This window comes from Alosa sapidissima, chromosome 4 (genome assembly GCF_018492685.1).
Source record: "Alosa sapidissima isolate fAloSap1 chromosome 4, fAloSap1.pri, whole genome shotgun sequence".
Taxonomy (NCBI): domain Eukaryota; kingdom Metazoa; phylum Chordata; class Actinopteri; order Clupeiformes; family Clupeidae; genus Alosa; species Alosa sapidissima.
The window spans coordinates 23,690,738-23,833,237 of NC_055960.1; the positions used below are offsets into that span (position 1 = coordinate 23,690,738).

The 142,500-nt window shown below is 42.7% G+C and overlaps 4 protein-coding genes and 1 long non-coding RNA gene across 8 annotated transcripts in view; 3 read left to right on the forward strand and 2 right to left on the reverse strand.

Annotated features, from left to right (window-relative positions):
• barx1 (BARX homeobox 1) overlaps positions 1-30,874 on the reverse strand; it is a 112,405-nt gene extending 81,531 nt beyond the window's left edge. The window contains exons 1-6 of one of the 2 annotated variants that reach the window (XM_042090578.1): positions 30,623-30,874; positions 16,278-16,380; positions 7,620-8,004; positions 6,530-6,818; positions 6,281-6,365; positions 5,594-6,147 (exon numbers count right to left, since the gene is read on the reverse strand). In XM_042090578.1, the coding sequence (XP_041946512.1) occupies positions 5,980-6,147; positions 6,281-6,365; positions 6,530-6,818; positions 7,620-7,821 (744 nt within the window). In that variant the 5' untranslated portion in view covers positions 7,822-8,004; positions 16,278-16,380; positions 30,623-30,874 and the 3' untranslated portion in view covers positions 5,594-5,979. Of the gene's footprint in view, positions 1-5,593; positions 6,148-6,280; positions 6,366-6,529; positions 6,819-7,619; positions 8,005-16,277; positions 16,381-30,622 lie in introns of those variants that run through there. The other variant, XM_042090579.1, reaches the window with a different exon arrangement.
• ptpdc1a (protein tyrosine phosphatase domain containing 1a) lies at positions 10,454-24,997 on the forward strand. Of its 2 annotated transcripts, XM_042090577.1 has the most exons (10): positions 10,454-10,680; positions 16,231-16,314; positions 18,266-18,437; positions 18,878-18,958; positions 19,901-20,019; positions 20,634-20,771; positions 21,138-22,336; positions 22,468-22,653; positions 23,126-23,236; positions 23,596-24,997. In XM_042090577.1, exons 1-10 carry the CDS (start codon positions 10,635-10,637, stop codon positions 23,728-23,730), a joined length of 2,271 nt encoding a protein of 756 aa, XP_041946511.1. In that variant the 5' UTR covers positions 10,454-10,634; the 3' UTR covers positions 23,731-24,997. The 2 variants fall into 2 exon arrangements, with proteins under 2 accessions (XP_041946511.1, XP_041946510.1); XM_042090576.1 differs by lacking the exons at positions 10,454-10,680; positions 16,231-16,314 and adding an exon at positions 16,440-17,871.
• A 6,981-nt stretch (positions 30,875-37,855) lies between the features above and the next one.
• Positions 37,856-54,044, forward strand: wnt7aa (wingless-type MMTV integration site family, member 7Aa). Its single transcript, XM_042090315.1, has 4 exons — positions 37,856-38,716; positions 39,426-39,652; positions 49,590-49,861; positions 53,499-54,044. Exons 1-4 carry the CDS (start codon positions 38,646-38,648, stop codon positions 53,970-53,972), a joined length of 1,044 nt encoding a protein of 347 aa, XP_041946249.1. The 5' UTR covers positions 37,856-38,645; the 3' UTR covers positions 53,973-54,044.
• Positions 54,045-80,000: 25,956 nt separating this feature from the next.
• LOC121707669 lies at positions 80,001-95,347 on the forward strand. The gene is made up of 3 exons (XR_006031363.1): positions 80,001-80,012; positions 85,731-85,732; positions 95,251-95,347. It is a non-coding gene; the product is annotated as an uncharacterized LOC121707669 (long non-coding RNA).
• Positions 95,348-116,218: 20,871 nt separating this feature from the next.
• The window catches only part of fbln2 (fibulin 2), a 64,148-nt gene continuing 37,866 nt past the window's right edge, over positions 116,219-142,500 (reverse strand). The window contains exons 7-18 of one of the 2 annotated variants that reach the window (XM_042089845.1): positions 140,777-140,926; positions 138,460-138,561; positions 135,849-135,989; positions 130,705-130,839; positions 127,636-127,776; positions 127,190-127,333; positions 126,291-126,419; positions 124,961-125,086; positions 123,398-123,514; positions 122,369-122,497; positions 120,959-121,082; positions 116,219-118,728 (exon numbers count right to left, since the gene is read on the reverse strand). In XM_042089845.1, the coding sequence (XP_041945779.1) occupies positions 118,371-118,728; positions 120,959-121,082; positions 122,369-122,497; positions 123,398-123,514; positions 124,961-125,086; positions 126,291-126,419; positions 127,190-127,333; positions 127,636-127,776; positions 130,705-130,839; positions 135,849-135,989; positions 138,460-138,561; positions 140,777-140,926 (1,796 nt within the window). In that variant the 3' untranslated portion in view covers positions 116,219-118,370. The remainder of the gene's footprint in view (positions 118,729-120,958; positions 121,083-122,368; positions 122,498-123,397; positions 123,515-124,960; positions 125,087-126,290; positions 126,420-127,189; positions 127,334-127,635; positions 127,777-130,704; positions 130,840-135,848; positions 135,990-138,459; positions 138,562-140,776; positions 140,927-142,500) is intronic. The other variant, XM_042089846.1, reaches the window with a different exon arrangement.

The following is a 142,500-nucleotide window of genomic DNA, read 5'->3' on the forward strand; positions in this document are numbered from 1 at the left end:
TGCTCATGAAAGCAATGAAGTTTGTAGCCATCTGTCCATTTACAGCCATGCAGCTGAATTAAGAAAAGTATGCTCCCCTACACTGATATACTATAAGATATACCATACAGTATAGTGTGATATATCACACTATAATGCGACTGACTGATTACATCGTGAAGCGATTTTTCCCCCCTCCTCTTCCTAAAGTTGAAAGCCACCCCACAAATTAACAGGAGGAAGTAATTTAGGATTATTATTTGGAGTGGGGAGACTTGCATGTTAGCCAGGTTGCCGTGCATAATTGAGGTGTCCCACATGCAGCCTTTCATATGTCTATCTGAAAGCAAAGGCAGCCCGGGGAGGCCTAAATCGATTAATCACTGTGTAATAAGAGAAGTGTCTGATGCCAACAGGATCGGGTTATGCTATTTAACTGTCACATTTTTTTTTTTTTTTTTGTGAAATATGCCTACTCACCAATTTACTGCAGTGGTATGGTGTAAAATGCTCACAGACACACGCATGCCATTATCAAGCAGAGCCTAGTCCCAAGAATAAGACGTTCTACTGATCATTGAGTGTTTTACTGGTACTGATATTGACATTGGCCCTACTGGTTATGATGTCTTGCTTATGTAATATTTCCTTGTCAGGGAAATGTATTTTACAACATGTAAGTCACTCATAGCGCTCCTACACTTGTAATACTTTACTGATTTTTGTCAAAACATCAAAACCATTCATTCTCTATAGAGACCTAAAATGCATACTGAATTGTCAGTATGTATGCAGTATACAGTACAAACTGAAACATGTCAGAAATATTTTCCATCATGTCTAATGATTACAAATTAATTCAACTTATAAAAGGCTTTCATAATTCAAACTATTTTATATTTATGTTTTGTATTTATTGTGTTTACAGATGTATTCCTTACAAAGGTCAACCACTATTTATTTTACCTCGAAATGTCATTATTAGCCAATAACAGTGAAGCATTATAAAGTATCAAAGCATAATGCACTATCCATGTCATATTGTTGCAGACAATCTTGCCTTTATTTTAGTCTCTTCTGCAGATTGTATATATAGCCCAGTCTCACTTAAAACATTCCTACCTAAGTCATGAATAATGATTCTTCGGAAGGAAGTCGTGATTGAGGGTTTATTAAGATCTGAGAGTCAACCGCCTTCCTTTGCCCACAGTGACCGTGCGTCCAATTTATCCTAAATTGAGAAAAGGCTTCCTCGTTCTCAAGTGACTGGACTCAATTGTATCGAATAAAACTTATTGAAATAAGTAAAAAAAATCGATTTTACACTCTCCTCATCTGTATCACCCACAAACCACTAGAAAGGCGACGGGTGAATAGAAAGCATCCCATAAATGAACCATAATAATTTTGTATTTTCCCCCATAACTCAACGGCTGGTGTCTGATCTTAATGGATTAAATGTGAGAATGCACAATTGTTTTCACATTATGATCTTACATGCCCGTTTTATTTTATTTTATTTATTATTCTTATTTTGGTCAAGCCACTTTATCGTTTCCTCAAAACATTCACCAACAAGTGCGTCAGCACTCCTGGTATAAATCAAGAAAAAAAAAGTAAATAAGCACAAAATGTACGTATGTATTTAAATAAACAAGGTGTTTGTCTATGCGGGCATGTGCGCGTACACACGTGTGTGTTTCTGGGCAGCCAAGAGATCTCAGATCATAACCATGCGCAAAGACGAGCGATATTTCTTTCCTAGGATTTGAGCTCACGCTTAGCTGCGGATGAAATTAATACGATAGGGAAGATTATATTTTCTATTTAGTTCCAGAACTAAATCACCGCAGTGTCTAAATAAATATGCAGTATGATAATAATACAATATATGGGACAGGATTAGTTTTGGGAAAATCTTAGCCAGCTAAGTGGATATGAGTGCGTCATCTCCTATTGTTTCATTCTTGGACAGACCCACGAGTGTGACCTCATAAATATGTAATTCACATTTTAGTTTGGAACAACAGATTTAAAAAATAAAATGTATGTATGCCCACATCCACAGCTACACTGTTGCGGACACTGTTGAAACAATTGCAATTTAGCTTGGTAAGATATCAAGGGTTACACACCATCTATCCCAATACACTCGTGAGAGTAACCCACCAATTCCAATTCAGGCTGGCCTCTCAACACTGCATAAAAAAGAAAGTGCTAAATTATGCCATCCTTGCATAACAGCACCGTCACCACACTGAACAACTGACAACAGAGATGTCAATTGAGGATGCAGAACCACAGAATGGAGACACATCAAAATGGCAACATAACACACGCAGTCTATACTAGACTTGTTAAAAATGGTTAATTAAAATAGCACAAAATCAGATCAGGACCAGGTGTCGTCTTGAATTCGTTAGATAACTTCCACTTAAAGTATACAATTCACCGAACAATATCACTGTGGTGCTGACAGAAAAAAAAAACAGATTTGTTAGCGCGGTGTCTTGCGTCACAGAGTTGTATTGGGAGTAGGCTAATAACGCGGGTGAGACTCGGCATCATCACATGCGCGGACGTTGTTCGTCTGTCAGGCAGGAAATCAAGTCCCGAGTTGGTCTGGAGGGGTTAATGAGCCATTTAACCTCACTAGTCCCAGGGCATAAATCCATGCACATGGTCAGCCCCTGCGCGCAAAACAAAATAAATGTCATTGGTCTGAAGAGATTGACTGATCAGCTTTTAAAGAAAAAGTAAATGTTGCTGTCAGTTAACAGTTGCCTTTTTAAGGCTCATTTATTCAGGGAGAGAGGGAGTGCGCCAGACACTTTGGTCAGCCGATGTTAAACAGGTTATCAAAGCGTTTACACATACATGTCTTAGTCTTGATAATGTCCGTTTTTATTACTGAACATACGGCATAAAATGATAAATACTGGATATTCGTCCAGGTCGAATAAAGCATAGGCTAAAACAAATGTTTCAAATAACACTTTAAAATTCAGCACACGTGTGTGGATGTATTATTGGAACTTGTGTAGCCAATTCAATGTATGATGTCGCCTAACCCACCATTTTTACGCAGATCGTATGCACTTAAAAGAGTGGATGGTCGAGGGAGACTGTATGGTGAAATTTGAAGCTTTGCTTTTGATAAAAGGTTTTCATGAGCTGTAATGTTTAGTGACTACATTGGACTGAATCCCAGACCACAGTTTTATTTATGTTCCGAAATAACAGCATAAGCCATTTTTACTGTGGATAGAAAGTTGGTAATTTTGTTAAGTGGACAAAACATTTACAGACGAGGAGGCACAGTGGATGTTTTTACAATTTGGGGCATTCCTAATATGCAATTGACTAAGGGGGCAAAAGGAAACATTCGGTTTCAGACTATGGATTCTAATGGATGCCACACACTCATGGGGCAAATTGAAGAGCATGAATTGACAACATATTATTAGGGCTATTCACAAATGTATTGACTAGGACTAATATGTTTCACCATGTAATTAAAAAAAAAAATCTGATTCATCCGCAGAAACAACCATATCAGTAAATAAGCTTAGCCTACTTCAGTTTTCAGCAGACCATGGAAACTTTTCTGCGATTAAAAAAGTATTCCGTCTGTATTCTTTTTTTTTTACAGAAATAAATAACTCCTTTCCGAGAAAACACGGTTACCACATGTTTACCGTCCGAGTAAACATCCACGAGTTGAGTATAAGTTTTAATGAAAATAGGCACCGTTGTAGTCTCTCCGAGTCCGCTTTGCTAAACACTTTTGCCTCAAAATTAAAGATCCTCAGAGTCGTGCCATTTGATGTGGTTCCATGCAACAGCAAAACTGTTTGGTTTACGCATGACTAAAACTTATTTCAGTTACTTGAGGACCCGGCCTATATATATTTCGCTTAACACAAGCATTCCCAAATCTCTGTAGAGCATCTCATGTTGTGGGCCCAAACATTTTCATCCACATCCGCGCATGTCTATACAAGCTCTGTCACCAGCACACTGATTTGTTAGGACACATCATTTGAATGGAGCCTACGCAAGGAGTTACATTCACACCTACAGATAAATAAAAGGAAATAATGCAGAATATTCGTAGATGTTGTGGGGCACTGTCAGATTTCCGTCGACTGTAAATATATTAGTGGCAAAGAAAATTTCATAAAAATTAAAACCGAGTTAAAAAAAATCATGTGCGCATAAAGTAAACTTGTTTAGTGTCTTTAATTGTTTCTCTGTGTGATATTATGAGGCTATGTTGCCAGAGATACTCCTGCCTATGTAGTTGATGCCTTTGACCATTAGGCCTATACATGTTGCTGTAGTCCATATAGAGCAGCCTGCAGTGCATTATGGTGTAATATAAGAAAAGGACACGGACCGTGACGTGTATAATTTTAATAAAGTTTGATCGTGAAGTTTGGTGTTAAAGTCAGAAATTAACAATTGAAAGCTTTCGTGTACATACACGGTAAAAGCTCTCCAATCTCCTCGCAAACAGCAAAGTCACCACAAATCATTGATAGGAGTTGGCCTAGATGCACAGCAAGTTTAAAGGACAAGAATGCGAGATGCTAGCGCGCATTTGATTAAGTTAAGGTTGGGCACTATGAGTATAAGGGGAGAGCTGCGTAAACACTGGCCAACATAACACAAGACTTTTGATGACCATATGATCTCGCCTGTGACTGCGAAGGCTGCTGTTACAAAAGGAATATCGATATAATTTGTGGTAAAATATGATTCCTAAATAAATGCACATATCTCTGGTTTATGCCTAAATATGGTAAGTATTTTGGCAATGCCCCTGTTGTGAGTGTGCGCCCTTTTTTGACGCAAGCCATTGCGTGTGTTCACTTAGGTAAATTGGTCATATCCTAGATAAAATGCCTTAAGGCATCTTTTAGTATTTCACACCATTTTAAATTTAAAGGATGGGTGGGCCAATGCAGAGAATTTTAGTTTTTGATAGAAGGACAAAATCTACACACCATGAATGACAAAAGAGACAGACAGGCCTATGTTAAGAATGTTTTGAGAATCATGCACCTGTTCGAAAAGATGAATTAAAGACATTTCCAGCAAATCGAATTGTGTGGATGAGACAAGCACTCCATGTAAAAGCAAATTAAAAACAGATTTGTAAAAAGCAGAAACTATAATTAGCGTTGCAACTTACACACGATAATTTAATTTTGCTTATTTGATTTATGTTACCAGTAGTAGACCCTGCATTGTCTCAACATTAATGAACTACCTGGCAGAAAAAAACCCAAGTCATTAAAAACTCATTACCCCTGGAAAATATGAAACGCTTCATCGTATTTGCTGAAGTCTGAATAACACACAAGTAAAGATGTGATTAACCCTGTATTACTAGAAACGGAACATATATTATTACAAAAGATCCACACATCAATCAAATGGACATGTGATACACTCTCATTGTCGATTTTATTGCAGTTTTTATTTGTATTGGGATAGTATTACCAGGTGCATTGAGATATGTATTATGCCTGTAATAATCTCTGAAATATGAAACTCGTTTGCGCTCTTTGACTTGGTGCTTGAATAATAAGGAAACCGTTGATTGTTTTGTGAAAAAACATATTTAATTGCATCAAATCATACTGTTAAGATAACATTTCAGCTTAGTTATATGCACAATGAGTGTGGATGAGTGTTCTCCAATACAAAAAGTTCATCTGTACTGACCAGTTTTGCTCCCTCCTTTCAGACAAGGCATGCGGGAGTGTCTGTTCACCATGACGCTGGAGGAAGAACACTCGGTGGGAAAAGGAATCGTAGAGGCAAAATTATAACATAAGCAGACCTCCAAGTCTCCAAGAATGTAACTCGCATGTCCGAGGTGCCAACGGCCAACTGCGGGAGAGCATCCAGAGGTGACAGGCCTCTTTGGGGGCGGTAGTGCGTAGATTGGCAGTTGACAGAAAGTTCTCGTCTACACAATATTAGAGTCATTTACTCTTCTTGATTAGAATCCGAGCGTGTCGAGGAGGAACTGTCAGATAGTCGGTCCGTTTCCCGAGACTTTTCCTGCTCCGAGAGTTGTTCACTTGTTGGGATGGAGTTCTTCTTCGGCCGGCCTTTCGGTTTGGTCGGAGACTCCAGTCCTCCTCCTTGTAAAACCTGCGCATAAAATTGTAAACGAACAGCCTATTAATTAAATGTGCATGGTGTTGATAACACTGTCAGTGTGAATTGAGCTCAAAGCAACATGTATCTAAAAGTGATATGGACTGTGACAAGTTTAAAAACTTACTATTTTCTTCCATTTCATTCTTCTGTTTTGATACCACGTTTTAACTTGAAGTTGACTTAGGCCTAGTGATTCAGCCAGGTCTATTCTGTGATGAGGGAGAGAGCTCTTGTTAATTCCATTGACACATTAAGTCTGTGTAGAAAACATAGACCTTATAAGCATGCACAAACTGGTCACAGAATAGAGAAATAACACTCGTGCATCTAAAATGAAATACAAAGGTAATGTTGTCGAAGCCAAGTTCCATACCTGTCTGGTGTGGAGAGATATTTTTGCTTCTCAAATCTTTTTTCCAAGCCCATGAGCTGGAGTTCAGTAAAAACTGTTCGACTTCGCCTTCCTTTCTTTGTCTTGCTCACGCCATCCCCGCCGGGATCAAGTTTACTGCGCAGATGGAGATCCAGAGGCAAATGATGTGAGGCCGAACCAACCTGCAGGCCAGCGCCGGAAAGCAGTGCGGATCCCAGCGGCGCTCCTAGCGAACACGATAGGGGTGACATTGGGAACTTCAGGATACCGGCCTGGTCTGCCTTCAAGACTGCAGGTGAAACAACAATTATCATTTGATTAATACGATGAGAATTGATAGGGGCTTCCTGATATTCCGGATTAATTTGCCTGAACAGTGCAGAAGGGCTACCTAAATGGTTATAACTTTACACACACACTTTTGTAATACATGCTACAAGTAGTGACAGATGTAAGCCGCTATAATAATAATAATAATAATAATAATAATAATAATAATAATAACAACAACACATTTACATGATAATAATATTGACGACTAGGCCTATTTGTTGTCCATGTTGGCTTCACAGTGTGCTTTGTTATTGACTTGACCCATTTTCATTTCCTAAATATAAACAAGGATGAAATGACTGTTTCAGTAGTGTACACTCCATCGCAATATCGCCTGAATAATCACATTTGACCTTGTGACTGGTGATCTACCAGATTATGTACTTCATCACACTTCTGGTGTTGGGAAATCTGATTTGATTTACGCACAAAACTGGCAGTGCACCTAGTCAGCCGATATGTTTCTCGCATGATCTGTTCCCCAGCTGAAATACCTTGCTAACATAAATACACTGATTTTCTTCAACCTCTTCACAGCATCTCTGGTCACAACTTGCTAGTCAGTATTTACCATGCTCGTCTACGACCACGGTCTCGAGACGATGCATTTGGCATTGGTGCATTAACTTGCATATGAGTTTTTGTTTATCAGTTTTTGGTACCCCCATAAAGATAGTCCAACACGTCTTTAAACATGCTACATTTCGATGTACACAAGTGCGCATAACTCCTGAGCAAATAACATATATAAACTTACCTAAATGATTGTGGTATGGCCGTGCAGAAAGAAGAGCTTGTACTCCAAATTTGAGGAGCTCTCCAGCCGGCGCGGCCACTTTGTGGTCAGGGTGGTCCGTCAAAATTTCTTCGATCATGAAACTCCTGTAGCGGTGGGATCTGTGGTCGGGATGTGCTTCCGGAGGATAATAATGTCCTCCTAGTTCCAAATGATGCTGCATAGTTTGTAAACAGTTGAAGTAACAGTTCCAAGGAACAATTTCAAATCAAACACGCGGGAGTTAAACACAACTTTTTCCCAACGATGTTCGATGGTTATTCCCACATCTGGCAACTTATCCTCACTTTCGAAAAAGCTGTTGAATGATGTTGCAGAAGTCTCTCAGGCGAATGGGGCCACGTCCCTAGTTTGCCCCATTTTTGACAGAAAAAAGAACCACGCATTAGTTGGTATCCGAAGCTTGTTGCGCACGCACAAGTTGTAAACCTTGCGTAAAAATAACCGCAGAAGGCTTTACATCCCAACCAGGTCAATGAGCTCTACTTCTCAGGACGGAAAGGGTAAGGAAAGCTGCGTGACTGTTCAAATGGATGTAGTATATCTTTCAATTCGACCAGCCTAGAGAGCTCAGCCTTTTTAAAGGATACGTCACGGCCCTCCCCCTTGGAGAGCAAACTTTCAGAACTGGCTAACGGGACATTTACATGCAGACACACATCTAGTCTCCGGTCATATCATAATTTCAGCATAATGATTTCCACAAATGATTTGTGTAAGTGTAATGGTCCGCTTGCACTTGCTGGATGTAGAGCCATAAATCGATTGCCAAATCATTTTAATAAAGCATGATTATGACTTCAACATACTTTTAGCTCTGAACATCCATGCATTGTAGAATAGTGTTTGAGAATATTTAGATAATTGCGGATCAAATTCACTGCTAGAATATTTGCATGAAACAGACTTAAAACCGTCTGCATGACCATTTCATCTTAAACAATACTGGAACTTGTAAAAACAAATAGAACAAAGTCGTGTTAGTAGATAAAAACTTAAATGGTAATAAAACCCCAATATTTCCAGAATTATTTTTCCTGTCGTTGGAGTTATATCTATGCTAACCTACTCCAACGACCCTGCACGGCAGATAACCAACACATTAGCAGATTAAAATTATTTAGAGGTAGGCTATGTGCATTGTTTAGCAGGCTAAAACAATAACGGAAAATTAATAAATAAAGATAAATAAATATAAAATCAGGAAAAACAACCCCTTTTACGTGATAGATAAGGCTATAATTTAATCTGTTGGAATTATACTCGGAGATACTTAGCCTAATTGTCTAAATTAATAGTGCAGTCATCAAGGTTATGGGCGATAAAAGTGACAAATGCTCATTAAACATTAGTGTAGGCCTATAACTATTACTTTTTTAAGAAAATGAATTAGGCTATTAGTGTTTGGAATAATGTAACACATACGTATGTAGACTAAAACACTATTATTTTTATTATTATTATTATTATTATTATTATTATTATTATTATTATTATTATTATAGCCAATTATTATTTCCCCATTATTTATAATCACCATTGCCTTTAAACTCAAAAACAACTGTTGTCTCTGAGACATGACAGCAACACGCATTGGCCTATTTGTGCTTCTGTCTTTTCAGATTTATTCAGAGAGATAGCAGCCTATCAAGTCCCGAAGGTTATCGTAAAGGTTATTTTTATTATATTTTATTAAATTGTATTAAATAAAAGTGTTTTTTGACTTTAAGATGCTTGGTCCTTGCTCTTCCCAGCGTTATTTCATTTTAAAGAGCAGCGGGCGTTTATCGTTCATTCGAAAGTCCACGTATTGTATAGCAGGCATCCTATATCAGTAGCCTAGATTATGATTAAGAAAAAGTTGATGCCATTTATGGAGTGGCGCATAGCCTACACACGAACCGTTGGGATAGACCTATCCAATTTGTTTCATGTCAGGGTGCGTGAACCGAGGACAAGGCCTCTTTTTGTTAATCTGACTTGATCTGCTACAAAGAAAAGCTTCATTAGAATGTATGTAGGCCTAATGTTATGTGAAATTATTATTTCTGAAAAATATTTTTTTAGTCTGGCAGAATAAAGTAAACCCTTTTGAAGACCTCAAGGCTGAAAGGGAATATTAATCCTGTGGAAGTGATCAAACCTGACAGTTTGAGAGCAAAGACCAGATAAAGCAAGCCTGACTCAATTCCATAAACAACCACATAGGCTAATATTGATAGCCTAGTTCTACATTCAATGTTTCGTATCGTAGCCTAAGTTATTACGTTTTTATTGGGCGTAGCCTGATTTGAACGGAAGATGTCTGTATTGTTCACAGGCTTCTTTTATAGAGAGTACAAGCTTGTAATTTCAGTGGTTTTGTTTTGAAGCGTGAAGCAGAATAAACCTTTATCGCTAGGTGGCACTATTTGCCAGAGAATAATATGTGTCCGCAGGCTCAGCAAGTTCAAATGCGCGCTCATCCTTTGATGTTGGCTTCCTTCGTTGTGAATGAAAACCCTCTTCATTAAAAAGTTAAGGTAGGCCTATATGTAATTTTAGTAGCCTACCATATGGCTGTATTGGCCCAGCGTTTCATTCTTTTGGGGAAATAGAAGGGAAACATCGAAGGAAAAGAAACAAGTCCAAATGATGATGGTGACCCCTTTCTTCTTATTACATTCTAACTTTTTCAGCAGAATGTACTTTGTTGTCGTAAATTAGCCACTAGACTACCACCAAATGGGATCTGCAAAGTTGCACCAGAAGCCCATTAGACATTCTCTGGTTGCACTCTGGACAATGAGATCAGTGTAATCACATGCTGTCTTCCCAGCCAATGAGATGCGATGAGACCTTCCACAACATGCTACGTATCCAGTCATCCAAATGGATACAGGAAAGGACCAAATACTCGTGAAGTTTTATTTGAATGGAAAGACACGGCTCCGCGGCGTGCACCATGACTGGATCAAAATATGTAATATCTAGGCTATGAAAACATCCGACAACTGTACTTTAACGAGGAACGAAGAACCAGGTATGTAACTGAACACGAGTGTGTTTTTAGCTTTTAGCTAAAAAGCTATCCAAGCTAACGTGATCCCGTAGCCAGTAACGTTAGCTAAATTAGCTGGTTGGCCAAGGCACCGTTATGCATCCTGTTACTCCACCTGTTGGAACAGAAGATGGGTAGATGATGTGGGTTTGTTTTGTTTGGTCCGCTAATATCACTCGTGTTACCGTAATGCTATATTGATAAATACAGAATAAACTATGGTTATTACCATTAGCTAACAAGGAACATGCATTGTAATTAGAGAATTCAGTGTGGGCTAGCTAACAGGCAGCTGTATGTCCAGATGTGTCCTTCATCAGGATACATAAAAGATGTAATATTTGTTATTGTAACCTATTTCCTTGCTACATGTCTCTGTCATATATTGAGGTTATTAGCCTATAATGGTAGCCGACGCCTGTCGCCTGGCTACCCAGGACAATAGAACATTTAGTTTATCCATAGACTGTATAGAACAGTTCTATACACAGTCTATGAGTTTATCAGTTTGCATGTATGAGCCTGATTTTTAATGTCTTACCCAGGCACCCATTTCTCAAGTAGCTTCCCCAAACACGTTACTATGGGTTAGTGCTGGCAAAGAACACTATTAAGATGGTCAGCCTTTTTCCTTATACCGATCAGTCAATCTATTTTCTACTTCCCCATCTATTTAATTGGTTTATCTCTCCCAATCACTGTCCCTATATTGCCCCTCCGTTTCCTCTTTCTATCTTATCCCTATATCTTTCTTTGTCTAAACTGCCCTCTCTGTTCTCCATCTTTCTATATTTCGTTATTCCTTTGTCTCTCTTTTTCTTTACCACTCGACCTTCCCCATCTCTGCCCTCATATTGCTTTTCTGTACCTCATACATACATCAAATAATATTTTTTTCCATGGTTACATCACGGTCATGTCACCTCAAATGGACTTCACACTGCCGTAGTTGCATACATTTAAATATGTTTGATCAGAGTGATGTGGCTACAAAAATTGACAAGATCAAAAGCAATATATGCCAACTCTTCAAAGCCTTGGCACCTGCTTGGGCCTACTGTGAGCTTCTCTAAGTCTACATTTAGCACAAACAGTGTTTCCACAGGTAGGCTACATAGCTTTATTGTTCATAAATTATGTTCCTAAAATATTATTACATTTGGTATTTCAAGGTGACCGGAGTTGCATTGTATATTATACACGATTAAGTAGACCCGTCACCTAATTGTCTGCCTATTTATGCAAGACTGTTGCTGCTTTGCAGATTTTAAGTGCACTGTAGCTTTACATATCACTTCAGATAGGGTGTAAAATATCTAGCCTATTTGACCCAAGAACAGTGTTCTGTCAGGGTATGTAGAAATATAAAGAAGGTGTGAGAACCTTAAATGTTTGTCTATAACCTTTTTTTGTCTTGAGCTGATTTAAATTTAATAATGTATGAAGGGATCAGTTTTAGTAATTATGCATTTGTAAGCACAACATAAGGAGGCCTGTTTATGTGTTGTGACAGACTCATCTAATAGGCTCAGTCTACATATGTTGTGGCAGCATATAGGCCTAAATTTGGGTCCCAAATCGCTTCTTTAGTGTTATCTTTCAATGTAGGATCATATCCCGGGACATAAGCTAATACAGCACATTTACTCTAGCTTTTGCCTAGTAAGCTGTTGTCATACTGTAAATAGAGCAAAGCACATTAAAAAAAAAATGTTTGGACAACTAATATACAATGGAAGGAATCCACTGTTTGTGCACGGTGTACAACCTCTGCTTGCCAATTACTGTCTGTCTTGCTGACATCATCGTTCAAGTCAGAACACGCCTAGCTGCCAGCTATTTCCCAGTGAGCCAGGGACTCATTTCTCACCTGTGTGTAAACACACTGCCTATACACCCACCTCTGTTTTGGCTGTTCCCTGTCTCACAATTTTGCTAATGAGTTGAAAGCCAATTAAACTAGTGAGGCGATGAAATGCATTCAGTAGAGAAAGCTAGCGATGTGTACACGGGGCCAAGAGTAGCCTCATGACTTTTGCACAATTTCTCAGAAGAGATTAGGCAGGTTAGTGTGTAAACATGGCAACCTAATATCTATGTTAGATATACTGCTTATTAAAAGATATTATAATGAAAGATATCAGTATCCCGGATAGCCTAATTTGGCCCCTTTGGACTCCACATGAGTCATGACCACTTCTGACAAGTCATTTATATGCCTGCTGTCTGTCTGCACAGTTGAATTAGAAAAGAGATTGGTCTGAACCGCTTCAAAATGTTGGAGTGGAGCGGAGCCTAATTATATATTCACAAGCCCAGTGGGTAAAGACACTCACCTCCCACATACCGACTCAGATGCACAACAGAGAGCATCATAGTCTCTCTCTCTCTCCCTCTCTCCATCTGCTGTGCTTTTCCTTTAGTTTTCTCTCAAAGTTCGCACTCCATGTTTCTCACCTCTCACATGCAGAAACAATGTTCTTCACAACATATGTTTTCTTCACAACAATTGTAACACTACATCTCAAGTGACTTTCAAACATAAGCAGAAATCCATGAACACCTACATGTTTAGAACCATCTCCGACACACTTTGGGCATCTAATGCGTCATAGGAGGCCATTTTATAAGCTCTTATAAAAATAATACAATAGATGTCGACTCGGCTTTTTGTTGCTCAGCCATAAATGTTCATAATCCCCCTTAAAATTAATGATTAATTTATAATTTTATAACTACGTCTATCTGTTTGAACTATGTTCATTTATAATTTTATAACTACGTCTATCTGTTTGAGCTATGTTTTTTTGCTCTCCCCTTTTCACCTGTCAAGCGTGTTCTTATTCTAGTTCAGTGATAAAATAAATCATTTGAGAAATCTGTGTCATCGGGGTGGTCTGTAGGCTACAAAGTGATTGAATGGTTTCAAATGGCTCGGCTGGATAGAATGAGCTGGGTCTCACTCAGGCTCTCTCGTCAGATTTTGGAGAGAGAGAATGAAAGAAAGAGAGGGGTACATTTCAGCTTAAATGATTCTGATTAGCTCGTCTAGCCTAGCTAGTTAGTCCTCTGTGGTCTAACTTTACAGCATGAATTAAACAGGACCGAGGCTATCGGATGAATGTTGGTATAACTAACGCGATCTAGGCCTAATCATTGACCCTTGTCCAAAGGCACTGAAGCATTCTAGACCTTGCTTGTTCTTTTTGTTCTGTCTGATACAGGTTATGCTGAAGTTTGGGTCACATTTTATATTACTTTGTCCTTGTTCCATATGACACCATGCATAGGGTAGTAAAGGTTTTAGCTCAGCCTTGGGCTAGGCTGTATGTTGAGTAATGATATAACCCACAGCACATTGATGCTCTGTATTAGATGTGCAAGGGTTAGGATTAAGGTAAGGATTAGGTCACATAGGCCTACTGCGTACATTATAAGTAGGCTACAGATCACAGAACTGGGAAAGGAGTTGAAGGGATATACGAAAGCTCCCAGCAATTTGGTGCAAATTAAGATAATGGACCACCCACTGAAAATGTCTATATATATTTGATTACAATTGATTATTGCATGACATGAATTAATGTCTTCACAGTGCTCAATTGTATCCCTATGGATAAGCACGATTGGGTGCTCCAACAAAGAAGAAATTTGTATCAGGAGTGGTGCTTATTGTATTACCTAATTTTACCATGGTACAAACTATCATTGTTACACAATGAATTAGTGCATTACATTGTACTTAATGGTTTAATTACAGTGTAACAAGAGTACAATGATATAGCGTTACCAAATTTCATTTAAATAATTTAGAGGGTTCAAACTTTTAGGGGCGCTCATGTACTCCCTTTGTTGGCTAAATAAGATATTGAAACAGTTGGCCTGAACAGTGAAAAGTGCCTTTTATTTGCCACTGAGTACAGCAATTTCCTGTGCATTAGCCGCATTGTACATAAACTGCAGGACAGTGTTTTATGCAAATGGTTGGTTAAAAAAACAAAACCATATTAATACCATGAACGTGAACCTGATGAAGCAAATTGCGAAAATGCGTTCACGCCAAATAAAGTCAGCAAAATACTCTCCAGTGTGCGATGTATACTACTTTTTGACTTTTCCATATTAATACCATATTAACTGCCCCCGTGTATTAACCTCATAGCTGAAGTAATTTTGCAAAATCAATGTATAAACCACGGCTAATACTTGGGAAATTACGGTAGTATATTTACTGGGCACATTAGACTTAAAGTGTAACTCCAGCGAAAAACTGACTAACCTCTTCGTGTTCGTTAAAACACCATGACTTATGACATTAGATTCAAGCGATGTACCGGTTGTCTAACCTGGCACCACTAAGGCTCTGGTGCCGTATTTCACCTGTGTAATTTGGGCCACAGCTAATGCCGTTTCTGATAAGAGCCATTAGGTGTGGGTTGCGGTAACACGAGAGGCTAGGCCTAACCGTGGGCCTCTGATATATTCCCAGGTCTCCAGGGTTCAGTAGACTCTGAGAATACAGCCCAACACCCTCATAGGATGAAGTCATGCACAAATCAGGTGCCTTAGTCACAAAGGGTCTGGTGGTGGTGGTGGTGGTGGTGTTTGTCGTGTGTGTGTGTGTGTGTGTGTGTGTGTGTGTGTGTGTGTGTGGGGGGGGGGGTTTGGTGTGTTATCCATAATTGATGGTGCAGTGCATCTTCCCTAAGGAGTGGAGTACCATACAAGCTTAATCTGTTACGTTTTTTGGATTAAGAGGATCTACAGGTGGCAGGTCTTGTTGAACTGTGAGACCCAAGGGGTCTGAACCAGCACACTTATCTTTAGAAATAAGGTCTAAGGTCTTTGTATATTTCTCAGAAGTTTTCTGGCTCCTATAGTAGCCTACAGTAGAGGTGGTATACTGTAGCCAAATGCATTCTTATGTTACAGAAACACACATGGGGATAAAATAACAGCACCGTCACGGGTAGATGAAAGTATACTATCGGGGAGTGAAGAGCTCTGGGGTCTGTATCCTCTAATTGTGTAAACATGAGACTGTGCTGAGACAAATCAACCCACACAGATCTCATCACCCCTGAGAATTGTTGAGGGGAGGGACTCACAGCCACACCCACCTTCCTGAGGTCTATTGGCCACTGGTGACACCTGAGACCTATTGTGACATTAGCTGTCTTTTTCTTTCTACCCTTCACTCCCTCCTTCCTTAACAAAAACAGATGTATTCTCTCTTCAATTCATTCACTGCAGAGAGAGACATTTAATCTCTCTCTTTCTCTCTCTACACACTACAGTGTCTGTTGCTTTTTGCTTGTGCTACAGGGGCCTCCCATCTTGCCTGTGGCTTTGTTTCGTTACGCGATTTAGACTGTTTGCTTTAGCTCGTGACAGCATTTCCAGCTCACCAACGTTTCCATCAAGGCGTCTCTTTCATTTTTTTAAAAAACGTTTTTGTGTGTGTGCGCACGCATGTGTCATGGTCCTCTGCGTGTGTGTTCTTTTGTCACCATGTTTGTTCGTACCTTTCAGTGTCAGCCATGGCAGCGGGAGTAAGTCTGTTGAGTGACGTTCCTTACCCCAGTCCTGTGGAGCCCAGCACGGAGATGGAGCCAGGTGGGTACCGCCGCATCCTCATCGTCTCCCAGAAGGCGAGAGGGAGGGAGGGAGAGGAGGAGCGACCTTGGGAACAGACACACACAGAGAGGGGTGAGATGGGAGAGTGATTGTTATGGTGGCTTACTGAGCAGGTTTATGTGTATGAAGGAAATCCAGCTATCAAATCCATGTTTGAGTGGATTCACTTTACTTTTGATACACAAAAGTAAGATTATTGCTGGCCTTTTCTTCCTGATGGTTTGCGGTTTTACTTAGTATGTATGTATGTATGTAAGTAATGGAAGCACAGTAGCCGATGTACCCCTTTAATATCTGCATTTGCTGAAACGTTGAAATAGCATAGTGATTATAGGCCAGTGGATTTGATGGACAGCTCTGGATGAAAAGGTACCACTTGCATTGATAGTTTACTAAAAACATGTAGGCGTTTTTTGTCTTGAAGGAGTTATTTAATCATGGTTTTGCATTCATCTTGGCCATTAAAGTGCTCATCTGAGTTACATAAAACACTCATAGCCAGAATGCAAAAAGGAGAAAATGAAATGCATTAGGGAGAAAGGGTGTAATTACACCTTCATGTGTGTCAGCTCTTTTGAATGCTAGGTGCCTTATGCAATCCCTAGTGTTGTGCCATTTTAGAAAGCATGTCATTTTTCCAACTCCAGCTACAGCTCCACTGGTGTGGCGTCAGGGAGGCACGGACGCAACACACGCACACACACACACACACCATCTCTCTTTCTCTTCTCTCTCTCAACCCCTCGCTCTCTCAGCCACCCACTGACTTAGGAGTTTGTTGCCATGGAGACGCTTGTGAAGTGTAGAGGCCAGAGCGATGGATCGCATCACCCCCCGCTCTCGTTGCCTCTTTTGTGCCACCGGGCAATTGTGCCGGGGCGTATGATGATTCACCACAGTGGAGCGGAGTAAGAGACCTCTGTTCTGATGAGGGTGCGACAGTGATGCCACAGAAAGAGAAAGAGCGAGTGAGTGAGGGAGAGAGAGAGAGCGAGAGCGAGCTGAAGCCCTGTGTGGCCAGGCAGCAGAAATAAAAAAGGGAAGTCAGACAGACAGTCAGTGAGTTCGGGAGATGGAGCGAAAGACAACGATAGACAGTGATCAAAAAGAGGAAAAGTTAAAAGCGTGAAAGAGTGATCAGAAAAAGTGATGGACAACACTAGAGTACCAAGAGGAACAGAAACAAACTGCAAGATGGAGAGCAGAAGAGAGTAAAAAGCACTGAATAGACAAAAAGGAAAATTATAAACAGAGGGGGGGGGGGGGGGGTGGGGGAAAGAGACGTCACTGGACTCAGCGAGTGCATCGTGTTCTGGAGGGCGATGCAGCGGCAGCAGCGGCCAGCTTGCCGTTCCCTCACTGGGGACATCCTTTTCGGGCTGGGGAACAGCCGGCGCCACTCGGCCTCAGACGTGCTGCTGAAGGTGCTGCAGCGGCGTCGGAGCTCCGCACTGGAGAGCCTCTCCACCTCCTCCCACCGGGTCATGCTGGCCGTCAGTATGGTCGAAGCAGACACCAGTGCGCAGGGACGCAGATGTAATTCAGATTTCATTCTAGCCTACCACTTTCAAAAACGGATTTATATGATATTCTTACTTCCAGAGGCAGGATTGATGTGATGCGTGTACATTTACATGAGGATATGATGCAATGGAGGTGTTTGACAGCCGATTTGTGTTATCTTGTGTGTTAATGGTAAACGAAAATTTGAGTTGAAATAACTCTCTTAACTAGACGGTAATGACTGATCTACCTTTATGTTATCCAATCCAAACACTATGTCAGGACTTCTCTAATTTCCCTTTTTTACTTGTATTATTTATTCATGGTGTTGCTGTCTTTATTTCCACACACAGTGTTTCTTAAGTGATGCTGTTGTAGTGTGTATTTGTTTTACTTATTTCAATGTTACTCCATTTTCTCTCTCCAGTTAGTGTTCGAGTCCCGACAGCAAAGTACACTAAAGTTGGGGAGACCCTGCGGCATGTCATCCCTGGTCACATGCAGTGTTCCATGACCTGTGGGGGGCGCGCCTGCAAGTACGAGAACCCCTCCCGCTGGAGCGACGAGGAGCAAGCCATCAAGGGCCTCTACTCGTCATGGTGAGATCTCACCGACATGAAAACACACAGTAGCCTAATGACGCCCTTAACAACGCTAAGCTCACCAGAAACATTTCATTGTCAGCATGGATTTCAGAAGCCATTTTGTATTAAATTAAAAAAGGAGAGGGAGGCCAAGTGGCTGAGCTGTGGCCTTGTACAGGCAGTGCTGCATGCCCTTGTGAACCAGTGCTGTAGATCAATATAAATCAGAGCACCTAGTCGATACTGCATATGAGCCAAACTCACTGGTCTTTTGTCAATATTTGTTGGGTTTGTTGTCAGTCATTTACAAACAACATTATTTGAATCTGTTTTTCTTCTACTTTTATTTTTTAGGTCAAAGAAATTCAGCATTATAATTAAATAAAAACGTACGCTATGTTCAGAACTGCGTTTTGTTTTTTACCACCTCTGTGTTTTACCACCTTTCTTTCCAGGATCACAGACAACCTACTAGCCATGGCAAGGCCTTCAACAGAAATAATTGAAAAATATAACATCATTGAACAGTTTCAAGGGTATGTTAAACCTGCATATGCCAATAGACCAATATAACAGTGAGCACGTTTTCATACCGGGAATAAACCGTTTTGAATCCGTTTATTGCCAGAATTCCGTTTATGTCAATAATCCGTTTAACCTGTTTACATGCAAGTAGAATGTCACGTTTTGAGCATATTGTTTACGTAGCAATCAACATTATTCCGAATAAGTCAGCGAAGCAGCCCACAAATAGGCTCCCAACGTCATGACGTATATCTCCGCTGGTGGAATTCCCTCTTTTGGCTGAATAATACAGCATCTTCAGGGTCTTCCACCTGTATTTCACTTGGTCAGGCTTATGTTGCTTTTTCTCCCATCGAAAACGTCGCATTTTCTCCCATCGATGAACTCCATGACATTTGCATGATTGAAGTTTGTCTCCTAGTCTTTCCAAAAGTGTGTGCATTGTTTCGCCATGATTAGGAAAGTGTGTGAGGCAGTTTGTTCATTTTATTCTAATTCTGTGCGAATTGCACATGTGCAGTCCTACAGCACTCTTCCTTCTGGAAGCATATTCCGTTTAAGGTGTTTTTATGACCCAATATTCCGTTTAAAACAGGCATATGCTAGGGTGTGCAAACGGTTTATTAGGAAACCGTATAGGCCTTTTTCGGTTTATTTCAATCAGAATAAGGTGTTTACAAGACACATGCAAATTCGGTTTATTCCCAATAAACTGATTCAAAACCATTTATTGGCTGCATGGAACCGTGCTCAATGACCAGAAACTGAATCGACAACATACACTGAAACTTCCCTGGCCCTCTGTTTGTAAGAATACTGTTACTAGAGGAAAAGCATACACTTCACACACATCACCACCATTGTGCCTCTAAATCTGCCATCTTGGCTTCCTAAGCCATCAGTCGTATTGATCTCAACCTTGGTCCTGACTGAAGCTCTTCCCTCTGATTTAGGTGTGGCCTAAAGACGGTGATTAATCTGCAGCGCCCAGGGGAGCATGCCAGCTGTGGCAACCCTCTGGAGGCAGAGAGTGGCTTTACCTATCGCCCTGAGATCTTCATGGAAGCAGGAAGTGAGTCTTTCTCTCCTTCGATCATGAGTCATTCTAATTATCAGTGGACTCAGTGGTAGAAAATGGCTTTGTACAACGCAGCATCCAGCGGTCAGCTCAAGGCTACTGCGGTGCCTGTTCTTTTGTGTGTGTTCTTGTGTATGTATGTCCGTCTGTGTCTGTGTGTGTGTGTGTTTTTTAATGGTTCTGAGAACATGTAGCTCAAGGTAAAGCGCTTTGACTTGCTGCTCTTAATGAGCTCCCCAGAGTAAACAGTCATTTGTGTTGTTACCACCATCTGGGAAAATGAATAAGTCGTCACTTTCCACTGTATTAGTGAGCTACGATCTGCCAGTGTAATGATGCAGATTTTCAGGAACTTTTCTTGAAATGTCATTAACGTTATATATAGCCTCTAGGTTTTTACTGCTGATGTTTAAAAGACCCGTGAACACTGATGTCGGGCTGTAAAACTATCATCAGCATTTGATGGATTTCATTATATTTCAATTTGTCCAAGCATCATAGCAGTATAGTACAAATGTTCTGTGCGTCTTGGCTTTGTTCCCTAGCCACACACACACACACACACACACACACACACACACAAAAACACACATATTTTCTCATTACAGTTTACTTTTACAACTTTGGATGGAAGGACTATGGCGTGGCATCTCTTACCACCATCTTGGATATGGTTAAAGTGATGTCCTTTGCCATTCAGGAGGGGAAAATGGCCATCCATTGCCATGCGGGTCTTGGAAGAACAGGTGAGGTTCATAACTTCCTCTCCTAATGCACTAGAGCATCAGGCACACGGTCAGCTACTGTATGGGTGATGGAAAATGAGTTTTGATCTGTGGAGTGGCCACCTCCACAATGGTGTGTGAATAATTAAATAATTGCATTTAATTACTATAGTTAAAAATGAAAGTATCAGAAGGGTTCACAGAATTCTAAATACACATAAATAGAGACAAGCATAATGGTGGTGCTAACAAGGTGATTTGAATAGTATAGTAGTAACGTATCCCATAAATTCCTATTTCTACGTAATTCTTGTCTCATTTCCTTGGACAGCACAAACGAATCATATCCAAAGGCATCAAAATCTTTTTGTTACTCATCTCTCATAGGTGTCTTACTGGCATGCTACCTCGTTTTTACTTCACGGATGAGCGCTGACCAGGCCATCCTGTTTGTGCGCGCAAAGCGACCCAACTCCATCCAGACGCGGGGACAGCTACTGTGTGTGCGGGAGTTTGCCCAGTTCCTTGTGCCGCTGCGCAGCGTCTTCTCCTGTGCCGAGCCAAGGGCCCACACTGTCACGCTCACACAGTACCTGACCCGCCAGCGCCACCTGCTGCATGGCTACGAGGCGCGCCTCATGAAGCACGTGCCCAAACCCGTGCAGCTAATCTGCCGCCTGCTGCTGGACGTGGCCGAGAACCGCACAGTCCCCGTGGACGAACTGCGGCCGGCACCAGAGCTGCCAGACCTGGCTGCGGAGGTAGAGAAGACCGTATCCCAGCAGGCTCTGCAGCAGCTCGGCAAGGAGATGAGGGGGAAGGGCATCCCTGTGCCTTCGCCACGAGTCTCGCTGACAACCCCCGTCCCCGTGCTGCTGGCTCACGACCGGCCTTTGTGCAGCGAACAGGACATGGTTTGGAGGCAGCGGGAACCCTGCAACCTCCTGAAACCTCTCCGTACCCTCAAGAGAAGCCTTAGCTTGAGCGACACTGCTCTGCACATCCTGTCCTCTCAGATGCATCCAGCAGGGGCCTCTGCAAGTGCACTTAGCCACAGGCCAATGTCAGACCTCTTCAATCCATGCTTCGCCTTTCACAACAGCCTTGGGGATTGTGAGTCTACTTGGCGTCCACCAGGTCAACCTCACTGTCGCGGTCGCAGTCACGACAGTGACAGCCCAAGCAATCGCTCTCCCTCCAACTCGCCAATCTCAGACAAACCTCAGAGGAAAGAGGCAGAGAAAAAGCCTGGAGGATCATGCCAGTCAAGACGGGTACCTCTCAGACAGAGTCAGCGTAGCATGTCTGTGGGGTATACTGAAAGCAGCAGAGGAACCAACGAGTCCATGTTGTCAGCGTGGGATGATGAAGGTTGTGGAAAGGGTTGTGTTGATAGGGGGAAGTCATCAGCCGTCTCTGATCTTAGCTCAACGGAAGCTTGCGATGTTAATTCGGAGAAGCCAAACTTCCCCTTCATCGCACTCCAGAATGAGCTCAGCCCGCAGGCCAGGCGAGTCTTGGTTGCTCAAGCGCTTGCGACAGAATCTGACCAAGAAGAGCTCAGAGACAAGGTGCTAGAGTGGCAGGTATGACTGACTCTTACTTCAAGTGAAGTTCTTTTTTCATTATTATGATATTATGGGCTTTGGCGTGATTTTGCATTCGAGTAGTGAAACTAAAATCAGTCTAAATGGAATGACCTACTCTTTGCCTGCAGACGGAGCTGAACTCCAGAGAGGGGACCTGGGATCGACTCTGCCTGGAGCGGGACCCTCTGGTGCTCTCTAGTCTCGTGTGGTCTTGGCTGGAGCAGCTCAGAGATCCGGTCATCAGCCATGAGGATGTGGAGGCACTGGAGGAGAACAACTATAGCTCACAACAGGCTCTAGACTCACTGGAAAAGGTAAGTGGCACGGAGGTAATTTTTAGTCATTTTGTTTGGAATCAAATCCCACCTTGTTAACTGCTACATGATTGACCAAAGGATAAAAAATAGTAACCATTTCAGGTCAGTGTTGCAGAGAAACACTAAAGATACAGTGACTGTACAGGACAGCCACCCATCCCATGTCTGCATGGCCAGATTGGTTGGTATAGACTAATACCTGAATGTGTTGTTGGGGGTAGTGTTGTATCAAGAGTGGTTCATTGTACCATGCGAATGAACATAGTGCTTTGGCATTGTGGTCAGAGTGCAGGTGTTACACTATTGACCTAGGATTCACAACAGTGCTCTAGCCTAGGATTAGCGAAGATTATTTCTTTGACTTGTGGAGAGTGGGGGTGGGATTTGGTTTGGATTAGATTGAACAAATGTAGCCATATTTTGGCTTCTATGGAAAACTTTAACCAGTGATCTTCTGTTTTTACTTCAGGGCCACAAACAAACTCTGTTGTGCATTCTTGATTGTGCCGCACATCTATTAGAGATACCAGAGGAGGTGGAAAAGGGCATTCTCGATCGTATAATCAAAACATTTACAAAGGTGAGTATTAATGTCTACATCCTTTTTATGTTATAAAAGTTATATAAAAACCCTCTGAGTGCACAGAAACAATGGGGTTGTGGGGGAGCAGCAGTAGTCTTGCCGCCCAAGAAAGAGTTGGCCCGCATTTGATACAAGAATGTTAAGTCTTTCACTTTGTATAGGCATTTGCTAAATCCCACTTACTTTAGTTTAAATTACAGCACATAAATTCAATTGTTGATGCAAAATGTATAAGAGACTATAAGAATATACAATACCAGCATCTGTTTCAGATAGATCAGCATGTCAATTCTGTTTTTCTTTCATATAGTTGTGGTTCTCTAGAATGTAATCCTTGTCTCCCTTTCAATCACTAGGTGGATATGGAATCGGAGAATGGCCAGGCGGTTTGCTGCACCCTGCGGGCAGTCTTGACCCCTGTTCTCCATGAGCTGAGGGCCAAAGCAGAGGAGGAAGTGGACTTCATAGGCCAGTATGCTGAGTATCCCTGACCACTGCATCCCAGTCCATAACTGGATCACACCAGAGGTTGGATATGATCCTCAGCCTTTCTAAACTGGTTGTATGTTTTTGTGGCATAAAAGTCATACCAGGTCCAAAATTGTCCGTCACTGCTGCTGTTTTATTGTTACCATTGTGTTATAACTTTTTAAAGATCCTATTAATGTCAGGCTGTCTAACGCTGTTGTTATTTGTGTCTGTGTTTTACCATTTTGTAATGTTTACTCTTGAAAAAAAAACTGCCATGTATTTTTGTGTGCCATGTGGTTCACTTTAAGTTTTCATGTCTTTTTGTTTTAATATGTTTGGTATTATACATTTGTGTGATATGTATTATATCATACTTATAGTACCTACCTATTTATTACATTTGTATGTTTGACACAAAAGCATAAAGCAATGCCTCATTTAATAGGCTGAAAGGAAACTGACATTCTTAGTGGATCAGAATGATTCTACAGTCCAGAATTATGTACAAGTGTGGTAAATGTGTGTTAACACTAATCACTGGGGAATGTGCTTTAATAGTAATATTCACATCTCAACCCACATAAATGGAACTTTCAATATTGTTCCCTACAACATCATGGAGATTGATGTCTGTAAACCAAATAATAGTTTCACTGTGCAAAGTATGTAGTATACAGTGGTATATCAAAGTGGCATATTTGAATGCAAGAGAAGTGGGGGAGACTGAATGCAACGTTAGCTTTGAATTTATATGATCAGTTTATTTCTAATTTGAAGCATCTGAAGGCTCATTTCATAATATTGTCATGCAACCTAGCTAGCTCTTGTGATTACTTAAACATTGCCTTTACAAAAATACTGATACAAAAAAGAAAAATGGCATCTGTTTGAGAATGTATGTGTTTGTCAAAGAATGTGTCTTGTTTTGGCTGTGGCTAAATGAATTCTGCCTCATTGAAAAATGACTCATTTTGCAAAGAAACTAAGCTGCTCTTTGGAGTTTATTTCTACAGAGGGATATATATGTTTCTTTCATGAAGCACTATCAATGTTTTAGATGCATTGTGATTAGTGTTTAGTCCACCTCAGACCTCATTTTTGTCCATGAATGCGCAATATGGTGTTCATCAAGAACAGAAGACAACTGAATTAATTAACTTGATTCAAGCTTGATCACATTTGTATTTTAAGGGTGAGAACATTGTACTGTGGAAATGTTAATGAAGCACTATTTTTTCACCATCCCATTCTTTGCCGAAAATAAATAAATAAATGCTCTTAACATAAGTAACCTGCTGGTTTGTTCATATGTAATTAGTTTGCACTCTACTGCAGTGATATTCAATGGGGTCCATGGAGGTACTGCAGGGGTTCCGCCAAATTATTTCATCTGAAGCATTTTTTTTTTCCCTTTTCCAAAAATTAAAAACATCCTACATAATCATAAGCAGAACGTAGAAAAGATGCTTTCTATTAATTGATAAAATAACATAGGCTACCTATGAGTCTTCATGCAATCATGTGATCACCTGGGAACATGTCATGTGCAGCATTTAGCAGTCTTACGTCAAAAGTCTGTGCCACTCACCAGGCTCATATTGCATCCATACTCAAGCTTAATTCTTTGTCCTTCATTAGTTAAAATGTGATGGCTAACTGTGAAGCTGATGGTACACAGGGCAATTTTTGGGCAATGTTGCCGGTGTTCCAGTTTAGATGGTGAGCAGGTTAACTGGTGATATTTGCATAAAATCAGTGAATATTCAACAAGACCCTGCCTACTTCTTAATCTGCTCTGCCTCCGATAGTGCAGGTTTACATTTTCACAAAGTGTTTACAAGTGAGACAATATAACGGATATCGCTGAAAACATCACCAGTGTATGTCAAATACATGTCCGTTTAAGCATTATCCACAAATATGACACATACTGAATGAATGGAAAAAAAAATAAAATCTAGCGATCTAGCTGGGATTCGAACCATGCATGATCAAGAAAGTTGATCGGATTAGCTTCTATATCGTCTATACCACTACACTACGAGTCGTTGAAATTGATACTGGATTTCTATGTATATTACACTTTCAGTCAAAGTTAACACAGGTTAACATGTGAGAAATATACGCCCATGTTAACTGGTGCCATCACAATTTAACATGGGCATATGCAAGCCTCAAAACAACAAAATAATTCAGTGGAAATGCATGGATTCCAGTTTCTTCCAGTAGCAGCAACTGGAATCCATGCATTTCCACTGAATTATTTTTGGAATCTGATCCCTTATCATACCTGTTCATTCTTACTCGTTGCTCGACTTATCGTGACTAAATTCAAGATGGCTGCAAACGCTAAACTTTGTGAAGATACTGTCTGTATAAATCGTCTTGTAAGTAAACTACCAGTGCTTTTTCAAAGTTCTCAATGTCTCGTTTTAAATGTCAGGGCCCTCGGAAGTCTACCAATTAAGTGTGGAGATACATTGAGCCTCGTAAATGGGTGTAAAACAGTGATTTATTTGCATGGCTAGCCCGATGCCGAAGCACCACTATTGAAAAAGCTGTTGGTAGCATCGGCTAACTAGCGCCAGATTTTGGAGTGCAGGGGACAAGCCGAGATGGGCTATGAGACATACGTTCACACTCGGTATCATGTTTCAATACACTTTAGGTCAATATCACACCGGAATTCTCCTTTAACCTAAATTAGGGTTTCTCAACGGGGGCGGTCGTACAACCTAGGGTTTTTTTTTAAAGGGGTACATTTTAAACTTTCATGGTTTTCACATATTTTTGGTGCAAAAATAGGCTACCTGAAATAAATAGGCTATTTTTTCATTCATGGGTTTCAAACCCCTCTACCGTCCCAGCTACATTTTACTGTTTATCTATGCTCAGTGGTCATACAGTGCAGTTTGGGCCTGCACACGCCCGGACTCATGTCCCCCAGCCCTGCTCGCTGTTGTTCTGCAGCTGCTCTGAGCGTAGTGTCCACGAAAAGACCGTTGCTAATCAAATACGAAATATATATATATAGGCCTAAACAGGCCTGTTTTTTGTCCATGATAAAATGACACGTCTCGTTGCCTATATTTAATGTTCCTATTGATTTAAAGAAAAAAATCATTACAACCAATGCTGATGTGGTAGTGTTTTTTTTTACCGAACCAGTCTCCTATTGCTTCTAACAGTGGGCTGCTTAATAATAAAATAGGCTCATAGGGACATTTTCTTATAATTCCAGAAGAAACCAAAACAGCACAGAAATGGGCTCGTTTTTTATTTAAGCAATATAGCATGAGCATGAGTGGCCTATAGCCTACCTGGGGGTGTAGTTTTTTTTTTTTAATTGTGTGTGTGGGGGGGGGGGGGGGGGGGGGGGGTTGCCAGAGTATCAAAGTAAGGTCTGGGGGGCGTTTGCTCAAAAAAGGTGACCTAAATAGTCGGCTGCTATAAGCAATCAGATTTTTTGTATACCCCTGATGTCTCAATGATAATAACATCTCATTTCAGACTATATTTCAAAGTTTGCCGTTCATTTGCATTATTAATATAACATCATATTTTGTCATTTTTGGCGAAGACATGCATTACGTTAGGGATATTGAACATATTTAACATTCTCTAACCATCGTGATTTCGAATTGGTGCAGTTTTCAGCACAAAAACTCATGTTATTCTTCTGCTCTTTTACATTGCTCTATGCTGTTCTATGGTGCTTTTTGCCTCTTGGTTGCGCACGCATTTTTTCGTGACGTTGCATAGAAATCCATGTATAATGAATATCTTGATCGATTGACAAATAAGCCGTCACAAAACAACATAGGCGTACCCATTCATTTAATAGGAACACCATGCTATTGCAGAGATGCAAAATGACCAGTGGTGCAACTGGTTAGCAGGGTGGCATATAGCTTGCTATTTTAGTGAGCAGTTCGAGGCCCACACGTGATTATTTTTGCACATTATAATCACGATGTATGATCTGCCCACAAAAAAAAAACGTCTGAAGTGGGGTCATGCATGCAGTTTGTTGTAACTGTTTGAGTATGTGAGGCAAAATTAATCTGCATTATTCAAGGCTTGCATGTCACCAGTTAACATGGACATCAGGATATCAGTAGCTAGGTAGCTAGCTAGTAGACTAGTAGCCTATAGATTAATGATGATTGATGATGGCATTGAAGTTACTACCGCCCCTCTGTGGTGTAGTGGTAGTGCTGATTGCAATGTACATTTTGCCTCCATGAGACTCATGTTCGAAACCCAACAAAACCTTTGTTGTTTTACTTTGACACTTTGCTGTTTGCAGAGCATTTTGTGTGGATAATGCTTAAGCGGACAGTGACATGCATTATACATGAACCGGTGATTTCTGTGTGTTTTCGGCAAGATCTTTCTTCATATTCTGTCTCACTGTGGGCTTGTGAAAATGTGACTTGAGGGGCGGAGGCAGATCAAAGCGCTGTTAACAAGTAGGCAGGGTCTTGTTGAATATTCACGAATTTTATGCAAATATCACAAGTTAACCTGCTCACCATCTAAACTGGAACACCGGCAACACAGGGCAACAGACAACTAGCAACTTTGTTAGCAAAATCACCGCTAGTTAGCTAAATTCCGTTCAATCTCAATGAAGCAATGGTAGCTAACAGTTTACTGGGGGGAAAAAAACAATGTTTTCGTGCTCAGTGACTCTCTCAGCCAAGGGGTCCTTGGGCTTAAAAAGGTTGAAGACCCCTGCTCAACTGCATTTGGCCGTGGCCCACTGGTTAGCACTCTGGACTTGTAACCGGAGGGTTGCCGGTTCGAGCCCCGACCAGTGGGCCGCGGCTGAAGTGCCCTTGAGCAAGGCACCTAACCCCTCACTGCTCCCCGAGCGCCGCCGTTGAAGCAGGCAGCTCACTGCGCCGGGATTAGTGTGTGCTTCACCTCACTGTGTGTTCACTGTGTGCTGAGTGTGTTTCACTAATTCACCGATTGGGTTAAATGCAGAGACCAAATTTCCCTCACGGGATCAAAAAAGTATATATACTTATACTTATACTTACTTATACTTTATACAGACCATATTTGCTTGTGGCACAAGTTCTCCAACACATCTAGAATAAAGCATTTTGGCCAGAAATTGGTAACATCATATTATTATTAGTCTATTATTATGATTTTAAATGCATTTGTTTTTTGTTTAAAATTTTACTGTAATGGCCACTTTGCATAGTCTGCTAGCAAACATAACCATAACATTCCACTTCATGTTGAGTATTGCTATTGGCAACAAAATACCAAACAGAACCACCAAGAAGCAGTGAAGTCACAATAAGCCAAGATTCTTCTTGAAAATGCACTTTCAGCTCCTTACTTTCTGACACTGAACACTGTGAGGTGAACATGGATACCCTCTGTAGCGAACTATCTTGTCCTATTTGTCTGGAAATATTCACACCACCTATTTTGGAGCTGCCCTGCTGCCATAACTTCTGCAAGAAATGTGTCCAACAAACTCTTGACGCTCACAATGGTCATCGCAATAATGGACAATTTGTTTGTCCAATGTGCCGCAAGGTAATTATCTGTGCAGCTACTCAAAACCTGAATTTAAAATGGCCTGGTCAATGTACACAAAATATTCTAGCAGAAGGCTTGCATATTTTTTGTATGAAGAAGGAAAGTGAATGATACATTACTAGATGTATAATTTGTAGGCTATTTAACATGTAATATGCTGACTACAGCCACCTACAAAATGCCCCATCATGGAATTAAGATTATAACCCTCTGTTCCAGGTCACTCACTTACGCAGCAAAGGAATTAATGGGATTAAAAGGAACCTATTTGCTGAAAATGTGCTGGATAAACTCAAACAAGAGATTGAGAAAATGGCTAAAGAAGAGATGATCAAAAAAGACATGTGCCCTCAACATAAAGAGGAGGAAAATCTGGTAAACCAGACCCAAATACAGCCACATTTACACCTATATAATCTAGTTCTTAATTTAAAATATGTCTTTGGTCATGGTGTAGGCTACAGCTGAAACTCAAGTTTCTTTCCTGCAGTACTGTCTGACTGACAACCAACCAATCTGCACTACCTGCAAGATTTTTGGAGACCATAGTACCCATGAGATTGCTAAAATAAGTGATATGTACAAGTTGCGGAAGGAGCTCTTTGCTGAGCAGATGAAAATGGTGCTGTCCATATGTGATGCACATGCCAACATCATCCAGGTAAGCTATAAGCAGTGTCGTCCTAAGATGCATTTTCACACTATTCATTTCCTCTAACAGTGCAAAGCTGTATTCATTTTTATGTTAAGTGCTGTTGAGAATATCCTTATACGAGCCTAATACGAGTCTCCACAGTCTAAATGGCTATAGGCCTAGCCCTATTCATATTCTGAAATCAATGTAGGCTGAACATGGTAATCTTTCAACAGGAGTTAGGGCATAACATGGAACTGCTTCTGTTCAGCAAAACACTAACTCAGGACTACGTAAAGAAAGTTGGAGACAGTCTGATTAGGGACATCCAGATGAAAGTGGCTGCGCTCATTATGCGGATTGAGGTTGAAACTGACATGAAGTCCAAACTGATGCAGCACGGCCTGGAGGTGCTCTATGAGCCGAAAAGACTATATGATGAGATGCTTCAACATGGGCAGAGCAAAACGCCACTGGAGTTCCTCAAGAAGGAGGTTGGCCTAAGGGCGAGGGCTGAAAAGTTGGTCTTGCTTGATGAACTTGACCCGGAGTACAGAGATTACGTCTCGCACGGCAAATATGTCGAAGAACTAATGAGCGGCTTCGAAGTGATAAAGATGGGCAAAATAACAAGAAAAAGCCTCGTGAGGAAAATATCTAAGATCCTAAAAGAATGGAAATCTGACCGAAAACATTTTGATGATGCTGCTTACCGAAGTTTAGATTTGATCCTGGCAAAAACCTTGTTCCTTGAGCAGGATCCCAGTAACGATTCCGAAGACAGCTTGAGCTGGGATCTTGAAAGCTCTGACGAGGACATCGAAGAGGGGGCAACAGCATCTAAGCCCGAAGTACAACAGACTTCAAAGTGCAACGTGTAAGTGCACCAGGTGCTGAATGAGGATGTGACTGCATTAAAAACAATCATACTTTTACATCAAAATATTTTAAACATCAATAAATGTTGCCTCTTTATCAACCTGTTATCTTTCCTGCATATCACTCCTGATGGAAAAGAAACTGCTATAAGCAGATTTAGCGCCATCTGGCGTTCATATTGGGAATCACAAGGGCAAACTCAATGGGGCATTCTCTGATTAGCACTGCTAGACCCAATCTAAATTGCGAAAAGAAAAACGTGTAATGGAAACATGCGAATTAGGGGGGAAATATATAAATGAATAAATAAATACACACAGATCGCGAGAACGTTTAAATACACGAGGTGGTTCTCAAACGTGTCAACAGGCCTAGCATTTCTGCTAAAATAAAATAGAAACAAGTTTCGCATTTTGCACACACATTCAAAGGGGTGGCACGTTTCGTGGTTTGATGATAATGTAGCCTAACCGCAATTTGCGTGTAAACTCGGCTCGGCAAACTTGGCAAAGAAGTTTTGAGAACTCACTACATTTTAATTAATCTGTTTGACAATGGATAGTCGCCTGCCTACTGTGATGCACTAAAATAGCCAATTATTTCCATGTAGCGTACAAGCAGGGTTTTCATAGGCTATTTCAGTTATACTATGAGTAGCACAGGATTGCCTGCCTCATCCCAAATTCAAAGACTGGCTTATGTATACATAAATATAGGTGTGAGATTTGTTCTTTTTAATTTACAATGTGTCTGACGCATCCTACTCATACCCCTCTACAAGAATTTGTCTTCAAGGCCATAGACCTCTGTGAGATTCTACTCCCATCCCATGTGTCAATTCAACCAGGACAAGGGGTTAGCTGAAGAGTGCACACCTTCATCCGGGTTCTTCCATTTACAAGTTAGCCAGATCCCGACACTCTCAGCAGGTTAGCCAGCAAGCTAATGGTAAATTATGACAATATTCGTTGTATAAATCGAAGAAAACATAATATTTCGTAAGTGACGGTACGGTTTAGCTAATTGGCATAGATTCACTTGATTCATCGGGACGGCAACACCCTCAGCCCAAGTCGTAAGTTGCTGACAGTGAAGACAATAGAGCTAAGGTCTGCTAACGTTAGCTTAGTGATCACGCGTGTTGGGAAATGCATACAAGTAGCAGCTAACCTTAACGTTAAGTTGTCGTTACCAGCCAAGAGTATTGAGAGTTCACGCCTGCTTGTTATTTTTTCATATGTAAATTCAGTTGAAGCCGAACACAAATCGGAAATTGTGTTCTTAGGAAAGATAGCTAGTTGAAGTACCATCTAGCAAAGCTAACAATGTGAAGGTAACGTTACTATTGGATTTAGCCACCAACTCTCAGAATCTGTTATTGCCTTGCCAGCTAACGTTAATGTAGAACGTTAGCATTTAGTAATCCAGTTGCGAGGCTATCGCGATGATGAGAACCGCCATTTTTTCTCTACTAAGCGAGGGAAATTTAATCAATTTAGTCACAGGTAAGTTGGTAATCTTATTGTCATCGACAAAAAAACTGCATAGGCGGTAACAAACTGCAGGCCTGTAACACGACCTTTAAGGTATTAAGACAGCAGCCCATTAACTTCCCTGCTAGCTAGCGTTTCTGTATCTGGCTAGCTTTCGTGGTAACGTTAGCCATGGCTCACCAGGCAGTCACATATTTTAAGAATTCAGATGGCCAATGTCGGCATGATTCACCACACAGGACTCCAACAACGAGACAATCTTGCACCTTGTTGCGAAGCTAAGTAAAAACGTTAACGTTAGTGTGCTTTAAGCAGGTAACTATTGTAACGGGTTGTTGCTGTACATAGAATGTGGTTAGTCGCGAGATGCTGTCACGTTAGCACGCGGCCACTTGTAAGTTCCTATTTGTATGGTGGGATGGCTCCCTATCTAACGCATTATCTAGTTTTTCTCTTTTTTTTTCAAGAAGCGTAATTAGGCAGAGTGATGTGCATGAGTGATTCAAGCATGTACCTTGTCCAGTTATCCTAGGCCAGTATCACCAGTGGGTTTCAGTCGCAACCTGACTTGCGTTAGCCTGATGGTAAAGCCAGGGCCTTAATTAACGTTACTGCTAAAAAGCAGCACGCGGTTGGGATAAATAACGCGCCTGTGAACTTGATAGCTGCATTGACGGTGTTAATACAGGAAAGGGTGGCTATTTTCGGCTAGGTAGGCACTATTTTGTTGACTTGACACAGTCAGAAGTGGGGACGTATTTCTCAAGTGTCACCTGGAAATGAGAATCAATCCCGCGATCGTCCCATGATGTTGCTTGCCGATAACCTAGATCTAGTTTCTTGTTCTGGTGCAAGCTGACACGTTATGACGTCTTTACATTGCTTTGACCAGAAAGTACCCTGAATAATACCCTGAAATTATTAAACTTCATCGTTGACAAACAATGTTGCTACCACTTGCCTTATCAGGTATCAGAGGCCATGTAGGGTAACAAGGTCAAATTCCAGTATGACTTAATTTAGGACCAATTGTGTATGGCCAGGTACTGAGTGGTTTGGTTACAGCCGATTTCTTTAAATGTGGTTTGATTTCTCTCAACTGTTTTGCTTTACTGGCTTTCCTTCAATTGTAATATTTGAACTAATGGGGTTATATTAGCCTTGTCCTGTATAGCCTTCTAGTTCTTACTCTTAGTAAGTCTGTAAGTCTCTGAGTCTGTAGCTTCCTGGTGTTTGGTAGGCTACCTCGTGGCTGTTCATTATCCACAAGGGATGTTTTATCAGGCACATCCCTCGGCTGACATTATGAGATGTCATTGCCTTTTAACTCCACACCACAATCGCTGTGATTGTGGGTGAAGGAAACTTGGGTGGTGATGGATGGCATGGGTTACATGAAGGGTGGTACAGGAACAATGTGGAACCATGTGACACGAAGAGCACCTCCATGAGGTTAGTCAATTTCTTAGCTGCAGGCTCTTTTTCCCTTTAAGTAGCTGTCCCTTTGAGTTTGAGCTCGATGTGGTAAATTAAAATGTATTGCACTAGAGGTCCATCAGTGTGAGGATACTTTAATGGTAATAAAGAAGTGTAGGCTAATATGTGTGATGGCAGTGTAGGCCTAATGTTTAAACCAGTTTGTCCTTAACATTGTCAAATGCGTCCTCTGACGCAGTCTGAGTCAGTGGGTGTGTGTTGGCACCCTTCCTTTACAGACAGGGCTGAGATCGCCACCTTCCTCCAAGGATGAGCTGTAAATGCCATTTGTCCGTTGAATCTTGAAGGGTATTCAGAGGGAATGTAAGAAATTATGGTGTGTCTGTGTGTGTGTGTACGATGTTCCCTTTCCAGCTGCATTTTGCCAAGTGCCCCGGCAAAGATCTTTTTTTATTGGGCTGCTTTAGTGGAGGCCTTTTGCCAGCACCTCGCAACCACGAGGGGGTTCCTGTCTCCGTGCCAGTGTCGGCCTCCATTTATTTGTGTGTGCAGAGAGGGCGGACCTCAGACAGATTACCCGTTCCCATCTGCGCTGTAGAATGCTAAGATCTGACCTCCCCTGCACACAGCTTTTTATCAGATGAGCAGTGTGGGGGCTCGCATAAACTCATCCGGGACGGCCGCCAAAGCCTGCTTTTGCACTTTTGTGAGTGACTGAGTGACTAAACAAAAAATTATCATTTCTGTGCGGTGATCAGAGGGGAATCGGGCATGGAAATTTTAAATGAACTGAACTCGTGGGGACATGTTTGTTAGTAGGGAGGAGGGTGGGGGGTGTTGATTTCTTCCAGCATCACATGTTCTGCCTTTTGTGCAAGTATTTTTTTGTTGTTGAATAGATGGATCACGACTTTGATCGGGATCAGAAGATTGTGTGTATTTGGCTTTCATTTATGCCTTTCCACTGATATTTGAATCATCGAGTAGGTGTGCCTCTTGCTCCTACATACCACAGGGAAACAGACAGAGAGAGGATTTCAGGCAAACACAAAACAACAAACCTGTGGCAGGCTCTCCGACTTGCAGGCGGGGTGAAAAAAACAAGATGGCGGCTAACGCAGCATCAGCGGGTGAGCAGTCTGGGTCGCTCTCCGTTCTGTCTTGCTTGCAGCTCGGCTCTTGACGACCCGAAAGTGAGCTACGGCAGACGGGAGCCATCCCCTCCCTTCTCTGAAAAGTGGAAGCAGTTCGTCTTGACTCGTGAAGGAGAGAGAGAGAGAGAAGGAGAGAAAAAGAAAAAAGAGAGCAGCCAAGGCAAACTCTCACAATGACAACATGGCTACTCAGGGGCTGAGAGGGAGCCAGTCTGTTGGCCAGCAGCTCCCATTCTGCTGCATTGCTCAGGGTTATGCCAGAGATCCAGGGGTGTGGATCCGAAAACCCTGCACAGGGAGAGAACAGAGCCAGCCTGTGGGGATATGGGGTTTTTTGAAGTCGCGTTGGATGGCGAATTTACTCCCACGAACTTTGCAAAGCTTCTCATGAAGTGTTTACTCAATATTTTGTGTGTGCTAGTGTTTTGTGACCGTGCTTGAGACACAAAAGAAGAAACCTTTGCTCTCATTTTTGTCTGTCCTCAGGTTCTCAAGTGACGATACAGAAAATTTGTCCAGCACATTGGAGAGCACATGGACAGCAAAAGAACGACAGCGCCATGAGACATCATTCAGGATTTCTTTCTGTCAGGATACTCCTGGTTCTGCCAGGGTCAACTCCCTTGTTCTTTACGCTGATTTTTTTTTTTTTACAGGTTTCAGGAACGCAGCCATTTTCACGGTGGGATGAGGTAGTAGGTTGTATAGTTTTAGGGTCATACCCACACTGGGAGATAACTATACAGCCTACTGTCTTTCCCAAAGTGACGAGAGGGACAACGGAGTCAAGCAGGGGATTCAGATCTCCTCTGTCCGACTGTGCCAGAGAATCCAATCTAACACAATAATGCACCGCCATTTTCTCCCGTCGTGTTGCAGCCAACACGACACCTGAGGCGCGCCATGGCAGGGTGAGGTAGTAGATTGTATAGTTGTAGGGTAGTGATTTTATCCTGTGCAGAAGATAACTATACAATCTATTGCCTTCCCTGACGGGCAGCAAAGCATCTTGTTTTTTTAAATGAATAGGTAAGAAATCATTTCTTTTTTTGTCTGTCAGTCAGTGTTTGGATCATTCCCATTCCCCAAAGAATCGATCTCTCATCCATTGCTTTGGATCAGTCTCAGACCTCGCCCCATAGTTTGAGGTCCTTTTCCTGAGTGCAAGGATGAGGGTAGGCTTCTGATTGGCTGATTCAGATGAAATATGTGTATTAATGCTGTGCCAGACAACTTGCAAGTTTGAAAGCTCCAACTGGGTGGTGTTCCTTTGTACTTTTTCTAGTATAAGAATGAAAAGTCTCGTCCTTCCAGTTGGAACAGGGACATTTCAAGTTGGAAATATCCGACTTACAAGTTGTCTTCAAAGCAGTGTAAGATCATGATTGTGGGCCTAGATGGCCAATTGCATGGTTGTAGGGCAGCCATTTTGACAGGCTAGACTACTCGTTTACCCTTTCTGATTGCTTTGTGGTAGTAACAGAGGATGTCATGATATCTTGTGAATGTTTATTATACTTTATAACATTTTGGTAATACTTATATAATTGATTGTAATTCATAGAGAATGTAGAAGAACATATTCCATTTCTAAATACATAAATTGGATATGCACAGCCTCAACCAGGGGGCAACGTTTGTACAATATTTGACAAAAGGATGAAACCCAAAGCCCAAAAGCTTATTTCCATATAGGTCTATGGATTAGATATAGGTCTGTGTCAGTGCTTGAATATATGAGGGTGTCACTACATCTGTCTGTGTTTGTATATGTATGTATGAAGACAAATGGACATAGGAATATTAATTTTAACCTTGCCTATAAGAAATCCCTTGCTTGATGTAAGACCATTTAAATCAATATTGTGACTGATAAAAACAAATTTAATTTAATTTGCTGTGGATAATTAACTTTAATAAAATATTAAAATGGATTTCAGTCTTGTCTTGATTGTAACATTGTGTCATTGTTCTATATGTTTTGCTAACATTAACTCCCACCAACCTGTACTACTTGATGGTTAGAAGTCACTTGAAGTCACAGCAAATTATACAGTGATGTATAGCAAATTTTGCATTTGACACTACTTGTGATACTGAGTTTATCAATGGAAGTACTTGGGGCACATATTTCACAGGCACATGACAAAATTAAACAAAATACCACTCAGAGATAAGTGTCTAATTTTGAATCTAACTCAGAGTGGTCACTGGATATGACCAACTAAATAAACCTATACCACTGCCTGTAACCTTGTGAAAATAGCTGTGTTCATTATGGTATTATAAGTGGCTTTTAATCCACCAGATGGACTTGTTAAAATCACAATGGCTATTTGATATCACCATCTCTTGATATCAAATTCTTTTTACCAAACTATTCAATGAACAAACATTGACTTAACTGAATCAACTTCTACAAAATATTTTCAATCCACATTGCCTTCTTGTAACTTTTTTTTGCATTTTGTCCACGTGTTAGTAGAATATTCTTTATTGTTATTATTTGGTGGTCAATAACTGGCGAGTTTCGGCGTTTATAACAAATCTTTAATTAGCGTAAATGACAGTATGTATGAATGCTATTTAGCCACACGATGGCGCAATTGTAAAAGGCATTGCACCGTCTAAGGATTGGCTATGGATGTTAATTGGTGCGCACATTTGTGGCATAGGCTACATGATCTAAGACTGCAGTTAAAACTGATTTTGCAGACAGCCTGCTTAATTAACCTGCATTATATACAACTGATCATTCTCTTTCTGAAGGAACCAGCAGGTCAACTTGACCATATAGTTTAGGCTACTTAGATTTTCACTATACTTAGCCTAGTCCAAAAAGTTCATTTTTGTTCATATAGTTTCAACCTCCCAGTATTTTCAGAACGACCTCATCATTGTTTCTAGTTTAAGTCTATTTTTTTATTTTATTAAAGAGCCCAGATAGGCAAATTTGCAATTAGTTTAGACTATTTAGACGGTGTGGTTGCCTGTCAAACTTTAAGTCATCCAATACATTTAGATAGGCTATGCAATGCATAGCGGGGGTGGATTCAGAAAGCCTGGGACTGGGAGGAGCATCTGGGTGCGGGAGAACGAATAAAAGCAGTGTTCACCGGCAAGTGTCACAGCGATGTCATCTGTAGGAATATGTGCGCTTGTAAATAAGTTGTCTCCCCTCATGATCGCTTCGTCCGATACCCCAGTTGGGTCGATCCTTGGATATTTCTATTAAGGAGCAAGAGGGAATTTAGATAGGCTATAGCACGGTATTACAGTGTGTCGACAACTAAGACAAACAAGTTGTTTAATTCAATGTGGAATTTGTAAGCGTTTATAAAGTTTAGAATTTAATGTACAGTGGCCAGTGGCAATTACGCATGTAGCTAACTGGTAGAAAACTAAATTTACTCCAGAAAGTGGGCCTATGTGTCTATGAAGATGAGCTTCATCTTAAAGAACACGCCCTAATAGATGAAGTAGACAGATATAGGACCTATGGGAGAGAGGGAGTTGGAAATCTCCGTGTGCGGCTTGTGTCACACTCTGTGAAGCTAGTAGGCCTATACCTGAGACACTCTAAACTGAGAAACATATGGTGAACACACGCCAACCGAAGAGTCTTGTAAGGATATCTTTCCACCTTTGTGACGGAACTTGGGGTTATTCTACGGGACACGGTAAATTTCACACATTTAAGGATTTCCTCCACCTGTGAGCAGTCGGCGTTGCCAACTTCCCCCTAGTGTGTGCACGGCAAGAGGGGGAACATCATGAGTAGAAAGACGCGTCGCTGGATTTTTCACATTTTTCTCTGCTTGGGGATTGTGTATTTGAAAATTGGGTAAGCATTTAGTACCTCTAAAAGTATTATGTGTGTACCACAACCCAAATATGTTTTTTCTAGGCTGTATGTGCCAAACTGGCTTGATATACCCGCGCGATGTTAACTACAGAACACAGATTTAAGGAAACTGACAATGAAGTGGTGATATCTCCGAGGAGATAGGAAACCGTGATTGATAAGCACTTCTTGCAAAATGTATTATTTAGCCTATTTTGCAACCTGCAACCTTTTGAAACTTCGCACAAGTGAATAAAATATATTAGGCTTACCCTCATTCAAAAAAGATTTAATGCAGCCAGAAAGTCACCAGATGAATTGATTAATGGAGCAATATTTTCCATTTCATTTTTTTACTTATGAATGCTTGTCTGACACTTTTGAGAGGTTTCTTCATTATGATTATATTATTTATCCATATATATATATATGTGTGTGTGTGTGTGTGTGTGTGTGTGTGTGTGTGTGTGAGTGTGTGTGTATGTGTATATATATATCCCCCTTTGTCCTTGAGATGTTCATATCTGAATATTCTCGGGCTTATTCATTTGTTCTTATTTAGGTTATAATGGATAGCCTAGATAAGAAAAGGTGTCCTCTTGAAATGCGTGTCCGTGCGTAATGCTATGATAACTTCTTACTTTGTTGTCTAGATACTCTCTATGCATTGTTTTAATCTTTAATCTAAATTTCACTTTAACCTCTTTAGGGGCTTTTCGTCTGTGGTTGCTCTGGGGGCAAGTATTATCTGTAACAAAATTCCCGGTTTGGCCCCTCGTCAAAGGACGATCTGTCAAAGCCGACCCGACGCTATCATAGTCATCGGAGAAGGAGCACAAATGGGAATCAACGAGTGCCAGTTTCAGTTCAAGAATGGACGGTGGAATTGCTCTGCCCTTGGCGAGAGGACTGTCTTTGGAAAAGAATTGAAAGTGGGTATGTTACAAAAAATATTTACGTCAAGCATCACGCAAAGCAATAACACAAAAGTCACTCGATATGAGGTTGAGTTATGAGTGCATGAGGGTACACGTTGCAGCATCCAGCTTATGCCTCTACCCTTAGCATGTACATTCCCTCAAGATCGTCATAAAATTATAATGATCAGTGAATAACATGTACATACTGTTTCCAGGTTTCACAAGCAACCGTGACTAATAGGTTAATTGTTTTAAAGTGATATAGTCTTGAGAGATGTTTGCAGCGTAATAATAACATGTAACCCTGTAACATACAAAACATTGCTCTACTTAGGGAGGGGGGGTACTTGTGATATAACGCATGCTTTTATCCCTGCCCATTGCCCTACAGTATTTGCTGCTGTGGTAGGGTCTGACAAAATGAAAGGCATCTCATATAGACGTGGATAGACAGGTATATGTATCTTACAGGGCCTCTAAATGAATCAAACAGGTTAGGATTCGGCATGAGATTGCAACCTGATGCCCTGTTGTAGTTGTGAAAAATATGATAGTTCAACTTCAACTGTTTGTATGTCTGCAACTTTTCCAGTGGTAGCATGAGATTTGCCCCCGGTGTAAAAGTGTCACTGGTGCCATGTTTGCATTCTCTTTTGCCTCAGTGCAAGTAGTCTGACCATGTTTTTTATTGTCCCCCCACATCCCCTTATCAGTAGATTTTAATGATTTAGTAGCCAAGCTCCTCTCCTTACCACGGGTATAAGTTACATTAGTTGAATACAACACTGTATACTGCAAGAGGGTCGCGTTTAACAATGTGTTGTCCTGAAAAACAAAGCGGAAACTAATTGCGAGTGATTTTTTACTCCCTGTGGGTAATGTTATCTGTTTTCCTAGGGCAAACTTTGGGCCTATTTAGAGTTTTTTCAATGCTATTGAGCTGCCAACACTTTGATGAATGGTTGTGTGAGGGGCTGCCTAGATGCGAAGCTCTTTGACTGGTGGGAAAAGAAGGCTGGCTTATGGAGAGCTGTTTGTCTGGGGAAGATGGCTGCAGGGGAATCTCAGTGCTCAAATAACTGAACTGTCCCGGAAATAAACTTTTTTTTCAGAGGGGATCATATTTACCATAATTCTCCTGTTTCCTTTTCTTTCTTTCTCTCTTGTATCCCGTCTTTTGCTCTCTATCTTGCTCTGTCTCTCTGTGTGTGTGTGTGTGTGTGTGTGTGTGTGTGTGTGTGTGTGTGTGTGTGTAAGTGAGAATATATGCACGCTAGAACTACCTGAGAGATAGACAGTTGTGAGAATGTGTGGTAAAGGCTCAAAGGAACACCAGTGATCTGTAGAGACTTGCATGTATCGCTGAGGGTGAACTTGTATTTTCATCCTCCCCATCAAAGACTTGTGGTTCACTGGGTGAAAGAGAGAGAGAGAGAGAGAGAGAGGGAGAAGAAGAGACAGAGGGACAGAGTGAGAGAGACAGGGAGAGAAAGATAGGTGGCTTTAATCACTTTGGACTCATCCTCCTTTTCAGGCCCATTCATGAAGTTCACGATTTCTCCCGTGCATCACCTTTAACTGTTTGCAAAGGGGAAGGAACAGCTGCAGGGTCTCTCAACAATACCCCCTTGAGCGGCTGTGACGGTGTGTGTGACAGTGAAATATTGTGACACAGTATTGTTACTGGCCCCCCGCCCTGGGGTCCCCTCTGTGTCTCTCTCTCTCTCTCTCTCACTTGGTCAGTGGGCCATCCATCTCCGGGCCCTGGACCGCTTTATCTCGCCATGGGCCCGCTGTTGTCTCTGTTTGATTCCGCCGGGGGAAAGGCCGACTAGACAGGCGTTCTAATTGGATTGGTTTCACTGAGCAGATTAGCTGCAGCACGCACAGAAGCGCAGAGTGGCGCGAGATGAATGCCATTGTTTAATCCTGCGTCGGGTTGGGGAGCAACGTTCACACTTGCTGAGCGCTGAAGAACTAAGAGGTAAACCACCCACCCCCATCCCCCTAGATCACCCCTGAACCTCCAACATGCCGTTGTAGATGCTTGTTTAATGTATACTTCACAATCTGTGATTACATTTCCCCAAAGAGAAAAGAGCTCTCACCACATTGCCGGCCCAAAGAGATTTTAACACTGATTTACTACATTCTGAGGCTGTGATTGGCTCAGTATCCCATACATTAGACGAGGAACGATGTTTTAAGCCTTGTATTTTTTGTAAGTGTGTCAGCAACGGCTCCCCACTCCCTGAATTTTCTCCCTGTTAACTATCCCCTGGTATGCTCGAAAATAGTTTTCTCCCAACAGCATTAATGCCTCATGTCCAGACAAGTACATTGTGTTAGGTTTATAAATTAACCTTGTGCATTTGCAGATTTTTTGGCAAGGGAAGTCCTACATAGAATTATTCTAAGCCAATGGTTCAGATACCCCTGGAAAAAAGTAATGAAACACTTGTCATAACAGACAAGTTTTATGGCTTGCTTTATCAGTGATGTTTGTGTTTCAGGATCTCTGCATTGAAGTAAACACAGTTTTACCAACAGAGAGAGGACAAAATAACAAGTTTCTGAAAGTGAAAAAGGGAACATTTAAACGACCTCCACTCACCTTAAGTTTTTGATGCATACCCTTATATTGGCCGAATGCCCAAGGGAGCCATAAAAATCTTTTCATAATTGATGCCCTGCCCTGGCCTTCCTTAAATTGCATGGGCTCAGCTCCAAGATGTTTATCTGTGACAGGTCCACACATACCTGCAGCGTGTTAGTGAGGACCTCGGTACACTGCTTATTTGTTGATCGGCTTCACCATAGAGGAGGATAACAGGCTTAATACAATATAAAGTGCACTCTTACGTCACAGTCAGTGTGCGGCAAGGGAAGATATGCTGGAGAGATATGTGCACTTGGCTGAAATGATAATACGGTGCAGTGATAGTGCAATATTTTTCTCTTCCAAGTTGCTTCACTAAGAAAGTGCCCAGACCATCCATAACTGTGTGGTCATAAAAACGGCTCTTGTGAAATGTCCTGTGCCAGGAAAGTCTTGGTATGCTTAACTATTTCAATAGAGCTTCAGTGGGAATTAATAGGTTCTGTTTAACAACTGTAAACAATGGCTTTTTTGCACAATCAGTAAACTTAATTAACTTACCTTTAAACAGCAAGTTTTACTGTTCTTAACTTGTTATAGTCACTACATAACCCTTACATCATGTTCGTTTTTTGCATTTTTATGCTGCAAAATAATGCTAATGAATGCATTATTTTTTTTTGTAATATTATAATCTACAAAGTAAGTTGTTACATTAGTAGAATAGTACTTATAATCTTAGAGAAATAATCTTACCAGGAATCAAATCTATGTCCATTTTTTGAGCAAATTATGATATATCTGCTGGTGATTGGCTATCTGTCATTGATAGTTTGCTACATAAACATCTATGGCTTCATTTACTGACAGAACTTGTTAAACCCCTGCTTAGGAATGCATGTCAGTATCTGAAAATAGCATCTGGTTGAATATAAGGAGTTAACTGGTCCTGATCATTCAGTGATCTGTTCTGTCCCACGTAAATGATTCATTTAGAGGGTAAACACAAAGGATGGTGATCTAATGTGGAGGCAATGAGTACACTTCCTCCAAAGGGCCCAAGGCAGGTAGCTAACTGGCGGATCAGATCAATATCTTTATCCGCCTCGGCACTCTTGAAGTCTCTCTCTGATGCTGTTTGCCTAGAGGTGGGTGCAGCTACATATTTCTGCTGTACGGTACTGTAGTTTCAGTGTAGCTACCCTAGCTACCCTAACATTCAGCTCACCGTTAAGTACGGTCCCCAGTGGAAGTTCGCTCTAGAGAAATCTGGCTGGCACTTGGCAGTGTTCTGGGTGTGTTCTGGTATGGACCAAATTCAAGCCACTTTGCCTTGCCTGAGTGGACATTCTTGATCTCAATAAAGTGAAAGAAAAAGAAAAAAGTAAAAAAAAAGAAAATATGGCAGTTGCCGGCGTCTGTTTAACATAATCCTATGGTGTAGACCGTGTTTTCGAAAAAGTCCTCGGCTTCTTTTAAAACGTGATTGCGGGCGCCTTTTTCTAGCCTGGCCCCGCCCACCTAGATCTTCTTTCAGGGAGGTCTAGTCTGGAACACCATAGTTCATTAGCCTGGAAAAATCCAAACTCATTCACAAAGTGAATAGAATCTGGTGACTCTTGATTGAGAGACGTTTACAGAACTTACATTGTGACAGGCTTAGAGTGAAGAGAGGATGTGCATCTTAGGTGTGTTGGGCTGTTAGATGTGGTAGGAGAGGAGGTACTCTTGGAAGAGTTGAGGATAGAGAGGGACGCCCTGCTCTGGTAGCACTTGGTCCACCAACGGGGGAACGATAAATGAAAATAGTCTGGATTGCCGAGTGTTGGGTCAGCAGTGCCAGACGACGTTTCTTGAAGGCCAAGCCCTCTTGATGAGAACATTTAAGCAAAGACTTTCTAATGAGGAGACACAGCACTCAAAAAATCCTCCATAGAAATGCATAGGCTTAGTTTGTAATGCCAATATGGCAGTTGTCTACGCATATCACACCCCTTCCGCGGCAAAACGTTGACGTGTGAATACATTGAGCCAATCATGTGCTGTGTTGTGAATACATTGAGCCAATAATGTGGTGTGTTGTGAAGACATCGTGCCATTCATGTGTTGTGATCTCGTCGCTGGAGCAAGATTGGTGCCGTGAAGCCTTGCGCACGCGCATTTCTGCCGAAATGGATGCCCGATGAGTGCCCAAAAAGTGTTGCAAGATGGCCGCCGAGTGGAGGGACTTGCTAGCCTGGCGGGCTATCCTATATCATTGAAATGTATAGTCTGGAAACATTCACCTCGCTTAATCCAAGGGGCGGGCAGAGAATTGTCTTTCAAACTGCATAGGCATGCAATAGGTCAGCGATACGACCATATCCGTATCCGGTCGGCAAAACGGCAAATACATCCTTCTTCGAAAGGAATGACTTAAGTGCATTGTGTTGCTCAACTTTCAGAGAAAAGCACAAGTCCAACTCCTCCAAAGTTGACGCCAACGCCGATTCAAACAACCGCTCTTCGTTCACCATAGCCACCTTCCTTGTTGTTCACCGTCGCAGGACTGTCGTTATCCTTTTAAACCCGCCTTAAGACGCTCTAACAAAATACAGCGCTGTGATTGGATGACGTCCACGGCGTCAGCCAATAGAAATCCCTATGGTTTGATACTAGACGTACAGGCTGAGCAAATGAATTTGCCGCCGCTAGGGTGTGTCTAGATTTCTAGGCTAGGGGACTTGCCTAAAAGGACTTTGATTTAAATAAGTGGGAGCAGACCCAGCAAAAACTTTGTAGGCAAGCATTAGTGAATTTGATGCGGGCGAATAAGTGTAGCCTGTGGAGTTCAATGAATAGCAGGGTAGCAGGTGGCCTTTTTGGTTGATTGAAAACCAGATTCACCCCCACGTTCTTGACCATCTGTTGCGGTTTCACTGCACAAGCCAGGTGGTCCATTAGGAGGGTATTACAGTAGTCAGGGCAAGAGATAGCCAAGGTCTGTACCAAGAGCTGAGTAGCATGTTGGGTTAGGTACAGCCAGATTTTTCTTATATTGAATAGTGCGAAGAGGCATGACCAGCCAAGAGAGATGACATGGTCAGAGAAGGTGAGCTGGTCATCAATCATGATACCCTTATGTTTCTCGCAACCTTGGAGGGAGTAAGAGTTAAGGAGTCAATTTTGATGTTGATGTTTTGGTGTATAGTTTGTTTGGCCGAGAAAATTCCGTTTTAGAGAGATTTAGTTGGAGAGGATGTTCCTTCATCCATGTGGATATGACAGAGAGACAATCTAAGATCTGTGCAGAGACCGTGGGGTCGTCAAGCGGGAACAACAGATAGAGTTGGGTATCATATGCGTAGCAGTGATATAAGAAGCCATGTGAATGGATAATAAGGCCCAGGGAGGTGGTGGACATGGCATAGAGAAGGGGTCCCAGCACCGAGCCTTGAGGCACCCCTCTGCCATGGCAGCGAGATGTGGATGTTTGTTTTAGCCAAGATACAAAATGAAACAAAGATGTCAGCTGTGAGGTTGGTAGCTGGAGGACCAGGTGAAGGGTAGAGTAGAGTTTTGAAGGTGAAGAATTGTTTCTGTGTTTCTGTGGCACTGTACATCTTATAATTGTAAAAAAGCCTTTTTTGGAGCAGTGACTTTTAGTTTTGTGCCTTTTTTATTTTTTTAGAAGCTCTGAGTTCAGTGTGCAGCGTTAGGAGGAAATCATTTAGACATGGGTGAGACTGGTTAGGTCGAGCAGGTCTGATGGATAGAGGACACAAACTATCCAAGAGCACAATGTAGAACAGGAAGACTGTGGCATCATTAACATCTAGAGAGGAAAATGTGCAGGGAGACAAATGAACAAATGAAATGATAAATGAACAGGAGACAGGTTGCAGAGGTTGCAGCAGAAAGAAACCATTCGTGGAGGAACAGAGGGTTGTTCTGAGACGCATATGAAGATCAGGCGCAACCAAAATAATTCAAAAGCTTAACCGGGTATCTGTAGAACATTTTTGAGGAAAAATTAGATCAGGATCTTTGCCAGCTTTGTGAGTCGGAGGGCTGCGAACCTGTTACATCTCAACTGAGTGTATCAGGGACAAGAAGTCTTCAGAGATAGGATAGTGGATGTTTATACCAAGGACAAGAATAGGACAGTCATGCAGGGATGGGAGAGAGCAGGGTGTCAAGCTCATCTAGGAAATTGCCCAGCTGTCCTGGTGGATGGTAAATGACAACCACAAAGATTTTGAATGGAGCGGTCACCATGATATCATGGTATTCAGAGGAATCATTTGGTCAACGTAACTGTGGAGTAAATATCCATTTGTTGGGAATTAACAGACTAGTTTGGACTGACGGCAGGTATGGGAAAATGTGTAGTTGGTGGAAAACACAACGGTCGGTGATTAGCAAGAGTAGCAATGAAATCAACGTTGTTCACTGTGGATGAGTAGTTAACAACCCAACTGAGAGGGAGGCTCCTGTGAGTGACGTTTGCTGGAGGTGAAACATCCTGAGTGAACTGGAGATAACAGGAATAGAACAGTAACACATTGCTAAGGACAGTGAGAAGGAACCGGGCTATGTCATTTAGGCTTATTCAGTCACCTTGCTCGATGGACTTGTGCAGGTAGACTTGCACATCTTCACACTGTCACAGTGCAAGTTTTATTGAACGTGGCTTTTCTCGCATTAACTGCTATTTACCTGCAAGTTAACCGCTGTTAACTTATTGCACCCGGCTGAAACCGCCCACAAGATACAGACAAAGGATTTGTTCAGGGACGGGAATGACTTAATAGTTCACCGCTCTAATGTCACACCAATTGTTTTTGATTGCTCAGCTGTGGTATCACCCAGTCATGGGTTTCAGGTGCTTTGAAAGCAGAAGGCAAGTCAGAATACTTATCCACAGGTTTCCTACATCCTGAGAACTTCCGCTTCTCAGTATAACGAATGGGATGTGTTTGGGGGGCTTTTTTAAGTTTAAGTTCTTCAAACATATTCTTTTGGATTTGTCCTCTTTTGGGAGGCGATGGAAACTGTACTGTTTGTTACACAGTAAATAATAATCTGAGAAATACTTGGCCTCTTCGCTAACTAGCACACAAAATACCATAGGTATACTACTTCCGCCGCCTCACCGGAAGTTTAACCCATTTTCTTTTTTACAGCCGCACCCCGTGGAAACTTGTGGATAATACAGTCACACTCCGCCCACAGACCATCTACAGATGCTAAGATTATCAACAAACTATCTGTTGTTGATATCTATCAACAAACACATTTATCATTAGGGTGAAGTTTAGGGGTTGGTTACGGTGATATTCAGTATTTGTTCAACAACAATTTTACATACTGAACTTGAATCTCAACAGAAAATAATAATACAGCATATTTTATTTGTATAGCACCTTTCTCAAACTCTTACAGTCAAAGGAAAACAAAACAGGAGTGGAGGGGTTAATTCTCTGTGGGTGAACTATCCATGTATAGCTCTACTGCAGACTGTTCTTGATGTTCAGTATTTGTTCAACAATTTTATATACTGAACTTGAATCTTAACAGGTGATCTGTTAATAGACCTCTGATATTCACCAACAAAAAAGAACCAAAGCTGCCATCTTTGCCCATATAAGGAGATCTGGGTGTTAACTGAAGCTAACTACCTACTGTATGGCAAGTTGCATTGCAAGGGTAGCAAAAAGTTTGCCGTGTTAACGTACCGAAGATCATAGGAGCTACTCGAAGGCAGAGTACAAAAGTGTGTTGAGCAAAACATCTGCATTTCAGACTTCTTCGTCCCCGCGAGAGTTTAACAGGTGCGATAATTCAAAAACCCCATGTTATTTTCCCATAGGAAAAATCGCAAGATTCCGGATCACAAAGATTTTTTGTAGGTGAACTTCAGAGGTCTATTCTCTGTGGGTGGAAGATCCAAGTATAGCTTTAATGCAAACTCTTCTTAAGGCCCTCTGTATAGCTTTCTGTATAGCAAATGCTTTTAAAAGTGCTGCAGTGAGTTTAAAGCTCTTGCTTCGAGTGAGAAACGTTGACATGCTACAGTGCAGCATGAATTACTAAACTATTGTTTAAGCCTTAAGGGTCATTCACACCACGATAAAAAGCGTCCACACTGAACAACGATAAACAAAGTCTGTCCTTGTGTTAATGAATGTGACGGCTAAAATTTGATGGGTTCTAATTGGCTATTAGCTTTTTATCGTTCTCAAAATCGCTCTGAAAGTGATCCCCAACGATATCGTTCTTCATGAACGATATTTATTTATAGTTATCGTTATCGTTCTTGGTGTGAATAGGCCTTTACTGTGAGCTACTTGTGTACACACTACAGAACAGTTCTTGTAATACTGATAAAAAAAATAATAATGATAAAAAAGATAAATAAATAAAAGTGAAAACTTTGCAATCCAAAACTCAAAATCCTCAAAATAAAAAAAAAGAAAAAGAAAAAAGTTTTGGAGGCAGCTTTTTTGGCCGTGTCTTGGTTTGAGCAAATCACACCGCTGACCTGGAAGTGCCCTGATTTAAAGAGGCAATCAATTATCTTTGTCTTCTGCTCCGACAGGCTCTGCGTGCCTGCCAGGCTCACCTCCACTGGGTGTACTCCTCTCCTGACGGAAGCTGGGACAGTGGCCAGATGGAACTTTTAAACATATATTCCCTCTGTCTTTTCAACTCTATTGTGCCCTAAATAAACTTCATTGAATTCTCATTGGAGATGGGCCAGTCTTCCTGTTGTCCGGATTGGTCATAGTGTTTGCATTTTTTTTGTCATGTTTAGACAAGATTGCTGGGAGTGATTTGTCTGTGTGCAGGTGAGAATGGCGGCCATGTTTTCTCATGTCATTGAAGGCACTGCATGTATGACATGTCAAAGGCCATGAGCCCTTGATGCATATACGAGGCCTGTGGTATTCTCAATGCATTCTTAACCTGGTGCTCTATTGCTGAAGGGGCAAAACGTCTGAAAAGCGTGTGGAAGTTCAGATTTTCCAACATGACTGCTTTTTTCTAGGAATTGACTCCCCCTCACTCTCTCTCTCCCTCTTTCTCTATCTCTCTATCCTTCTCTCTCTCTCACACACACACACACACACACACACACACACACACACACACACACACACACACAAACCTCCTCCAATCCTATCATTAATCTGTGTAAAGCATGCGTGATAAATAAAGCAAAACTTGGCTCGGATTGCACATTTTATTATTTCTTTTGAGTGTCAAAGCTATTGCAGGTATGTACAAGGAGTCCTGACACCGCCTGAAACAGCAGGATTGTGTTGTCAACCATCCTTTACTTAACGCAACATTTTTTTTCTCTTCTCCTCAGGCAGTAAGGAGGCTGCCTTCACCTACGCCATCATCTCGGCCGGTGTGGCTCACGCCATCACGGCGGCCTGCACCCAGGGCAATCTAAGCGGCTGTGGCTGTGACAAGGAGAAGCAGGGCTTCTACAACCAGGAGGAGGGCTGGAAGTGGGGCGGCTGTTCGGCCGACATCCGCTATGGCCTTAGCTTCTCAAAGGTGTTTGTGGACGCGCGCGAGATCCGACAGAACGCCCGGACGCTCATGAACCTGCACAACAACGAGGTTGGCCGAAAGGTAGGTACGCCTGTTTTGGAATGTGCTGTGTTGGGTGGGTGGGTGGGCGCGAGGACCTGGGATGTTTCTACTGGAATGTTGAAATCTAGTTCAGGGGGGTATGTGTGTGGTTGTGTGTTAGTGTGTGTGTCAGTCTGCCTGTCTGCTTGTCTGTCTGTATATGTCCAGCATCATCCTTCTAGTTGCCTGTTGTTGGGAGGTTAAAAGCAGTTCATGCATCAGCTCAGTAGGACTCTGGTTTGTCTCCTACTTTATTTTGACAACCTAAGAGCATGAATTGAATTGAATGGATATAATGACATTTGCTTAAGTGGCAGTTTTGACATATCTTATTGTTTGCTGATTAACAGTTCCTCTACTAAGTCACTGGGGCTTGACAGCCCATAATAACCATGTTCTTTTATTTGTCTAGTACTGGCTTTCAATGAATAGGCTCCCCCACAACGCTGCTTTCCTTCAGTCTACTTCATTATCTTCACTTGATGCATGGGCCTGATTACAGATCATTCTTTTTTTATTAGAGAAGTTATTATCCCTTGCAGATGACAAACATGCAATCACAATGTCTGTCCAAATGCAATTAGATGATGTTATAGAGTGCTGAAGTTTGTGAATCTGTCTCCATGTCAGTGAAAAAAAGCTTACATCTATAAGCAGCAATCATCACTATAATTCGCAGTATATCCATTAAATTAGTCTATCAATCAGCATGTTTGTGAGTTATTCAGGAAATAAGCTGTTGGGCCTTTTGTAAGTGGGAGTAACCAAAGCCACTAGACCAGGCCCTGACTGGATCTTGAGTGTGGGTAGGCCTACTTGGTTATTGCTTTCCACATTCTTATTTAGTTTTCTCTTTCATTTGTGGTCAGTCTGCCAAAACCAAATGGTTCTCTCGCTCCTTGATTAGATTAACACAACAATGTGTGTTGGGCAGTTTGTGAACCGAACTCCATTTAATATCCATTTTATATATTGTGCTGAACTCTTGAAACTTGCCATTTAACATTAACAAAGTTAGGAATATAAAAGACACTTCTGTCCATTAAAAGGGGCCGAGCCCAAATCGATTTTACCTGACAGTCCCTGTGTGATGTCACGATGACTCACAAAGGCAATGTTTCAGCACTTTGGACAGGGTCCTTGAAGATGAGGAGATGGGGTTGGAGTGGGGGAGGTAGTAGAGGGGGTGGGTGGGTTCAATCACAACCTCAAAGGTTTGGCATGGGCCCACTTGAAATACCTCTGAGTAATCATTAACTTAATGCCCCCCATCCAGGCCCAGCGCTCTGGCCGATTGGCAGCACAGGGGCTGCCAGATCAGTGCAACCCAATAACCCCTCCATCAAACCACACAATTAGACAGAGTCCAGTAACAAAAACGCATTATTCCCCGATGTCGAAATTAAAGATGTTTGATGTGTCAGCTCCCATTAAACATGGCAGATACAGACTGCCGAGTGCAAATTCCAAACTGAAGATGTTTTTGTCAGCCGCATTATGTAAGTATCACGTATGCTGCTTGGTAGATGGATGGAGAGCAGGTAGAGAAAACAGCTCCTTGTTGAAAGACTACGGCATTTCACTTCAATAGCCGTAAAATGTTTATCAAGAGTCAACAGCATGACCGTACTAAGCCTGGTGTGCATCTGAAGCGCTCCGCAATTACCCCCGGTGACTCCAGAAAGTCTGAGCATCGCGGTTGCATGTGGAATAATTAAAAACTTAGGTGAGGCCTCTCTAATACGTGCAAAGGCCTCCCACCCACAGAGCCTGACACGGAAGATATGTGAACACATGCCATTACATCAGAACATCTTAGTGCTTAGTTCTCAAAGAGAGATGGAGAGAGAAAGAGAGAGAGAGAGAGAGAGAGAGAGAGAGAGAGAGAGAGAGAGAGAGAGAGAGACAGAAATACCTTGTGGCACCCACACAAAAGCTTAAACTGATCCCTTGAACAAGCAAACCATCAACACAAAAAAACCTCAGCAATACTAAAGACTTTAATTGAAGCCTATGTAGATACAGTGCACTAATGTCATTCATGATGTGTAGCGATGCTATTCATTTACCTTCACTTAATAACCATGGGAGCCACACTGACACATTCAATTGCAGATCAACCTTATTTAGATTTATAAATTGCCTTAACTATAGGTTTTAAATAATAGTTTTTTTGTTTCTGCTGCCATGATGTTCCTTTTAGGCCTCACATGGAATTATTTAATGCTTTAATCACAGAGCATGATCATATACAATGTATTATGTGGGCTTCACAGAAGGATCATTGGTTAGTTTATTTTTCTTTCAACTGGTCCCCCTCACTTCATGATTCATCCAGCTGTTCTCGACTTGTACTTAGTTGTAAGCAACCACTCCTGTGTTTGTGTTTGTGTTTTAGTTTATTATCTTTAGCTCCGAGGTGCAAAGGCCTAGATCATCTTTCAGACCCTAAACTGAAACAGTATGGCCTGGCCTCTCTCATACTGTTGAAGTTGATAGTAACTCAGAGAGCAGCCAATTCTGAAGTAGTTCTCAGCAGTGCTCCTACCATTGTTGTGTAATGACCGATGGAAGAAACTAAAAGAGAGAATATTCAACATAATAGTCTCTCCATTTAAATAGCAGCCCTCCTCACTTAATAAAGGTTCTTGGAAGTGGAGCCCTGGTAGTCTACTGATCTGGCCCAGATACCCTCTCTTGGTAGTAGATCCACCTGTGCATGGAGACATGAAACCTAACTCTGCGGCTTTATCTGTGTAAACTATACACATGGCCCTTGTTGAAGGAACTCATGATTGCCATTCAAGCTGTGTTTATGTCATACCTTCCACGGATGGCGCTTGGCCCTACACACACGTGCATTGCACTAACATAGTCTCCTGTACCTGCCTGTTAAATATTTTGATCACGGGTATGATTTGCGTAAATGTGTTTTGTATACAAGTTCGGAAGCTTCCGGAAAGACTGACTACAGTGACTGGTCTTCTCGGTAATGTGCATGTGTGAGTGATTTCCCCTCGCCTCATTCTTCAGAGCCAATGGCATGAGGCAAATCGTATTCTGGCACGGCGAGTTTAACAGTCCTCACATTCTTCATTTGGAATGTTAAAGAAAAAAAACCTTTGTCTCAACCTGTCTAAGACTTCACAAAATATGCTGGTTTGGAAGAAAATTGAGGCACTAGTTCCCCAAATTGTAGACTATGATCACACAAACCCTCTGAATTAGTTCTTGTCTCAATCAAAACCGAGGCTCTTGTTATTAAGAGAAAGTGACCATTGTATCAACTGTTTTAAGAGATAAGAGTAAAAAAAGAAGCAAAGGATTATCACATAGTTTCATACTGATTAGGTTTTGCCACAGATGTAGGGAATGGAAGTTGTTTCTGAATGGTAACATCAACAAACTCTCCCTGACGTTTACTCATCTCATAAGAATCTAAGAGGAGACATCAGATATGATGTAGCAAAACAAACGAGTGACCTGCAGCTGCAAGCGGTTGTGTGAAGCCACTGATCCTTGTCTCCCATTAGGGAGGTCAGAGTGTGTGTGCACTACCCTCAAGTCAGAGCGCCTGTTTTTTTGTCTGTACTCTGACTCTGACATTTCGGTCTCCATGTGATTTTTCCCGTTGTAGATCCTGGAGAAGAACATGCGACTAGAGTGCAAGTGCCATGGCGTGTCGGGCTCATGCACGACCAAGACCTGCTGGACGACGCTGCCCAAGTTCCGGCAGCTGGGCTACATGCTGAAGGAGAAGTACAGCCAGGCCGTACACGTGGAGGCCATCCGCGCCAGCCGCAACAAGCGGCCCAAGTTCCTCAAGGTCAAGAGCACCTTCCGCAAGCCGCTCGACACCGACCTGGTGTACATCGAGAAATCGCCCAACTACTGCGAGGCCGACCCGGTGACGGGCAGCATGGGGACGCAGGGCCGCATGTGCAACAAGACGGCGCAGCAGCCCAATGGCTGCGACCTGATGTGCTGTGGCCGCGGCTACAACACACATCAATACTCGCGCGTCTGGCAGTGCAACTGCAAGTTCCTCTGGTGCTGCTATGTCAAGTGCAACACCTGCAGCGAGAGGACAGAGGTGTACACCTGTAAATAATGGGAATAGTATTATTATTATATTAATGTTAATGATGGTAATATAAATATATAAATATATTTATTGGAGTACTTATTTATGCACATGTATGCACACATGATGTATGTGTGCGTGTGTGTGTGTGTGTGTGTGTGTGTGAGTGTGTGTGTGTGTGTGTGTGTGTGTGTGTGTGTGTGTGTGTGTTGGTGTGTGTGTGTGTTTGTGTGTGTGTGTGTGTGTGTGTGTGTGTGTCTGTGTTTGATGGATTGAAAAGCAAGCTTGTAAGATGCAGAGGTCCCTTTCAGAGGTTGTTGAGGACAACTTGGGAAACATCTGTGAGGCCGCTGTTTTGGACAGGACAGGACTGATTGGTCCTGCTATAGACCCTTTCAACAAGGTAAACAAAAACAATGCTTGAACGTTCTATTTGGGCCCCAATCTACTTCCTCTGCATTAAGATAACATATGGAATGTTAAAAAGGAAGTCTTGTGGGGCCAACTATGATGCTGATAATGGAACTCTCTTGAAAGGGTCCATAGTGTTTCAATCCTGTGATGGACAAGTAATTCTCACCACAGGACACATGTGCACTTGTTGTGGAGACTGTATGGACATGGATGTCTGCCTTGGACAATGTACAGAAAGCTCTTATGGATCATGAGTGGCTATTGTTGCGTGTGGGTTCAGAGGTGGGCTCACTTGTTAATGAACTTAACATTCCTTATAATGTGTTTCTTTGCTTAAAAAAGGATTACACTTTTCCGCTGTTTATTTCAGTTCAAGTGGATGGATTTTTTTTACTATACAATATTTAACTTTTTTATTTAGAGAAAGAAAGAAACTAATATTAATTTATTTAATGAGGAGACTACTGATTTTTTTTATTCTTTCAGCAACATTAGGATATTTTGTCAGTGAATTTCATTGTTACTGTTGAACAAACAGCTTGATCGCATTCACTGTTACTTTCTAACCTGCAAACTATGCTGGTGCTTCAATATTGACATATAACGACAGGCAGAGCATTCATATGTGTAAGAGTCGCTCTATATGATATATATGACAGAATCTTTGACCAACACTTTTTAACCACTCAATATTGAATATTGAATTAATATTCAGTATATGTCACATTCCATTGCCAAGATGGCATCTTTTTCCTCACAGATATTTCTTCATTAATATCACTATCCTACAGTGCCCAAAAGATAACATTTCCAATATGTTTTATAACATAACTACTGTGGGATCTAAAGGCTTTCTGTGAAAAGAGAGAATATAACAAATTATGCATATATGATGGTTATGAAAAGGGATGCAATCAAGTGCTAAAACACTATATGGACCAAGGTCAAGAACAGATATCATGTCAATAATCTGATAGACATGTTTTTCATCGTAGCAAGTATAGTTGTGCTCTTACTGAGTCCTGAGATGACTGTGTCATAACTATGACGTCCAGGAGTTTTCCGGACCACCATGATTGTCTTATGAGTAGCCGATTTGAATTGGAATAGTTTTAGAGGTTGCTTAAGTGTACTTAACAAGAAGACGAATATGGAAATGGAAAAGGAACATTCCAGTTATTTTGCCAAGTATTTTGCTCGTGATATCATTATTTTGTGAATATACAACACCACTTTGTCTATGCTAGTCATTGCACAACCCTTTTTATAACGTGAGAATACTCCCCCTACCTATCATGATACACTGGAGTTGTTTATAATGTATCTATAACAGCTATTTTGTCCCAAAATGAATCATGAATGCCTTTTTAGTGTAAAGTGTGGTAAAAACACTAAGACATATGCCATTTTGAATGCACATTCTCAATTTTACTGACCATAAATGATTCATTTTGACACATTATAGCTCTGTGTATGTATATGGCACAGCATTCGTTACTGGAGAGGAATAATGGGGTCTAGTGCATAGTCCACATTGTATTTTATGTTTGGAAAAAAGACCCCATTTGTGTGCTGCTAGTTGTTTGGGACGTCAAGCTGCAATATGCAGAATTGCCCATGATGACAGCAATGTTCACTAGGTAATTGCCACTGGTATCATCGACTTGTCTGATTTTCCTGATGAATTGTCCCTGTGTATGCATTGCTTAATAGATATATTTTGTAAGAGATTATTTTTATATGAATGTTTTATTTATTTTAATTTTCTTTTGTAAAAAAAAAGAAATACGCCACCATCCAGCTCTAACAGCAATTTCCGTAATTGTCAGAAATAAAATTAATGCTTAATAGGTTTGTGTTTGTTATGATAGTCAATGAAACCATTGTATCTCTGATGTTTACTACATTTCAAAAGTGAGTGGTCTTAGTCATTTTTAGTGATAGTTATGCTGGTTGAAGATTGAACCAAGACAAACCCATTTTAGGTAAGTCAGCAAAATGACTCCACTAATACAGTACAGGGTAGCATCAGATAAAAAGTTACCAAGTAGTTTGAGCTTAAGCAGATTCTGGTACTATAGAGAAGATAGAGGTGCTTTACCAAAGAACAAGGACGTGTACAATGGACAATGGATTGAACCACTGCCAAATTGATTCCACTACATGCTTATTCTGTCATATTTAATTTAACAAACTTTATGAACTAAGTCTTGAACAGTGTTAATAAATATCTCTTAATCAGTTTGGAACTCTGCATTCCCTTTATCTCTTGCTTCGAAATGAATGACCAAAGTATAACATATTCTTCTTTGTTTTTTCATCATAAATTATCTTTATCATGCATTTCTTCTAATATAATGTATATTAAACTCATTGGGATAAATATATGTATAGAGAAATAAACCAGTTTCATTTCAGCATGCCATCCACAAGTCAGTTTTGCCCACAACAGACCACGTCACAAAAAACAGGTCACGTCAGTGGACGAGACAGACTGGACAAAGACCCCCTCTGTCTTTCTGAAGAACAAACGACTCCCTCTGAATGTCACAAATCGGTTTACCTTACAGCAATCAAGCCCTAAAAACCACAGTCCACTCCAGATACAACTCTCCCTCCTCAAATACCCACATATCGAGACAGACTCCAAGAGGACTAACACATTTTCCCTCAGCCAAGGTAGCATTCCACTGCATGTAACTTGGGCTATGTGAAAAAATGTAACCACATTAGGCAGTCAGTCAGCGCAGAATGAGCAGGTGTATGGGTGTATCGTTCACCAATAACACAGTGACCAAAGGTGGGACACACACCAGGTTATGTACGTAATAACTGTGTATCTAGAACCAGCAAATGCTTCTAAGATAAAATAGATAAATGATTTGGGATTGAGTTGAATATCTCCATTATGTTCTATAGGCCTACTCCAATTCCAGTCAGGACCCTCTGATGGAGTCTTTCCACATGTTAAAAAGAATAGAGCCACAACAGAGTGTTTGTAAGTGCAGACTCTCTCTCTCTCTCACACACACACACACACACACACACACACACACACACACACACACACACAGACACACACACATACACACATACACCGTAGATTTTCAAAAAGCAGACACTACTTCGCAGAGTGGATAGTGATCTCTGTCCTCACTCTCTGGATCAACTGACCCAGTGAAATATATGAGGCTCTTTTAGCCATTGGTTTAACCAGAAGGTGGAGTATGCAGTGACAATGCAATCTTGGCAGATCATAAATAGTGCATTAATAAATGGACAGCACCTCACAGATGCCTTCACACTTGTGACAGACAGTTATTTCCTATAACATACTTTACTGAGACAAACACTACTAGTAATATGTTTCTACCACATTGTCTTGAATTTCCCCTGGGGATCAATAAAGTATCTATCTATCTATCTATCTATCTATCTATCTATCTTACAACCTTTAGCCATGTGACAGTGTCATTTTCAGTCAGAACAAACATATTGGTCAAGAGAAAATCAACATTAAATCAATATTTGCAAGGGGTATGAATAATTGTGTTCTTAACTGTATGATAGATATCTGATCAGGAAAATAAAGAAAAAATGTAAAAAAAAATGCTCAGTGAATGGTTAGAGATTTGCAAAGAAGCCTAGGCCTACATCAAAATACCCCACAATTGCCACTTATCTAAATTGATTCATCTTGACAATGCCTCAAATTAGTTAGGTGGCAACTATTCATCTGCTACAATATAATCATGGCCATTGACTTATTGTTGCCTATTCGCTTCAGCAGTTTTTACAATCTGGATGACTAAGGGTGGGCAGGAAGAGAGCGGGGAAAGTGCAGGCTTTCTAATAGTGGGACAGCGGGTCGCTTTAATTGATGAGCGCAGAGCAGGGGCTGTGTCGAGGTGGCGGCCGGCAGAGGAAGGCGGAGAGGGAACGGCAGGGGTGATGGATGGCGCTGACATCTGCTTCATTCACTCCTCTGTCGCGTCGCCACAACAACGGCACTGCGCCCCTCAGCAATGTTCCCCGGTTTCCCTGAGAAGCACGGTCCCCCATCAGCCAAATGTTAACTATGCAAAATCTAGATAACTTTTTGTGTGAGTGTGTGGGGGGTACTTATTTTGTTTCGAGAGGACGGCGAAAGAGGCTGTTTAACATTCGCAAAGGGGATGATGTCAAGTGTAATTTCAATCCAGAAGTTAGAAAAGACCCCGCCAAATCGGACGCCAGTTTTCTCCTACACAAAACATCTCTTTTGCTAAGCTAAAACTGCGTCAGACACCCGCGTGAGCAGGCAGCTGGCCAAACATCTCAGGCTAAAGTAACATCATCGTTTGGACATGAGTTGAATCACAAAACCTTGTGGTTTAAAAGAACGTTGTCGATAAAAGAAAGGCCGGTGAATGAGATGTTTGCAACTACTTAACATACTTGGGGCTCTTAGGAGTTACTCATATTGGCTGGACTTTCCCTTTTTGTCACATTTTGAATGGGGGTGTTTTCAATGAGTTGCACTCATTACTATGTGAAACCCTATCCCTTTGGTCGGAATAGCCTACATTTTGACTTAAAAGTATATATAGACGACAAATACATTTTTCACGAATGTTGTCTGAATCTATAGCCTTTCCTAATTTAAATGTAATAAATCGTGTTAAATATACCGAGTTGTAGGCTACCGTTAACCAAAGATCTTAGAGCGTTGCACTCTATAATATTTGCTGTTAACCACCATAGCCTTAATGTTGTTATCTTTTAAGTGTAAACCACCCCTGTTGTCAGGTGGTGATGTTGCTGGTAAGCGTGCGTTAGGCCTGTGGAGGTGTCTTGCCAGGTGTTCGCTATGCTCGCGCTGCGTTACCTTTCATTTCCTTTCACTGCGGCTCTCTGCACTTTGATTTCATACCTTCTGTTCGAGACCGTGAATGCCAAGGACAAACTAATGAAGATATTTGCCACGTTTCCCTATAGTAGAAAAGCAGTTTCATTGCCAAAGTATTCAGCGTATAGCATCAACGCCTGCCTGCCAAGCGGACCTTCCCCCTCCCTCGCATAGATTATACGGTTTATGGAGCGCTCTGACCGCACCTTTGCACACCTGGATTCCGACAGCAGTCCGTGATTTATGGTAGGCAGCCGGCCTGTTTCGTACTGCGGTGTTCTCTCGGCTGGTTATGAGCCTCTCCTCTCAGCGTTGGCTCTCCTAACGTGACAGCCTTGCTCCCCGTCTCTCTCTCTCTATATGCCCACTGATCGCCTTGTCATAGGCTACTTTCCTGGAATGAGATTCTGTACAGGTATGATGCAACGGATACCCTGATGGGTTTATTCACCTGTTCTTAAGGATGTGCGAGGCAACGCAAAGACTATTACTGTCAATTGACAACTGCAGGCTGGGATTAGACCTGATTCTATAGAGTCACTTTAGATGCAACATGTAGAAATGATGAAATAATGGAAGAGCTTATCTTAGAATCATAAAAGCTCTACAGTAGGAGATGAGATTTCGTAAAGGATTAGGGTATAGGCTCAGTCAATACTGTGGATACACTGAACACTGTACACAGTAATAATGTGGACACACTGGAGTTTATGTTACAGTTTACAACAATGTAAACTGTAACATAGGACTATCACCAAACCAATAAACACAACGAATTGCTGAGTTCTCTTTCAGTCTTCCTCAGCAGGTGGATAATGCATACACGTTGGCACAGATGCAGAACCATTCCCTGCCTGGTACTGTCTGACACGACGCACCCTATCTAATAACTGTCATTACCATGGGCACGATATTACCAAACTCAATTAAGTTGAGCCACACAGCCATAACTCTATGGAAGGGATGACAGCATGATGCAAGTATGCACTGACAGGTATCAGAGAGTATGTGGTCTAGGAGTCTCAAGGTCGTTATTTATAAGTCATCGCATCTTTCTGTGACTGGTGGACATAAATCACACATTTAAAAGCACTTATTTCTTTCCAGTGAGTGTATTGTCAATTATGTTGTGGTAATGGCTGAGAAACTTAGGTGACTTCATTCTAACGGGCTTCAGAACATAACCAGTGTCTGAGCTTGCTGGCATTTGTTTGGAATTGTTCAAAAATAGAGTGCATCTTTCCTCATTTGAGTCGAAATGTATTACCTAATTTTCAGAGTGACAGAGGACAATTCAATCGTCCATAGCACATGTATGGTCATGCAAAACCATTAATTAAAGGGATGAATGATCAGAAGAAACCTTGGGAAAACATCTCGACTAGGAGGTCAAGTCATAAAATAAGACAAAGTATTAATCTATACATCATCACATCCCAAACATCTAGTATTCGCTCTCTGAATTTAAATCAGCTTCTGTGTAATGTAGACACTGTTGATGTTACTGGTGCCTGGACAGACAGCTACATTTGCAAGTTGCCTAATCCCACCACTTGTCCAAGATTCACAGGCGTTGTGTCGAAAAACAATGCAGGTCTGTCAGCACTCATGTGTTTAGCCTCAACACTGGCAAAACTAAAGTCAACAAATGAGCACATCTCCTTCGTTCACACCGCTCAGGAGAAACAGCGGGCTAGACAACAGGGCTCAGAAGACTCCTGATCCCGATGAGAAATCACAACATTGCATTCCATGCTGTCACCTCAATCCAGCGTATAGCATACCTGCAAGACACAGTTCAAGAAGTTCAAACCTCCCTCTCGGTGACGGAGTCCTTCTCAAACACTGCACACTAGCCACAAATCACTCCTGAGAAGTGCTGGGAAAATAAAAGTTTTCTGTGTGTCTATGAAAAGGAGAGGAGTCGTCTATCACTTCTGATGATTCCCTCACTCCACAGGCTATTGCATAGAGTTGTGTGAGAGAGAAATATGTATGTGAAAAGAGCCTACAGTACCCTCCAGAATTAATTGGCACCTCTGCTAAAGTTGACTAAAAACCGGTATAAAAAAGAATCTGTTGGTGATTTATTGTAATCTCACAATGAAAAAAAACCCTACCCTAACCCTAACCCTAATCTCTAACCCTAATCCTAACTTTAACTCTAACCCTAAATTATTATGACAAAAACCGAATGTCACTTAATAATAGAAGCCTTATGTCATAAAGTTTATGACTTGTTTATGACACGTTCATGATAGTGTCATGTCACTCTTATGACGATACTGTCAAGTAAAGTGTAACCATTTATTTTGAGAAAAAGGAAAATCTCATAAAGAAATACATATTTTTAACTAAATATAAACTGGTCAATTTTAGCAGAGGTGCCATAATTCTGGAGGGTACTGTATGTATTCATATGCAGAATGCGTATGGTCACACGTATTATTCTGGTACCCTTGCAGTCACACAGTTAATGCAACCTACAGTATTTAGTGTGCCTACAAGAACAGATTAACTATTAAACAAAAATGACATCATCTCAGGTGTGCAGTGTGCTGACTCTGATGCATGCCAACCATGTGACGCATGCAACGCATACAACCACATGCACCCATGTGATACGTCCTCATCTGTCTGTACTGATACAGGGCATGGTGGACCCCTATTCTTATTCACTCGGGCAACGTCATCCCAACTAGGAGCAACGTAGCCTTTTGGAGTGTCATGAGCTGTAAGCTGTTTGCAGTCAAAACACTGGAGAACAAAACAAGAAAGTTCCCAGGGTTAACCTTCGAGACTAACGTGAAACCTATTCAGAATGGTTTACATAGCAACACTATGCATACCTGACCTTTATAAATGCTTAAGCATAGGATTTTCTTCTAAAGGACATGACTATTGCATAATATCTCCACAAGGGAAGTTAAATCTAACCAAGTTTGACATTTGCAGATGTAAAGCAATGATCATTGTTACTTTAAGTGAACATGCTCATTTTGTGAACATAATGAACAGAACAGGTTTATGAACAGTTTGATGTTTTGTTTGTGAGAGCACCCCATGGATTTTTTTTCCTACCAGCCAACTGGGCAGCACTTTGTGTGGCTACACTACACAGTGAGTGCACCCAAAATATGCCCAGCGATGGCAGATGTGTCAGCTATGGCCAAGAACAGTCTCTCAGCAAAACTACTGTTCATTGTCTCTCTCCTGCTCTGACAAGGTCCAACTGCAGTAATGAGATGTTTGCAAGAACTTTTTTTAGGGATTACTTCATACACCTAGCCCAGGTGTATACTTAAGGCTCCTATTCAGCTCTGTGGCTGTATCCATGAGAAAACATAATGACACACTGTAATAGATAAATAATAAATAAATAATTAACACTTTACTAACTAACTGTGACATTTCACAAAATATATCTGTTAAATCCTCAGGATTAAACTAATTAACATGTTAAATAAAATTGTGTGTCTTTTAAATGTTTTTTGCGAGTCTACCCAATCCATTTTCAATGTACAGTAAGCAGTACATGCCTGTGAGTTGATGGCTTTGAACCTGTGTCTCAGTGATACCATGACAAGAGGGTTAGATAAAACTGTATTTTGGTTGCTTGAACTTCTGGAGAGTCTCTTATGGGACCCTTATGCCCATCAGAGACTTTGAACCAGAAAGGATAGTTCAGTAAGTACATCCCAAAAGTTAATACTACCCTTACTGTAAACTCAGCTTTCAACATATTGATGATGTAATGTCATTACAGAAGGTTCCACAACAAAGGATCTCATTCCTGATTCTGCCCATCAACCCCCCCCCCCCACACACACACACACCAACCCCATCTATCTTTGTGTATGTGTGTTTGCATACCTGACTCACTGAGCTCATCAGTGGCGCTCTGGAGTACCTGAACACACCTGATCTAATAAACATCCATCAGGTGTTTTCCGAGCAGGGATGGATAGAAGGTGATCCCTGTTCTGGTGAGGGGGAAGGATTTAGTATAACCCCTTTCTGGCCCATGCTAGCCCTGTACAGAGGCGACAGTCTCAAAATGCCCTTGATTACACGTGTGTGTCTTCTCTTTTCGACCTCATTGCAACATGTGTGGCATGTGTCCTGGAACTGCAGCTCCGTGTGTGGACACGCGTTAAAGACCTCCTCGACACGCGGGGACTTGTCCCCTCATTCCAATTTGCGGAATATGCAGAACGATATTGAGGCATAATTAAAGTGTGGCGCACAGGTGGAAGAAAATTACGAGTTGTTTCCTACAAAGGCTTACATCAAGAGGACAGCGGCTGCATCCTCCTCTGCGCTCGTTTGAGAAAAAAGAAAGACGTGTGAAGAATGCAGTAATAACACCCAAGCAAGCAGAGGGATCTGAGAAGTGGAAGCCCACACAAACTCTGAAAACAGTGAATACATCAACAGCGATGCCGCTTCCCCACTTAATGTCGGGAAAACTGTAATTTTGGTGAACTGGGAGAGTGAGTAATAGTGGGATTAGGGCAGTAAAGTGTCCATGTCCGTGGCCTAGAGCATGACAAGAAACCGAGAGGAGAAGGAAGAAAAAGAAGAAATATGTTCAGTGCTATTTTGCTTCAGGTTTGGCTGCAGAGGAAAAGGAAGCCTTTTATTCAGCTTTGAATCCCAGTCACAGTTTAAGAGTCTACCACACCACACATTACCGTGTGTGTGTGTGCTCAGAACAGGTTAATTGGTGCTTTAATCACTGGTGTGTTCACCACTTCCGCTGTGTGGTAGGTTTGCCCTACATGTGCAACAAATCTCTGTGAAAACTATGTGAAAAGATGTAAACAAATCAAAATGATCTGTCATTATGTCAATAAACACACTCTCCTGTTCAATCCATTGTTGGGAGGGGAACCTTTATTCATCAAATTATATTATGACTGAAATAGATTTCAATTATTTTGCCATGCAATGTTACACAGTCACACACCCATTTTTTTCTTTGGTTGAGGTTAGTGTGAAATTCTCTTTTGTGTGTGTGTGAGAGAGAGTATGTGTGAGTGGGGGTATAAGCATGACCCACAGCAGGCAGTAGATGAATAGAGTGTGTTTGAGGAGTCGTATCTGTACCATAACGGAAAAGCCCCAGCATCCGTGTGCATTTATTAATCGCATGTCATTTTGTCATCGCCCTCCCCTGCCAGCAGGGCTTGTCTGAGACAGGAATGCACTGCATCATCCCTGATGGTCTCAGCGAAAGAAGAAATAAAAACATTTAGCGGCTGTTGTGACAGACGCACTGAGGGCGGCCTTGCACCTTGAACACGTCGATGACAGATCAACTCTGCATCGGTTCAATTAAAACAATTGAGCTACCTCCAAATGACGTCCCCGGTGACAAATGCAGCCGAGTCTCTTGGGATGATTTCTTTTCACTCGCGAGAAGCATGTCATGTTCACCTGGCGCGATCTGCCTGAGTTCTTTTTATAGGATTCATGCTGATTTGGTTTTAGATTCTGTATAACAAATGCACCTGGTCTTTGTGGATACGTGTTTCATATTCACTCTAGGCATGCTTGTGTAAATCATCATAAGCCAGTGTAAAAAATCTGTGAAATTGGCAATTATTACATATAATTACCTATTTTTATAAGAATGGGTGTGTATGTAGTTCGGTGTGCACATGGTGTGAGTACATGTTCATGTATGTGTGTGTGCATGTACGTTTCTGTGTGTGTGTGTGTGTGTGCACGTGTGTATACCTGTGTGAGGGTACTGTATCTGTGTGTACCACAAATGATGGATGGGGGCGATGGGGTGGGGGGGTCAGCCTAGTTCAAGGCCAAGTGTTTGATTTCAGGTCCACAGGCAGGAGACCATCCCGAATCACACATGACAGCTCTAGCACGCTGCCAAAGCTTTCAAGACCCGAAAAGCTTCAAGGGACGTTTTGTTGCCCGGCTGATCTCCCCATCCCAGTACACACCCCTGGGATTTAAGAGCTTGGGAGAAACCTGATCCTTTTCTTCCTCATGCATGTTACATGACCTCTCAGAGTCTGCTTACCTGTTCAGGGAGTCTCAACACTATCCAATCCACTGGAAACAAACAAATAAACATGAAAGCAAACAAGACAATAACATGCCGTCACCATGTCATGATGTCTACATTATGTCAAGTATAAGTATAAGTATATATACTTTTTTGATCCCGTGAGGGAAATTTGGTCTCTGCATTTATCCCAATCCTTGAATTAGTGAAACACACTCAGCACTAAGTGAACACAGGTAGGTGCCTTGCTCAAGGGCACTTCAGCCGTGCCTACAGGTCGGGGTTCGAACCTGCAACCCTCCGGTCACAAGTAGGCCACAATTGCCCCAAAACATGTTTACGTTTTAGAAATATCTTTCTTCTTTCAAAATGCCTCATAGTCTTTGCTTCCTGTCATATCAGTCTCAATGGACAAAGGTATTGCATAACTGAGATTCTGTCACCATGGAAACTATTTGTTCTGACAGAATTTCCATTGGTGGAAAGAACCTCGTTTTCATTCTTGCCAGATGGATTGCCAGAAAACAGCTGACTCGGGTCCTAATATGGCCTAGGTCTGGCCCGTATCTGGTGAACTAGGGCCAGATTGGTGCCAGCATCAGCTACAATGTATGGTTCTATGATGCAAGACTCAATCAGGTTTCCCATACCCCGAATAGGATTGATAGGAAACCTTGATATTTCCAAGCTCTTCTTGCCTCGAAAAAAAGGGGAAAGTCTGATTTGTCAATCCTCGGTTCACTGTAAGGTCACCCTAATAGCACAGTGTGATACAAGTTTTGGAAGCTTGGAGATTAATAGTATAATACGATGACTGTGAGGCTTAGTCATCTGAACTGGCAGTGTTTGACTGTGAACTTAAGGCTCCGCGGTGTTCCTTTTTAAGAACAAGTTCGAACAAGTGAGAAGACACAGATTTTACAGGGGGGAAAAAAGACCTCGGCTAAACCTTCTTCCCGACGCCATTTTTCATTTTCTTCCCCTCCTCCTTTTTGTTGTTGTTGTGGTCTTGTTCGACAGGGCCTCAGCTGAGCTATGTAGAGGGGCCATTTGTTTTCCTTGTCTCGTGCAACAGTGCGCTAACATGGCTACGTGGAACGATAGCGCAATGAAAACAAGCATTACGGGAATGATATCACGCTAATGATAGGTGTCCCTTGCATGAGGGAGGGAAACAATCCCAGGAGACGTGACTCTGGTTTGGGTGCCGAACTTGGCTCTGACCTCTGCCTGCTGTCTGTGCTCCTGATGTCCTGACAGCTTTGGCATGGCTCAAAGGAGCAGCCGGGATCAAACCCTCTTTGTGAAGCGACGCAGCAACAATTAGACCATGGCACCCTCTCCTCAGGTTGCAGAGACTTCGCGTAGTCCCTGCCATGCTGTCTGTCTATATGAAAATGCATTGTCTGTGCAGGGCTTTCATGCCCGGTCCTCCCTACACATTGTGGTCTCATAGATGGGACAGCCCTTTCACGGATGTATCAGATATAAAATGTAATAGTCAAAAGGATTGTCTGAATGAAATTTACTCTATCTCATCTACAAAGCATTGATGCCTGGCATGTCTATTATGCTGCTGGCTCTTTACATTCACCATTGAAATGAACATCTTGACATGCAATGCTTGCAGAGGGATCATATGCATAGCAATGGCATGATAGGAGTACAGGCTCTGAGCATCTCAGTCATGAATGATATTGAGTCTAAAAGCTCTTGTGGTGGCTGGGATGGACTGTTTGAAGTGTACATTCTAATCACTCTGCTGATGGCTATTTAGAATACTGTAGAAAGACAGTTCACTGGTAACTGTACTGAATAACACAAATCCCTGGTGTATAACACAGATCTTAAGTTAATATTAAAGGCATGAGGGTGCTCTGCAAATATGAGGAAAATAGAATGTCAGACAGAATATATTTTGTAACAGATTCCGTATCTGGCAGATAGTAATGTTACATTTTACAACATACTGTGTTCCAACTAGGGTTGCAAAATTTCAGGAATTTTCAAAGTTGGAAACTTTCCATGGGAATTAACGGGAATATACGGAAATTAACAGGAATAAACAGGAATTAATGGGAATAAACTAGGAATTTTTAATATGGCAAGTTAGTCTATAACAGGGAACTTAAATGTAGTGGACAAAACCCCATCTTGCAGCATAATATTAGTTAAAACAACCTGATTTAATGCAATTTCAGTCACATTTCTACCCTGCACATACGTCAATCCCATGCACACAGCAATCAGCATAGGCTACTAGACATAAAGGAAACCTATGATGCGTTCATGTGCATGGGGAAAATAAATTCCCAGTGAATATGTCATCTCATGTGGGAATAACTGGTGGAAGTTTGCAATGGAGTCTTCATTCAAATGGGTGTACGTCATTTTGCATAAACTGTAATGGGACGATTAATCTGTCTGATTAAGCTTGACAATTTATATATATTTTACATAATCTATAAGGTTTGGTTGGGGTGGTATGTTGTCATTATATTTTTATTTGTTTTACCATTTTCTGGGATTCTAACTGAACAAACTGATTGTCAGTCAATGTTCCAACCAATTGGATTTTGTTGTTGAGTGGTGTGGTGTATCTTGGGCAGTTCAGTGGTTTCAGTGTTGCTTAGCACGCTAGTAAACTATAGGCAGAGAATGGGATTCCCGCTAGCATGTTAGCTATCCTTGTATGCTAAGCTAAGCGAAAATACGAACAAACAAATCATATTGCTTATTACGAAACAAAATGTTAATGTCTGTATATGAAACAGTAGGAGTTACCAAAAATTCCCAGTTAATTCCTGTAAATTCCCATTAATTACCATAATTTCCTTTAATTCCATGAAAGTTTCCAATTTGGAATATTTCCAAAATTCCCCAGCTTAACTTCCCATGGAAAGTTTCCGGTAAGTTTCCGGAAATTTACCGGAAATTTTCCGCCCCTTTGCAACCCTAGTTCCAACGCTTTACACATTCACTAAAGTTGAGAAGTCTTTTTAAGCATTGAACAGGGTGAAATAGGGTGAAAACATCATCATGTGAAAGCAAAGCAAATACTAATAAATATTAAGTTTTTACTTTTGAGACAAGGTTTGTGAGCAAAAATTTTAAATATAAATAAAATAAATATAAATAAATTGAAATATTATGCAATATATCTTATAGCTATACTCAACATATCACAACTGCTTTAAAATGTGCAACTTAATATGGCAACATCAGCAGAGCCCATGAACAAATACACAGAAAATGTATACATCCAAAAAACTCTAAAATCACTATCAGTTCTGAATGGTGGAGATTTCTGCACCTGGCATTGCAGTGCAGCCAAGCAAACAAATGTGGCAAGCAAGTTCATATTTCTCAGACAAAGAAAAATAGGGCCTGTTCCCTCTCAGCTCTATTCCGAGTTGTGCATTTTGCTTTCCCATGGCTACCTCATGTTGCTTGTTGCTGTCCCTCACTATCATTGTTTAGACAGCTTGAGGCTTCTTCAAGAAGGGAAAGTTGATATTTGGATTGAGTCTTTTCACCGTGGTCGTTTGCAAGACCCTCTCTTGCTTTCGCTACTAAGTCCAGGCTTTAATTTAAGCAATGCACTTCCAGTAATGGGCTGAGGGAAGTAAAAACTTCCTCTGTCTCTGAAAGCTGAAGAAAACATACCTTTCTTTTTCATTTGCTGCCTGTAATGTTGACGTATATCTCCCATCAGGGAGATCTGGATGACTGTGTGTGTATGTGTGTGTGAGTGTGTGTGTGTGTGTGTGTGTGTGTGTGTGTGTGTGTGTGTGTGTGTGTGTGTGTGTGTGTGTATGTGTGTGTGTATGTGTGCATGTGTGTGTGTGTGTGTGTGTGTGTGTGTGTGTGTGTGTGTGTTTCTTTATGGTCTAGATTCCAGTACATCTAAAACACTGCCAGTTACTCCCTGATGCATACTTTCCCATCTCTCTCTCTCTCTCTCTCTCTCTCTCTCTCTCTCTCTCTCTCTCTCTCTGGTGGAAGCGGAGTGTCTTTCAGTGATGGCTCAGTCTTGCATGTGACACGAGATGAGGCGAGCCCTCATGTAGCCCCTGTGCAGTTCACCGGTGGGTCAGAGGTTTGGGCCGGTGTCATCCCGCGTCTCAGAAAAACACAGCTGCTCGGACACAAGTGATGTCAGATGGGGGGGAGACGCTAATTAAATAACTAATCTCGCAAAGAGCTGACGGATGCGGAATTAAATTATTAGTTAGACAGAGATGTAGAGAAAGCAATGAGGGGGGGGGGGGGGGGGTGATAGAGAGAGAGATGGAGAGAGGGAAGAGAAGAGACAGTAGTTTGACATGTTTTGAAAATATGTACTCCCGCATGTACCATGTTTGAAGTGAAAGGAGGCTACAGCATGTTATGTACAGGATGTTTGAAGTGACTGACTTCAGGTGTGTCTCAGTGTGCATTTCTTTTTTATCATTAGCTTGTACTCGAACAAGAAAAACAAATCACTTTCTGATTGGCGGTTAGCCTAAAGTACCCTTACTTCAGTTGAACATCTGATTAGCTAAAAAAATAAATGTCTACTGATCTGGTCAGTAAAATAGCAAAATAAATGACTGATGATGTCTGCATTCTGAATCATAGCTACAGAAGTTACTCATACAAGTGTGTGTGTGTGTGTGTGTGTGTGTGTGTGTTTATGAGCAAATGTGTGTGCGTGTGTGTGTGCGCACGTTTGTGTATATGTGTGTTTGCATGTGTGTGTCACTGGTGATGGAGGTGGGGGGTATCCATACACACACACTCAGGTGGATGGAACAAGTTTAACGCTGATCTGGAATGCCTGGTGGGGTCCAGTCTATTTCCTATTCAGAAAACAATCACTGCCAGCTAATAAAGGAGGCATTTGTGTGATATGTCAGCGGTTTGTGCAAGGCTTAAAAGAAATGAGATGGTGTGGCAAGATAGCATTCACCACCTCCCCCTGAGGGGAAAGATATACTATTATTATCAGAGGCCATTGTCACAGCGAGCCCTTTGAAATCAAATGTGTGTGTAGCACTGTCAGCTGATACTTGTGCGATCACCACCACCATAAATTGCAGTTCCTCAGGAACACTGATCTCCGGTTTCAGGTGCAGGACTACCCTTCACTAAACGTGACTTGAATGTGTGTATGTGTGTGTGTGTGTGTGTGTGTGTGTGTGTGTGTGTGTGTGTGTGTGTGTGTGTGTGTGTGTGTGTATTGGTGTTGGTGTATGCTGGATACAGAGAATGAAAGAGAGAGAAAAGGAAAATAAGAGAGAGAGAGAGGGAGAGATTGTTCAAAGTCATCCCTATTTCATGAAGCACAAATAGAAGTCTACATTTTTCAGTTCATGACTTACATTTCTTGACAAAGTATTCACTTTCTTGTGTCATAACAATCCAAGTGCATTTCACTGGAACCCTCTACATATTTCGACAATGTTCAGATTCACCATTCACTCTAAATCACATGGTAGATGTGGCCTAATAGCCAGGGTTCAGCATGGACACAGTTAACCTCTAATTATGTGTGTTTATAATAGGGAAGGCCCCATTTTATAGTTATCACCTGTAGCTACATAACACCTGTACGGGGAGGACACCTTTGTCACCCTCCCATCAACCCCCCACCCCCCTCCTCTCTCTGAGACACACACACACACAGACACTTCACACTCCCACCACCTATCTCATCACCAAGTAGTAAGACCAGTTCCTACACGAAGGTTTTGTACATCATGGCAACATCGTGACAACATGGAAACATACTAGTTGTGTTGGTTTAATTTCTCTGTGGTATGTCCTTAAGCTACAGACTTATTAAACCCATTTATCATTCTACCAGCCCCTTCAAACGTTTGTCGACGCCGTGGCAGCCTTGGGCTTGCACCAAAGCAACATGTGGTTTTAAGCAATCTGCTTTTGTGGAAACCCCAGTTAAAACGGCCTTTTGTGTGATGCATTGTCTGATAAATTACATTTCAAGTGCATGGCACCATGCAGAGCCATCGAGCAGAACACTCCTCAATGGCGTGCTGGCCCCATTACACCTTTTTTCCCCTTTCCCACATGCACCGCATGCACGCTGAATGCTGAACGGCAGACGTGATCTCCCAGGGCAAAAAATAAATAAAAAAATCCCACAATGAGCGTCTCTGCAGCATCTTGGGATTGATTCAGTGGCACGGCACAAACAAGTGTGGATTTACTGTGGCAGCGAGTGGCAGGGCTGTCAGGAGACAGGCTTAATTGTCCCCGACTCTTGTTTTTCATTTCCAGAGGGAAGATGGGTTGATTTTCTATTGAAGCCTTTTGCCCCCTCGTAGATCACACGTGGTGCTTCTGCTGCTTCCCGACCCGAATCATAACTCAACTACTGAAACGTTAACATCTGTAGCTCAATTAAGTGGAAATGAACTAAAGACCTCATCATTCTGCTGATACAATTAAGGTTTTTGGCAGTCGAGTGGACATACTTGCAAACTAAGTAATGCTTTCCTTGGGAACTATCTTCCACGTATTCGCGCACTGTTAAGATCCGATGTATGTAACTCAAACACCCTCTCACAATGACCTAAGAGAGTCTGTGCCCAATTTTCATTGTGCCAGAACAACATATCCTCTTGATTGGCAGTCACACGTCTAGCCGTATAGTAAGGTATAGACGGCTATTATTCTCTAATACTTTATCATATGTTTTTCACTTCTATTGAGCAGACAGCTTTTCAGACGCTTATTAAGAAATCCTCACTGAAGAGTTTATCACCAGGTGAACATGCCACACATCCTAGGGTGGTTGAGTAAATCCATCTCAACCAAAACATGTTTATAGATTCTATATGAAGACTGGCTCCGCACCACCATTGGACACTTTGACTTAATCTGCTTACGGGAGAGCAGCATTCAAGCCCCTGACAATGAAGCTTAGAGACCAACCAAGGCAGAGTCGCAGCACAATGCTGTCAAGATGCTAAACAGCACGGCCCTGTTGGGTTAGGCCCCCAGGAGAGCCAGGGAGAGCGGCATGGAGGTGGCCATAATTTTTCAGATGGCCCGGGCCTCGCAGCAGTGATAAAGCTGCCTGTCACATTTTTCTCCCTGGCTACAGCGGAGTCCATTCACTGCAAGTGTCAGTTGCCCACCCCTACTCCACCACCCCCAATACACACACAGACACACACACACACACACACACACACAGAAAAAAGAGCCACACAAGTACCCTTTTCCGGGCCTTGTTTGCATTCAAATGTGATACCCCCCCAACACACACACACACACAGACAGAGAGAGACAGAGACAGAGAGAGAGAGAGAGAGAGAGACACACACAAACCCCACCCTCCAAAAAAAGGTGACTTTACTCAGCAGCTGCCCGGAAAACCGGATTAGGTCACACAGTGACAGAGTGTTTCCCCCTGGGCTCTGCCCCTGTGGAGGCCTGTGGCGCAGGGACCCTGTAGAGAAGCCTGAGAGAAAGAGACAGACAGACAGAAAGACAGAGAGAAAGCGAGAGAAAGTGGGGGGGGGAGAGAAAGAGAGTGAGAGAGTGAGGAAGGCAGAGAGAGTTAGCGAGGGAGAAAGAAAGAGTGTGTGTAAAGGAGAGAAAGAGAGAAAGGTAGAGCAGAGAGACAGAAAGAGAAAGAGAGAGAGAGGAGAAGGGTAGGCCTCTTTGGTAAGCTCCTGAGTGTTTGTGACCATACTAAGGGGACTTGCCATCCCTTTCAGAGGCGGTGGCGAGCAGCCAGCCAGGGTGACCTGCTCTTAGCGGAGGTTATTCAACGCTGCGGAATCCATAATGAGGCTCCCCTTACCACCGCTCCCCCCCCAACTCCCTCGTTGTAAATGATAGTCCCAGAGAATGCACACATAAAACGTTACATGGCCCATTCAGGGCTTCAGTAGTAGACCAATGAGGACAAATTATGCCAGTTAAAATAATCTGTCAAGGCATATGAATGTAAAAAATCCAAACACAGAATTTCAAATGATGTGGAGAGTTTAAAAGGCTGAAAGACAAACAAAGAAACAAATGACAGAAGCACATGGATGGATGTGCATCAGGAAGAGGGTAAAGTTGTCCACTCATTATGATGGACCTGAAGACCTCTTTAATGTGTGATGTTGTCATCACTTTGGCCAGAGACCCAACAGTGTAATGTATGAAGGGCGACGTAGCCTTTTCATTCTCTGGCCAGCTTTGAGGTAATGACTGAGGTAATGTAGGTAACTTAGTGCCTTATTTATAATGGCGACGTTTGCTCAAAGACAATACTTCCGAAAATCAAAAGTAGATTAATTAAAGCTATAGACCTCAGAGGCAAAAAGAATGACCCCCAGATACAGCCATATAATGTTTCAAATCTAAATGTATTCCTAAACGTTCATTAACTCAAAGCTTTTATCCAAATAAGAGTCACCTTGGTTCCACGAGGCATGATAGAATGAAAGTGTAAGGTGCAAAGGCACAAAGGCAAACCTACCAGCATGCATGGGGCAATATGCTGTTCTGTATGTTGGGAATCAGCCATAAGAACCAGCCATACTGGCATAATCTTGGCCTGTTTTTTGTCTGGTCCATTTTTCATCCAGTCTTTTATGGTTTGTAATGTCACCCTTTTTTACAAATGGTTGATTTGTTCAGATAGATAGATAGATAGATAGATAGATAGATACTTTATTGATCCCCAGGGGAAATTCAAGAAAGATGTTTGCAAGATGTAGAGTGTGTCTACTCCCTGGAAGACAATCAGTGATGGCTAAATGAGTAAAGTTGCTCAGTGGTCAATACCTCATCTCACAAGCAACCTTAATCTCTATAGCACTTTCCCCTTCAATTATGTTTCAAATAAAGAAACACTGATATTGCCCAGGAACAAGAGTGCCACCTACAGGCCCATTACCTCACAGCTTTATGGGCAAGATTAGTGGTGCTCCTTGGCAGGATGACACACACACACACACACACACACACACACACACCACTTCTGAAATTCTGAAAAGGTCATATCTGTGTGTGTGTGGTAGTCTTTGTGATTTAAGTGTTGCCAATAGCACATTGCACCTGAATGACTCTTATGCCGATGACTTGACAATGTCATATTTATTCCACATCAACGCAGCAATTGTGCAAGAATAATCATGTTATTGATCTAGAAGGGTTATTTCTGAGATGCCTTTGAACTTGCATTGTTTCTAGATGCACTGGCAGATTGAAAGCACGCTACTAGGCAAGTCAGCCATGCCGTTGCCAGCGTGAGGACATGTTGAGACGTCTTGGAGTATCAGCCAAAGTTTAATACATGCCGCATACGAAGACTGTTGCAGGTGTAAACAGTGTAATTAATGTACCCAAAGTGCCCTGCATCATCTGTGATGACAGAAGCCATCGGCTTCAGAGGACTCACCTCGGCTAATTATTATTTAGCACGCACCAGACAAAACACGATCAAGGTCACGCAAAGTTAACTCTCAGGTCTGTATGCGGCTGAGGATGTCTCAAATTTGTCATACAAATTAATGCTGAATTACCGATGGATAATGCTATTTCTTTGTAAGAATGGAAACACGCTGGTTTTGCTCCTTTTCACTAGAGAACAATTAGTACAAGTAGGCTACAATTGGTCTGATGTGTCTAATGTGTAGCCTACATGAAAAGGCCAAGAATATCTTGTCTCCAAAATGTTGTTTATTATTATTAATAATCAGACACACCCTAAGACATGCCAATGTTGACAAGCATAAACTACAGTAACCTACCTTAAGTAGGTAGCATAATGCCTAGCCTCAGGATATTCAAACATTAAAAGGCCACAAAAGTAAACTGTTAATATAAGATTTAGAATGGGTGGGGTGGAGGATACTTTATGCTGGTCATATTCTTACAAATCTTTGCCTCTGCAGCAGAGAGAACAGGTAAAACCAAAAATCACTGGTATATGCAACGCATTTGAGCTGGAATAGATTGAGTACTTTGGTTTGGGAGAACAAAGAGCTTTGAAGTGTTTCAGTAACCCGTGACGTCTGGTGTTGATATCACTGTGGAGCAGTAAGCGGCTTTCAGAATGTCCAACCATCACCTGCCTCAGCTGTGTATACACCTGTCAACACACACATGCACACACACACACACACACACACACACACACACACACACACACACACACACACACACACACACACACACACACACACACACGTACACACACACGCACAGACACACACACACACACACGCACACACACACACACATATATGGATTATCTCAGTGTTACTATCTCAGTGTTACTTCACCCAGCAAGTAACTTTGTTCATTGCTTTTTCATCTGTCAAAGACAAAGCTCAAAGACAAAGCTTGTTGTAGAAGTCCAAAAAAGCGGTTAAAAGTCTTGTTAAGACTTCCGTTAGAGATAACTGAACTTTTGGAATCAGCAGCAGATTGTGTTCCTTAGCATGGACAAACACCTCCCCATAAAATCAGCACTCTCAGTTTCAGGCGACTGTACGATCACGCCATGGAAGGGCTCATTGGTGGGGTACACTTGCCCTCTGAAATTTCCAAATGCTTCTGCTGGGTTTACAAGGCTCAAGTGCTGCCACAGCCTAAGGCTATTTCCTGTCAGTTCTATACATTTGTGCACAGACTGTAGTTCATCTGGGTGAAGGTGAATATGATATATGCAAGGTGTCACTGAAAGCATTCTTGGAGTATGAGCTCTGTCAGACCATGTGGTCATGTGGTCTTAGTTTCAAAATAATAATAAAATACACAACATACATTACTTCAGCACAATGTATGTTACAAAAGAAGAGAAATTTAGGGATTGCTATCTATCACCAGCACTTCATGGGTTACAACACTAGTGCGATTTTTATGTTTCTTCAGAGAAAAGGCACTCGCAAGATTAATATTTTGTTTACTTAACAAAAAAATCTGAAATCAAAGAAAAGAACCACTCTCAAAACTGCACACCATATCAAAAGCGGACAAAAGCACATTGTTTTCTCTCTGGTTTTCTCTCTGCATGTTCACCTATAAAACATGCCTTTAATGAAGCACAACAGTCAACAGAGAGCCTTACAGCAGTGACATTCTGTTTGCATCCTACAGAGTCACAGGCCCAATGCTGAAAGACTAATGGTGCTCACTTGAACTTCCCGGCAGGTAAAGTTTGTCACTCAACAGCTGAAGTAAAAGCCTGTGCATTGCACATGCCTGGAATCCACATTCTCAGACTCCCAGTGAAGGCCCCATGCAGGCTATTTGTGCTCTAACAACACAAAAAACTTCATGCATTGGCATGGAGACGGTCCAGATGCAATACAGACCTGGTTCCAGCCTGGTACAGACAAGGGTATGGTTCGGCACAGTTTCACTCTCAATCTGGTAACGATGTGTGCCAGCATAGATCTTATCCCAATCCAGAAAATACAGATATACAGTATGGTCTTTTAGGCCCCCACCGTCGACTTCAAGGCAGCGCTGCCTGGAAGGCACTAGGGTTAGGTGTAGGGGAATGAAAGTTTATATTGGATATTTGGCCATCAGTGCACTGGCCCATTGGTATTGCACACACCCGTGGTGAATTGTTTTGCGTCTGTCCTTGAAGACGATGGTGGCAGCGCTGCCTTGAAGTCGATGGTGAGGGCCCAACAGACCATCAAGAGCAAAGATCCAGTACAGATCATGGATCCTGAAAGTCATTGGGCAAGAATACTGTTCACCAACAGAAGCATACTGCTATAATGTGTATGAGTGACAGATTTATGGGAACTATAAAATCCCCAATTGTGGACTGACAATGGAAAACAAGAAAATGTCCTGTTGGTCTGCATGCACATTTTTACACTTTGCCTTTATGTTTACTGGATAAATTCAATCAAACTAGCACAGTGATACACATTGAGGTTACGATTGTGGATCAGTCAGATGGAGAAAAACTGCAGAGAGAGTATATCCAAGATCCTAGAGTTGGTCCACCAGTGTCAATGCCAAGGACACTGGGTTGAGAAAAGGCTTTGTGCCTATCAGGCAGTGTCAATCTGCGCAAAGCCTGGTAATTAAAAAAAAACTGCTTCACAAGAGGAAACTGCGCTCACCTGGGCCTAATTTTAGATGGAATTATAACTGTTCTTTCTGCTCCCATCTCTCATCATGCGCCTAAAGGCTTAGACTTTCACACCTTTGACACAGCTACCCTCGGTTTGCCACTCGAAAAAGAAGCTGATGATAATTTTATGTTGTGGTTTCCATCAGACTCTACATTGAAACCACAAGAAAACCACATCATGGCTTTAAATCTCCTTTTTCCCAGGAAAGTCCCTGAGCCTGCACTACCAGAGAGCATGGCATTTTACAGGAGATGTGTCAGTAAACCAATTATCTGTTCCCCTAAATGCTAAAATTAGCAGCAGTCAAAGGTCAAAATATAAATACAAATAATGATACAAATAGGTTCTAAAAAAGATTTCGAAATCAAAATAACCGAAACAGACTTCTTGCTGCCTCATTACCCTGAAAATTAACTGTGAATTAGTTTCTTTGTGTCTTTTGTGAAGCAACCCTGCAGAATGAATGAATGTACCACATCTGAAACATGTTCAAAGCCTTTTCATGTCTACATGGATGCATACATGTCATGTCTGAAGGTAGGTCTCATGTAGTTGTTCTTTTTAGAATCAATAATGATTTTATTATTCCAGAACTCTTTCATGGCATGCTTAAAGCTTATTAAAACGTTCAACAGAACAACTCATCCTTGCTGTGCTACCTATGCAGTGACAATGAGAGGAACGTGTGAAGTCATGGAAAAGACCACAAATAGATGCCTTATCCATTGTGGTCCTGAAATATGGAAACGCCATATCAGTCAAGTGTCACCGAGTGGAGTCATCATCTGAATGTTAGCTTAATATATAAAAACATTTGTTCAAGTGCGGCGTTTTCCATTAGAGATTAAGAGTGACGCATTTCATGCAATTTAATTTTCCGTAGCCCCCTATGATTAATCATTACCAATCGTGACTGTGTTTCAGGCTCCAAGCAGACAATGGGATGAGAGAATGTTTTCTGGGTGGGATGTGGGTGTGTGTGCTGTGATACTGATATGGAGTGGGTGGGTCCCGGTCAGGATATGGGTCCGATTGGTACCACAGACAGCTGTTATCTGGGATTGGCTTTCTTCTGGCTCAGGGAGCACATGAACATCTGTACTGAGGTGCTTTGGTTGAAAGCACCTGCTGAATGGTTTGATGTTTGTTAGTGAGTGGAGTTTGAAAAACTCACAGAACATTTCAGGGCATACTGATGATATAGTATCAGTACATCATGGCATCACATTTTTCAAAGCGTTTCAGGGCATCTGGGTTTAACCAATAAAGTGTTTTGCTTTTAATATTGCCTTGGTATATTACAGAATTAGCCTGTAGAACACTGAACTGAACTGAACTTATGGGAATATTTGGCATTAGTCCCATTCGAACAATATATTGTTTTATGATTGGAAAAGTATGAAATATATCCTTCCTCAACCCCACTTAGACTCTTCACTGCTAGTAATCACTCCAGCCTCTGAATCACAGCTCCGAACAGGCAGATTCAACAAGAAAACAGCAATGTAGCAGTGATGCTTTTGTGAGGCTGAGAGGGACTTGTAACCTTTTACGTGCTCTAACTGAAATTCAATATGTCAAACATACAAAATCATTAAGCAACTAAATATCCAGATAAGGGTATAAATAAAACTGTTCATTATGCTGCAATTATTCCTAACGGCCTAGGCCTAGGGGGACCCCACCCCACTGTTATTTTGTATTTGTAAGCAATTTCAATGTCTGTTGGATAATGTACATTTGGTTTAATTTATAAAAGTATGTCATACTGGTAGACAGAGTTTGACCTACTATGCATTCAAAATCTTTAAAGTATGTCAAATTGGTAGTCGCTGTTTGGCCTTCTAAGCTTTCGAAATCCACAGATTCTTCTCACTTTCAGCTGAGCTGGGCTAGGCCGGCTCATTCCTTGAAAAGAAACCACGCACCTAATTATGTCCTCACCGACGTGATCAGTCCAGACAACAGGAAAATTACTGAGCAGTCGCCATCCATCAAGGGGCCAGGTGAGCAGTAGATCATCGCCGGCCCAGACAGCTGTTGCGAGCTGGTCCTCCTACTTCCTTTCGAGAGGCGATGAAAGAACTGTCACTTTCTTGAACCTGCCAGTAGCACGCGGGCCCAGATCCGAGATAACAACCTCGCCTGGGAGATAACCGCTTGATAAGGCAAAAATGTATTCAACTTAAGTGCAAAGCTATGCCGCATGATGGCTATCTGCTGTGTCAGCGCTCATTTGGAGCATGTGAAGTTAATCAGAACTTACATGAAATTGGGTGTCAGTGCGATGGTAACTTTATGGTTTCTCATAAAATAACTACGACTATATGTCTACTGTGTTCTGCAATTCTATTTTTTGTATCGGTCACCTCTGCTGCACCAGAAGTAAAAGAGATTGTTTTAGATGGACTTCAGACAAAAATAGGTCCAGATTCATGCCTGTATTGGCATTTAAGACAAGGGTTTAAGACAGGTAAACAGGTTGAGCCTCAGCAGGCTGCAGAGTTGCAGTAAGCTGAACAATATGGGTTGAGGTTCTGCAGGCTGCAGACTTGCTGAAAAGCTGAATGAAAGTAAATGGGAGAGCCAAGGCATTTGGGGTAATTAGAGGGTGGAGTGTTGTGATCAGTCAGGGGGTCTGGCTAATATCTGTATTCAGGAAGTTCAACACCTGGTCTGCGCCGATCACTCTCAGCGCGCTGTCCACCCAGGCCGGCCCACTCTGCTGTGTCTATCTCCAGAATATGATCACATCTTCATCCCAGGCCCCCGCCAACCTCCACAGCCCAGCTAAACCCAGTCCCCCTCTCCTCTCTCACCCCAACACACGCACAGACATTCCCCCACTGATCCTGCCTTCATGTGCCATGGAGCCCTCAACTTTCCATCTTCCTCCAAGGTTATTAATTGGGATAATTTAGCACTGATTATAGATTGTAACTCACAACTAATGATAGGCCAAAACCCCACCCCCCCACAAACCGCCCAGTTGCTTTGAAGTGAGATCGCAATCGCCAACAAGATGGATCAGTGTTGGAGCAAGGAGCACATTGATGGAATGTCTCTTTCAGCAGCCCTGGGGACTTGCTACAAGAGAAGATTCTGTTAAACTGATGTTCTTTTTTCATCAGACTCATCTGTCATGCCCAACTAATATACAACTCTGCGTTTCCTGCCTTGCTTACAGCCCAATTTTAAGCTGTAAAAAGTGACCTTTGCACTGCTGTCATTTTTGGGACAGATAAACGATGGACGCAGACAAGATAGCAGTTTCCTACTGAGTAGTAAAACCTGGAGAAGTAGGACACTTTTATTTTCCATTTCCCCACTCCACACTTATTGGATATACTTTTCACAAAATCCAATAACATCTAGTCACCTCATCCTGCATGTTTTGGGGGTCAGTAGTTTCTCAGCAGTTTCCCTGACTATTTTCACAGATTCAGACCGTGCTGAAGCATATCCTTTAGTAACACTGCATGACATGTTATTCAAAATTACCTGTCCCTGCTAATAGCTTGTAGGAGTTATATGGGAAAATCTGAGCGGGCGTTCTCAGCCTCTGAGGCTGTTCTTGGGGCAGTCCTGTTCTTAAGACAGTCCTGCTCCTAAAACAATGCAGCCTTTATCTTTTCCATAGTGCCGGGGATATCTTGAGTGTCTGTCAACAAATTCCTCCATGCCCCCCACCCCACCTGCCACCCCCTTCCCCCATCCCAAGTCAGACAGCTACAGGTCAGTCTCCCAGGTGAGTGCTTACCTGCCCGTGAACTTTCCATTCCCTTGCCTTGCAGCCAGCAGTGCTCACGCTTATCCGTAAAACAAACGGAGAATTCCAGAAACATGCCCCAGGGGCGGCCATGCTTCCCCAGCACACATATTCCCTAATATGTTTTTACACGAATCTTTTAATCAAGGTGGGCGATTGTTCTTCCGTGGTCTTTCTTTTCATGGCGAGGATTAAGACGTCTACCTCAGGCGTCATGACAGGGTACCATGAAATAACATATCAGCTATTAATGACCCACAGCTGGAGATCTTACAACTCTAACTGTGATATGTTGCTTATGACGTTGGAATCTGTTCATGGAAAAGAAAATGGTAGACACTGATAGTGCAGTGATGCATCAAGAGCTTTGTATCTTTGAAAGTAATACAAAACATAAAGGTTTTAGAGTTAATAATAAGTTGATATAATCTATAGGCTAATCCAGGTAGAAACGATAAATCTAGAGTTTCACCTTTTCTGTAAGTCACTAGAGATTACATGGATATCTTGCTATGTGTTAATCAGACTAGGTGCTAAGAGAGAGCAAGAGAGAGAGAGAGAGAGAGAGAGAGAGAGAGAGAGAGAGAGAGAGAGAGAGAGAGTTGGTGATTAAAGCAGGTTTTACTAGTGAGGACAAGACCCAAGCAGGAATTCCTGAAATCTACTCTACAGGGCTTTTTCTAAACTCACCACCCCACCCCACCCCACCCCATCCCCCAGTAAAAACAGGGAGCGGATCCATTCTTGGGGGGTTCCCACCCCACACACAGCCAGTGCAGTGTTAAAGTGGTCATGCTTCCCCCGGGATCTGTCACCAGGCGCTTAGTGTGTCCCTCAGCCGATGACGGGCACCGCCGCGGTGCTTTGTGCTGCTGCCACTGCGGCAGAGAAACGGCACATTTACCAGGCCTCACTCAAGAGGCACTCTCACGGCGAGCCGGGCCACGCTGAGCCATCTTCATTACACAGGGCCACCGCCCCTCCTCAATAAACACCCACTACATCTTCAAGCCCCCTCAGTGTTACTATGACCACACGCCATGTGTGCTGTTGTTTAGAGTGTCTAATGTTGGCTACACACACATACACACACTACAGCCTATATATATACAGTAGGCTACATATGTATATACACACTTATATGCACTTTTCTGTCTTTCTCAAATACTGTACACACACATATATAAATGTAAGTATTTCAGAATAAATGGCTATACTGCGCCTTGAGGATATTGCATGCTGATCTCCCAATCTCTTTTCAACTTCCGTGGTGAGCACGGACAGCGTAAATCACCTGGGAGAGACAACAGCTTCCTCCTGTAATCCGACGGGAGTTCGGGGCCTATCAGGGCAGACATGTTGCAGCACAGTCTGAAACTCGATGAAGATTCCACCTTAAAGAAGAAAAATGCCTTTTGTAATAACAAACGCTTGGAACTGGCTCAATACTTCAGCGACATTGTTTCTCTCTCACACACTCTCTCTCTCTCTCTCTCGCTCTCGAAGACAAGCCCTAACGCTTCATCATTATGAAACTCTGCCCATTGCCCAGTGCCGGGAAATTTATTACCCCAAATCCATTTTGAACCGACACGGCGCATTCCTGTGCTGATTTGTGACTCAGGGCCATAGTGGTGCTGCTGCAGAGTTTTTGAGGAATGCCTCAACCAGCGGGCGGCTGAGAGAGGAGATACCAGCCCTGGTTGTCGGAGGGAAGAAGATCTGGAACGGCCGCGAGCGACTCTGGAGGTCTGGGTTGTGATTGCATTGACATTTGAGGCTGTGTCTTTCAAATGCAGACCTATGGCATTAGCCTCCATTTGTCCTTTCCATTATGTTACTGACATGCAGGAAATGAAATCACTCCCTTTTCTTCAGTTGCTTTTGTTTGACGGTCAGCTTAATTTACCTAAATGTGTAGGTGTTTGCATCTGGCTTGAAGCTTGCAAGTGGGTCTGAGCCACATCAAAGTCAAAACTGTCCCTCAACTCCTCAAAGGAAAAGAATTAGAATAAATCAACAATCAGTCTCCTTAAATTACCTCCCTACTCCATGACTATGACTATTTGACTCAGTGGATCAAGCCTCTTTCATTCCTGTGGAAACAAGTTGGGATCTCATTGTGAGCGTAAGTCACCTACGTTTATTAAGACAAAAGCACAAAAAAAAATCAGATTCATGATTCAGGTAGTGATTACTCCTTCTCTAATTAGTCTTTTACCTCGGAGAGAAACAGGTGTTAGTGGAATGACTGCATGGAATAGAGAGATCCACCGCAAGAGCAGCCTTCATCTTGGGCATGATAAGTACGGGTTATCAGTTAAAGGTCTTACTCAGGTTTAAACGGTTGCTCAGATGTGGTTGAGGTGTTGAGCAGAGGATTGTCCTTGCTGCCATAACAACAAAGTGACGTGACATTACGGCACCACTTTTGGTGCCTTCTCCTCTCTGACAGACTTTAGATAACTTTTCACATCAAAGCAACAGCCATAAGACATGTTGACTATAACACTATCTGTATCCTGGTTTGCCTCAACATACAATTTCAGAAATGTCAAATACTGAGTGAATTTACAAATGTTCACACAGTTAGACAACATCATGGTCAAGGTGCAAAACAGGAGACAAACAAGACATCAACACCACTTCACGGTCAGACAGCTCCATTTCAGGAAGCCTCTGACAGACAACAGCAGCTCACAGGAACAAGCTGCTCCAAATGGCACGTATTTTGGCTGTGCACACAAGCCAGCGCTTTGATGGAGGGCAGGGGGAGATGTAGCAGTTTGTCTCGGTTTTGTGGAGCGGCAACAACTCGCACAGGGCTCAGCACTGCACCCCACACCGCGAGCTGGCCCAACCGTCCGTCATCGGCGCCATTATCCTTTGTTGTAGCCAGACCGTCTAAGTCAGGTGATGAAAGTCTGGGTTAAAGTGCACTCGCCGATGGGTAGTCCGAGACCCTCTCCGATTTCCTTAATCCCCAAATTAATTCCCCCTTATAGAGCCCTGGTGGGTGAAGGAGCCATTTGTCTTCTGTACAGAGGTGTGAGTTTGGCTCACGCCACAATGACCTTGACAGCGAACAAAGGTGTTATTTTTAAAAGGGGATGTCAGAGCTATAGCATGGAACACTTGGATGAATAGTTAAGAATCTATTATATACGTTTTATAATATAACACAATATAATATAATATATTATAATATAATGTAATTTAGGTGTAAAGGGCATTATAGTGCCAATACATCAACTCAGTAATTCTGTCATGACGTATGTGCACCCTTGTTCTTCATCCTGTCTTTTCCTGTTGCTTCAAATGGATTTAAGTTACATTTATCCTGCCTTAAGAAAGAATTTGTGTGTTCAAAGTTGACTTTTAGTTTGTGTTTTGAATAGAGAGGGGAAAAAACGGTACTAAAATAAGCCCAGTGCCACTGTGGCCTGAAGGCAAGAATACAGCCCAGGAAGAGTTGACACAAGAGACAGAAACTTGGCACCATGTCATATGGTACTTAGGCCTTGCTTTAAGCATGAACTGTTTTTCCGACTCGCAATTAATCTTGGGTAGCATTGCGCTACCACTATGGCAGTGGAAATCACCACTGAATAAGAAGATGTATACTGTCATTAATGACTGCCTTGTTAGTTTTCCTAGATTGGCAATTGGACAGCATCCAGGTTTTGTATAGCTAAGCTAATGCAATAGCAGATTAGTGCTCAGCTTGCCAACATTCACACCATTTGATCCAGCTTTTCTCACACATTTAGCTCCAGTTAACTTGCCATTTGACTTGTGAAATGTGTGTGGATGGCAATGTAATCGAATGATCTCGCATTCTCGTCACAAGTGTCACAAACATCTTTTAATAATTCTGATTAGCTTTCATGTCAATGACAATCTGACGCTAACCTGAATGACTTTCAGAAGCTCCAGATGAGATTGCATAAATGACAGTCCTGAGGCACACAGTATGAAGAAATGAGACAAAGTATTATTTGGTGTCATAAGATAATCTGATGAGATCAAATCAGACCAATTAAAAAACAGAATGATAGGGCTGATTAGAGGGACTTTGTCATGTGAATTGACAGTATTGCTCATTGCCCAAATGAAAATTCCACAGCGAGATAGCATACCCAGCAGTTACACTTCTCTTACTGTCTATAAGTACTTGTAACACTCCACCATGCAAATCGTGTCTAGCAATTCAGCAACACAACAAGTTTCTCAACAGACTCTTCACAGACTCATAGCAGCTGATAATGCCTGAACTTGCTCTCTACAGCATAGTCACAGCCAGCGAAAAAGCAAAAACATTCAAGAGAGACTTCATTTTTATGACCCGTCCATGCATTTACACTACGCAACTACCCCAACGGGCCACCCAGAAATATCTTTCTGCTAACACAGTTCCCATCTAGGCTGATAAGCAAGGAGCCAAGGTAAATAAGAGCGCACTCCTCCCGCCTGCTCACAAGACATACAGTGTAAATAGTGCAAGAGTGCTCAAGGCAGTTGGTCAACATTTCTCTGTTTTTTTACAGTGCATCTCCCACACTCGACAGAGCCGTCCAGCACTTGTCTCGCTTATCAGTGGGCTGCTTGCATGCTAAGATGTTGTAAGGATACCCCACCACTTCACCATAAGCTCCCCCATCGTTTGTAAAATTGTTATTCTCCCAGTATGCTATCCAACGAACTGTCCTGCTTCGGCATGGTAACTCGCGTGTTTTGTATGGTGTTTGAATGGTTTTCCAGTCTCTCTCTCAAGCTGTTTCATGATGAGACAGAAAAGAAGGATAATTACCACACTGTGGGGTGTGAAGGAAAACTCATTTGCTTTGCCGACAAAAGCAATGGAAAGGTCGTTCATCATTTCGGGTCTGAGCGCACATCTCTCTCAAACAGAGGAGCCTCTCTCTACTCCTCTCCTCTCTGTGAGAAAGATGAGTTATAATCTATAAATCCCCAGGCCCCGGCATCTTTCCTGCAGTGTTGATGGCCGAGATGCAGGATGGATTCTTTGACACCCACTGTTTATTTATTAAACAGAGGAATTGCTGGCATACCTGCCACTCACATCTGGAGAGGACGGGTGGGGTGGGGTGAGGAGTGGTGTCCTCGGCTACTCTTCAAGGGGAATTAAAGGAAAATCTGCAGGCCTGTGTCGACAGACAGCCTGGTGAACGGAAGCCCTGTCTGCCTTTGTGTGGTAGTTAGGTGTCGTGTTGTCTGGCTATCCATAGACACCCCTAGGGGTTGGTGATATGGACAAAAAATAATATCTCGATATTTTTTGTGATTTTGACGATAACGATAATTAGTCAATATCCTTTAAAAAAAAAAGTTTTTAAAAGTCCGAGTTACTTTACAGCTCATTATTTATAAATAGCATCATTAAAATAACCAATAACCTACTGTAACCTGTGACTTTTTAACCAAACCAATGCATTGTCACTCTATGACACTTTCCAATTGTGCCCTACTTGTGTGTGTGGCAATGACATGGTCTAGCCAGCTACAGAGGATAGATAGGCCTTACAGTTTCCCATGAGAAAGTCTGAAGCTGAAGTTCCTTTCAAACCTTTACTTAGGTTTCACTGTAAAACTAAGCAGACCTTACAGAATAGAAACTAATGCATTAGCTTATGGCTTATGTAGGCTACATGAGAAATCCCATAGAGATGTTTAGCATAATCGATCAAAGTTGATATTTAGAACGAACTTCAGTCCATTTACAGAAGGGTAACATAAAAAGATTTCTTTGTTTACAACTGACTATTAAAATACTCAAAGGCTACCGTGTAGGAAAAAACGTGACTTTAACTCATCAATGCCACTTGAACGAAGTAGCCGCACAAAATAAACATTAGTGCGTGTGACAATATGGACCACTAGCAATTACATGACTTGCTCTGCTGCAGCCAGGGGCTTCTCTCGCATACACCTCCTGGATTTAGTGAATGTATGGGGTTTCAATGCGGGATTTCGAGTGTTTTCCCCCTAAGTAATTTAAATACTCGATAATGTGAATTTGCACATCGTTAAAACAGCAATCACGATATTATCGTAGGCGATATATATCGCCATATCGCCCACCCCTCTAGACACAAACACACTTGCATTACACATGCACACTCACACACACACACAAACCCAAAGATATACAGAGCTACAAACACACATACCCTCTAGTACACAACAAGTATGCCAAACAAGAAATCATTGGTTTGAAGAATCCATGAATAAATCAAATATGGATTCTCATGTCCTTATTAATATTGTAAAATACACTTCACTCCAGGAAACTAGTAGCATTACGCGTTTGCACATTCTCTGCACAGGGCGTAATGCTCTTGACAGAAGAGGAAAGAAACAGAGAAAGTTGAAAAAAAATAGAAAGAGAGGCGAGAATGCAAGAACAAGAGAGTATATGAAACAGAGAGTGGGAGAGGGAGGAAGAGAGAGAGAGGGCACATGATGATGTAAAGCAGAGGGCTGGTTGGCACTTCTCGTCTTGGTTCACAAGCACACTTTCACCATGGCGACCACCAGCTGAGAGCAGCATGGGCACGTTCACCTCTCCAAGGCGGAACACAACTAAGAATGGCATCATGTTCAAATCCCAAAAACTAAGATGGTCTCCAAGCCATCGATCTGATGCATTTTTTTCTTTACCTTGTACTTTCATTTTTATGACTTTATATGAAAACATTAATTTTTCATATAGGCAATTTGGATCTTAATATTATCTAAAGAGAGGGAGGGAGAGTAAAAACAGAGGGGGGTGGGGGATAATTTCAAGGAAATCATTTAGGGAAAGTTACCTGCATTTTAGGCATGGAGGTATTGATTTTAGGTAATTGGCAGAACATTTGATCTGGCCAGTCTCTGCCATTTCCTTATATACAGCTACTTTACTTTATTAATTTTCTTTCCAAACCTTCAAATTAGTCAATCAAACCAATACACGTAAGCAGTGTATTGTAGTTAGTAATAGTAGTAGTAAGTCAGCTGTCAGAAAATCGAAGGAATGAATCAAAAGTTTTAAAGTGCACACTAGTCTGTGCAGGCTAGGTCCCCTGAAAGTCTCCATCCCCCTGGTCCTTTGTCACTGTGGTAGATCGCAGAGAAACAATGCAGCCTTTCAATGGCGGCCAACTCTGTGAATTTGAGGTGAGCAGGCGATAGGTCCTTGTTGCTGTTTTAAATCTCCCTGACCATTAGTGCCCTGCGCCCAATACCGGGTTTCAGGTCAAGAAACCCAATCCACCCCATTAAGCCGGACCACTTCCGAGCTGGTCCATCAGAATAGATTCCCCCACACACACACACACAGAGCTGATGTACCACTTGTAATCACAAATTTCACGTTCATCTGAGGTCGTACTTTTTTGTTTTGTTTTGTCATTATTCTCCCGTGAATATTGTGAATTCGAGTATGCAACTGTAGTTGAACAAATGTGTTATGTATTGCGCAATAGTTATTGAATGAGGTCAGGGCTGTTCAGGTTCAAGACGTGTATTGTCATATTTGCACATTACACTAACAGCACACAGCGCAGTGGTTTGATAAGTCATGACAGCGGATGAGCGATCATCAGTGTCTGTCTAAGTAAATAGAGAGATCAATGCCCAAAGGATTTACGTAAGCAAAATGTTAGTAAGCCAGCAAACTGGCACAAATTACCTGCCAAAGGTTTTGGGGTTGAGTAGGTGCAGCCTTCTTAAACAAACTCTTCCACAGAAACTGAAGATGTACTATGAAAGTTTCAGATTGAATAAACTGTGTCCAATTAACAATAATTTTTAAAGATTATTAAAGACAAACTCAACAGGGCTCAACAGGGTGAACGCATTGGTGGGTCGAACGTCAGCAAAAGAATTCCTGAATGCATTGATTATTGCTCAGTCAAGGTTCTTCCCTGCCCTGTACTACTAGTAGCCTGGAGAGGGGGTGGTCCTCCCCAATTCCATAATGTGAGCCTAACCTACTGTAATTAAATATTCCTGTCTACTATAACTTATCACATTGGATGTAATGCACTTTGTTTCTTGACACTCATTCTCTAAATCACACTGTGCGCTTTTACGACAAAGCACAATTTGTGAACAATTTGAGTCAGAAAGTTGTGTTAACTTCACACAACATTTTTCATGTCGTTGAGAAATTAATGAAATGGATGCTCATCAGGAGGCCCTGGCTTATGTGAGTCTGGCATGCGGTGACGAGGGCCGGGTGGATGGATGGGTGGATGAAGGGTGGATGGGTGGATGGATGGATGGGTGGATGGATGGGTGGATGGATGGATGGATGGGGTGGGTGGATGGGTGGATGGATGGATGGATGGATGGGTGGATGGATGGGTGGATGGAGGGTGATGAGCAGAAGGCACACCGCTCCCCCTGAAAACAGCATGATGTCGCACCATGGGCAGACGAGCTGAAAATGTTCTCGAGTTTGGTGAGAAAATCGTGTCTCTTGAGCTGTTAAGCATGTTGCTCAAATGAATGGGTCTTGTCAACTTCGGATGCACTCGACAGAGGGAAGTGTCAACACCAAGTTTTCACTTTAAGGGTGTTACTGGATTTATGTAAGGGGTTAATGTTTACATGGAGCACAGTGCATAGATGTCTATATAATCCTTCTAAATGGCCCCTCTAGTGCTCCCAGGATTAGGCCATTTTATGTGCTTTTAGTCAAACAGAATCAATCAACACTTGAAGAATTCGATATAATTTTCTGATTCATGACGTGTGTGATACAGTATATACGTGTTCATGTAGATAGCATGAGAATGTTCCTGAATCATGTAAAGTCCCATGTAACATGCTGACAGTTTACCACATCAGTGATCCTTTCAGAGGCTGTTGCATGCACCTTGTGTGTGGTGTGTGTGTGTGTGTGTGGGGTGGGGTGGGTGTGTGTGTACTGTAGGCAATGCACGCGTGCACACACACACACACACACACACACACACACACACACACATCTTTCGCCATACCAAAGTCAATCTCTCTCCAATCTTTTAATCATTCTTCTTTAACAGCTACCTGCCTTGAGCTAAACATTTGGGCACACAACACTCACTCTCTCTCACACACACACACACACACACAGTGCAGGAGAGGATCAAACAGAAGTCAATATGCAAGAGCAGGCATAATTGTGCGATTGAGGTTTTCCAGCATGGAGTTTCCCTGTGTTCAGCCGGGCCAAGGCCCCTCTCTCTCTCCCCATGGCTGCAGAGAGCAGGCACGCTAATAGAACTATTAACAGATCAAAGGCGATGGGGGACTTTCACACATGGCTCAACGAGGCCATTTAGAAATGATGCTGTCAGTCAAATGAGTCAATCTGACACTCACTCTCTGTGTCTGGATGTGGGTTTTTTTTTCAGTCACGGAAGTTTTCTTCGTGGGGGAAAAAGTTTTCTGCCAGGTGTGTGGGTGCGTGAGTGTGTGTGTGTGGGTGCGTGAGTGTGTGTGTGTGTGTGTGTGTGTGTGCGTGTGTGTGGGAGTGCTACTGACTGAAGCGCTGAAGATGGTTTGGTGATGAATTAATCAATCGATAGTTTTTTCATCAGCGAGAGTAAAGGTATTGAAATGCATGGGGGAATGGCAGCCAAGGAGAGGTGATGCAACACATTTGAAGCAGCTGCGGCTGTTTGATCCATTATGAGCCGGGGTCATGCTGCCAAGAGCCCTATTGAAAAGCAGCACCGCCAGCCAACTGCCATAAACCTTGATTGAGCGTGCACACAAGCTCTCTTTGAGGATACCATGGAAATACACACAGATGTGTGTGCACGCGCGCACACACGCGCGCACACACACACACACACACACACACACACACACACACACACACACACACACACACACACAGATTACACCCACATGCATGCAAGCACACCCAAAACACTCACAAACATCACAAACATGCACAGGAACACACACACACACACACACACACACACACATATGCATAGGCAATCATATACAGTCAAATACATGCACACACATACATACACACTCAACTGTATGGATACACACATATGCAGCAGATGCATACATACTGTACAACCACAAGCACAAATTGTCATGCAGTTACATCAACCCTCTTTCTCCATATCAGATAATGATCAAGGGCATCTAATGTTTACTGTGCCCCAATGCAAGCATGAACCTAGGGAATGCCCATGCTATCACATGTCAAAACAAGGCATGCTATTTACTAGCAGAGATCAATTATATGTGACTCTGACAAACATCTTCTGCTTTAATCCTTGCCATCTTAAGTTTCCTTTCCCTTATCCTCTTCAAACGCTTCTCTTTTTTGGAGGGGGGGGGGGGGGGCAAAAACACACTTATTAAGCGCCGGGTATTTCAACCAGCAAAGAGAAATGTTTCATTTTAAATATCATCAGTCAGCAGTCCCATGTAATGGAACACCTCTTGGTCCTCTATCGGAGTTGTTTGTAAATTATTTTGTCTTTTGATGGTCCGGTCCCCCTCTCCTCATCTTCCACCCCCCTCACATGCCACAACTTGAGCAGAGGCTCTTTGCTTCGGGGCATGCATCAGTGACACTGTGCCATCTCTCTTTCTTTCTCTTTCTCTCTCTCTTGCACACACACACAGCGAGGGAAAGATTCACTGGAAGGGGAGAGAGAGAGAGAGAGAGAGAGAGAGCGTTTGTTTTTGCTGCTCACTTGATGAAAACATCACCATGATGCAGTAGATCTCTCCTCAGGTATGGAGGCCGGACATGCTGAGGGAGTGACAAATTGCAAGAAGCCAAAGACGCGGCCTCCTTTAATCTCCACGTCTCAGACACTCTTCCCTCTAGAACTCAACACAGCTCCCAGCGTCCCCGTTCTCCCTGCACACACACACACCCACACACACACAGGGCAGAGTAAGGACTAGCACACAAAGAATACTCTCTTAGTAATCTCCATCCATTCTCACAGGTTTGTTTTAGTGCAAAAACAGCTCAATTGGAATGAATGCGGTAGTGATTAGATTGATCTCTTAGAGACTTGGGTTTAATGCCCTGGCTATTACCAGCAGGCTGGCACCTGTAAAAAACCACAACACCTCACATGAACTATCACCATGCTAAGCATTGCTCTTCAGCGGTTGGCATATCTTAGTTTTGTTTTCATTTCCTCTGCAGCATCCAGTTTGTCTTTTAAATCTATTCATTATTGTACACACTATGTCTTCAATCAGACAGGACTGTGAAGAAAGTGAGTAGTGGAGAGAGACAGGATGAGACCGGGAAACGAGCCCCCGCGACCACCCCTACCCCAACGCTTCATCCGCCCACGCTACAGCGCCCTTCATAACATTTTAATATCGAAGGTGAAGTGTGGCGTCTGCGCCTTTTGTCTAGTATTGAGGTGTCGCCCGGTGTGTATAGTCTCCAAAAAACGTAATACTCAAGTGAAGAAAGGGGAGATTGCACATAGGGGCTGAGTAGTTCCAAAAGTGTATTTTAAACCGAAAAAACAATTACAGGCCACATAAACAAGGGGTAAACGTTTCGGGTCTTGCCCTTCAACAGTGTTCCTTGTACGCCAACATTAACATTTTAATATAACATATTTTTATGCTATTATATTATATATAATATAACATAATATATTAAATATAAACATTTTAATAATGTAATATAATTGTAGCGGTTGTCTACTCACTCCACCTAGCCAAGCAACACCAAGGCTTGCCTTCAGACGTTTTACCTGGGAAATATCAGTATCTGAATTCTTCTCAATATCTGTTAGAGGAGCATGCAAAGTTAGAAGATGGGGGTTTTCCGTTCAGAGACAGAGCAGTGCCCATACCATACTGTGACACAGTTGGTAAGGATGCTCTCGATGGTGCAGTGGTAGAAGTTCACCAGAATCTAAGGAGACAGATGGACCTTCTTTAGTCTCCTCAGGAAGAAGAGACGCCGGTGAGCCTTTTCAATTAGGGTAGAGGTGTTGAGGGACCAAGAGAAGTCCTTGGAGATGTGGACACCCAGAAACTTGAAGCTGGTGACACACTCAACCTGTCACGTTGATAGGGATGGGGGTGTGTGTGCACCTACACTTTCTGTAGTCCACAATGAGCTCTTTGATCTTCTTGGTGTTGAGAACCAGGTTGTTGTCATGATGCTGTTAAGATGCTGGACCTCCTCCCTGTAGGCCGACTCATCGCTGTTCCTGATGAAACCAATCGTGTGGACGTGTTTGAACCATGTACAGGTGCGCAGTCGTAGGGAGTGAAGGAGAGGGCTCAGCACACAACTCCAGTGGCGTTCAGGGTGAGGGTTGAGGAGATGTGGTTATCTACCCTGACAGACTGCGGTCTGGCCTTTCCGTGCATTAGTCCTGCTCAGTGCTGCACACCCATCGGTGTCACAAAGTGGCCATAGAAGTGGTCAAGCTCATCAGTTTGTAAAGGCTAGGCAAAATAGGAAGTCACATACAGGCTGGACCAATGATTTCTATGCCCATTACAATGCTTGGGTTGGAATCATTTCCAATCCTACCTTAGCTACCATAACTAGGTGACTGTCAAGTTTAATGTTGAAACGCTGTGTGTGTGGAGTCTGCAAATCAGATAGTCAGAGCTGGATTGCCCTATATGCATGCTACGCAAATTGCACAGGGCCCCACAAATTAATCAAAGGCCCCTCACTGACTCCACACCCTTGCATCAAGTTAGCAAGAGTTTTATTTCAAAAAACTAAAATCAAGGATGTCCGAGGGAAACATTCGTTTATTGTCATATGCCTATGGAGACTATGGAGACTATGGAGCCCGTGAGGTGACATGAAAAAAAAATGAGAAAAGGTATGTACTTGGGACAAACACTGACTAGGTTTGCGAGATCTTGAGTTTGTTTTTGCGAGATCTCGAGTTTGTTTTGCGAGATCTCGAGTTTCTTTTGTTAGATCTTGACTTTCTTTTGCAAGATATTGAGCTTGTTTTGCGAGATCTCGAGTTTCTTTTGCGAGATATTGACTTTCTTTTGCGAGATCTCGAGTTTGTTTTGCGAGATCTCGCAAATCCATCAATGCATATGAGAACCACGTTCCGGAGAGCTTCAGTCACTGAAATTACGTTGCAGTGCCTTATTTTGCTTGCATGTGGCGAACAAGAGCAAAACTAACGGGCTTTGCGCATAAATGCAGGCCAGGCTGCAGTGTCATTGTTGGTGAAATCACTGAAAAAGACGCAACGGGAATAAATAATCAAATAAACACTTTCTGTGGTGAATCTGCATTAAGTGCATTCATTGATGTGTCTCACTTACCAACTTAAAGCATTGTTGCTTGTTGGCTCTGGCTAAACCCATAGATATACAGTACAGCTAAACCAACTAGCCTATTTCGCATCAAATAACGTCATTGTAACTTTCACATGCTATGTTGCCACACAATTCATATCCTATGGTTACCGCTGTGCTACATGACCAAGGAAAGTCACACAAGCAGATTGTGCAGTACACCTTATGTGCTGTTGGCTGTACCGTGATCTAGTAGCCTAATATTTTTGGTCTCCCGGTGCCGTATTTTTCCATGTAGCTACGGCATAGTTAACTGTTCAAGATTTTGTCTACAATTCAAATATTATTATTTTGTTTATTCTAAAACTCACAGTCATGGAAGTTGTGCTACCATATAGCATAGCATAGCATAGAATTTCTGCTAACGTTACCAGCTACCATGTCAATGTTAATCAAGTTAGAATCCTGCTATCATGATAAAACTCCTCCCCTTTGTTCTGCTTATGTTATGCATTTGAGAGCAAGGCACAATGCAGAGAAAAGAACATTACTTCTCTAATAGTAGAGTTCTTGATAAAATATTTGTATGCACACCTATCTTGTAATAGCCTGATGAGCCAGACCTACATAGTGTCTGGGAACTCACCATTGATTGATAGTGCTCAATCCGAGGGGCGGGATAAACGTTTGTCTTTCAAATTCACTCTGCACGCAATAGGATAGCGCTACAACTCATGAGTCCCATGAGTTTTTCACACCAGTGGAACTAGTTGGCTAGTTGATGAAGTGAACTTAAAAAAAAGTTTAACTCGAGTTGTGATTCAAAGACTGCTGTTCGTCAGCAGCAGAATCCATCTTCTTTGTTTTCAAGTAACAGGGAATTCACGCAGAACAGCGCAACTCTGCCGTCATAATGCCTGTCCACCGACTCTATAAACGCTGTGATTGGCCTGATCGAAGTTTGGTTTTTACAGCTTGCAAGCCAACGGTGAGTTGCTAGACTACCCTGGCTGCAAATTACATTTGCTGCTGCTAGGGTGCGTCTAGATTTCTAGGCAAATCTTGTAAGCCTTCAAGACGATATATCCACTATAGCCTATGGGAAGGATTGTGTATAAAATAGTATAGGCTGCAGATGTAGGGAGGGGAGGGGTAGACACCTAGATAGCAAAATCAGATTGGCAGATAGCGGACCGCTGGTGGTATGCTGCCGGTGGCAAGCCACTTGTGGTCCGCCGTTGGACCACCATCCCTTTAAATTGAACTTGAAATGAATATTAAGAAAAGTTACAAATGAAAAAGATTTTAGACCAATAGTGGCAAAATATTGGACAATTTGTCTGCAACCCGCCAGCAGACCGCCAGAGAACCGATGAGCCAGCCTCTTGCTATCTGGGCATTAAGGGACAAAATTAAGTTGGAGGTAATAAATAAATGATAATTGTGTTTTTCCCCCCCAAAATATTGTTGTCTCTCTCTCTCTCATTCAAATACATCCACTGTCAAAATATTAAGGGGTAAGCGAACATCTGGAAAGCGTACCCACTATGGGAGGCTTTGAGGCTCATAAGGCTTCACCTGCAGTTGGCATTCAATTGACGCCCATTCATTTTGGTGTCACTTACAGTTCTGAAACGAATAAAGACTATTGTCCATTGTTTTTTTCTAAAGAAACACAACAATGTATGAAAGGCTCCGTTACCTTGTATCTCACGTTATGGCCACGTATCAGCAATTTTGGGAAAAATAGGCTAACAATAATGTCATAACCATGCGACTTTCTGTCGCACAGTAGAAAAAATATTGTCTCGTCAGGAGGGAGAGAAGCTTGCAGTGAATCGGGGGGAAGTAGGCCTATGTTGGGGGACGTGGAGGCATGCAGTCAAGGGAGAAGCCAGTCCATGAAAGCATCGGAACACAGTAATGTTTTTACATTTATTTTATTGTTATCTCGGCTGCATCGTAAAAGAGGACTGCCCTCAATGTACTTTCCAAGAATTAAAATAAAGGTTTCAATCAATCAAACATATTTCAGCAACGTTTTGATGGATTGGCAGTAGGCCTAGGCCTACTTCGGAATGTGGCAAGTGAATTCATATGAAGTAGGCTAACATTTATCCACGAACAACTAGGATACTTTAAGAAAAGTATAGGCCTAGTAGCCTGACGAGCCAGACCCACATTAAAATGTAGAGTCTGGGCACTCACCGTTGGCAGTGCTCAGTCCGAGGGGCGGGATAATCAGTTGTCTTTCAAATTCCCTCTGCACGCAATAGGACAGTGGCAGCGCTATGAGTCCCATGCGTTTCCCACCAGCGGATCTACCTTGATCCAGAAGAGTTACACATTTCAGATAGGTTGCTCACGTCCTATCAAGCCTACATTGTCAAGCTCAGTTTGAGGCTGTGCTGCAGCTGCGCAGTAGCCTACAATACTATAAAATGATATATGGAGTATAACCAGTGATGCCAGTAATGCGTTTTGACCACTTTTTTCGGTAACGAGTAATCTAACGCGCTACTATTTACAAACCAGTAATCAGATTAAAGTTACTTATCTAAGTCACTGTGCGTTACTATTTTTGTCATTTTCCTTAGTAAAAAGATATATTCTTTGCTTTCTTCTTGTCTCGGGGATTAAGGTCATGTAGGCTATGCTCACGTTTTCAGCATGAGGACTCAAGGACTCAACTCAAGTGTAAAACCACGCAGCGACACAAACGTAAACAACAATGGAGGGAGGAGAGAGATGCACATTTTATCTATACAGTCATTATTTTGAGTTTGTGTCTAAACATGCTAAACATGACAACATTAAGGTACAGTGTACATTCTGTGCTGGCGACAAAGTGCTGTCTAGCTAGACATCCCAAGTCTCACAAAGTTTTGGGAGTCTCCCACATATTGATAGCGGCTTCCTGACGCCCGCAAATTACATAAAATCTCCCGGAACCTAGAGCGAACAAGAGCACGCAAGCCAGACCGGACTTCAAATCGCGTGTGCATCTGAGTTTAACGCGCACACAACGGAGAGGGAGAGAAAGATGAGTGGTGCGTGTGTGCCTGAAGCGCATCCAAGACAGAGAGCATCCTGGTCTGTTTTGCTAAATCAACCAATCAGTTTTCAGTGTAGATGGGCTTATATCTCTTTTCTCCCGAACTTAATTAATCAGTTCAGTTAGTGTATCTAGGAACAGGAGCGTCATGGCAGAGTCAGTGCCCCTCAAAAAGGAACATTTAAGACCCATTTCACATCAGACTACACAAAAGTGTACCCAATTGTCTCATAAGAGTAAAACATAATGATATCTTGCACACTGCACTGTTTGTAACAGTGACTTTAGCATTGCTCACGGCGGGTTAAATGATTGCAAAAGACTTGTTGAGGTGAGTTTAACAAATGTAATTTCATTTGCATATTACTCAGGCCTATACTAGATGGCTGGTTGCCAAGGCTACATGAAAAGGCCAAACTACCAAAATCTACATATTTTACTATCACAATTTCTATCAATAGGCCTTCCTTATATAGTGTACTGACTAGACATTATTGAACAAACATCTGAATTTCAGTTCTAAGTAGGTTAGGTTGGGATGTCTGCTATACATTGTTGACATTACTGCACTTCCAGTATAGTGAGTATTGGCAAAACCGGCTATCATTTTTATGTTGAGGCGGTGGGGGTGTTGTAGGCAGTTGCTGAAAGTAACTAATAAAGTAACTTGTAATCTAACTTAGTTACTTTTAAAATCAACTAATCAGTAAAGTAACTAAGTTACTTTTTAAAGGAGTAATCAGTAATCAGTAATCAGATTACTTGTTCAAGGTAACTGTGGCAACACTGAGTATAACTGAACAAATGAAAAAGATTTTAGACCAATAGTGGCAAAATATTGGCCAATTTGAACTGCCAGCTATGCCCCCAATGGACCGACAGTGGTCCGCCAGCCTCTTGCTATCTGGGTACTGGGTAGATACTTCTCATACACTGGATATGGATAAAGGGGTTGTGTGTGTGTGTGTGTGTGTGTATGTTCCCCATAACAATAAAAATAAAATGTGAAAACTGAAACCAAAACTAATTCTGCAAACATGTGTGCCAGTGTCTGAGTCAAAAGCCTTGGCTCGCCTTGCAAAAATGAAATGTTTGTGGCAGACTTGAAGCTAGAGGCAAACTTCCATCAAAGTTGCAGCAATGAGTTTCGCCAGTGAGTTGCCACCACACTTAGCCAATAATGACAAACTTGGTTGTGTTGTGAAGCGCTGTTATATTGCCCTGTGTTGTGAAGCGCAGTTATATTGCCCTAACCCCTAGTGCCAAAAAGGGGGTGACATAACACAGTGAACATCTGGTGACAAACCTAATTTGCATATGACATTGCTGCAAATTTGCTGCAACATTGGCAAAAGCCGCAACTGTTCGCCAGAAACCTGAAATTTCTGTAAGGGTTATGTATATGTGAGTGTATGCATGTGTGTGTGTGTGTGTGTGTGTGTGTGTGTGTGTGTGTGTGTGAGTGTGTGTGTGTGTGTGTGTATTCTTACAATCACCCCTCTTACAATCAGGATGGCAAAGCTTTATTCCCAGATTCATGTTTGGTGAGATATATACGCTATCTTCTTCCATAACTTCCACTTCACTATAAAAAAAATAAATATAATATGGTTTAATATAATATAATATAATATAATATAATATAATATCATATAATGCTGTATATCTCTGTGTATGTAGTGTGTGTTGAAGGGGGTAAGTAGGCCTGCCCCAGGAAGAGGTGAGTGCCACTGGCCTTAAGTGGAGATAAGGGACTGAATAAGAGTTCTTGCAGTGAGAAGTAGGGGCCACTGATGGGGAGAGATGGAAATCTGGAGGCTCTTGTGCACGTATAAACACATGCAGATACACACACACAGGCACACAGACGTATGTAAGAAAACAATATTCCCTGTGCTAGCTCACCTACGTATGCTATACATGTGAACACATGAGACAAATTTGTGCATGTATTCACCAACACATGCACACAGCAGGATACACAACATCACACACTCTCATTCACACATGAACATGCAAACACAAACTCCACACATACAACACACACACACACACTGAGTCCAGAGTTCTTATCTGTAGTTTCTATGTGCTTCAGCATCTGAGCTCCTCGAGCAGATCCAACTCTGATATCAGCTGCCCCTGGATCCGCCCCTGGCCCCAGCCTGAGCCGGATGCGGGCCGCGTCCGCGCCAGCACCAGCAGCTGCCTGTGGAGCGTGCTGCAGAACCCCAGCTCTCCTCGCTGCGATCTGAGTGATTGCACAACAAAAGGGCCCCGGAGGATTTAATGCTAGAGGTGCAGTCTCATGTAGCTAGCCGCATTCCACAGGTCCCCTGATGTGAGACATCTACAAGCCTCGAACAATGAGCTTCAACCATATAGGTGGCATAGATCTGTTATGCTTCTGTGATGCACTAAGCCCAAACACAATGAGGTTGAGGAATTCCAAGCATTGTTTGGGTGCCACGTCCACATACATGTAGGTGCTACAGGATTAGTGATCATACACTGTCATCCTTAGGATCTCTAACTTCAATTAACAAAATGTTTGTACCTAGACTATATAAACGTAGGTGCAGTGTAAAGTAAACAATTTGTGGAGATAATGAAATAAAGATGCCCAGAATCTTGTCCTGCTGATTTCCAGAGAGAGGATGGAACTCCCCAAAAACACTGATATCGGGGCTCCAAAAATAGCCCCTCCGGCAGAGGCCATGCCTGGACTCTGTCCCACATGCTCTGATGCGCCGCCTCTCCTAACAGGTGCCGCTTTTTCCACGGCCTGCTTTGGAACACCACCAACGCAAGCCCTGGGAACAGCCCAATTCACGGAAAATAACAAACCACAGGTCTCTAGGGAGGGCCCAGAGCAAAAGGGGGCCCCCCTCTACAACCACCACTCTCCCCCCTCCTGCAACCGCCCCCTCCAACCTCACTGAGTTCCATAGGGATAAACCCAAGCGCAACATCCCAGCCCTGTCACTCACTGATGTCATCCGACCAATGAGTAACACAACTACTAGGCCTACTGTGGGCTACTTAACATGTCTGGGAGTGTAAGTCAAATATGAAAACAACTGCTCAGTTCAAAGCCACGTAGCCCATGGATGATGGGGTCATTGAGGACGACTATCAATTAACACATCAAAGGAACGGCATCAAAATTGTAAGGGAAGCTCCCATAAGAATGATACCGTGTAGTGTTCCGGGGGATGGTAATGTCGATTCATACATGCGTGTTCCGATGAAGTCTTCTATTGTTATATCCGTTAGCATCCTGTCCAGGTGGTCTCTCTGAGGTGGTAAATGATACCATGAAGGAAGAGGCTTCACCGCAAGAACACAATGGGGTTTTTGCTGATGTTTATCTGCCTGACTATCTGGATTTCAAAACCTTAAAGACAAACAAATAAGCCAAAGTTTATTTTACTTCTGCTTTAGTGAACCTGTCTCATAGACTGTATAGCATATGCGAAACATGCGAATGTGAAACATGTGTTTGGCTTACAGACACCTTGCGAATGTGAAAACATGCGAATGTGAAACATGTGTTTGGCTTACAGACACCTTTACTCAAATCTGTGTTTATCTCGGTTACAGTTTGCAGGCATCTTGCACAGTTTGCAGCCAATTGTCTGATACCCAGCATTTGTGGGCATATTCAGACCCAGTAGCAGTAGAGTGACCTCTAGTGCTTGATGAAAAGAAGTGCATCCAATGAAAACCAAGGATCTCCCTATACTTCACAACAAGAAATCTTGCTCTCTGATGGTTTTCTCAGATAATTCATTATTTCAAAATAGCTGAATTGTTGAAGGCCAGGGATGTAGTGGAGGCTAAATGCAAGTAAACACAGTTTATCCAGCTCTGAAATTTAAGAAACAGAGTTTACCCACCTCTTGTTAGAGTTTATCCACCTCTCAAAAGAGTTTATTCACTAATTGCAACTTTTAAAATTCAAAAACCACACTGTGTATTATCTACATTCACAATATGTACACTCATCAACACTATAGGAACCATATTGTTATAAACATTGGACAATAACCCCTACATAAACACTGAATGCCTACTACTGAATGCCTTTTTTAAAAATCTGATATCGCATGGCGCAGTCCACCTTACCATGATCACAGAATTCATAGTTTACCCACCTCTTATTTTACCACTACACCCCTGTTGAAGGCTGCACAGAATGCTGAAGTGAATGTGAATGTGCAATCATCAATAAACTGTATGATGTGAAGTCACCACCAGCCACTGATATGAACTACAGACCACTGTGTCTGGACAGATTAACAGGAGGTCATGACATGCAGTCCATGTCTCCCCACCCATTCCACATAGATATCCCACTGTGCCCAATACAGGAAAAGGTGGAGGCCGCAGGGACAAGAACATCACAGCCAGTATAGAGTAACTTTTGAAAGGTTTAGATATGGTTTAAATGTCCTGTCTTCCACAAAAACATATCTCTATGTTCACATGTTAAGTGTTTAGTGGAAGCAAATTTGTTTAAGCTGCAATACCAAAGGAGAGGCAGCTTCCTAAAGCCTGTATCTAGAAGGCATACAGATGACATATACCATTCACAAAACACCAAACAAACATTCACAGGCTCTCAAAAAGAGATTTCAAGGAACAACATGTAAGACAATTACAGACAATCCAAAATAGCGAAAAGGCAGGGTAATCAAGTTGGGCTTCATCAAAGCATGTAGCATAGCGAAGAAAACACACCATTCTCTCTCTCTTTCACACATTCTCTCTCTCTCCCTCACTGATTTATCTCTCTCCCTCTCCCCCTTCTAGCTTATCTACTTCTCTCTCTCTCTTTTTCCCCCCTTCCCCTTCCTTTCTTTCTCTATTATCACTTCCATAGTGGGAATGAAACAGGAGATTAGGACGCGCACTCAGACATCAATCATGTTGACACTTTATGGCTCAAAACATTTTCATTACAGCATGGCGTACATAAACAAGTGTGCAGTGTGCTCTTTGTGTACTTGCCCCCTCATGTTGTGAATCAGACTGCACCTCAAGGGTGATTCACATGATGATCCACACACACACACACACACACACACACACACACACACACACACACACACACACACACACACACATACATGCCCCCCACACTTAAGTAGTTTCCAATATTACTGTTTTGAAGGGTCTAATTTGAAGTCATGAACAAACAAAAGAGACGCCTGTAAATCTTCTTTCTTAACAAGTGATTTTTTTCTACTTTTCCAAAGTGGAAAACTGACAGAAAAGGAGGAACACAAAGTAAAGGGTAACAAGCTGTCCTCTCCCACACTGGTACAGGAGGTGTGTCATTGTGCCTATGTCTGTGCATGTAGGCATCCTAACAAAGAAGGCAATTAACGACCATCAACACAGCGTGCTATATAATTTTGAGGCTGTAGTCTAAAAGTACAGATGTGACAGCTACACTGACAATCTTTCACAACAACAATAACAACACATGCCATTTATGCAGCTCTTTATCTAGGCACCCAAGATGAAGACAGTGAAGGGGACAGCCATTTTGCGCCAGAACATTCACCATACACCAACCTGAGGGGAGAATGAGGGAATCAATCTTTCAATTATATTGGGGTATGGTTAGGTGGCCAGATGCTACGAAGCAACTTCAGGAGTAACCGTTGATCTCCAAACAGCACGTCACTTAAGAAACTATGGCTAGTGCAGTGTTATTTTAGAGATCAGCGGTTACTCCCAATTAGCCAGTTACCTTTCCTTTGTAGAACAGCTCTAAGGTAGGGAATTCATCCAGGACAGCGAAGAACCCCCTACTCTTTCTGACTAGTGTCATGAGATCTTTTATGGCCTCAGTGAGTTAGAACCTCAGTTTTACATCTCATCTCAATCTCTCTCTTTACTGGTTCCATTTGCACTTTGCACTTTGCACCACTCCACATCTCAGAGGAACCCTTTGGAGATGAACTCCTTCAGAATCATTGATACCCACATGTCACAGCCACAGGCTGTGGCACTACTGGAAGTGGTGGTCTCTGGTGATCTTGGCCCAAGCCACGACTTTATCACCGCCACCACGACACATCTATGGACCCTTTGGTTACTGTTACTGATGGAAACCTACTGTATGCCCAGAACCTCCGCTGAAGGTGCACGGTTGATCTCCAAGGTGCACATCATGCTTTTCATGTTCAATGTAGCGTACACTTACATCTATAGGGTACACTTACACTACAATCCACACTATAGTCTGTGAAGCCAAAGCCAATTTTTTTCATGTGAGTGGGCAATAACAATTCTATTCTATCTTATTCTCTAAGTTAGGCTGAGTTACTAAATATATAGAACAGATACAGTTGTGCTCATAACTTTACATACCCTGCATATACACATGCTAAAGTTGACTAAAAACAGGAATAAAAGTCATCTTTTGGATATTGATCTTAATGCGTGAATTAACAAAATGAGGAAAAATCCAACCTTTAAGGACACCATATGAATATGTATGAATGAATAATGTATAATAAATAATAAATAAACATTCTTCCTAAAAAAAAACAGGGGCCATAATATATACCTCTATGTTAAATTTGGTAACACTTTATAATAACTACACACAATTCATCATTTATTAAGCCTTTGTTACTTATTAGTTAATGGTTTGTTCATCATTAGTCATTTATTGTTCATACATAATTTATTATCAGTAAGGCATTTGTTCACACAGTTATAAATGGTTTGTTTGCATACAAGTATTAACAATAATTTATAAATATATTTATAGATATAGGTTTATTTACTATGAACAAACCATTTATAACTGTGTGTACAAATACTTTATTTATGAGAATTAACATAGGAGCAATGCTTTACAAATGATGAACAAAGCATTTTGTAATAGTTTGCAACTGGTTTATAATGGGAAAATGATTTCATTAATAAGCGGTTGTTTTATTTATTAAGTATAAATCATGTAAGTACATGATTTATACTTAATAAATAAAACAATTTATAAAACAATAAGCCTATCCAAAAAATAAGCGGTTGTTTTATTTATTAAGTATAAATCATGTAAGTACATGATTTATACTTAATAAATAAAACAACCGCTTATTTTTTGGATAGGCTTATTTACTATGAACAAACCATTTATAACTGTGTGAACAAATGTTTTACTGATGATACATTATATATGAACAAGAAATTACTAATGATGAACAAACCATTAACTAATAAGTAACAAAGGCTTAACAAATGATGACTTGTGTGTAGTTATTATAAAGTGTTACCTTAAATTCCCATAGAGGCAGGCAGATTTTTATTTTTAAAGGCCAGTTATTTCATGGATCCAGGATACTATGCATCCTGAAGTTCCCTTGGCCTTTGGAATTAAAATAACCCCAAATCACCACATACCCTTTACCATATCTCACGATTGGCATGGGGTTCTTTCCATAAGATCATCTCTCAAGACAAATCAAACCAACTATTAGGCTAACAAAACCATGCCAATCTCTAGCATGTGTACAGGGTATATAAACTTATGAGCACAACTGTTTTATAGAACAGATGACATTTTGGACAGATGCCATGAGACAAACTTACAAACGTAATCAGAAAGACATAAATCAGCAGAGCATTTCCACTCGCATTTGCATCATGTCTGAGCGCTGCTGGCCTGGGGCTCCAAACAGCATCGGTCTCCTGCCTTGCACTCTCTTGATCATCTCACGGTGAGAGGATCAAAGGAAGTGCTGCTCTACCTGCCAGCCTCATTGGCTGCTACTTAAGAGTGGACAGCTGAACCCAGTGTCTGTCTGTCCGGCCATCAGCCTGTTCCTACTAACTCTATGTATACACATACAGTGCAACCGTTTTCCGCATTTTGTTTTGTTTCAGACTCATCTTAAAATAGCTTCAATACATTTTTCCCTCATTAATCTACACCCAATACTCCAACGCTCCACAAAAAAGCAGGTGGTATTTATAAAAAAAATAAAAGACTGAAATATTTAATTTACATAAGTATTCAGACCCTTTGTTATGACACTTGTAATTGAGCTCTGGTGCATCCTACTTCTATCAATAGTCCTTGAGATGCTTCTACAACTTGATTGGAGTCCACCTGTGCCTAAATTAATTCACTGGACATTATTAGGAAAGGCACACATCTCTTTATATAAGGTCTCACAGTTGATGTCAGAGTGAAAACCAAGCCACAAGACCTGCGAGACAGGGTTGTTTGAAGACACAGAACTGGGGAAGGATACAAGAAAATTTCTGCAGCATTAAGTGCCCAAGAGCACGATAGCCTCCATCATTCTCAAATGGAAAAGTTTGGAACAACCAACAGTCTTTCTAGATCTGCCCGCTCAGCCAAACTAAGTAATCCAGGACGAAGGGCCTTGGTCAGACAGGTAACCAAGGACCCAATGGTCACTATGAATGAGATCCAGAGTTATTTTGAGAGGATGAGGGAAGCGTAAAGTCATTCTTAGTAACCATTGGGTCCTTGGGTCCACTGGGTCCCGTAGCACTGTATACTATGTTTTTTGGGGGGTTTTTTTGCTGCCGAAAGGACTGCTGCCCACCGCAGAAACTGATACACACATGCAAACACAATATCTATGAATGCAACCACACACACACACACACACACACACACACACACACACACACACACACACACACACACACACACACACACCTCATCAGAGGGCTCCGCTTCACTCTGCCTTTAAACTTCATTACCCCAGATGAAAGAGCCTAGGTTTCCACCTCTCCCTCCCGGGCCCAGAGCAGGCACGCACGGCACCATGAGTCAGGGCCTTTGTCGGATGTGCTCTTCCCTGGCCCTAAGCTGCTCAGGCCCGTAACAGACCACAGTTTTACACACATGTGCAGGCAGAGGCAGAAGCAGGGCAGTCCCTCTTGAATTTGCACCTGTAAAAATACTTGGAAGCCACAGACGGCATTTATAATTGCACTATGATTTGTGATGCTTCAGGACGTTTACTCGATTGCTTAAATGATTTGCCTTTCAGATATTTATATTTCTAAAATACTGTGACTGTATTCAAATTGACTTAGCCTTCATGTTGTCACTTGCACTTAGTGCCCTAGCAGTTTTAAAATAGCTTTAAAATTGCGCTGAATGATCTTTATTCTTGTTGTATAATGTCGTATAAATAGGCCTACTACAGAGACACAGTGAAGGGCTTCATAACTAACATGTTTAAGCGGATGAAATTTTTTTCTCAGCATTCAGACATCAGCATTCAGACATTTCTTTTGACACTGCCTAAGACACATTATTAATTTTAGATTGTCTCGAAAGCGTAATCTTGTTTTATGTCAGCCTCTTTGCAGTGAACCCTTTGGAAATATGCATTCAACCTAAAGCTGGCAGAGAGAAATACTTTTTCTCACTTAGGTAAGGGGATGTCAGAGCTGGAAGAGACAGCAAATAGGGGCTCAATGAGGGCTTGTCAAAGCAGAGAAATATATTATTCAAGACTAAGGAATGTATACAGTGAAGAGGAGGGTTTTTGTTTCGGTATCTGTTCCATTTATCAACGAGAAACCCAAGTTATTGACACAAGAAAATAACAAGGTACATTTCACAGTTAATGATGAACTGATTAAATCTATTTTGATATGCTTTCAGAAAGGGACTTCAAAGCAAATATTAAAGGCAATATCAACCTTGAGTTATTTGCAACATTAGACATGTTTTTGTTCATAAAACCTGAAAGTGCTTTTAAAAGAAAGCCCAACAGCTAGCAGTTCACAGCAGTTCACAGCACAATATAATGGGCACATCAGCTTCTCTGGCAACAAGGAGGCAACTTCAGATGAGAAGTGGTAAAAAAAGACATCAGCCAAACACGTTTGATGTCTGGAAGTGTCTGAGCTCCTCGAGAGCTTACTGCAGGTCCAGTGCACCAGCAGAATGTTTCAGGTAGGCTGGACAGCATGGATGGCCGATGGAGCCTCTGATGTCCAGCTCAGCGCAAAATCCAAGCAGCTACTCAGGTCACCTCCTACTGTGGACCACCAAGTATGCCCATCTCTGTGCTTTTTGCAGTTGATTCTTTTACCCAAAGGCCCTAGCGGTACAGAATAGGACGAGGACACATGCTGGATACTTGGTGCCAACATCACCTATATATATGTGGATATGTATGCTTATATGGTACCCTGACATAAATTATATGGTTATGCACTGATGTTCCAATTTAATGACACATTTTATAGGAGCATTTTATTCATGACATTCTGTTACAGCAGATTGGCTCCTTTTCCTGCCACTTCAGTTGTGCAGTATAGAAATCAAGGATCTTAGGAGTAATATGTGTTGTTTTTCTAATATCAGGTTATAAAGCGTAGACTTATATAGGCATGCCCTGTGAAAGCCCCCCTGGCCCTGGCTCTCGGGGTAAGTCTTATGATTGGAGGTTGTGTGTGGTTGAGTTGGCGCGATGTGAGGGCTTACGCTGCCGACTCCCCACACACAGTTTGGTTGTGCAATGAGGCAGCAATGGCAGGCAGAGGAGGCGAGCCCCTTCAGGTTGTCGGGTCACTGACAGTGTTTTCACAAGGCACCAATCACTGACTCCTGGTTAGAGAGCCACCAGCAACCTACTGTACACCGCCCTTCCACCAGCAACACTGACGCACTACCTTCACCCACAGTTTACATATCTGGAGAAAGAGAGAGAGAGAGAGAGAGAAAGAGAGAGAGAGAGAGAAAGAGAGAGAGAGAGACCTTCTGCTCGAACCAAACTTGCATGAAATATCAAACACTATCGCTTTATTTTTTCGCGTGCTTCTGCCTTCATGCTCAGCATCTCTTTCTGAGCTGGGAGCTCTTTCAAAGGCTCCGACAGTGCTGGTATTCATTTGTTAATGCACCAGCATCCTGCCTGATCTACCGACAGAAGTCATATTTCATTACAGGACTGCGTGGGGGCGATTCACACTCAATTGGAACCTCTTTTTGGCGCAAAGGGTGACGACCCTCTCCGTGTTAAGTGCTCCCCTGAGACATTAATATCTTATCCTTTTGCAAAACGACACCCTCCGTGGCCTTTTGAGCACAGACACTTGCCACTACGCCCAGTGCGTGTGAATGGTGCCGGAAGGTTCTGTCTCAGTTGTGAGGACTCCAGGGCACAGTAAGCAGACTTGAGGCCAGCACCAGCATTGCTCCAGCGTCGTTGGGCCCAGTTAAATCAACCACCCAGCGTGAGGCAGTAAATCCATTCTCACCTCTCGACACCCCGCCTCCCCCCACACAGACACCATGGCAATCTTTTGGCCCATCTTCTTCACCGCATGACCTGGGAGCAGTGGCCTGTTTCCTGTTTTACTGGGTCTGTCAGAGAGTCATGAGACACTCTTGCTGAACTCTTGCTGAGCAGTTACATACAGCACGGTGTTCTGCAATATCTTAAGGGTGAGCAGGAGGATCTACTTATATACTATACACCAGATATTACAATTTAATGACAACCTGTAGAGATATTGAAGTGCCATTAAACTTAGCTACTCACAGCAGGGTCTACTTCTCTAACCAATACAATACAATGCATACCGAACTATTATGAATCTGAGGTGGTACTGAACATAGAGAAGTTGTTCTTATTTCCTGTGAGTCAAAGGAGCTACAGTTCGGGTGGATGTGAGGCCCCTGTAAAATGCTCACCTTTGGGCAAATTCCTATCAGTCCAAACCGGCTTCGGCAGGCACACCTCAAACCAAACGCAGAGAGAGACCAGCCTCCCTCCCCCTGACACAAACTGTCATTAAAAGTCCTCTTGCGCAGTGTTTAATTAACGTGAGGCGGGGAGTTGTGTTGATGAGTGCAGCTTGGCGAAAAGGCGCCTCACTGCCCTGAATTTAACACAGATGGTACACCATGCAACACAATTTGAGCTCTTTTTTTGCCATAGCATGGTGTAAGTACTTTAATACTTTAATTTCATTGCGTGACTTGATCTGCATACATTTTTGTGCCCTGGCATGTAGATTGCAACCAGAGTGCTGATACTGTAATCTCCTTGAACGATACGCAAATTTTGTGATGCCTCAGTACTATTTCCATCCAATTGTCTCCAAAAAAAACAATCGCTTACAATGAGACGCTACCATGAGACGCTTACCACGAGGTAATTAATTCATCAACAATGAAAGTTAATTAATGTGTCAGATATGAGATATTATCTGTTCCCCGCATAAACAGCACATAGTTTAGTCACCACAATATTCAGTCTGTCAAACTTTCACAAGCCCTGTGAAGATGGCATGCAGTGTTTACACATGAACTTCATGCAGAATTCCAGACATCAATTATTTGCATAAACAGAGATACATTATGACCAGCTGTAGACTTATTTGAAACTGAGAGGCTACAAATTGTGGCTGTGCTTATTGAGAGAGAGTAGCTGACTCAACCAATAGATCCAACTCATCAGATCCACACCCGAGTAATCCCAGACTAAAGCCAGACCCTAAACCAACCGATCCCAGCAAAACAAGACCCAGTGGCCTGGGTCTGTGGTGAGGCAGGTTTCACTTTGGTTTGCCCCTAGCCCTGGGTGTGTGCCAACCAGGTTCATGCCATGTCCATTCTCTGGAGTGGACGTCTCTTTGGGATTTCCCAGTGGTTATCCCCTTGTTCAGGGGACACACATGCTCATAATGCTGCCATCCAGTGAGATCTCTGTCGGCCACTTCCTGACCACTTCCTAAAGCAATCCAGCAATCCAATTATTATGACTTCATGGAACCCAGCCCGCTGATGTAAAATGGTAGATAAAATAATTCAAATGTTTCCACCCTGCCCTTTAAACAAGCACATCATGCACAAACAACTGAAAAAAACGTTGCCACGCTTAGCAATAAAAATGACAGCCTTTTGAAGAAATCAAATAAATGTCAGCTTGATATGGGCTAATGATTGAATAACATCTTTATTCAAAGGCAACTCAAGGCTCACTTTGACCCGGTATGGGCCTAGATGAGAGTGTGTCTGTAAAGGCCTGGGAGGCGATCTTCTGGAGAGGGTTGGGATAGGGTGTGGGGAGTGATGTTTTTCGAACCCCGTTCACCACGTGAGCTGCAGTGGAAACTGTGAGCATACATTTGACGAGCTGACACACACAGACAGGTTACGCAAGTGTGTGTTGTGCAAGTGAACATTCTTTCACCCAAACGGGCTGATATGCCCATGGGTGGTCTGTAGCGCCACCTACAGCTAATGCTGCCTATGCAAAGCCAAACACATGGACATGGAGCTTTGTGAAAAAAAAAATATTTCATCAGAATAGTTAGGAGTCTTAGGATTTCATGTATATCTGAATATCTAAGTAACATGATCATTGTTGTTCTGAAAAATCTGAACTGGAATTATGAACAACTGGTAAAATGGCTTTTAAATCTCTACATCAGAGAGCTGTTTCTTTTATATTATGCTTCACTATTTGGCAGACATTCATTCTTTATTGCAGTGTGTTGCATGTATCCAATAGCAACAATGGAATATGGAAAGCTGAGAAGTCTCCATGCCATAACAGATGGCCCACATAGATTTTAAGAATAGGCTCTTGAAACCATACTCAGTGGCATTTACAACCCGTGACAGAATGTTTACGGTGCATTACAGTCAAATACACGTTTTCAAAATCACTTACTTCTTTAGCGTGTTCTGTGCCAAGTCAACATATCATCACAATCAATAGACATTTAACACTGTCATCAACTACGTCTAACCATGAAATATCAGTAGACTACTGTAATATGACTACAATCCTAGTAACACAGTAACACTACACACCACAGTAACACTACAACCATCTAAATGTAAATCCTACAGTAACACTACAACCATCTAAATGTAAATAAACCGTGAGTTTATTTACAGTGTAGGTGAGTTTAATTATTCATTCTTCGCTCATTAGTAACTGAAACCATACCTTCATAATACTGATTACATGTGGTGCAAACTCATGTCAATGGACTGGGGACTGGGTGGAGATTTTTCACAGGTGAAGGAGAAGCCATATCAGGGGTTAAAGTCTTGCTGGGGGTTCATCCAAAATAAGACAGAGTACAAATCCATCATCGTAATGCACGGGCAAATCAGACAGATGCCCCCGGTGGCAGAAATACACAGAGCTGCCAAATGAATGCTCTGTCAGTCAGCGACTGGATTTGGCTGAAAACATTAGGCTGTAGATACACACAACCACACAAGCTCACACAGACAGTCAGATAGACACACACACACACACACACATACACGCACACACACATACACACACACACACCCACACACACACACACACGTGTGACAAACATACACACAATCAAAGCCACAGCCAGTCAGTCTGTTTCTCTTTGTCTCTGTCTCTCACTTGCTCACACACACACAGAGAGACACACACACACACACAGATGCACACACACACACACACACACACACACACACACACACACACACACACACACACACACACACACACACACACACACACACACACACACACACACAATGTCTTGTCTGAACCTGCCCAGATTACACACAAACACAGTTACAGATGCACATAGGTGCTATGTGCTCTACACTTCCCTCAGGTGGTGATCACCTGAATAGTTACACCGACACACACACACACACACACACACACACACACACACACAGACACACACACACACACACACACACACTATCTCTCTCTCTCTCTCTCTCTCTCTCTCTCAACTCAATTCAATTAGATTGGCATGACCATGTACAGATTCTCCTGCTCTTCCAGTGTAAAATGAAATTTCGGATGATTTCGCTAAATTTGTTGAGATTTGGCCTCTTTTGGGTAGATACTTATCATGGTATAGAAGAAAGGGCACCGCATGACTCTATACCTTCCCTATCATGCAGTGACCACATACCCTTAGCTCTTTGGGTAATCATGATTTTTTTGTTTCTGCCTTTCTCTATGGCTACTTTGGTCACTCAGCCTGCACTTGGTGATGTTCTGACTCTGCTTTGTATGTCTGACAGTGTAGAGATACTGCCAATTTATAGATAGATAGATAGATAGATAGATAGATAGATAGATAGATACTTTATTGATCCCCAAGGGGAAATTCAAAGGTCTCAGTAGCATACAGACATCACACACAACATGCACTTACAGCAGAAATGGTAAATATAAGTATAAGTATAAACATATAACAAAACTCCACTGACAGTAGACGATAAGAAAAACTAACAAAACTAAATACTAAATATACTATATGAATTAAATAAAAAAATCCACAGTGTGCTTGAGGGTGATCAAGCATGAGACGCTTGCAGTGACAGGGCCGGGACTGGCCTGTAGTTCTGTGTGCATGGTGAGGTGCTCAAGAGAGCGTCATGGGGAAGGTGCAAAAAGTAGTCCAACAGCAAAAAGTAGTCCAACAGTAGTCCTGTAGTTCTGTGTGCATGGTAAGGTGCTCAAGAGCGTGAGTGTCATGGTAAAGGTGCAAAAAGTAGTCCAACAGTAGTCCAACAGTGCAACAGTGCAAGAATAAGGTCTAGAGACCAGCATAAATAATATGGACAAATAGGAGAGTAAAGTATTATGTAGACAATAATGTATTTGATATTGATATTGATAATTTATATTGATTTAATTCCTCCAATATTCCAAATAGGATTGCTTAAATTTGATTGGAGAGAGAGAGAGAGAGAGAAAGAGAGAGAGAGAGAGAGAGAGAGAGAGAGAGAGAGAGAGAGAGAGAGAGAGAGAGATGTCCCAGTCTGTGTCACTTGCACCCTTTGACTGGTTAATGTTAGAGTTGATGGTACCAAGCCCTGTGTATTTGGTTCAACAGCCCAAAACAATGAATCCAGATTAGCTCAAATCTTGGCAAAAGGATGAAGGATGATGTCTCAACCGAGAAGTTGGCAATAAAACATTGCATGCACAAAAGACATGACTTTGGACCACATAATTGACTTTCAGCCAGTCCTTTTAAGTATTTGTCTCACAAAATTCTTTTTAAGATTGGTCTGAGATGATGTCTTCAACATTAAAGTTTGAAACCTAAAACATATTCCAACAAGAGGTGTAAAATACATTTTTCTGTAATATGAAAATGCATGGTGACTATTTTATGTTCACTACTTGAACAATATTCTAGATCATTCTGTGCTAAAGTGACAAACAAATCTTGTACAGATTTAGATCCTTAGTCTTATGGTGGGCCTATACATGGGTAAATATTTTAAGGCTTTAAAAATAGATTTTTGGGGGTAAACTATATCCAAACTAGGCTGTGTTTATCATAACGACATGACTTAATCACTAAGAAATGATGAGTCAGCTTTTGAAGTCACCCATAGGCTATCACGAAGGGTTAAGTTGGCTATAGTGCCAGCCAGCTGCCAAGCGTTTGAAGTGGAACATGCTCGCTATCAGTCTATAACGGAGCACCCGGCACTTGTTCGATGATGAAAGACTCCTCGGTCTGACCCAAGTCACCATCCTCAGGTAATAACTCCGCTTTTATCTTTAAATTCCCCTTTAGGATCAAAGGCGGGCGGGGCGCGCGGCGGCAAGGTGAACCCCGTTTGAGTGGCAGCTCCGTGAGCGCTCATGTGTTGAAGCCCTGCCACCGCAGACCTCGGAGGAAGTTGGCTTTAATTACAAACCCTTGATTTAATCTCTGGTGGATCTCGGGGTAACCGGAGGAGCCGGCAATTTTTATGACTCGATGGATGCAATGTGAGTGACACGAACAGGGCAACAGGTAAGATAAATAATAATGAACGCCTGGATTAAATTCATAATTTTAGAGTTAGGCCTATAAGACTGTTACATTCCTCATTGGGTTTTACATTGAGAACTGTCACTCAAACGAATGTCGATTGTCCACTTGAAAAGAAAAGGCCCTTTAGAAAAGCAGGTAGAGGGGCAAATTGTTGCTTAAACATAAGAACTTAAACATAACAAAATCACTGTTTCAGCTGTGTGCAGCTGCAGCAAAGCTGCTATGGAGCTCTGGAAATGGTTTCTTCATCATAAGACAGTCATTGTGGTTCAGGAATGACAAGATTCTCTATTGACAGATTGTAAGGTGGTTTATTGGAAAACACATACTCTGCAATTCTAGGTGTTTAAACTATTGCTTTTTGTTTAGTCTCTCATGCAGAAGAAAAGCTTTGGGCTGAAAAACATTGGTGGTTCTGTGAGTTTAAACAGTGCAAACCAGCCCATGTTCAAGCTCTCTCCAATTGCCCCTCTACTTCAACCTACCACAAACCTGCTGCTGACCCACTAATGAGAGCTTTCAACCAGCGCATTGTCACAAGTTTCATTACTTCTCAAATTATTTATTCATCTGTTTCCAGTCATGTTTGCTCTGTGGGCTGAAGGCCTGTTGAACCGCACAATGTATATATTTAGCTGCACTGATAAAGGAGGAACAGTGTTCTCCTATTTGTGTGTGTGTGTGGGATGCCACCTGAATGGTAGGAAGGGTATGGAGAGTGGATCAGGAGAGAATTTAAAAGGAAAGAAGGGCACACCTTGTTCCAATCTTTTGGGCAAGAGGCCAATGGGGCACGTGCTAGCACAGTCCATGTTTCATTTTGCCATCTGGGTGGGGTGTTTTAAAAGACTCCAGTGTTTGTGCTGATTATTGTTCTGTCTTTGAAGTCTCTATTGTTAGGTGATTCCCATTGTATATGGTGGTCCTTTGAGATGACCATTCTAAATGCATATATCAAAATACTAAGATGAAATAGTACAATGACACAAAGGAATTACATGATTTATTATTATTGTTTCTATATGGGTAACATTGCGGTCCCTCATATTCACTGCATATGAAGTTTGGAGCTGACTTATCACTATATCACTCGTAGATAGCTACTGGGGGCTATCAGCAATGATGTCCAACACACACTACACACACTGTTGTCTTTGAACACTGCACACGCCCTGTGCTGATAGGCCAAACAATGGGGTGCTGTGCAGGGTGTGTCCTCTCCAGGGTGCGACCCACACAAGCCACGCTCACATCTAAACACTGGTGACAGGCAGCGGAGACGACACAGAGGTGCTGACGTGCAAAGACTCATCAGTTTGGGCTTTTTCAGACAGTTCTCCTGAGGCATGGGAAGCCACGTGTCCCATCAGCTCTTTGTTTTATGAGTATGTGTGTGTGTATGTGCAGGTGTAGTATGAGTGAATGAGTACATGTGTATATGGGGTGTGTAAGAATGGGAGTAAGCTAAAAGGCCAGGAGGACGTTTAGAGAGTTAATACTTGGGGGAAGCTGACAATGCTAGAAGGGGATGTAAATAAGTGCAGACACAGACACAGACAGATACAGCACATGACTGGGTCAAAATTCCAAACCAAATATGTACTCTCTTTTACCAACAGATGGAGATATTTACCAACTGTTCATAAAAAGCACTGGAAACACTAGCATTACGTGAAGCATTACCTACTCCTGGAAAAAATAGAGTTAACTTCCATTAATGTAATAATGGCTGCTTTCATGGAGGTTCTTATAAGCCTCTTTGATCTGAATTACCACCAATTAGGAGTCATCAACTAAAGAGAATCTAATTAGGAGACATTTATTTTAAAAATTGTGAAATTGAAACACAGGGGCACTAACTTAGGGAAACATGATCACAATAAACAACGTGGAAATGAGTCTATGGTCTTTTATTGAGAGAGTGGCTGTCAATTCTTTATTGCTATACACTGGGTGATTTGTCAAAAAGCAATGAAGTATGAAACAGTAACATATGCACAGGCATGAGGAGTCTGTGAGTGTAATACGTTTAGAGAATTAATGATTACTGTTTCAGGGCACAAACCAAATGTCCTACACATTGGCAATCTCTGCAGCAGAATATTCGAGTGGATCAGTTTGTTTCTTGATGACTGTCTGATTTACCTTGACCCTGAGAATGAACTACACAGTTACACATTAAAAAATACCAAATACAAGAAAATAAGTAGTTAAACATACAAAAAATAAACTATAAACATGAACATCTTCAGTGCTGGAATTTAGCTCACACATATCCACTCTGTGTGAATGTCAAATATTGACAGGCTATTACATTTGCCTGACAAAGCCCCTACAGCTGTAAGCTTTGAACAATATCATACATCCATTCATCCGTGTGATGCTTCTTAAGTAATCATTATGACAATGTTACCAATTACAATCTTAGGAATAATGTAAAAATTAAGAGTGCAGTATTGACGGCGATGAATGTGAAGTACAGGGAAAGGTACTAGTGGGAAAGGGAACTTTAGACATGTAATGCTCTCTGCACCCTTACTTCAGGTATAATGAATAACACGCTGGTGAAATACTGGTCTGGCTAGTAAGACATTAATTAGAAGTGGTGTAACAGTGAGCCAAATGAAAACATCATCTAGCATAAATAAAATGAGTTGAATGGAGGAATGTGGCAATAAAGTTACTAGTGGAGAGTTAGCAATGCTGGAATTCTGATGTGGGAGACCAATCTGTAAAGTACTTTCAAATCATGATTAAAAAGTGAAAAGAAATAGAGAAAAGTTACATCAAAAAGACAGCATCCTGATCTTTTTCTTCATTTTTGTTGGTGGGGGTGGGGTGGTGTTGGGATAATGAGGAGGATATAATGAGCGAGGCAGAGAGGGCGCTTTCATCAGATGCAGAGATGTCAGCAGCTTCCATTGCTGAACAATGCACTAAACAAATCACAATAATGAGCCTTAGTCCCGCAGGAATCAGGAGGTTAGCACCATGTGAAAAAACGCTACACACACCAGGTTAAATACACTGTGTGTGTGTGTGTGTGGGCGTGTGTGTGTGTGTCTGTGTGTGTCTGTGTGTAGATGTGCTGTATGTGAGCTGTGAGCATAAGTTAATGTGTGTGTGTGTTTCATATAAGGTGTGAGCTTAATGTATGTGTGTGTATGTGTGTGTGTGTGTGTGTGTGTGTGTGTGTGTGTGTGTGTGTGTGTGTGTGTGTGTGTGTGTGTGTGTGTATGTTTTCGTCAAGGCACCTTGGTTGTAATGAGGGTGTTGCTATTGCCCAGGAAAAGTTCATCAGCATTATATAAATGGTGCATCAGCACTAAGGAGATTTGGCCTTGATAAGAACTCTCATACAGAGGAGATGTGTCTGTGTGTATATGTGTTTGTGTGTGGCCCCTCCCGAAAAGAGCATTAGTTGGACAAGAAAAGGGCCAGGAGAGGCCTGTGTGTGTGTGTGTGTGTGTGTGTGCGTATGTATTTACATGTGTGTGTGTGTGTGTGTGTGTGTGTGTGTGTGTGTGAGTGAGAGTGTGTACGTGTTTGTGCAAGTGTTTTCATCAAATTAAGTAAGCATGATAAACAGCCATATGCAGGGGTATGTGTAAGTGCATATGTGTGCAGATTTATCTTCATGTGTGTTATCTTCAATTACAGATCAATGGCTACAGTTCATTAAGGTCCACTAGCCACAAAAAACCCTTTTATATGGGCAGGAAGGCTTGTATGGTGAAAAGTGGTTTGAATGTGTGTGTGATTATGTGACTGAGTATCTTTGCATGCTTTGTGTCTCTAGGCAGCGTTGGCTGTGATGAAGACCTAGTTGCGGGCCAGGAAGGTAGTGTGTGTGTGTGTGTGTGTGTGTGTGTGTGTGTGTGTGTGTGTGTGTGTGTGTGTGTGTGTGTGTGTAGTGTGTATAGTGTCTCTAGGCGGCGTTGGCCGTGATGAAGACGTAGATGCGGGCCAGGAAGGTAGTGTGTGTGTGTGTGTGTGTGTGTGTGTGTGTGTGTGTGTGTGTGTGTGTGTGTAGTGTGTATAGTGTCTCTAAGCGGCGTTGGCCGTGATGAAGACGTAGATGCGGGCCAGGAAGGTGGTGAAGGTGCCCTGCCTCAGCAGCTTCATCTCCACGTCCACCAGGAAGTCGCGCGGCTCGGGCACCTGCCGCTGCAGGTAGACGGCCCCCGTGAAGCTGTTGAGCCGGCGTGTGCTGAAGTAGCCCTCCTCGTTGCCGCGCGTGATGCCGATCATGATGCTGTCACCGGCGTAGGCAGGCGAGGGCCCGATGCGGAAGATCTGTGCCGGGATGACGATGTTGGTCTGGAAGCTCAGCTGGTAGTAGGTGATGCGCAGTGGAGAGCTCTGGCAGTCCTGCACGTTCAGGCAGCTCACACGCTCACAACGACTGAGGAAGAGAGAGAGAGGGGGGAGAGGGAAAGAGAGGGAGGCAGAGAGAGAGAGAGAGAAGGAACAAAGGACAATCTGGTGGATGAATGCATATCATTACATTTACGTATAATTGTGCTCATTCACAGTGACTCACACGTTGAGCACAATGCAAGTAAATACTGAAATCATGCAAAGAATACTAAAGACAAAGTGTCATGAGAAAAAATGTACCATGGGACAAAAGAGAGTTTTAAATGATTATACTTTCACATACACTCACACATGTGCTCTCTCTCTCTTTCTCTCTCTCTCTCTCTCTCTCTCTCTCTCTCCCTCTCTCTCTCATACACCACTGTCCTCTGGTCTATTTGTCCTACTATGGCTTAATATACAAATAAATGATGATCCACTTTTCAGAGTGTAAACATTCTGTGTGTACTTCCTGATTACATATCCCTTAAAATAGAAATGCCCTATAAAAGGAACAGGCCACACTGGATTCACCTACCTTAATACAAGAGTGAAAGAAAGGGGAAAAGCAGCGAACAAATAGCATAACAAAACTACAGGCCGAGAATATCACAGAGAACTATTATTTGTTTAATTTCTTTTTAGTGAGTTCTTTAGCTGTGCAATTAGTGACTGTGCAATCTTTTTAGTGAGTTCTTTAGCTGTGCAATTCTGTAATGTCTGAAACCTTAAAACAAATATTTTTGTCTTACTCTGTGTCCCATTCAATGTAGCAGCACCCATACTATAGTAATACAAATGTACAGGACTATAAAGGAAACAATATATTTCTGCACACTGACATACTATTATCTTGCCGGATAAAAATATCTCCAGCATACATTGACCATGCAGCGCAAAACCCAACCAAGCCCAACTTATCCATGCCTTTGTGTTTATCTCCAGAGAGAAAAGCCAGATGTACTTTACTTTGAAGAGTGCATCTCCTCTACGGTGCGCCGTGATTACTGCAGCGACAGCCAGCCACCAATGGACAGGGCTGTCAGGGATAATGACCTTTATTGACAATCTCTTCCACTGCCTCAATGGAAGCACAGAGCCTTTGTCAGACCTGTCAGATTAGAGACAAAACTGCAACTCCCAGATGCACTAAAACCGTAAGCGATGATCTTCTCTGATAAGGTCGGGATTGGTCACCCAGAGGACTGCCTGCTGCCCATGAGAGGGGCGGCGGGGGGGGGGGGGAGAAGGGAGAGGAGAGGAGAGCTGCGGGGTGTGATGGTGTTTGGATTTGGTCTCAGGTGTACTGGACCCTGCCTAAGCCCCTGCCGAGCATAGTCCAATGATAAGGGCTCTCCAGGGTGCTGCTACTGCCTGTGGGAAATGTATGTGTGTGTGTGTGTGTGGTGGGGGGTGGGGATAGGGGGGTGCAGAGGGAGAGAGAGAAAGACTGTGTAGTGAGTGTAATATAGACAAGAAGAAGTTAGTGAGAGAGAGAGAGAGAGAGAGAGAGAGTGAGGGAGTCTCTGTGTGGGTGTATGCTAATGTGTGGCGTGTGTGCGCGTCTTTGTGTGTGCACATAATATGTCTCTGTGATGTGTACACCACACCTACGACTAGCATGGGGTGGCAACAAGTATATGTGTAGGGCAGCCCCCCTATGCTAGCCGCATGTGTAGTGTACACATCTGTGTCTACCCAATTGATCCGCTGAAACCGATGCCCCGGACATGCTGGATTAAGCCCATCGCCAAATGAGTCCTGTGCAGACCCCATGTGCCCCTCAGCTCGATGGAGGCCATCCCCCATTAGAGCCCAGCACCATCGAGCACCACGGATTCACACACACACACACATACACACACACACACACACACACTTGTGCGCATGTACCACAATGACCCCCATCTCTCCATGTTAACAAGCGCTCTGTACCACTGGCTCACACAACCGCTTAATTCCCCCATTACACGTGCCCATGCACCGCTGGGTCCTCTAGCCCTCCATGTACCCCGCCTCTCCATTCTCACACTCTTCCCTGGACCCAACCCAAAGCAGGTGTCTGCATGCGTACTTACTTAACACAGGGCTGTTTTTGCGTGGGCATGTGTGTGTCTTACGCATGTAACACTTGTTTGTTTGTGTGTGTGTGTGTGTGTGTGTGTGTGTGTGTGTGTGTGTGTGCGTGTGTGTGTGTGTGTGTGTGTGTGTGTGCGTGCGTGTGTTGGTGTGTGTGTGTGTGGGGGGGGAGTTTGGTGTGGTGTGCAAATACGTACGTGTCGGACACCTTCCTGTAGTTGGAGGGGCAGGCGAAGGACAGACACCGAAAGCCTCCCTGGATGTTGAAGCAGCTCTCTGACAAGGAGCAGTTATGGGATCCAATGGCACACTCATCAATGTCTGAGGAAACAGGCACAACCTCTGAGTTAGGACGATACGGCAGTGCACACCTCCAAAGGATCACAGTGAGCACCCCGACAAGAGCACCTCAGCAACAAGACACCACTCCAGGGCCTCAGTGACTCAACAATGACAATTATGCTCCTGGAGGAAGTCCGTAGTCAAGCTTTGAAGTGTTTGCTCATTCAGCGCTCCGTAAGTGTCAAAATTGACACACTCTGCGATTTTTTCCCCCATATGAATTGCCATCGCAGTTGAAAAAAAAAACCTAAAGTAAGAATTAAAAACTACGTGCAGCTTTTGCCAGTGGTGGAGAGGCTAGAGCAAAGGGGACGCACTGAAAATGTTGGTCACCAGCTGCTAAGGCTTTTTCAACAACAGCTTTTTCACTCCTTTTAGAGTTCCCAGAAAAGCCATTTAAACAGGACTACTTGAATAAACCCAGGTCCCCTAAATGTTTCGGCTGCAGCGGCGAGCCAAAATAAAAAAATGTATTTCTAACTGTAACATTTCAGGAGCACTCACACGATTCCAGGGATGAAAACACACAGAGCACGGGAGGGATGGAAGTAGCCCTCTTTTTCACCTCCCAGACGACTAATGTCTCTCAAATCACGCTGTTCTAAATCAGAGCCACCGAGGTTTGTGTTGTCAGGGACAACACCAATCAGTCGGCGAGCGCGACGAGCGAGAGCAGGGTTGTGCCTTATCCAGCCAGTAGTCAATAGAGCAGCGGGCGCGGCCGCCCGCATTACTTATGCATCTCATCTTATAGATGCGCGACCCGTTCCAGCTCGCCGCCTCCAATCCCCGCTCTAATTCGTTCATCACTTGCAAATTCTATACAGTACGTGTGATTGAGAGTTGATGTTTTTTTGTGTGTGTGCGGTTAGCAGTTAGCTCAATTAGTTCCCACCCTGAAGCTCTGTGAAATGTAATTTTAAAAAACCGTTGCGATCCATATTGATGTACGTAGCTAACATTTACACCCTGAAGGGTAAAATTAGTCTGTTTTAAAATTAATCCCTTTCATTTATTATAAGTTGCTTCTCCTTATATTTTATATTCTCACTTGCAACATCAAGGGACAAGGACTGTTTACAGATGTGTGTATGTACTGTATGCATCCAAGACTAATAGTGTGTGAGCTCACATATGTGTGTGTACGTGTGTGCAGTTAATGTGTGCATGTGTGTGTGTGTGTGTGTGTGTGTGTGTGTGTGTGTGTGTGTGTGTGTGTGTGTGTGTGCATGTGTGTGTGTACATGTCTGTGTGTGTTTACATACCTCTGCACGTGCGGCCGTTAGGCGACATGGTGTAGCCGCTGGGTGGGCAGGCACACTGGTAGCTACCAGGGACATTCACACACTGGAAGGCACACAGGTGGCCAATGCTTTGCGAGCACTCATCAATATCTGAAAGCCAACGCACACACACACACACACACACTTGCCATTTCAAGGATTCCATCAATACACTCCACTAGAATCTCTTCAAAAAAGGAACTGTGACCATGCATTCTTATGTGTATCTGCTTATTTATACATTTACATGTATGTGTGTGTGTGTGCGTGTGTAGGTGTGTGTGTGTGTGTGTGTGTGTGTGTGAGGTGAGTATATTCGCCCTGCTATGAGTTTATATTATGATTGTATGTGTGTGTGTGTGCGTATGTGCATGTGCATGTGTGTTTGTGTGTGTACTGTATATGTGTGTGTGTGTGTGTGTTCGCGCCTCTTTCTCTCTCACTCTCTCTCTCTCATTTTGGGTGGCCCTGTGAAAGCAAGTGACATAAGCTATATCTTGGCTCTTTCACTAAGGAGACAGCCTTAAAAAAAAAAAAATCAATCCCTCTTGACCAGAAGCCTGATGCCACTTCTCCGAAGCCTCACTCAGGGAAACATTGTCTCATGCTTCAATCAATACTTTCAGTGCATCACCTCTTTTGTGAAATTAACTTTTAGTCCTGCTTAGAAATCATTAAAGCAGTCGTATCAGACAAATACATCTGATTCTACTGTGAAACTCCTGAAGCCTACTGGGAAGAATTTTCCAAAAGGGCAGAGCAATTAATTCTGTGATTGTGATTAGAGCCACTGACTACTGTTGCATCGACCTATTTCAATTTCATTACAGTATATGAAATCCAAGACAAATTAAAAAACTAATTGTGAAGTGAAGTTAACAAACAAACCAACTGCCTTTTTCATTTCCTTACTTTTCATTACTGAAGAATCAGAGATAGAACTTTAGCATCTGTGTATGAGTTCCAGAACCTTGTGCTGCTGTCAGTGTGGGTTCAGGTGAGCAGTCCTACCCTCACAGGTGTGTCCGTCTTCCTTCAGGTAGAAGCCCTGTCGGCAGTAGCACTGGTAGGAGCCATAGATGTTGGCGCATTCTTGGCTGCACGGATTGGTGTCACACTCATTCACATCTGAGCAAAAGCACAAGATGTTACAAGAACAATGCTGATACCATTACAGAGAAACTCAAGATAAAGGGAGAGAAAGGCGTAGCACATTCTCCACAAGTTAAGAGACACATACAGTTGTGTCAAAACATGTGTACAGTAACATTACAGCTTGTGTACACATGTTGTGACACAACTTTATGCCTCTCTTTTATAACTACATATTGATGACACTACATGACATCTCCCCATGACATGTTTATGACATTCAATATTATTCCAGTCAAATGCCAGATAGTAAGACCTGTGTGCAAAGCCCATTTTTCTGAGTAATTGTTTTGGTCCTCCCTGCCAATGTCAGTGGCTCACGCAGCCAAATGAGCTGTCTTCACCTCCACTGGCTCCCTCTGCACTGGTGTCTATGTTTACACCAATATTCAGAAGAACTGAGGCCCTGGTCACCTCCCTACACTACATCTCTGGCACTACTTCCCACTCTAGACCTTGAAACAACCCGCTCCTCATCACACTTCGATAAATTACTACACCACCGTAATATAAGAGAGAGGAGAGGCATTAAAAATACAGCCCAAACATCCTTGATAAAGTTCCTTAAATAACGTGCTTGACAGCGTTGGGGGACAGAGTGAAGCACGGTAAAGGGCATCGTGTCTCTCTGAGGCACGGGCGCTGGCGGAGACCAGCCTCTGTGGACGCACTGTCTGGCGGCTGACAGCCCGCACCTGCGAGCCTCGTTATTAGGCTGCATCAGAGCCATGAGGAGCCGCCACTGGGACTCCACACAGCTTATCCAGTTAGAACTAGTAACGCCAGCTTATGGCAGTACCTCAAGAAAAGACTCAATGACAGGCAGAAAGCAGCAGTTCTACAAACATGTCTGTTTTAAGTCATATGTGGTTATTACATATGTGAAATAGTGTAACACGCATCATCATCCATTATTTTATAGGCCTACTTTATTGACTAAATTCTATTTATACAGCATCAAGTATGTGGCTAAGATAGGAAGCTACATTCACACCCAAAGGCAGCTCTTAGAAGCTGTTTCGGGAGCTCAAGCGTGTTCTTAGATTGTCCTCAGTTGACTACAAGGGAATAAACAAGTAGTCTACCAATGAACAACAGAAAAAAATATTGCTTTTTGATCATACTTCACTGAGCCAACTGCTTAGGAACTGCTACAAACACTATTAAGTTCTTCTTCAAAATAAACATTTCCAACATGAAAATGAAGGTTCCTTTTCATTTTCTATTTAATTACCTCATTTTATGTAATTACCTCCTCTATGGCTGTTGGAGCAAAGCCTCAGACATCTGACAGACAAAACTGCTTCTCAAGAGCACAAACAACCGGAAGCAACAAAACTTAAGTTCATTCTGAAGGGAGTGTGTGTGTATGTGCGTGCACATATGTGTGTGTGTGTGTGTGTGTGTTGTCTCCTGCTGTACCTTCGCAGTTCTTGCCGTCGAAGGCCAGGGAGAAGCCGGCCGTGCAGGAGCACTGGTAGGAGCCTGGCGTGTTCTCGCACGTCTGGGCACACAGGCGGCCCGGGTAGCGCCAGCACTCATTCACATCTGCACACACAGGAGAAGCACGGACAGTCAGGGGCCACACAGACTCATACTTGGCAGTCGTGGCTGCTGTTACATATGTGTGTTGATGTTTAGATCTGATTGCTACATTTCCACCTGTAAGACATTTTGTTCTGTTTATATTATGACAGTACTATGCAAGTGTGAATATAATGATAATAGTTTTCCAATGAAGAGAGAGAGAGAGAGAGAGAGAGAGAGGGAGAGGGAGAGGGTTTGAGGCAGAATTTTCTACTGAAACTGCACCACACTGAAAAATACCCTCTCAGTAGGAGTCCTGCCACTTACAGCAAAGTACATGCCACTGTGTTCTTTTGCAATTCAATAACCCACTGTGATGCATTTTTCAGAATAGATATGGAGAAAGCATTGGGCCTTGACCTGGGCAAGACGATGCGACGGTTCAAAAGGAGTCAGACAAAGCCCCAGGATCATAGCCCATCATGGCAGCTCTGCATTGGTATGCCGGAACATCAGAGTGAAGAGCACAAGTAGACAAAAGCAATTGTGTTGGCCTCATTGGCATGCATGAAGCCGTGCACACATACGGGTCTGCCTCTCCTCCCTAGTCTTCCTACTCCACGCAGCTTTCCATTCGGCCAATAGAGCTAATTAAACCACATTCATTCCCAGTTTAGAGTGACTGTTTGTGTGGCATACATCAAGGCAGTTTTATTATTATTACTGTTTCACTGTATTAATATCATAGAAGTTTGACTATTTTGGCTTGATTTTTGGCTTTGAAGATTTTCTGTACTGCTGATGCATGAGATCCATCCAGTGAGAATGGTAATTGATCTTATTTCTTACAAAATCTCAGGTGGAATATGAATGAGTTCTCTTTTGAGAATAGAATAGAGAATGCCAGGATGTATGTATGTACTGTAAGGGCCATATCTCTCTCCGAGTCATCTGCTACTATCCACTTTATCCACTTTACTAAATGAAGACATTAGTTCTCTCTAAACACACTGAAGTGCCCATGAGTTATTCATTTAGCTAGCTTCATTACACCGAACCCAGCCTGCCTAACATGGCAAACACAATGACAACAAAGTACATGAGCTGGAACTGAGCCAGGGGGCTCTTTTCCTGTTAGCGCTAGCCGCTTGCCGGCGTTAGCTCCTCCAGCACTAACTGCCGCGTGCACACACACACACACACACACACAAACACACCCACTCACCCACACAGGTCTGGCGGATGGCGTCGTACTGGTAGCCCGTCTGGCAGTTGCAGCGGTAGCTGCCAGGGACATTCTGACATATCTGCCCCTCTCCACAGCGGTGGATGCCCGTCTGACATTCATCAATGTCTGGAAGCAGAAGAAAGGAAAGAACCATCTTTGCCTGGCAGGAGATCAACCACAGGGCCTCCCCCTTGCTTGGAGCATACCAGCTAAGACAGAGGTCTCTCTGGAGAGTATGGGCACTGTGTAAACGTGGGTTGTGCAGTAATTAGATGGCATATCTGTCTGTTTTGACATAAGCTTCATCCACTCCTAATAACAAGGTAGCTTAATTAGCAGGTTGGCACTGCAGTGCGGAGACTATGGAGTACATTTATCTTGTACCACAACACTACAGCTTAATCTCAGGCTTAAGAACTTACTCATTAGTAAAATAAGTGTTGTCAAGGTTCCTCAGATAGTAACTGACTCTCTAGTGTCTGCATCTAACTTTCCTTAAAGAATCTGTTGGATCCTTGCCAATTAACCTTCTTACAACTAACCCCCACGGCCATCTCCACCTCTAGCAACCAATACCCCAGCCCCAAAAAACACATTGGATAACCACTATGAGTAACTAACAAGCACACACAGTTCATACCCTACCATAAATATCATCCTTTATTAACTCCATAACTACCACAAAAACCTTAAAACAAGAAGACAACCCCGTTAAAATTCAAACAAAACTCCTTGTGCTAGTGTCTGATGGTTGAGACAAGTTGTAAGAGCCTAAGATGAGGAAAGGAGGGGAGGAGAGGAGAGGAGAGGGTTGTGGAGGGGAGGTGTGTGTGTGTGGGGGGGTGTGGGGAGCGCTGGCCTGCTCCGGCCCTCTTTGGTACTCTCCGCTCTCTCACCAATGCACCTGGCTCCATCTGGACTAGCGTGGTAGCCCGGGCTGCACATGATCACCTTCCGCTGGCAGGTGTACGAGCCCACCGTGTTGATGCAGTTGAAGCCCGAGCTGCAGGGCTCCGCCAGACTGCTGCACTCGTCAATGTCTGGATGAGTCAAGTGGAGAAGGGGGGAGAGGAGAGGGCAGGGAAGCGGCAGAGGTAGAGGCAGTTTTAGGGAGGGAGAGAGGGAGGGAGAGATGAAGACAGAGATGGGCGAGAATTGCGCCAGCCCAAATCCTCAGTTCAGATTACATTCATCATTTCTATTCATTGAAATTGTATGCACAGTGGTCATTTGTTTGGACGGATTAGCATAGTATTCCGTATGTGCCCATCATCTACAGTTCTATCTAATTCCACTAGGGGGCACTAGCGAGCCCTCGCTCCGTGGGCAGCCCATGTCTCACCGATGCAGTTGCCATGCGTGTCCTGAGTGAACCCTGTGTAACAGCGCTGCTGCTTGGGAACGCAGCTGAACGATCCCTCGGTGTTCCTGCACTCCATCGTCGCTCCACAGTTGTGAGTCCTGGTCACACACTCATCGATGTCTGTGAGAACAAAGGTAAGGGGAGGGGTAGCACAAAGCAGGAAATTAGCCTTCTGCCTCCATTTGTAACAGGAAGACCACTTCTATAAGGAGGTCTTTATGATGTGTCCTTGTTTTGTAAAAAAACTCTACAGCAGGTATACTATTGTCAGTGTACATTTTGTCTGTGAGCAGAAGACAAGGGTATTTATTTAGCATGGTTCATGGCTAAATATAAAAATGGATATCTATCTATCTATCTATCTATCTATCTATCTATCTCTCTTAATACAAAGTAATTGGGCAGAGAAAGGCTGCTCCGTTACTTGTGTGAATACTGTCTTTTGGCCTGTAGGGGGCACTGTGGTTTAACATCAGAGTGACGAGTAATGAGCTCGTCCTCACAGCTGTTCTGACTAAGCCAAAACTTTGTATTTTTTCCTCCTCGGTGCACTGATTATCCGACTCTTACACAGCAACTTATTTCAAATGTTGTCATTGGTTTTGTAGAGTAGTTTGACCACGGTGTGATAGTCGTGGAAAAACGCACCAATGCCCGACAGGCCCTGCGAGGATGTGTGATATCTTAATTAGAGAGTGTTTTTCTCAGCCCAGCCATCATCAGAGAAGCAGGTCTCCAGAAAGTACTCTCTCCTTTTAAGCATGTAATTAGTTTACTCTGTCGTTAGCTGGTCAGCTACAGATTACCTTAATGATCGTCTGCTCTTATTAGTCTTTCACGCTTGCCAAGGTCTGCCGTTGTGAATCACAAATCTTAGGGAGGTAATTTAAGTGTGCCCCCCCCCTTCTGCATTTCTTCAACTCTCATACAGACTGAGCCTCTCCCTGCATCTGCATGGTCACTCCTCAGTCACGAGGCGGGTGACTGGACATCTGTCGGCTTGTAGAGTGGAAGAGCAAGAGATCGAGAGAGACAGAGACGTGTGCGTCTGGTGTGGACTGTGCTGCGAGGCACTCATTTTGCATCTGGCCGCTGTGGCCATTCCTTCCTGACCTCGGCTGCCAAGTTTAAAGTCCAGAATGATGAAATGCCCTGGCTTCTCAACCTCACCCCAGCAGCCCGAGACGAGAGGAAAGAGGGGTAGAGAGAGGGATGAAAAGATGGGGGGAGTGAGAGAATGACAAGAAGGAGAAGTGCCTGGAGTTGCACCCTTGGGGTCATGGGCCCACAGCGGCATAGCGCTGGCGCTGAGAAATCTGTTCATAATTGTTGATGGAGTGACCTTGATGGCTGCCTCTCAAGATAGCGAGCTGGCACACAGCCACACCCTAGCTGAGCGCCTCTTTTGAAAAGGCTCTGTGTCCATGCTTGACAGGATGGATTTTATCGGGGAGGGTTTTTACTGTACTGTGCTGGTTACACATTTCAGCTCAGCAAAAGTGAAGGCCTTGTGAGAGTTGTGGCTTACTCAGTAGAACTTTGAAAACTTCTGTCGAGCCTTTATGTGCATGACTCATACCAAACACAAAGGTTTTGATGCCTCTGCGCTTTTTGGGGTCATCTGATCAATATCCAACCAGGCGACTGCAGTGAAGAAGCACAGTGGCCAAATGTCTCCGAATCCAAAGCACTGACTTTAGCTGTGTGTTCATCTTGGGTGAAATTGACACGCTCATCTATATCAGATCGATATCAGCTGCAGATGAAAGCTCAAATAATAATGAATAATAAACCCTGCACTTTCTCTGAGACATGATGGTAATGGAAGAGTGCCCAGAAAGTTGTAATTTTAACCACTCTGCGAAGCGGGCCGATTGGGTTTGGAGGCACACTGAATGCTGAACAGTCCGCTGGCAGAGAAGTGAGGGAGGAGTCTTAAGGACGGAGGGTAGGAGCAGGAGCAGTGTGAGTAAGCACATGACATCATACTGTATGTGCCTGGATGATATAACGCAAATCATAATGTTGTTTGAGCAATGGCTTTGCTCAGATTATCGAAGGACTAAAATGTGGTTTAACCCACAAATACTGAATACTTGTAGCCTGGAAAATCCAGACCCTGGTAATCTAGAAAGATTATAAGGGTCTGGCCACGAACAATGTAATGGCCCAACTCGAGGGGCGGCAACAAGCATGCATTTAAAAATCTCACTGCACGCAATTGGATAACACTAGACCATGTTTACTCTGAATAATTTCGGACTTCGACAAAATCGGATAACACTATCCAATGTGTACTGTCCTCCAACGTTGCAGGGCTGTCTTCATCAGTTCCCCGGAATGCAAGGGGAAAAAGTAACGTGCATCATTGCTCATTGCCAGAGTGTCTCGCAGAGACAATTCCATTGTGCTCTCGCGAGAACTCTGGATTTCCAGGGTAGAATACTTGGTTGATTAAATGTAAATGTGCTAAGACAACCAACCAACAGTAAAAGCTGTTAAATGAGGTTTAACAGATGAATGAGCTTAGATGACCAAATGGTGCTAAATGTGGTTTAGCCCATTAACGTGCTTATGTGATGAAAACTAGACATATTTAATGTGGTTCAACCAATGGATGATCTAAAGCATTGAATGTAATAGAACAGATGAACGGACTTAGACTTTGATTATACTCAAAACTGGATATGTTGCATGTGGTTTCACTAATGAATGTGCTTAGATGATGAAAAGTAAATGTATTAAGTGTGGTTCAATCAATGGATGATCAAATGCATTGAGTGTGGTGTAACAGATGGATGGACTTGGAAACTGATGAAAACTGGATATGTTACATGTGGTTTCACCAATGAATGTGCTTAGACAATAGGTGATAAATCGATGGTTACGTATATAACCGCGGTTCTATGCCTCTGGCGGTCAGGAGAAATGAAATAGAACTGGTTTTATCCAAAGGATGTTCTTGGATAATCAAATGCTAAATGTTCTTAAATTAGTTTTAACCACGGAATGACGAAATGTGAATGTGGTAATAGTGGCTTAACCAACCTTCACAGACTCCATTCCTTGGCTGGTACCCTGATGAACATGAGATGTGCCTCTCGCACACGAAGGCTCCCAGTGTGTTCACACACCGCTCAGTGGGTTTGCAGGTGTGTGTGTTGGTGATGCATTCATCTACATCTAGAGTGTAAAAAGACAAGTAGAGGAGAGAGAGAGCGCTTGGAATCTGGGTACATATACACGGATTGGAGGTGCGTGCCCAGAACTACTTCTATACTGAGTTACAAAGGGTTTTTCACACACAGACACACACACACACACACACACACACACACACACACACACAAAGACACACACACCGTTCCTCTGACAGTGTGGTCAAGCAAACTGCCAAAATGAAAAAGTGAAAGCTGAAAAGGCAAATGGACGGAAGCATGATTACAACACAAAGCCAAGAGCTCATTCGCCAACACAGAAGTGTTAGAACATTGCTGGAAGCAATTGAAGAGAGACCGTGTGTTTGAGCTGAACATTGTGTGGATCACAGGCTAGTTTACACCACACTACTCAGTCCAACGCCAAGATCATCGGTCATTATGAGGACCTTCAACCAAACAGACAAAGAAAGAAAAGGAAAATCACGGATGTAATAGATTATTCAAAGCTGGCGAGAATTCAGTTCAGTTCAGCTTGCTTTCCCTGACAGTGTCTGCTTCACAAGCCAAAAATGAACAAAACTAAACAAAAACAAATGAACAAGAGAAAGAAAAAAATGGACAAGATGGGAGACTGGAGATGTCACATGCATGCCAGCAAAAATAATTGTGGGGCCTGTTGCGAACGTTGTTGGCTCTATCTACTCTCTGTGAGAGCACAGAAAAAGAGAGAGAACTTATCAGCAGAATGCACAACAACTGGTAAACAGCGCGGGGGGAAAACATTGATTTACAACACACACACACACACACACACACACACCACCAGCTTGTCTGCCAAGTAGATGAGTCAGGGAGGCGCGGAGCAGCAGATGACAGCACTGTTGTGCTGTGGAGATCAGCCGCGCTGGGGCTGCAACCTTCCCTATCGTGTCATCATCGAGTGACGAGGGACTGATGGGTCACTGCAGGAGGTAGGGGAGTTTGTGTGTGTGTGTGTGTCAGTGTGTGTGTATGTCTGTGTATGTATGTGTGGGTGACTGTGTGTATGTGTGTGTGTGTGTGTGTGTGTGTCTGTGTGTGTCTAAACACCATCTCAGAGCTAGGCTATAGGTGCAGACTACTCGTATTCATATTTGGTAGCCTAGGACGCGTACACAGGCTGGTTGTAAGAGGGCTGCAACTACTTGGGATGGCCAAAGGGAGGGCTAAACAGTTTGCAAAGTACTGTGCCATCTCTGCTATTATTGGCAGCCGCCACATATGGTGGAGACGTTGCTACTTATACCCTTAAGAACTGAGTATTGCGCTTGTTAAGTTATATATCACTTAAGTTAAGTGACATTGTGAAGACCTGGTGCATGCTACTGGTCCATAAGTTTGCATATGTATTGTACTGCATTCTTAATATTTGTGTCCCTGGACCATTTTCTTCATGTGGACATAAATAAACGGTTAAAATGTGTGTGTCTGTGTGTGTGTGTGTGTCTGTGTGTGTGTGGGTACGTGTGTGAGGGGTCTGTTGGGCTCAGTGTGAGTGTGTACAAATCACGTCCTATGGCATGTGGCCAGTGCTGAAGATCATCCTCTGGATGTGGAGCAAAAAAAATCCGTCTGGACCTCCATAACACAAATCTGCATGGTGGGGTGGCTTGTCTCCTGCCTCCAAATAATGAAAAACACCCCACGATTCCTCAGAAAAATACCTCATCTCCCCAATCCCCACCCCACACGCATGACACAGGAGTCAGGAAGATGGAGGGGGGTGCTTTTTGGAGACCTCCAGCCTGTGCCTCGAGGGTCTCATTCCTATCTTCAGGCTCTTCTTCTTCTTCTTCTGCTCCTCATCCTCCTCCCTTCCCTGGCTGTCGTCCAGATCCCATCCCCCTCCCTCTGCTCTGCTGCTGGAGATGGTACCACGGAGACTTGTATTTAACTATGTGCATCGTAATGTCCTCCCAGCTCAAGCAGATGTCTGCAAGGGGGGGGGGGGGCTGAAGACAGAGATTTAAGACAGAGGAGGGATGTGGTGTGCGTGTGTGTGTCTGTGTATGTGTGTGTGTGTGTGTGTGTGTGTGTGTGTGTGTATGTATTGGGGGGACAATGTTTCTTCTGAGGACAAAACTTTTCTCTGTAGACTTAGTGTTGCATGGAGAAAAACACAACCTTGAGAGAGGTCGGTCTATTAACTACACTATTTCCTCACCCAAAAAGGCTTAAAAATGCAAAAAATAAATACCACAAAAATGCAGCTCCTGCCAAAATAGGAAGCACATTCTCAGAGACTGGCATTTCTTTTAAAAAATTCTCAAATGTCCATCTGAGTTGAGTCCTTTGTGAGTGCTCAATTTGGAGACACAAGGGCATCTGCTCTCTGCATTGCAGTTGGTGCACATGTGTGTATGTGTGTTTGCATGCCTGTGAAATATATTTTGTCTCTGTATGTGTACATACATGTGTGTGAGTATGTGAGTATGGGAAGGTGGATGTATGTGAGTGTGTGTGTGTGTGTATGTATGTGTGTGTGTGCGAGAGAGAGAGAGAGAGAGTTATAGGAGCATGTGAGAATGTGTCTCTGTATGTGTGTGTGTGGATATGTGTGCCTGTGTGTCATAGAGCATTTCTCTTGAATGAGTCCTCTCCTTTGATTCTTCATGCCAGTTCTTGACAGACGTGTGTATTTTCCCTGACAGCGTGTTGCCGTGGTGAAGGTTGCCTAGTTGCAGAGGCTTTGGGTATGTACATCATTTCCAAGACTCTCACCCCCATTGCACACACACCATATTGGCCAGATGACACACATACACAAATACACACACTCATGGGCATAGACACATGCACTCATATACACAAACATGACCACACAGACCACACACACACCCACACTCACAGATAGAGAGAGAGAAAGCATGTGTGTGTATGTGAGAGAGAAAGAAAGAGAGAGCATGTGTGTGTGTGTGAGAGAGGAGGGGGGGGGGGGTGACAGATGGAAGTTGAGCATTTTAAACATTCAAGCAAAATGTAGCCAAACAAAGCAAGGGGAAGTTGACTTGGCAGCTTCTCACAATAGGGAGGCAGAAATGCCTGTGTGTGAGAAAAAGGGCTCTCGATGAGGACACACACACACACACACACACACACACACACACACACTCGCAAATAAACAAACACACACAAACACAGAAGGAGAGAGAAAGAAACACAGAGAAAGGGACACACACACACACATCTCTATTCATAAATATCTCACAAACCTTAGCTGAGGACAGCAAATATATCTGACAACATCTTCCCTTCACTGGGGATGTCTCATTCTGACAAGAGTCTATTTTGCAAGGATGCCTTGTGCTCCAGACAATCATAAATTTAAGCAGGGTTAAGAAGTTTTGAGGCCAACACAATGCAATAAAAAAGCACAATAAAGAACAGAGCACGCCGTCTCAAGGCACACCTCGTCCTATCACAATGCATCAATTTTAGCTCAATACCTCACCAACTCTCACTGCAATGCCATTAAGCAGAAATGACATTTCTCAAGAGGGAAGCCAACAAAATACCAATGGCCTTTAGAGATAGTGTTAGGACAATAAAGTAGCAAACACCAACACAGATAAATATAAAATAACAAACATCCTGAGAACACAAGGCATGTGAATAAGCCCATGGCTAAACTCAGTGCAGGATTGCAGATGTGCAGGTTAAGTGTGATATGGAAGCCATAAGATCCTCACAGGAGGCATGTGTGTCAAAGGGCATGCAGATAGTCCACATGATATATATATACATCAATGGGCGTCCGCAGTGGTGATCGTTAGGAAGAGAAGCAGCAGCGTGGCAGTGCTAGCAGCGCGGCAGTGCTTGCAGCAGTGGCGGCAGCAGCAGCAGCAGCAGCTCCATGACTGACAAGTAAGCTGTGGGGATTACAGACGGGCAGCCAGTCGGTCGCCTTTTCCTCTCCCCTCTCTCCCTCCTCCTCTCCTGGCAGCTCCCGGGCGGCCGTCCCGAATGACTCACGGTGCCCAGCGGTGGAAGGTGGCAGCAGCATGGTTTGTGTAGGAGACGTGCCTCTGGTTTGCCAAGCCTTATACTCTCCTCACTGATGCCATTTTGTGCCTGGAGATTCTGATGTTATATACAGAAATATCTACAGTACATCAAGCTAGATTAAAGCTAAACTAAACTAAGCTAGTCAAGCTCCAGTAATGATCTGTGAATACTACAGTAAGTGGGTATTGGGCAGTGTTGTCATGGCGTTACAGTACGAAACAGTCACTTCAGTGACTTCCTCAAGACTGAGTGAAAACAGTAAAAGTTAATGATGGCTCACTGAGTCATACAACTGGACAGACCACAGAGTGATACGTGTGTGTGTATGTGTGAGTGTGCATGTGTGTACGTGGGTGGGTGCTGTTAGGTTTAGCAGGCCAGTTCCCTTTCTCGATCATTACTGACTTTGAGATTTGAGCGTTTTTATTCGATGTGACATGAAGTCCCTCATCTAACCGCTACTGCATGATTATGCTGTTAATGTGTGTTTGGGAATATCTCAAAACAAACCCATCCAGCTACTAAAGGGATTTTATTTTCAGAACTGGAAGTCAGAACACAGATCCAAGCCAGAGACAGATCCCTACTAGGGACAATAACACTTTTAGTAGGTCTGCCTTTGACTGCTTTACATGCTAACCTGATTCTTAAGGGTAGGGGGAGGTATGAGATTTCTTTGCTCACTTGACCTCAAATAAGACTTGGTGAAGCGTAACAATAAGGGGGCTCTCAATTGCGTTTGTGTGTGAAAAGTGTGTGTACTGTATGTGTGCGTGCAAGTGTGTGTGTGTGTGTGTGTGTGTGTGTGTGTGTGTGTGTGTGTGTGTGTGTGTGTTGTGTGTGTGTGTTTGTGTGCTTTGACCTACACATACGACTGTGTCTGTGTGCTTCAAAGGCTTGGCAAACCAGTCTCTTCCCTTTGGGTATTTTGTGATGGATTTGAAACGAGGTCACAATGCTGCTTTGGGCCGGTGGCTGCTCTCTTACCCACACACTGTCTATTGACATTGTGAATGAAGCCCTGGTCACACATCTCGTTGAGGCGGATGCAGCGGTAGGAGCCCTCCGAGTTCACACAAAAGTCCCCACGGGAGCAATTGTGTGTTCCTCCCCTGCATTCATTCACGTCTATACAGGTAGACACGAGCCAGAGTTGTGAGGTAGGTACACACACTCAAACACACATCGACACATCCATTTCCGCTCTCTCTCTCTCTCTCTCTCTCTCTCTCTCTCTCTCTTTCTCTCTCTCTCTCTCTCTCTCTCTCTCACACACACACACACACACACACACACACACACCACACAATTTAATGCTGTACCCTTTACCCAACACAATATATTGCTATATGGCAGACCTGCAGTGGCTTTCCAATAGCTGTAATTGAAATACAGTGACACATCAAACACAAACATTAGCAGAATGGCAGATTATCAGTACAGCATACAGTGTGTATTTGTACTTGAAAGAGATGATTTCAATGGCTATTTGGCTGCTGGTAAACGTCTTTGCCATCATATTAACAGTTTTAGTGCATCATGTATCTTTTTAGTGTCGTTGTTAGGCATAATTTCTACCATGTGAATACAGCCTATAAAACTGAAGCTTGCCAGCACTTCAGTGCTGTTGTCCACTATGTAGCGCACAAGACAATGGATCAGCTGACGCAGCGATACCAGCTTCCTTGTGATATGCATTCCAGTCACTTCCCTCAGCCATTATTCATAAATATCAACAACAAAATCATGTAGGAATGGATGGGCCATAATGGAACATTGTTCTGGGGAGTAAAAGTCTTGTTGTTGGCCGTCTCCCATGTAGTATGACTAAATGATTAGGATCTTCAGGGGAAAAAGAGCTGTTTTCTTTGTTTCAGGACAAAAATCAAAGTTTCCCCTCCCTTGCTGTAACATATGGGAACACTTTCAGAGAGTGAGAGAGAGGAGTGTGTGTGTGTGTGTGTGTGTGTGTGTGTGTGTGTGTGTGTGTGTGTGTGTGTGTGTGTGTGTGTGTGTGTGTGTGTGTGTGTGTGAGAGAGAGAGAGAAGGGAGGGAGAGTCCTACTTCAATTTACTCGATCTGATGGGGTCATGGTGGTGCTGTCTCAGCGAAACGTGTGCATGGTATCCTGGCCCGTTATGATTACACTAAAGCTGTCCTCACGTGGATAACAGTCCACTCACCGTTCCCAAACACAGACCTCATTCATCACATGACAACAGGGCGCCCCGGCTGCCTCAGTGATGCAGAATCTATTTTACTTCCTCCGCCTGCACGTCACTCAATAACAACGTGCTGGCTCGGTAACGGGGTGGGAAGTGTGTGTGTGTGTGTGTGTGTGTGTGTGTGAGAGAGAGAGAGAGAGAGAGTGCATGTGTGTTTGTGTGTGTGTGTGTGTTTGTGGGGTGGGGGGTGGTGCACAGAGCCAGCAGTCTTAAAAGTCACCTTTGGCTTTTCATGTTGAGACAAAAACAGTTTATTTCCTCTGCAGGAGTTCTCCATTTCGGTCTTCAATCACACAATTACTGTGTGCCCCTAATGGCTCTGGGATGAGAACTTGGGGGAGTTCCGAGAGTGGATGGGTTAGCAGAGGGGCCATGCAATCAAGACTCACTGTTTCATTTAACAAACTGCTGTACCATAAATCGCACGGTGGCAGCAGCACACGGAAATAACCACACAACCACTCAGGCAGTACACAGCCAAACCCCGCAGAACCCCCGGATCTGCTTGCTGCCCAGGACTGAGGCACTGCCACCAAATTTATTAGCTCTCTCTCCATCACCAATTTGGCGCCTGTGTTTTCCTTATGTTATACAATAAAGAAGGCGAAAGTGCAGCTGGCGAATGTTTGATCAGGCTGAGGAACGGTGACTAAGTTTAGAAGGTTTTTTTCCGCTGCTTGTTATTGCAGCCATGGTTTTTGAAGACGGAGCAATTGGCTACGCTTGGGCTGGTCTGCAGTCAGCGGGCTCTGCTGGTTAAGACATGGCAGGTTATGAAGTCTAAATGCTATTACATCTACACGCTGGTGCGCGAGCGACTGTGTCCAATTATAACACTGTCAGTCTGAATATGAATCTTGTCGAACAAATCGTTGTCATGGGTCAAGTGTGTGTGTCTTTGTGTGTGTGTCTGTGTGTGTGTGTGTGTGTGTGTGTGTGTGTGTGTGTGTGGGTGTGTGTGTGGGTGTGTGTGTGTGTGTGTGTCTGTGTGCATGGCTGTGTTTGTTTGTGAGTATATGTATAGGATAATGCATGTGTGCATGTTGTGTATGCTCAAGTACTTTTGTATGTGAATATGAGTGAGAAAATGTTTGTGTCAGAGTATGGTATGTGTGTGCGCATGTGTGTCTGTGTGTTAGTGTTAGTGTGTGTGCGTATGTGTGTGTGTGTGAGAGAGAGAGAGAGAGAGAGAGAGAGAGAGAGAGAGGAGAGAGAGGGAGAGAGAGATGTGATGTGTGGTGATGTGAGCCTACTTTTTGTGTGGCATGTCAGAAGGTTATTTGCTTTCGCCATGCTTGGCTGAACGACAGGGATTCACAAGGCTAACCCAAATGTTTCACCGCGGTGGGATGACCGGCTGCACTGATACCTACCTTCACACGAGTGCCCGTCAGCCATCAGAGAGAATCCTGGGAAACAAGAGCATTTGGCACGACCCCCGGCTATGGAGCACCGCTGTGCACACGGGCCATTGCCTAGAGAGAGAGAGAGAGAGAGAGAGAGAGAGAGAGAGAGAGAGAGAGAGAGAGAGAGAGACAGAGAGAGAGAGAGACAGAGAGAGAGGGAGGTAAGGAGAGTCATTGTTATGACCTGTGTTATGAACCATGTGAGTTTAGAGTCGGAAACAAAAACAGACATCCTCTTCAGACTTTCTCTTTCCTGAATAAATATCTTCAGTGCCTTCAATACCAGCTCAGTGGGAGTGCCATTTGAGTGTCCCAATTTGGAATTTTACAAAATTACAATGGTATTATACTATGAGGACACGGCAAGGAGTCTGCATTGAGGTTAATTTGAATGAACACAAATGCAAACTCCAAGCTGAGCATTGGCAACGCAACAGAGGAGATCTAAAAGGCATCGGTACCGAAAACACGGCATGTGGGTTTCCAAAGGGCAGCAGTCTTAGACCTGCTCTCCAGTCCAACTGTTGAGCAAGTCATAAAAGACAGATGCCTCATTGGAAATCATTGCTTCCACTGTCCATTTGCAATGGTACTGCGGACACCAGGTGGGACTTGTAACCTTACTGGACAGACACCAAGGGTTCCGAGGAGAGCTGATCTCATTGAGCCAGACATACATTACAGTATACATTTGGGAACCAGCACGGGAGAATCTGGTATAAAAGTAGGTGAGAAAGACTAGCACAGTTATTGCATTTGAAACATTCTAGCCAGTTCAAGAGCGTGTGAACATGGAACTCAAGCAGATTGCAAAGGTGTTTTGAGATCACATTTTGACAAAATGTGGTCCGGATTTAGCAGGGGAGCTAGCCTTGTTACTGTTGGCTCTTGACGGCTTTTAACTCTCTAAATTCAAAAATCTAAACCAGTTGTCTCTGGAACTGATATTCAATCTCATCTTGAAGTCATGAAGTTAAAATGACATCATGCAGGTTATTTTTCAGCTCTCATATCTGCTCATTACGTTTCTGATCATCTGACAGAGATACTTGTCATTTGTAGTCATTCTCTATGTTAATGCAGCTTTGCACAAAGAAGCAGCAACCCAGATGTAGGAATACCTTTTACGGTATTTTAGCATGGTTTTGCAAGCATAGCTCTTTGCAAGGCAAGTCTGCTAATAGCTTGCAGGTTTCAGTGAAAACCCAGTGATGTCTTTACATCTGACTCCTTTGTGACTAGAGAGCAGATGACGTTCTGTCCACAGACTGCCTCTCTGTCTGAGCCTACTGTCAGAGAGGGACAGAGACTAGAGACTAGAGACTGCACAGCCTCAGTGTTGCCCTGCAAATCTCACTCTGGTGAGGAGGCAGACGCTCGCCAGTGATGAGTTGTCCAGGCGCATCCGGGCCCAGCCTGGCTCCTAATGGAACAGATGAACTTAACCCTCCAGAGGTCCTCCTCGCTGCCTCACTGCCTAATATCAAACACTCTCTCCCCTCCTGACCCCTCCTCAGAACCAGCCATCACTCTTTCAAGATGTCCCACTCCGCACCGCCAAGGCACGTTAGCTTGGCCAATATAGCATTTCCGATGAAAATCGCTCATCTAGCAAACAGATTAGAGGTGAACAGCGAGAGATAAGCTGCATCGCAGAGATGACGTTTTTTTGTCCCTATTAGGACTGAAGGGTGTCTAGCAGCAGAAAATGATGAACATAAAGTACCTGACTTTAGCGGAACAAATCCCTGGCTATACTGTAATATACACAGTAATCAGTAGGTTCCGTGGTAGAGCTTACCCACTCATTCTTTTAACACAGGTGGGTGGAGGGCGACGCAGAGGTTCTGCTAAGCCTCCAAAAAAGGTCTGTACGTATGGTAATTCCAGCCTGAATGTCAACAGACAAAAGTAATGTCCCGCCATCTTTTGCCAGCGGCGAACTCCATCTTAGAAAAAATGAGGGATATATCTGCCAAAATGAAGGAGACGGAGACGGATTCCTCTCAGGGGCAGTAAATGAGAAGTCGATCTAGGCGCGGAATTTTCTGGGGTTTTACCCACAATGAAGATGGGAATGTCTTGTGGGTTAGGGTGTGGATGGCTGTGGTAGGATTTTGTGTGTGTGTGTGTGTGTGTGTGTGTGTGTGTGTGTGTGTGTGTGGGGTGTATAGTATGTGTTGTGTGTTGCTTGGTGGCTGACACCCTTGGATTGAGGTTGGAGAAATTCACTGCAATTACTGTGGTTTGGTGAGGTAACCTAATAGTGGCTCATCTGAATTACCTGCACATGGGTTGTGGAGGACAGGGATCTGGGTGGTGGTGGTGGTGGTGGCTGTTGTGGTGGTGGAGGCGGTAGAGGTCGCCAGTCTAGAGGTTGCTTGTGTGACGGGCCGCTCTTCCTCCCGAACTCTATTGTCCTCCTCCGAGTCCTCTGTGAACCAATCAGATCCACAATCAGATGAGATTAAAGTGCGCCAAGAAGTCAAGCGCTTCACAGTCACAGATAGCGGATATCTCTGATGTCTATCGGCAGAGCATGAGACTGAACTTCCCCACTCAGACTGAGATAAGATGCCTACAGTTGCTCAGAAGTGAACATTTGACTGTGGCTTTTCAGTGCATCGGTTATGCTGTGTCAATGAATTTCACATGTGCTCCAGGAATGACATTACGGTATGTTTCAACTGGAACAAAAAGAGTTTGTCTCAATTACCCCACATACTTGGTAGCTCTACTGTATATATACATCTCAGCCACTACGCAGAGTAGACCCAATTTCTATTTAAAAAAAAAAACAAGCAATGAAAAAAAACGAGAGATTAGTCTAAATCATGACAACATTTACAGATCCACACAGGCAGTGCGTTCTTCAACACCCCTTTCTCAAACCAGAGGACTCTAAATCACTGAATGTAAATCCAGGCGGCCGAGTGCCTTTTTTCAGAGTGCCCCTTTTTCAGAGTGCCTCTCTCTCCCTTGGGATTCGGCCGATAAATTACAGAATTATGGCTCCCTCATCCCGGACAGCTCCGCAAAACTCGCTCTCTATCTGGACCGCTCCATCTAAACTGGTGCCACATCGCCGAAAGAATGGGACAAAGAACGCCAAAACTGTGGAAGAATTATGCCCGGCAACAGGACAGAATCAATCTGGACTTATCTACCAAAGCGTTTCGCTATCAGACCCCTGTCAAGAGCTAATCCAATTGTTTGAGTACCATAATGAGGGGGAGGTCAACCAGGTCCTCAGAACCAGTTCCACACAGGAAGCAATTCCACGTGTTTAGTTTGGACAGAGATTACGAGAATCTAGCAAACACAAGGCAAGATAACATGGGCTATATATTCTCTCTATGAGAAAAAGAAAAAAAAAAAGTCTCCTCTCCTGTTTCATTATGGAAACAAACACACACACACACAAACAGACAGACAGACACACAAACACAAACACACACACACACACACACACAATAAAGAATTCTATTCAGAGGAAAATACAACCCCTCAGTAACGTTCTCCATATGCATGCACAACCACACAACCTCCATACATCTCTTTTTCCTTCTGGAAAGAGGATTTGGACTAACAACAATGATTTGTTCATGACAATGATCTACTTGGACAGGAAATCAGCTTGCCTAAACACACACCAATCTCTCATTCACATCGGCTCACCCTGTCCAGAAAATACATAACAGTATGGGGAGTATGGTATGAGCCAGATGAGGAATGGATATATCAAATTCTAGTTCTTCTTATGCAGACTGATGTTTACTGAAAGGTAAGTTCACTATATTTCAACATGTGGATATTGGAAGTATTGCTAAATACACACCACTGATATCTGAGAGTTCTGACATAAATATGCCGTTTGAAAGACTGACTATCAACATCTGTGTGTTAGTATCTTAAGAGATACAGATGCAGGCTTTTCCACTACAATCACCCAGAAACTCACACATAAATGGATGCTGAATGCTCTTATGCAACCTCAATACAACACCA

What these genes read in the sequence shown, in the direction of transcription:
- ptpdc1a (XM_042090576.1), top strand. Translation starts at nt 17,658, where the DNA reads ATGCAGCGGCAGCAGCGGCCAGCTTGCCGTTCCCTCACTGGGGACATC. An exon ending in GATCTTCATGGAAGCAGGAA is followed by an intron (nt 20,020 to 20,633) that starts GTGAGTCTTTCT and finishes TTCTCATTACAG; the next exon opens with TTTACTTTTACAACTTTGGA. An exon ending in ACAAGGTGCTAGAGTGGCAG is followed by an intron (nt 22,337 to 22,467) that starts GTATGACTGACT and finishes CTTTGCCTGCAG; the next exon opens with ACGGAGCTGAACTCCAGAGA.
- wnt7aa (XM_042090315.1), top strand. Translation starts at nt 38,646, where the DNA reads ATGAGTAGAAAGACGCGTCGCTGGATTTTTCACATTTTTCTCTGCTTG. An exon ending in ATTGTGTATTTGAAAATTGG is followed by an intron (nt 38,717 to 39,425) that starts GTAAGCATTTAG and finishes TAACCTCTTTAG; the next exon opens with GGGCTTTTCGTCTGTGGTTG. An exon ending in ACAACGAGGTTGGCCGAAAG is followed by an intron (nt 49,862 to 53,498) that starts GTAGGTACGCCT and finishes TTCCCGTTGTAG; the next exon opens with ATCCTGGAGAAGAACATGCG.